Here is a 144,179-nt window from a genome sequence, read left to right on the forward strand (position 1 = left end):
AGATGCCGAATTTCTGCTCTCTTTGATGGAGATATATAGAGAAACGATAGGGTTTGCAGTGGAGCGATCAGAAAATAGACAATACTCAGATATAACTGAAGAACGGAACTCAGAAAACATAGTGCCTGTCGGTAATATGAAAAACTGAATACAAGAACCTCAAGCCGTCGTGTCTGACGGACCGTGGCTGAGGTGAATAAGAAAGATGATTCCATGTAGAGAGACAGTAGAAAAGATAGCAGCAGAGGGAGCGTAACGCAGTCCTCCGTGTAGCTCAATGATGACGAGGATGATGAAGGGCTGGAGCTGCCCTAGGAAATGGCTGAAAACCAGCATGCTCTGAGGAAGGAACCTTCAGGCTATCTGGAATAGCAACATGATGAAGAAAAGGAGCTGATTTGGGGCAGAAGGAGCTAATCTGGAGCAGAGGAGCAGAAGGGGACAAATGTGGAGCAGAAGGAGCTGATCTGAAGCAGAGGAGCAGAAGGGGACAGATCTGGAGTAGGATGGGACAGATCTGGAGCAGAAGGAGCTGATCTGGAGCAGAGGAGCAGAAGGGGACAGATCTGGAGTAGGATGGGACAGATCTGGAGCAGAAGGAGCAGAGCTGAAGTAGAGGAGCAGATCTGAGCAGAGGAGCAGAAGTTGGGACAGATCTTGAGGAGAGGATGGAGCAGCCAGGAGGCAGGAAGGAGAGGCAGAAGAGGAGGCAGCAGAGGAGGCAGAAGTGGAGAGAAGAGGTAAATGGAGCAGGCGGGCCTACAGCAAAAGATGGAGGAGATGAGGAGCAGCTGCAGGTCCTGTCCTGTCAAAGGAAGTGTGGGGGCAGAAGCCTTTTATAGGCCAGACCTAGCTGGTCGGCCAGCTGGTCAGTAGGTCTGCCAGCTGGTCGGCCAGTTGGTCGGTGGGCCTGCCAACTGGTAGGCCAACTGGTCGGCCAGTTCTGGTCGGCCAGACCAGCTGGTCTTTCTGGCCACTTGGTTGGCTGAGATGGCTGGCCTTTTGGCTGGCCTGTGAGCTGCTAGATTGCCCCATAAATTGGGGATTGCTTAATTGCTGAATACCCCCTCTCAATTGCCAATTTGGAGGGGCAAACAGTGTGTGCTTTGAGCTTCGTGTAGGGATGTCGCTGGTGGTGCTGGCTATCCCTGTGAAATGCCCAAAAGGAGAACACAAGAGGAGTGCCCTTGCAAGGGAATTGTTCACTTCCTCAAGTGTCGGAGTTACACGTATGATACCATATAGAAATAAGAACACTGTGAAGCTTGAGAGAATAAGCCACCCCCTCTCACCGCCGAAAGGTGGAGGAAAGAGCAAAGGTAAAGAACAAATTTGTCGTAGCAGTACTGATAATCCAGAGAGGTCGAAGCTGAACAGTGAGCCAGTGTGTGTCCGATCTTGGACCTCGGGAGAGAGGAGTCTATCCCCGCCTCCATGCAGGTAGAAGATTCGAAACAACAGTCATCTAGACACATGTGAACAGAAAGGGTCCCGCCTAGGGAGAACTTGTAGATCCTGGAAGTCGATGCCGATGGAGGTAGAGGTGAAGGATCATGACCCCCTCTTTCGAAGGAATGGGGAGTGTTAAGCCAGAAACCGAAAAAGGAGGGAGGGATGGTAGTAGAAGATGGAGTTCAGAAAGGGAGGGAGGGATGGGAGTAGAAGATGGTGTTCTGAAAGGGAGGAGGGATGGGAGTAGAAGATGGTGTTCTGAAAGGGAGGGAGGGATGGGAGTAGAAGATGGAGTTCTCTCCCTTAGTGCGCAGCGGAATGAAGAGGAAAAAGATATGTTCATAGGAGTGATGCTCCCCGTACCTATGGTCTCCATGAAGAAGCAGAATCTTTAGATCACCAGAGATCTGGGGTCTTTAGATCACCATGGCTCTGATACCATATAGAGAAACGATAGGGTTTGCAGTGGAGCGATCGAGAAATAGACAATACTCAGATATAACTGAAGAACGGAACTCAGAAAACATAGTGCTTGTCGGTAATATGAAAAACTGAATACAAGAACCTCAAGCCATCGTGTCTGACGGACCGTGGCTGAGGTGAATAAGAAAGATGATTCCATGTAGAGAGACAGTAGAAAAGATAGCAGCAGAGGGAGCGTAACGCAGTCCTCTGTGTAGCTCAATGATGACGAGGATGATGAAGGGCTGGAGCTGCCCTAGGAAATGGCTGAAAACCAGCATGCTCTGAGGAAGGAACCTTCAGGCTATCTGGAATAGCAACATGATGAAGAAAAGGAGCTGATCTGGGGCAGAAGGAGCTGATCTGGAGCAGAGGAGCAGAAGGGGACAAATGTGGAGCAGAAGGAGCTGATCTGAAGCAGAGGAGCAGAAGGGGACAGATCTGGAGTAGGATGGGACAGATCTGGAGCAGAAGGAGCTGATCTGGAGCAGAGGAGCAGAAGGGGACAGATCTGGAGTAGGATGGGACAGATCTGGAGCAGAAGGAGCAGAGCTGAAGTAGAGGAGCAGATCTGAGCAGAGGAGCAGAAGTTAGATCCGGTCGCCTTTTATTTTCACAGGGACAGATCTTGAGGAGAGGATGGAGCAGCCAGGAGGCAGGAAGGAGAGGCAGAAGAGGAGGCAGCAGAGGAGGCAGAAGTGGAGAGAAGAGGTAAATGGAGCAGGCGGGCCTGCAGCAAAAGATGGAGGAGATGAGGAGCAGCTGCAGGTCCTGTCCTGTCAAAGGAAGTGTGGGGGCAGAAGCCTTTTATAGGCCAGACCTAGCTGGTCGGCCAGCTGGTCGGTAGGTCTGCCAGCTGGTCGGCCAGTTGGTCGGTGGGCCTGCCAGCTGGTAGGCCAACTGGTCGGCCAGTTCTGGTCGGCCAGACCAGCTGGTCTTTCTGGCCACTTGGTTGGCTGAGATGGCTGGCCGTTTGGCTGGCCTGTGAGCTGCTAGATTGCCCCATAAATTGGGGATTGCTTAATTGCTGAATAAGATAGCACAGCTGATTTGGTCAATCAACATCCAACAACCAAGGGCGACTTGTCACCTAGTTGCATGCCGCGTCTGGCCACACCAAAGGAATGTTGTGAAATGCCATGTAGGCAGTAAGGTGAGAAGTCAAACATACACGAGGAGGGACTGCAACCTATAAAAGGACCCTTCATCACAGTTGTGTATAAGACAAGAGGAGAAATAAGTGACTAGTCGAAAGTCAATAGTACTTAGGAGGCTAGGTGGTTAGCGAAGGTGTGACGTTGGTGCCTACAGCAGTAGTAGACACATCTATTAAATATCATCAAGGCGACTTAGAGAAGATGAGAGATCTATGCAAATGGTCAAGAAAAACATGTAACCTATTAACACAACAAGTATTTGGAATAATTGAAACTCCCTTATCAATCTTCTTCCTGATCTTACACTCTTGCCCCTACCGTCTATTACCAAGGAGCCAACAATTCAAATGGCCTAGAACTCGAAACAAACATGAGTGCAAAAGTGCACGTGGGCATTGCCTCCTAGTACAGTGGTAAAGCAAGCGCTTTTGGATGCAAGTGAAAAAGCAAACTATGATTTAAAGGGATTTAATTGATAACACACACCCTTTTGGTAGCTACTTGAAAGGACTCTTACACGCCATACTTTTCCATAGTACAAAACGCCCTTTACAGCTGAATGTTAATGAACTCTGCAAGTCAAAGAGCCTTACATTGCATCCTGTGTGGAGGCGAACATTCTCTCATTGAATGTGATGGTAGGAAAGTATGCTATAACCAAAGGATTTACACCAGCGGTATTGCGCTCGACCTGTTGAAAGTGGAGAGTGAGCAGAAAAAGTTGAGTCCAACTTACACCTGAAATGCTGTCATACGTCAAACTACGTGTGTGTAGAGCGAATGCAATGTATGCTAACCAAATAAAAACAATTCAACCAGACGGAAAGCCAAATGCACCACCCTTCGATTAATTGCGGCCCTTGGGAGCAAAACAGCACGAGCTCGAGGCGCAGAGGAAGCGAAAGGATGAACATGGAACAAGCAAGATACTCAGAATGAGATTAATGACACAGCAATAGCCATCATGTTTGGTTTGTGTTTTCTGCTTCCGCATTCGCTGTCTATTCAGCGAGAAGGAGATCCGGTCCTCTTGCGAAAATTATGAGAGAAGATCTGGAGTGTGTCGCGGCTGGTTCAAGCTCTAAGATGAAGGTGAAGCTCCTCCGTCGTCTCCTTCTCTGCTGCTGCTACTGCACTTCTCCGTCCGCCCGAAGCCTCCAGAGTTCGCCCTAAAAATCACAAAGGCCGTGCCCTCGGTGCCCTGCGTCTCTCCAAGAAAGAAGAGTAAGAGTTTTGGATTGCTAAATATTGGAAGCTCACTTTTGGTAACTTAGGTTGGTGAAGTTTTCCAGGATTAGGGTTGGGTATGTTAGGAGCAATGGAAGGAGGAGTACAAAACATACTACAAGCAATGTTAGGAGCACTCGAAGGAGGAGTGGTGGATCCACTGACCCTCGTCCATTTTGACTGCCAACCTTAGTGACTATGCTAGACCTGATACCCCAGAAGCAAAAGAGGCACCTTCGAAGACATTTCGGATCTCGTAGGTCCTCTACTTTTGAATAGTGGCTCCATATGTACGTAACTCCGTGAAGGAATCAACATCCATAACTCTTGGTCAACACAGAACCAGACCAGGCGCCAGGCAACCAGGCACCCCTGGTTAGCCTAACAAGCAGCCAAGCACCAAGCAATGGATCTCCGAGCGGTAAGGGCAGGCAGCAGGAGAGTGGCCAGTCTAGGAAGGTTCCCGAGTAGAAATTTAGCAGGTTGGTTGCTAGATTCGCCTTGTAGAAGAGAACCAGTCTATAAGAGTCATGATGTAAGTGTCTTGTGTGAGAAGCGAGTCTGAGTGAGTCTTGAGTCCTATTGTGAGTGACTGAGTCGTCTACCTCGAGTCGAGGCAATCATATGTGCAGCCTAGAGCTATTTGTACTAGCCAAGGCCTTTTGGATTAATACAAGTGCTTTGTAATTTAGTTGTTCAATAGCATAATTCTATTTACTCATTTCACCCGTCTCCATATGATATTCCCTCACACGACACAAACCTTGTTAGTACACAACGTTGTTCTGCGAGACGAGTCTCACTGGTGAGGAACGTCTGTAACTAGTCACCGAGGAGTGCACGAGAGGGCATCTTCTAACCAAGCAGCACTGATCACCAGGTAACCTGAGGGGTGAGTGGAACTAGACATCAACATTTGGCAATCCTACTTGTTGACAGTTCTTTATGCTTTGTTGTATTTTGCAGAAACATTATGTGGCTCTTTGAATCGAATTCAGAGTAGCAGTCTGAGTATGATATTCTATTTCATTTGGGCTCTCTACAAACTTCGTAAAGTTGAACAGGGGGTTTACAAACAGGGGTAGATCCAGGAATTAGATCTATTTTATGATCTACTTCTCTCTCAGGAGGTAAACCATTAGGTAAATCAGACAGAAAAACATCTTTAAATTCAAACATTAAATCATTGAAAGAAGATTTATACTTTTTAACATTATCAAAAACAACATTACTTCTTTCCGATGTAGAAGACATAAAATCACCAATAAAAGTAAGTTCACAAAAATATTCCTCGCATTCTTCTTGGTGGAGTAGTCATTCCAATTCCATCGAACAAATAAGAGGAGAGTTAGGCACATCATGTTCTCCTTGAATCTGGAAGACTCTACCCTCTTTTTCAAACATAATGGAGTTATTAAGATAACTCCTCTGTAAGCTATGCCCAAGACTATACAGCCATTCTCGACCAAGCACTACATCTGTTCAGTCGAGATGCATGATTTGGAAATCCAAGGCATTCTGATAGCCTTGAATATCCACTTGTACACCATATATCATGGTGTCCCAAACTTTTTTATCATTGCCCTTCGCCAAAGAGACCACATCACTCTCACTCTTTGCCCATCACTCTTACTCTTTGCCCCTTAATTTTTCCATGCATTCTCATTAAATCATGAGGACCAAAGGTGGGCTGCCACATTGCCAATGATAGACAGCACATGTGGGTGCTATCCTCATGATAAACCTCTACCTCAGTGTACTTTTCAATACCATTAAGCAGGAACACTTGCACCACATGTACTTGTCTTTGTGGAGATCTATTTGGGGCTTTAGCTCCTTTTGGTTTATTTTTAGGGCAGTTCCAAGCAGCATGGTCTTTGCCCAAACATTTGAAGCAAAGATTTTCTTGTATGGGCCTTTCATAATCCTCTTTCTTCAAGAGAGGATAATTTTGTGTTTGAGGTTTCTTAGGTGGTGCCTGAGGAACCTCCTTCTTAAAGTGCCCCTTCCTTTTCAAATTGGGAAATTTATTGAACTTTGGAACAAAACCTGTTTGCTCTAAAGTTCCAACTCTGAATTTCCCCATCGTATCATCGTATATTTGGGCATACTTAATGGCTTCCTCAAAGTTTTTTGGAGAATTTCTTTTCACCTCAACCTTATAAGTGTCTTTGAGACCTCTCACGAAACCTTTAATCTTTTGGAATTCATCAATTCCCTTCAGCTTAAGGACTGCCTCCCTATAGTTCGCTATGTACTGGACTAGATTATTTTTACCCATATTGCAATTATCCCAAGCCTCCCACGCTCTTTCTAATTCATTTTCCAATAAAAACTCTTTTAGGATTGTTCAAACTCAGTCCAATATCTAGGAATTCTATCACTCTCCCTGAGGCTCATTTACCATTTATAGGCTTTATTTCCAAGGGAAACACTTGCTTCCACGACTTGATTTTCAAGAGGAGCATTCCTAAGTCGATGGAAGTCTTGCCACTTTTGCAAGAACGTATTATCCACATCTTTATTATGCTCCTTTTCTTCCCCATTGAAAATTAGTGGTTTTAAGTCCTTAAGAATGTTCGAGGTTTCTCTAAGTCGAGAGGTAGACCTCTCCACTTGATTAGGAGGAATCGGTGATTTTTCAGTAATATATACCGATTTGGCTATCTTAGTTATAGCTTCAGCTAGGGTTTTTAGTGTTTCACTATTAACCCCTAACTGTGTTTCTATATTTTGTGTTCGAGTTTCAAGTTTAGTAAATTCCGTATATGGGCTTTAGGCTTTAGAGAGGGGTATAAATGCTCTGATGAGGTGGCTTTTTCCAAAGATTTCTCAACCTTTGGATGACATGGTTACTGTTGCAATTTCCTTTCTTGCTCTCTGTGCAATGACGATGTAAACGCTCGCGGCTTCTTTTTCTTCTTCGATGTTCGTAAATTTGTAAGGCTCTGTAGTCTCTAACTCTCTCAAAGCCTATCTAATCCAAGTTGCAGCTCATATGGAACCATGGGTAGTGGCGGTAGCAGTATTGGGAGGAGGCATAGAAGCTGAGCTGAAACAGGCATAAAGGGAGAAGAAAAACAATACAAACTAGGAAGGGAAGAGCATTGCATAGGAAGAGAGCTGGTAGTGATAGAATAGTACCCATGAAATACGGACCCCATTGAATGGTTTACTGGGACTTGCCGAAGCTTTGGATTCCTTAAATCTTAAAGAGAAACAAAGGAAGCTTGTAAGCGCCAGAGGGAGCTTGTGAGTGCCATCCTCTCTTCTGGGATCATAATCGCTGATGTTTTGAGTAACATCCTTGATCTTTCTAGCATGGAGTTCGGCAAGAATTGCACTGCATGATCGGGTTTATTCCTTATTAGAGTTGTGATAATTTGTCACATATGGATGTACAACAATACGATAGTCTTTATGGGTGTGAGTGTGAATGTGATAGTGATGGATCTCACAAGAACCATATAGTATTTTAGCACTACACACACTCAGTTTTGAGCGTTGGCCTCAGCTCTTGAGTAGCCCATGTTCTCCTAATAAGGAGACTTGTATGGATTAGCTTTCAAACAAGTATACATATATGGTTTGAGTTGATTGTAACTAGAGTTGTTAAGTAGCATTTTGAATGGCAACTACTAAGTTTAGAAATAATTTTTAATTTTTACACAAGATTCTCTTGTGACATATCTATTTCAATGTGGTTGCATTTACAAGCATTTCTAGAAAGCTATTAAGTGCCAATGGGTATGCGGAAATATGTTAATGCTCTTGTAATCAATTTAATTAATGCTCCTTAAGTGCTTGTGGAATTAGGCCCTTATATATATCATCAAACTATTCCAAAATATTTATTTTATGATGTACACATGAAATACATGCAAACACAATATTTGTCATACATTACATGCATGGTAGTTCTTTGAAGGAAACACCTAATATAGTTTTAACATATTTTGGAGATTCTTTTGACACATTAATAGACTCTCTTGATGTATAGCATAGAGAGTTTCCCTAAATTTCTAGTTGAAGGAAATCTATATTCAAAATTTAACAACGCATTTCAAAGATTGAGCACATGAAAATAGCGTTATAGTATTTAATTTGGACATCATGTTTCCACAATTTCTTCATTTCCTTGCCGAGTCCCTTGTATATGTTGCTTTCATTAGTTGCACAAGAAAATTTTGAAGGTGGGAAAGGGTCAATCACACTTTGTAAATTTCAAGAAAAGGTCAGCCAATTAGCATGGAACTTCTTAGGGCATAAATCTATTGAATATTGATTGCCTTTTTTCTTTTTCTTGCAAAATGAAAAGTGATGTACCCAATAAAAAATTCATTTAAAAATGCGCATTCGTGACTTTTACAATGCTCCCCACAGCCACTTTCATGGATGGTGTTTGGTTGTTGTTTGGTGTCACCTTTTGATGCTTGCAATTAGAGAGGGGTTGGATGAACTACCCCAGTGTGGGTTACATAAAAAGGAAGTAATTCTCAGGCATGATGCTTGTTGGTATACAAGTGCTCCCCATAAACACTTTCACAGATGGTGTTTGGGTGCTATCTAGTGCCTTTTGATGCTTGCAATTAGAGAGGGGTTGGATGCACTACCCCGGTGTCGGTTACAAAAAAAGGAAGTAATTCGTAGGAATGGTGCTTACTAGTATACGAGTGGTTCCCGATAGAGCCTGACCTTGGAACGTATACCCAGCTCCATATACCAGAGATGTAGACTAGTGGTGTGGTAGAATGCATGGACATTAGCATCTATAACGTCCTGTTTGGCATCATGTAGATCATGTATTGCTGAACTAAACCATAACCTAGCTTCGTGTACAAGAGATGCTTGACTAGTGGTGCGGTAGTATGCATGGACACTAGCCTCTATAACATCTCGTTCAACATGCTATAGATCATGTATTGCCAAACTAAACCATAATCCTTCTTGCATCGTGATGAGTTCCGATTCCGTCACTGATTAAAGGCAATTGATAGACATAGCAGTGTGTATAATCCTATTACAGGTTTATTTTTGGTTGATAGATGTATGCTTAGTATGGGTTGGTGATTGGTGGTAGAGGAAGCAGTCAACCCATTCCTTAACAATTAACAATGGTCGAGGGAGCCAGTAGCATTCGTGAGACTTTCAACTTGACAAACCATGATTTTTCCATAAACTTTGTTTACTAGCACGTTTGTGGTTGAATGTACGATCCTTGTGTTGAGGATCCTTATAAAGATCCCCTATGTCTCCACTTGTCCAAGAAGACACTACACAAATGAGCGTATTTTACGACAAGCAGCCCAAACATGGTTTTTGTTTTCAGGGAATGGTTTTAGGAAACATTCTATGTCTTGACTCCAGATGACCATGCTCATTGAAAAAATCGAATGTTTTCTTAATCTATGAGCATATTGCTTTGTTCACAGACTACCGCCGCAAGGAGGAGTTGGCTTGGGTTTGCTTGACCAACTCCTATGCTGAGGCATTGATTGATGGAGCAAGGGCCCCTCACACCCTTAAAAGTTTGCAGGGCTCTTCATGGACTCGTGGTCTGAGGGGTAACTTACAATAGAACCTTCGGGTGCTTTTTGTTAGGAAAAGTTTTGGGGTTCTAATAAAAAATGAGGACCTCTACTTTAGAAAGCAGGACTTGTCATGATATCGATTTTTATACTGATGCACTTTGAAAATTCCTTTGTCTTATTGCTTTACTTACAGTAGGGTGGTTATTATGATATACAATTATGCTTAGTATTAGCAGGAAATGGATATCCCCTAGAGACTCTAATATCTACTATGGAGAAGGACTACGAGACTCTTATATCTACTATGGGCCCTCTGGTATGCAAACTGGCAAAATAATTCTTGTGAGTTAGGTGGTATGAGTATCTGATGGCGGTTTGTTATGAGGACCTTAATCTAGCTTATTGATTTTACTTATGAATACAATACTCACAGTTGCTTGTGTATTAATTGGAACAGTTTTGGAAGGTACAAACATGAAAATGATACCTTTCATGAGAAGGATCTCTTAGTATTGTATTGGGTAGATTATATTTCTGCTCTGTTAAACACAGGTTTGTATATAAAAATTAGAGTGTCGATTGCCGAAAGGATCTCTAATATTTTATGTTTCATGTAGATTACCGAAAAATTAGAGTGTAGATTACCGAAAGGATCTGTAATATTTTATGTTTCATGTAATTGTTGGACATTCTGAGTTAAAAACTAGAATCTTTTAGTTTATCTAACTACACCAAGAGCTCTTAGGATTGTTTTAAGAGTAACCTTGTGTGGTTGGACATGGATGACAACTATGCAGGGGTGTTGAAGCCCTACCATCCTAATTGGAAGCTAACTATGGTTGCTTGTTTTAGATGGTGGCAAGTGAGTCCCTGCACTTTTTCACAAGGTTCTCTTAAAACGTTGGTGGTAGCTCTGCTGGCATGAATGGGACAAGACCTTCATGAATATACCATGACCAGGAACGTTTTCAACATGGATGGAGTAGTCTACCCTAATAGAGTAGCCCTTAGTAGAGTTTTTGGTGTTGTAATTTTTGGGATAGGATTGGAAAACTATTATAGGTTGACTAGAGGGTTCTTAGAAGAACATATTTTAGCAATAGTAGCTCAATGTACTTATGGATCCCATTATGTGTGACCTTTTTACATATATGTTATTGGATATGGACATGGATATGGCTGCGCATTTTGGACCACTTCTTGTAATCATTGAATAAGAAATAGCCTAAATAAATAAAAGAAAATGGGGACCTTATGGATTGAAGATTGTTTCTACAAGTTAGAGACTAGCTACTTATTTGGAATGAAAATTGAAAGGGGTGCCCTTTGGGAATGTTTGACTTTGTCCTTGGAATAGTCCTTTTCCTTGCACAAAATGTTAAAAGGTGATAATTAAAAATGGGGGGTCCTACATAAAAGTGAAATGGGTTTGGTACTTTGACAGCGGTATGTTATGCCAATGAGTAGCATGGTAAATTGACATAGAGACTGTTAAGTGTGGGGAATGTAGATATGGATAGGACACACACACACACATACTATTCTCATATCCTTGCATTTTACCTTTCTCTCCTTTGTAACATCCTTTGACAACCCCTTTTAAAACTACCTCTCCCCCTACCCTTTCCTCCCCCCCCCTTGTTTTTCGTATCTCTCTCTCTCTCTACATCCATCTCTCTCTACCCTCTCCTGCCCCACCCCTCCTCCATCTAATCCCCCCTTTGTCCCTATGTTCCTTTAATGTCTTCCTAAGATCTCCCTATTTCTTGCCTAATTTTTCCTATTTTCTCCAAAGTTTATTCTCCTTTTTTCCTTTTTCCTAATTTCCCCTAATCTTCCTTGTTTTCCTAACCTCCTAAAATTTCATATCTTTCCCTATTACTCCTAATTTTTTCTAAATTTCTTTCTTGATTTTTTTTCATTTTCGCTAAATTTTCCAAAAAAAACTTTTTCTCTCTCGTTATTTTCTTCTCTCCCTAAATTGTCCTTGTTCTCCCTATTTGTCTCCTCTCCCTAATTTTCTCTACCCCCCCCCCCTTACCCCTCTCTTTTCCATTTTTTCTTCCTTAATTTCTCATATTAACCCTTTTCCCCCCTATTTCCCCAAAAATTTCCCTCTCTTTCTCACTATTACTACTTTTTTCTTAAATACACAACTTATTCACTATATAAAACTAACTATACCATTTCCACCTAACCTAACCAACAACCCCCCTGACCCCGACTGTCCCGGTCCCGGACTATCTAATCCTTGGACCTCGGCTGTCCAATTTCTCCTCGGGATGGTTGCTTCATCTCTCTACTTAAACCCTCGCTCACCTTACGTACTCCCTCACATACCTCTCAATCCCTCTTATCCTCCTTGATGTTCATACTACTCGTGCCCATGTTGTTCTTACTGTTCGTACCCGCACCATAGTTTGCTTCTTCTTGATTCTCCAGCCTTGCTGTTCATGCACCCCCTGCTTTTCGTACCCGCCCTGCTGATTGAAGATAGTGATCCAGTTACTCATACTTAAGCATTATTCACAAGACGGAATCAAAAACGTAGGCAAGCCTCCAATTGAATGCTAGGAGACAAAGATGCTTCCGAAACTTTTTATCGCATCAATGGCTCCCTCCCACCCTCTCGGTCTTCTAGCCTAATCTCTAGGTCTTGTTGCACCCTCAATCCTAAGCACTCTTGAGTCCTCAGTGCACTTCTTTATGCGCCTCTAGGTTCTGTTTCGAGCTTTGAGCCTCATCCCCTCTCAACCTTTTTACCGAAATAGACTCTTAGGCCTTTTCTCTCCTTTAATTCTTTTCTCTCCCCCCCACCCCCCGCCCCCCCTACATATTCATATTCTCCCTTATTCCTCCCTCTCTCTCTATATATCCCCCTTTTTCTCCTATTTATTTAAATTCATCTTTCTTAATCTTATTGTAATTTAATCACTCACATATACTTCTTTTTTCTCATTACTCTAGTTGTTGTAAAGATTATTTTTCTTTTCGTTATATTAGTCTCTCCTTTATTTTAATTGATAAGATTAATCCCTTATTATTATTTTTCATTACTCCACATGTCAAAAAAAATATTTTCGTTATGATTAATCTCTCTTTTTGTTTCATTGATAAAATTAATTCTTCTACCCCTTATCCTTTTGAAGACTTCCCCCCCCCCACCGCTCTTCTATTTCCAAGTTTGTCCATCATTGTTACCCTCTCTTCGACCTTACACTCATAGCATCCAGCTTAATAAGTTTATGGTTTAGTTATTATTTTTATTGTGACCCCAATAACAAGGGAGGGGTGTTTATGACACCTGTCTTCCCAACTAAGTTTGAAGTTGGTTCTTACCTGTTTTTCTTGTTGGATGGTGGTAGGTAGGCAGACTCCCCTCTTCAATAAAAGTGATGCTGCCATCAACTTATCAAAGCTCTACTACGCACATTTCCTTTTTTTTAAAACAATTGTTCATCCTTTAATTGATGATACTTCATTTTTTACGCATGTTTATTGCAAACATTTCTCTTTCCTACTCCAAATTTGTCTACTCTTCACTATGGAAAGGGGTGTTGTTAATGTCTACTACACACACATGCTTTCCCTTGCAACTTTGGTTGGTTGCACATAGGACCTTTAAGTCATCAAGGCCATTATTTGGCTTTTTGACTCTTGATCTAACTTGGTTTTCCTCTTTTCTTCTAATCCTTTTCTTGTCCTTGCAGAAATATTCATGGGACATCACAATCCAATCCATATCTCTCAACAACCCACTCCGACTCTCACTCCCACCTCCCAAACATTACATTTAAGTCATCATGGCCTTCACCTTTTTTACTCCTTTCATTGCTTTTATGAGCAACATTATTTTTCTACTTACCTTTTAAATCTTCACCTTTTTAAGGACTCTTCAAACCCAAACAATTGTTAGAATTGCCTATTTCCTCTCCTTACTTGTTATTACTACTACTAAGACCTCAACTTATTCTATTTGCTTCCACACAACTATGTTCTGACCTACCTTACTCCAACGCATATTTCCCATCCCTTAAGTTTTTCACTTCTCAACACTTCTTAACCTCCTCGGGTAGACAGTAGGTCATCACACTAGGTGATGACCTACTGTCTCACCTAGTGTGTTGTATCCTACTGGGGCAAAGGTAGGTACACACACACATGCACGCACGCACGCACACACACGCATACACATAATATTCTCATTTTATCTTTTATCCTTGCATTTTACCTTTCTCTCCTTTATAACATCCTTTGACAACCCCTTTTAAAAATACCTCTCCCCCTACCCTTTCCCCCCCCCCCCCCTTGTTTTTCCTATCTCTCTCTACATCCATCTCTCTCTACCCTCTCCCCCCCCTCTCGCCCCGCCCCTCCTCCATCTAATCCCCCCTTTGTCCCTATTTTCCTTTAATTTCTTCCTAAGACCTCCCTATTTCTTGCCTAATTTTTTCCTATTTTTCTCCAAACTTTATCCTCCTTTTTTCCTTTTTCCTAATTTCCCCTAATCTTCCTTGTTTTCCTAACCTCCTAAAATTTCCTATTTTTCCCTATTACTCCTAATATTTTCAAAATTTCTTTCTTGATTTTTTTTCATTTTCCCTAAATTTTCCCAAAAAAACCTTTTTTTCTCTCATTATTTTCTTCTCTCCCTAAATTGTCCTTTTTCTCCCTATTTTTCTCCTCTCCCTAATTCTCCCTAATTTTCTCTACCCGTCTTACCCCCTCTTTTCGATTTTTTCTTCCTTAATTTCTCATATTAACCCTTTTTCCCCCTATTTCCCCAAAAATTTCCCTCTCTGTGTCACTATTACTAATTTTTTCTTAAATACACAACTTAATCACGATATAAAACTAACTCTACCATTTCCACCTAACCTAACCAACAACCCCCCCGACCCCGACTATCTCGATCCCCGATTGTCTAAGCCTCGGACCTTGGCTATCCACCTTCTCCTCGGGATGGTTGCTTCATCTCTCTACTTAAACCCCCGCTTGCCTTACGTACTCCCTCACATACCTCTCAATCACTCTTATCCTCCTTGATGTTCATACTGTTCATGCCAATGTTGTTCTTACTATTCATACCCATGCCATAGTTTACTTCTTCTCAATTCTCCAGCCTTGCTTTTCATGCACCCCCTACTGTTCGTACCCACCCTGCTGATTGAAGACAGTGATCGAGTTACTCGTACTTAAGCATTATTCACAGGACAGAATCAAAAAGGTAGGCAAGCCTCCAATTGAATGCCAAGAGACAAAGATGCTTCTGGAACTTTTCATTGCGTTACTGGCTCCCTCCACCCTCCCGGTCCTGGCCTAGCCTCTAGGTCTTGTTGCACCCTCAGTCCTGAGCACTCCTGAGTCCTTAGTGCACTTCTTTATGTGCCTCTGCGTTCCGTTTCGGGCTTTAAGCCTCGTCCCCTCTCGACCTTTTTACCAAAATAGACTCTTAGGCCTTTTTTTTCCTGTAATTCTTTTCTCCCCCCCCCCCTACATATTCATATTCTCCCTTATTCCTCCCTCTCTCTCTATATATCCCCCTTTTTCTCCTATTTATTTAAATTCATCTTTCCTAATCTTATTGTAATTTAATCACTCACATATACTTTTTTCTCATTACTCTAGTTGTCATAAATGTTATTTTTCTTGCCGTTATATTAGTCTCTCCTTTATTTTAATTGATAAGATTAATACCTCATTATTATTTTTCATTACTCTATATGTCAAAAAAAATATCTTTGTTATGATTAATCTCTCTTTTAGTTTCATTGATAAAATTAATTATTCCACCCCTTATCCTTTTGAAGACTTCCCCCCCCCCCCCTGCTCCTCTATTTCCAAGTTTGTCCATCATTGCTACCCTCTTCTTCAACCTTACACTCATAGGGTTACATCCAGCTTGATAAGTTTATGGTTTAGTTATTATTTTTATTGTGACCCCGATAACAAGGGAGGGGTGTTTATGACACCTGTCTTCCCAACTAAGTCTAAAGTTGGTTCTTACCATGTTTTTCTTGTTGGATGGTGGTAGGTAGGCAGACTCCCCTCTTCAATAAAAGTGATGCTGCCATCAACTTATCAAAGCTCTATTGTGCACATTTTCTTTTTTTTTTAACAATTGTTCATCCTTTAATTGATGCTACTTCATTTTTTATGGATGTTTATTGCAAAGTTTATCTGTTAAAAATTTCTCTTTCCTACTCCAAATTTGTCTACTCTTCACTATGGAAAGGGGTGTTGTTAATGTCTACTACACACACATACACACACAATTTTCTCAGTAAAAAGTTCAAAATCCTTATGCCCCCCTCTTTTTCACAGACACACACTCTCTCTCTCTCTCTCTTGCTCTCTCTCTACTCTCTCTCCCTTTCTCTCTACTCTCTCTCTCTCTTTCTATATACTCTCTCTCTCTCTCTCCCTTTTCTCTCTCTCTCTCTCCCTCCCTCCCTCCCTCCCTCTCTTCCCTTTCCAGTTTCTTTAACATACTCACACTTATATGCCACATTAAATTTCTACTCCCTCGTAGGATTTACTCAAATTTCCCCTAACCGTACATCTGCTTTGCTTGTAGACCTAATTTCTTTTGTTTTGGATTAAATTTCCCTTTTGTCTCTTTAAAATTGGAATATCTAATTATATTGGCTCTTTTTTAAGGGTTTTTCCTCTTATAAATTTTTAGTTATTAATTTATAATGTAACGTTCTTGACTATGGTAAGGAAAACCTTGAGAAGCTTGGGACTTAATACCGGGCTCTTATTTAACTCTTCTCTTAAAGAAGAGCATCTTGCTCGCCCATGATAAATGGGGGGTACAACTATGTTTGGGGTTGTCTTTGGCGGTGATGGGTTGTCTCGTACCTTGCTCATCTCTTGCTTTTAGTCTTGGTAGGACCTTAGACATGCCACATGCTCTTTACTCTTACTTCGTGCTACACACCGCTATCCTTTTCCTGCTTCGCTTGAGTTGGGAGTCGTTTCCTTGGATGTGGCTCAAGGCTTTCACTCTCTCCTCATTCCTTCACTCCTCTTTCCTTCATATGTGTATGATGGTAGCATTGCTACTCTATCTCAATACTTGCCTTGATTGTGTAGAGCCTCCTCCCCCTTGCTCTTGACTGCCCTTATCGGTTCTCTCCTTACGTGAAAGTTCATCATGCAGCCACTCTTCTTCCTCTTCTACTTCTTCAGGTACCTAGCTTCTTGCCTTCGACACCTTTCTGCACAAACTGTTGCCACTGTGCTTGCTGGAACTCTTGGCGCGGTGGTGTCGCTACACTGCTATGAAGCTTGATTAACTTGGTAGTTCTTTGTGTCGCTATGTATGCTCGAGGTATTGGTGCAATTGAGAGAAAGCCTTATGGCTCGTAGTGTTTATATGATTCTCTAGCGGCCATGCATGGCTTACTCACTTGGTTTTCTCACGAAGTGTGCCTTGCGTTATAGTCTCAGTATCAGCATGGTAGGGGTCTGCTTTGGTCCTCGACCTTTGAGTGCTTCTCTACCCAACCTAGCATAAGTTATCCTCTGTGTACAACATGATTGTTCCATTTTTTGGTCATTGCTTCATTAACTTATAGTTTCTAGCGAACAACGGATTTAGGTACTCACTCCCCCTCTCGGTTAAGTTGGCTTCTTGTTCTTCGAGACCTTTACTTGTCAGATCTGCCAACTTTTACTTGTTCTTTGAGACGTTTACTTGTTAGATCCGCCAACCTTTACTTGTTCTTTGAGATTATCTTTTTAGCGCAATGTCTCCTTGGCCTTCATTTCTACGTAAGGTTCATTTTGTAGCTCTCTCTGCTGTCATATTCCTTATTTTGGTCCTTACGTAACTGTTGATTCATTGTTTGGCTTGCTGTTTTTCACGTAAGGACTCCGCCTTTCTACCTTCACTACTCTGCCTAGTTGACTCCTTCTTGTTCACTACTAGGTTGCCAAACTGCTAGGATGGCTTCAGCTTGCTCTCTGGTCAACCGACTTCTCACGATGATCTTTAGCGATGCACAAACATTGCCTCAAGTCACAAGCTTCACAACATGGCCTTCATTGCAGTTATTGTCAAGCTCATTGTAGAGTAGATGCATTGCTAGCTACGAACAACCACCCAACACATTTTCTCTCTTTAGAACCTGGCAATAAGCAACCTGCTTTCAAGCTTTGAGCCTCGTCCCCTCTCGACCTTTTTACCGAAATAGACTCTTAGGCCTTTTTTCCCTTTAATTCTTTTCTCTCCCCCCCCCCCGCCCCCCCTACATATTCATATTCCCCCTTATTCCTCCCTCTCTCTCTATATATCCCCCTTTATCTCCTATTTATTTAAATTCATCTTTCCTAATCTTATTGTAATTTAATCACTCACATATACTTCTTTTTTCTCATTACTTTAGTTGTCATATTATTTTTCTTTTCGTTGTATTAGTCTCTCCTTTATTTTAATTGATAAGATTAATCCCTCATTATTCTTTTTCATTACTCTACATGTCAAAAAAAATATTTTTGTTATGATTAATCTCTCTTTTAGTTTCATTGATAAAATTAATTATTCCACTCCTTATCCTTTTGAAGACTCCCCCCCCCCCCCCCCCAGTACTCTTCTATTTCCAAGTTTGTCCATCATTGCTACCCTTTTCTTTAACCTTACACTCATAGGGTTACATCCAGCTTGATAAGTTTATGGTTTAGTTATTATTTTTATTGTGACCCCGATAACAAGGGAGGGGTGTTTATGACACATCTTCCCAACTAAGTTTGAAGTTGGTTCTTACCATGTTTTTCTTATTGGATGGTGGTAGGTAGGCAGACTCCCCTCTTCCATAAAAGTGATGCTGCCATCAACTTATCAAAGCTCTACTGTGCACATTTTCTTTTTTTAAAAACAATTGTTCATCCTTTAATTGATGCTACATTTTTTACGGATGTTTATTGCAAAGTTTATCTGTCATTTCTCTTTCCTACTCCAAATTTGTCTACTCTTCACTATTGAAAGGGGTCTTGTTAATGTCTACTACACACACACACACACACACAATTTTCTCAATAAAAAGTTCTAAGCCCTTTTCCCCCCCTCTTTTTCACAGACACTCTCTCTCTCTCTCTCTCTCTCTCTCTCTCTCTCTCTCTCTTTGGCAGTGATGGGTTGTCTCCTACCTTGCTCATCTCTTGCTTTTAGTTTTGGTGGACCTTAGACATGCCACATGCTCTTTACTCTTACTTCGTGCTACACACCGCTATCCTTTTCTTGCTTCGCTTGAGTTGGGAGTCGTTTCCTTGGATGTGGCTCAAGGCTTTCACTCTCCTCATTCCTTCACTCCTCTTTCCTTCATATGTGTATGATGGTAGCATTGCTACTCTATCTCAATACTTGCCTTGATTGTGTAGAGCCTCCTCCCCCTTGCTCTTGACTGCCCTTATCGGTTCTCTCCTTACGTGAAAGTTCATCATGCAGCCACTCTTCTTCCTCTTCTACTTCTTCAGGTACCTAGCTTCTTGCCTTCGACACCTTTCTGCACAAACTGTTGCCACTGTGCTTGCTGGAACTCTTGGCGCGGTGGTGTCGCTACACTGCTATGAAGCTTGATTAACTTGGTAGTTCTTTGTCTCGCTATGTATGCTCAAGGTATTGGTGCAATTGAGAGAAAGCCTTATGGCTCGTAGTGTTTATATGATTCTCTAGCAGCCATGCATGGCTTACTCACTTGGTTTTCTCATGAAGTGTGCCTTGCACTATAGTCTCAGTATCAACATGGCAGGGGTTTGCTTTGGTCCTTGACCTTCGAGTGCTTCTCTACCCAACTTGGTATAAGTTATCCTCTACATAGAGCGTGATTGTTTCATTTTTTGGTCGTTGCTTCATTAACTTATAGTTTCAAGCGAACAAGGGATTTAGGTACTCACTCGCCCTCTCGGTTAGCTTGGCTTCTTGTTCTTTAAGATCTTTACAGACCCGCAAACTTCTATTTATTCTTTGAGACATTTACTTGTTAGATCCGCCAACCTTTACTTGTTCTTTGAGATTAGCTTTTTAGCACAACGTCTCCCTGGCCTTCATTTCTATGCAAGGTTCATTTCACAGCTCTCTCTGCCGTCATATTCCTTATTTCGGTCCTTACATAGCTGCTGATTCGTTATTTGGCTTGTTGTTTTTCACATAAGGACTCCGCCTTGTCTACCTTCATTGCCCTACCTAGTCGTCTCCTTCATGTTCACTACTAGGTTGCCAAACTGCTAGGATGGCTTCAGCTTGCTCTCTGGTCAACCGACTTCTCACGATGATCTTCAGTGATGCACAAACACTGCCTCAAGTCACAAGCTTCACAACATGTCCTTCATTGCAATTATTGTTAAGCTCATTGCAGAGTAGATGCATTGCTAGCTACGAACGACCACCCAACACCTTTTCTCTTTTTAGAACCTGGCGATAAGCAACCCACTTTATTTAGTTATGGCTCCCCTTGTTCTGATGGTTGCTTAGTCCTTCTCCCTTCAGTGTTCTTCCATGACGTGCCCTTGATGGCAGCTTAGCTCCACTACTTTGGTTCTTTTCTCTCTCTCTCTCTCTCTCTCTATATATATATATATATATATATATATATTACACTTTATCTCCCTCTTTCCTTGTTTATCTTCCCTTTAAGAGAGGGTTTTACTTGCTTTATTTACCTGTTTTGTTAGTTGTAGACTTTCTCATGTATTACATTTAGTATTTTGTTTCTCTTCTTTATTTTCACGTAATTTCCTCATTTCTTTCGAACTCTTACTGAAAAGGGACTTTTTTAAAGCTTTTCCTTGGTACTTTTCAAACTTCATTTTTTTACAACTATAGTTTAGCTTTGATTTGTTATCTAACCTTTTTGTTTCATTAGATAACCATTTATGATTTGCTTATGAATTTAATCAAGGATTTGGAACACCCTCCTTGATTAGTTTTGTCAGATAAATGAGTGGATCTTTGAAAGTTGTGGACTACCTTTTTAAAAAAATTTAAATGTCACTATTGGTTGTGGACTACCCCCAATATCAATTAAATTGGCATGCGCGTGCACGCACACACACACACATGCACGCATGCCCGCACATGCACACACACATGCACACGCATGCGCATGCACATGCACATGCACATGCACACACACATGCACAAGCACATGCGCACATAGTGCTACAGTTTCTACATTTTTATTTTATTTTTTCCTATATTTTTTACACTCACTCTATTCTATGCTATGAGAATAGTCCCACAATTAAGTGAATAATTGTATGTGATTTAACCTCCCCTTTTTTTAATCATTCCTTTTTCTAATTTAGTTGCTAGTAATTATTAACATTTTTTAAATTCAAATAATGTCCCCCCTTTTTTAGGGGTATTCCCTTGCCCTCAACCCTATTTATAAATGTCTTAATCTAATGCCTTAGATTAATTACATTTTTTTCTAGTAAAGCTACTGCCCCCCTTCCCTTTTTCCACTCTCATTTATGAGCTTATTATGTTTACCCTCAAGAATATTAAGAGCCATTTAATATTCTTCCCCTAGCTTGTAAGCTAGGACTATGTTGATTTGCAAATGGTAAACTTTGTATGGCCCCATTGGTCAACATGAAGTCCCTCAAGACATAGATTATGTATCCAAGGGATTATTGTGATTGCTATCACACCTAGAAATATGCTTGGCCTAATAAGTAATGCTATAGCTAAGTTACTAGAAATACTGGATGGAGTCCAGTTCACAACAACAATAAATGAGAGCCGACTGAAGCGCTACTACATCAACATGCAAGCCATCCCTGAAAATAATGAAGATTTGGGGGTACCAAGTCTTCCATAGTCAGGATTACATTGTTTCATGAGCACTCACTAGCATATGTATGCCTTCGCACATATAGGTAGTTTCAATCGATTTCAACCTAGGGCTCAGACGTGATGCTGCCCTATGATTCCCTTAGCAAATTAAGCATATAGGAGGAATGCCTACCTCACTAATCATGCATAGTGCACCCACATCTTTCAAGCACCATGAATAAATTGCACAAATAAAAGCCCCAAGAGATACTTGTTTTAAATCCACACACACGGAACACTCATCACAAAAGGAGTAAAATGCATTAGCCACTCACAAAAGAAACATGCACTCTTAGCACATGGCACTATATTGACACTGTCAAACTAGGACCTGATTCATGTGTGCAATGCCAGTGTGAAGATAGTCCAATAAGATTGGAAAAAGGTCTACAATGCCATCGGCAAAGCGACACCATGCCAAACGGCCTAAGCCTCAATCTCAACGGCCCTCCTCAAATCACCAACCTGAAGAAGGACATGGTCCAGAATCACCAACCCAGAGGTCAGCACCAAAATGACCATGGCTAGTGGTTCTGGACAGTGATACTGATGATCAACAAATAAATGCAACATGCCAAAAAGAAATGCCACAAAACCAAGGGATACTAGAGGCAGGAGAAATTGAGCTAGAGCAATTGACTATGTAGGATGCAGGTGCAGAACACCTTGAGGACTAGACCAATAAAGAGCTAGCAATAGATGGAACAATACAGCTTGTATGGCCATGAGTCTCAACGTTCGCCATGTCACCCAATGCTTATAACTTCTTGTAGCAGTAAAAGGGACTAGGTAGTCTTTTTGAGAAGCTAAAATCCTTCTCACCAACACTTGCTATGACAGAATACGCTTGTCAATTCATAACATCATATAAAAGCAGACAGTTGGAGAAAGATAAGTACGGAACAATAACATATAAAGAAAAGACCTTACAGATCTACCTCAGTAGATCCACTATGTAGGAGGCTTTCTCATTTCTAGATGCACAAGAAGAATATCCAAAGAAACATTTGGATGCAAGATTCTTTGAAATTCAGGATTTATTCCCACCTAACACAAAGTCACAAAGCAGGGGAATACGCCATGATATGATTTCGGACCCCATATGCAAAGAGGCAGCTAAGTTTTTGGCTGACATTTTCAATCATTCATGAGTGAGGAAAAACTATATGTCAGTAAAAACTCTTACACTCCTTGGTAGAGCAAAACTACAAGATTGGGCCCAACACATATCCTTATTGCTAAGCAATTATGTATCCACTACCCATAATGGCAAAAGCTACATTGCCCATCTATTGGCCATAATAATTGGGTTTGCAATAGAGTAAGAGGATGACTCTACACCCCTCTCAACACAAGATATAGAGGATTTTGAAACATTGATATTATCGCCAGAATGGGAATTAGACCCTCTACCTACCATCAATGAGGATGGCATGGAAGGGCAACAATTCGAACAGACTCCAGAGAATGACAATGTGGAACTCTGCCAAAGAATACTGCAACTCAGTTCAGTCTTGCTCCCACAACAGAAGGACTCGAGCATGGAAATCCAAGAGGATAGCATTCCACATAATGACTTTGCTAGAGAGCCAATGAGCATACCTCTCCAGAAATCACAAGTCACCAATGTTGACGACTCCATATCTCTAGAGTCACAACCCCCAAATGTCTCTAGTGACACCATATAATAGATTGCTATTCAAGACATAGATCAAAATTCCACATGGGCACATGGGAATCAACTATATGTCCAATACAAGAAAGGCCATAGCACATTCCCAATCACACATCATAGCCAACAGTTACAACAATGGTCTCAATTATTTGCTATCATGGTGTCAAATGAGCAGGAAAGAGAAATGGAAAGACAGATCTCCCATCATTCCAATCGTCCCCCTTTCCAAGCTTGAAATCTCCTTCTAAACCCTTGAACACCTGTGGAGGCAAGAGCCTCCATCAATCATTATAATCAATCCCTCTTTCTCATTGACATGCGCATGAGATCTGCTTTCCATGCTTTAGCCTACACCTCTCACCAGAACATGACTTCCTAATCTTTCTTGGTATAATGATTCAATGTTCATTACAATTAGAAGTTCTCCATCATTAATAAGCACATTCATAAAAAAGTACTCATATTTGTAGATTAAAAAATATATTAAAAGACTCTAGAATTATAAGTTCCTTCTTGAACATTAACATTAAATGATTTATATAGTAGCACTAAAAATAAAAACTCTTTTGCTTTATTATGCTTTATATATTAATATAGCTTAGTGTGCACATTATCTTTTGTGTGATAGGATAATGGAATAAGAAATGGCACTACCAAAAGAACTCAGCCAAGTACTTTAAACATTCTTTTGAATAGACTAATCTCAAATCTAAGACATTAATAGATGATTTATCTCTATTGGTGTAATATACACCCTCTTGGTGTCAAGATACATATTTTAGTTATATTTGAGATAATGGTGCTCCAACCTCATTCATGCCCTCAAAGTGGGTTCAAGATGAGGCACTCTAATGGCTTTGGTTTCCTCTTTATACATGTGCCTTTACCATGTCATTCTCCCTTCATTCCTTTGATCCCTTTGTTTGTTTCCCTTTGCTACTTTGCCATTTTCCATCCCTTTGGAGTTTTTACTATTGTCATCTTTGGAAAGTGTATGTAAAACATTGATTCCAAAACCCCTATAAACACTCATTTTTTGTGTCAAATTGAGAAAAAAAGGTGATTCTTGCAACATGTTTTAGATAATGCTAAAAGTTACCATATTTTAAGAAACTATAGAAGTTGAGCAAAAGGCATCTATATCTGATGGTTTGTTTATCAATTGGTTTGTGTATGGGTGACTGAATGCTAGCAAGGCCTGAATATGTATTGAGTTCTTTGGTCATAGAGATAGCATGTTGAAGTCAAGTGTCTATGGGTTGTATGTAGCACAAATAATTTGCCTTGTTCAAAAGATTCATTGGCATGGCATGGTTCCATGTCTATGCATTGATCAGGAATAATAGGAAGAGAAGGAAGTAAGTGCCTAGAGTGCATGAGGTAAGAGAAGATGGTGTCCATGTCTGGCTAGCATATGTGGGGAGGTTCTTTCCATAGCGAGGAGTAGAAAATCTATTAGATTGTGAGAATCCATCAAGGCCCATCCATAGGAGAGTCATATGTTGTATATAGTCATCGCCTAAGGATAAGTTTATATGGATGTGGTGTGGCTAGCCTCCCAAGGTTTGAGGGAGTGGCTCCCTAGTGTTTGGTGTGGTTAGCAAAGGTGTTTGTTCAATTAGCTAAATGTTGGAACATAAAACCACCAAGAACTTGCATTCATACATAGACTTAAAGGGGCGACGCCAATCGACACACATCCATGAACTATCACAAATCATCATTGGAATGACTATGTAACTAAAATTTCAATCAATACAACAAGCTTTACATAATGCGTACTCTGACACTCAATTCTACATAGTATCAAATTCTAGCATGGGGCCTAAAACCCCTATGCCTTCTACAATTTGGCCTCTTGATTCTCCTCCATCTTGAAGGAGAATAAGGAAATCAAAGGTTCCTGATCCAACCCTCCATGATAGGAAAAATGAGACAGCAAACAATGATCTGCAAAACCCCACCAATGGTACAAACAACCAAAAGGGAACAAAGACCCTAGAATAGGCTAGCTGAGTCAAGGAGTAGTAGACAATTCTTTGCAGTATTGAAATGAAGGACAACCAAAAGATAGAAACATACTCCTAAAAATTAGAGGGGGAAAATAGGACAAACTCCTACACCAAGATAATCAAGTAGACTTTGAACTGCAGACATCAAACAATAGATGTGACATGATTCCGATAGAAAATCCTAGATTATTGTGATGGTCAAGCTAGTCCCATGTTTACCCCACTAATATTATGCAAATGCCTGCTCATTTCGGCTCAATGTTCTATGATCATGCTATTATGGAGTATTCTAAGCCTTGGGTTGATCCCAAGGTAAAAAAGAAGACCTCCTTTCTTCTCTGCCTCACAATCAACCATTTGTTTCATCCCGGTGAGCAAGACCTATCTACAAAAGGGGCTTTTCCTAAAGCTAGGGCTGGGGATAACTATAGTCCACCCCAACTTGTCATTGCTACACATGGACCTGTGGGATCCACTTTTCAATGCCATGGTTCAACGTTGCAAATATGAAGAGGGGAACATATCCCGGTAGCCTACTAGACCCCATGCCATGTGGTAAGCCCCCACCACATTCCCCTTCGTGAAGTACATGGACATAGATGCCTTGTGGACCGATGACAACAAGTTAGTGCGCCATGCCTTTTGTTGACATGGATATTGTTGCCAAGTTAGGATGGTGATGTGGAGACAACCTGATCCTATATTGACATATAGACATGCGGCCTAACATGGACCATCCCGGGGCATGCGATCTTTCAATTCATTTCAAATTGGACAATGGGCAATCAGTCCACCCTCCATGCAGGGTGTGCATGTCCAATTAGAGTGCATGTTAAAACATGTAAGCTTCCCTCCCTTGGATCCCAATTTGCCTCTGTGCCATGGCTTCCCTTCCCACGGCTTCCATTTTCTCCTATGAATCTTGGTCTATTGTTTGCAAACATGAAGCTTGGCCCTTTACAAAGCAAGGGTGATTGGATGCAATGCACCAAGAATGCGGATGCCGCATCGATTCTACTACACATGGCAGACATAGTGTTGGGGGATGAAGCGCCCTATGAATATGCAAGATAGAATTCTGGCATGCAAAGTGCCTACTCAAATGCCAAAAACTATGAGCTGGAACATGTAGAAGCATTGGGTAACACCCATGACAACATCCACGACTCAATTGAAGAGAATTTGGATGTAGAAGTAGTTGGAGAGGGCTCAATCAAAGACGATCCGAGTGCAGATGTAGTATGATGGGAATCAATCAAAGGGGATCTAGATAAAGATGAAGTGGGAGAGGAAATGGATGATGATCCCCTTGAAGAAGATGTGCACACTAAGGAAAAGTGGTACCTTGGTCGAGAGGATGATACGATAAGCTCCCTTTATGACTACTAGTAGATCTGGCACAGTTTTTTTTTTGGAGAAAAAAGGTTTATATTATAAGCAGTTCATAAGATATACATTTATCCTCACAAAATTATAGTTATAGTAGCAACTATGCACATCCTGAATCATCCAGTTTGACATGGGTTTCCACATGTGTAGGTTTATGTGACTACTAGATCTAGAATAGATTGACATGGGTTTCCACATGCTCAATTTGCTTTGCCTACCTCATCTTTGTCCCTTGGAAATTACACAATCTCTTTTGTTTCTTTCCTCAACTTTACCCCTTGGTAATTTGACAATCATCTTCATTTCTGGCCCTTGGAAATTAGACAGTGGGCCTCTTTTCATTCATCAAAATAGAGCCCCATTCTAACGCTTTTGGTTTTGTTGAAATAGATTACAAATAGATAAATTTCACATAATGTGTTATCCTTATCCATAGTATCTTGGGTTCAATTATATTATTGATATAGAAACTTTAATGGGAAACATGTCTTTGTGGTCTATCCTTCATTTTGAATTGTAGAGGAAGATGAATAAATGAGGGAGAACCTCATAGTAGATTCTCTTTTATGTCTACATATGCATTTGAATGCATGATCTGCACGTGCGCTCTTTACATTTTGTTGATAGGTCTGTTCAAAACTAATGCATCAATGTTAAATAACATTTTTCATTACTATTGACATTCAACGAGCAAGCGTAAGACCTTCATTTTAGAATTATAATGATTATTGCTACAGATTTGTTGTGGTAGAATATTGAGTTAGCCAAACTATACCTACTCATGCTTTGTGCCGACGGTCTTAGGAAAAAGGATGTTGTTATTGAGAAGACATTTATTGCATGTGACACAACAGATTTACTTTGCACGTTCTTGGATTTTTTAAAGAATCTTCATTTAATTGCTTTCCAGTTCTTTTCAATGATCATGAGTGAAGAACTTTTCATAGGCTAATTTTTGGAATTCCAAACAAGGGCAGCGGAAGACCAAGAATTGTTAAGTCTCAAAAATAGTTACAAGAAAGTCCTTTCCTTTCATTCTATTCTCTAATTTTCACTTTTTTCTCATGCCATTGAAATGCTAAATATATGGTTTTGGATACTGACATTTGAGATTTGTTTCATTGTTATATACTTGGGTTATATGATCCTTGTCATTTTCAGAAGCACCTCTCCCTTTTACCAATTGTGACTGCAATTTGTTGAGCATGCCTATGGCCCATGCAATCAGCTCTTCTTCTATAAGGTGGGCTAGGTTGCAAGCTCAAGACCATTCTATATCAACACCAGTTGCATTCCCATGGACTATGTAAATTCCTTCCTTGTAATCAAGGATGAGATTGCATGTAGGGGATGATTTGTTGCCCCAGAGAAATTTCTACCTTGTAATGAAGGATGGGATTTCATGCAAGGGATGATTTTATACCCCAAAGAAGGACCGAGATGCCCCACATGACCAGCAATGGAAATGGGTGGTTCTCAAGAAAAGGTAGTGTTTTTTGAAAAAGGCAAAGGAATACTGGGTTATATCAAGAGAGGGCAAGGGCCCCGTTTCTTTGAGATACCCCACATGACCAAAAATGGAAATGGGTGGTTCTCAAGCAAAGGTAGTGCCTTTGAAAAAAGGCAAAGGCTACCTAGGCTATATCAAGAGAGGGCAAGGCCCCCATTTCTATGACTTTGCTACATCTGAAAAAGAGAACACTTATTGTGTTATGGAAAATTGAAATCAAACATGATCTTAAATTCAAGATTTACCAAAACCATAGAAACCAAGAACAAGGAAATAAGTGGGGAAGAGGAGAAAGAGAGAGCGACACTGCATGGGTCGAATATGCCCCCCCTAGATGGTGGCTCTTGCTTCCCATCTAGAGTATTTATAATTGTAACTCCAAAAAGCAAAGAGCCAATGATAGTACATCCAAAAGCATACCATGTCCATAATTAGAGGGATTGCTCAACATAACTCCACGAGCTTAAAATATCACAAGGCTTGATCATCCAAAATTAATTAAAATAAAATAGCCCATGACTTAAAATTCATTACTTTACAATATGGCCCATGGCCTTTGACAGTCAATAGATACTTCAATTAATCCAAATCGCCTTCACCATCTCCATTCCTCATTATCCAACTCATCACCTGTACTCAAGTCACCAATTGTGTTAGTTGTTACAATCAATTGATGAATCATCACACCAACTAATCCCAACATAATTGCAGGCTTGATATATGGACATCAAAATACACACCTTGCGATCAATTGCAATAACACCAGTAACAATAGTGACATTAGTATTAACATGGAATCACCCACAATACTAACCATCTAGCCTAGCAAAACATAGGTAGTTAGGCATCCCCAACTAAATCCCACAAAGTATCCACTAGGACCCCCGCCATGTCCTGTGCGCTCCTATGGAATACTTTGCCATAGTCACACTTGACTAAAATAAAATAATTTCCATAGCAAGAAATATTGAAAATACAATTCCATCCCTCTTGCTTGGATTGCAACTGATCTCAGTTGTGTATTTGACTTTTCGAGTCAACAAGTAGAGATGTGAAGAGTAATCTCTTGGATATTCATAAAGTATCATCATGGTTAAAAAAAAAATTTAAGAGATCTTAAGCTCTCATTAACGAGATAATGAATTTAGCCAATTCAAAACTTATGAAAGATTATTTTTACTCTTATCTTGTACCAAGAGAAAGTACTATACCACATCTATCCATTGCTTATGTTACCTTGTTATAGGTCCAAGCATTATATTTGTCATATTCCTCAATATCTATACCATCCCATACTAGTATGATATTGAGAAATAATTACAAATACAAAGCATAATTCTTTTTCCTTTTGATGTGACTACTAGTAATAAGAGACATATACTCTGATCAATAGAAGGGTATATGTATGTCATCATTTAATCACACATCAAAGTTTTTGATTTAGGTTGGTAGCTATTAATGAACCAATGTGTATTTTCTTCAGTTGTTAGAAAATACATAGAAGATATTATCTGAAATACCAATTGTTTTCGTTATCCATAAAGAAACTACTAGAGCAAAAATTTTGCCACCACCGAACAATCATGCCTTCCCTCTTGCTTAGCAAAAATGTCATATTCTTTTTCTTCTCTTTAATTTTCTTCAATTCAGTTCACATTACTTTATCGAAGCATACCATATGTATCACACAATAATAGTTTTGTTATCTAGGATTGGCATCTACTCAAGAAAGCTATGAGGATACAAGACCTCTAAGTAATTGTATTTCTTATTTCATACATACCATAAGATATCGTATTCTTATCCTTATTAATGCACATAATCATGCTTGTTTAATCATAACAAACTCTTAGCTCACCTAGATTATCCTAGTCCCATATAAGCTATTATATTTTATTCTCTTTTTCATGCTATTTTAATTTGATGTATCACTCTTCTTCAAATTCAATTGTTCCCTTCCGTCACCATACCATTCTTTCTTGTCTCTATATGAGTATTTCAATAAGAGCAAGAAAAATGAAAATATAGAAAAATAAAAAATATGGGAATATATATGTATCTCCTTTGTCCTTCCAAATCTTTGCTTGCTTGGTTGAGCCCCAATTAACTTTATTTTGCTTGGTTGAGCCCCACCAATCTTTGCTTGGTTGAGCCCCAATCAACGTTATTTTGCTTTTCGTTCAATCATCAGTTTGATAACTTTTGTGGTTCAAAAGAGATTCCTTGTAGATCCTCTCTTTCATAGTGACCTCATCATATGAAACTTAAGAAAAACAATTAAGTAAAGCAAAGAAGAAGGATAAAAGATGTATCTAGAGATGCCTTGGTCATCCCATCACAACGCTTGTATGCTTGATTGTGTCTATTAAGCTGACAAGAGAAATTATGTTTGTTGTCGAAGCAATAACATGCATATCATGCATCTATTTGTCCTTGTTCATTTGCAGCTCTCGATCCGTAATTTAGTCCTATTGCTTTGTTCCAAATAGCCATGGTCTTTTTCTTAGGAGAGGGACATCTAGGTTGCGATTTTCATACAACTTCTATTCTTGAAATCACATGATGTTACTATTACTTTAAATATCATTAATTATATAAGAATATGAATCTTTACTATCCTCATGCCCTAAGGTTAAGTCATCTCTGGTCATGGCTGTTCATCTTTCTATCCAAAGACTGCTAATACCAATTCATTGACAGTAGGCAGTGAAAAGAAACAACCATAAATTTCTTACCTAAAGTTGGAATATACTGATCTAACCACTCAAAAGAACCGGCGCATACCCTTTAAACAAGTCTACGTGGGTCGTTTTTGTCAATCGCAATTGAAGTATTGATTTTCAAAGCATCTTTGATAACTTTTGCATACAAACTCAAAACCTAGCAATCAAGTAGTCGAAACAATCAGAAAGAACATTCTGAGAGTGACTATCTTTAGATTGCAGAAACTCATGTTCTTTACCTCCTACAGGTAGGCTAGAGCGTAGCCAGGCTCTGATACCACTGTTATGGAAAATCGAAATCAAACATGATCACAAATTCAAGATTTACCATAGAAACCAAGAACAAGGAAACAAGTGGGGAAGAGAAGACAAAGAGAGAGCGACTCTACATGGGGTCCAATCTGCCCCCCCTAGATGGTGGCTCTTGCTTCCCATCTAGAGTATTTATAATTGTAATTCCAAAAAGCAAAGAGCCAATAATAGTACATCCAAAAGCATCCCTTGTCCATAATTAGAGGGATTGCTCAACATAGCTCCACGTGCTTAAAATATCACAAGGCTTAATATGCCCTCATCCAAAATTAATTAAAATAAAATAGCCTATAGCTTAAAATTCATTACTTTACAATATGGCCCATGGCCTTTGACAACCAATAGATACTTTGATCAATCCAAATCACCTTCACCATCTCTATTCCTCATTATCCAACTCATCATCTATACTCAAGCCATCAATTGTGTTAGTTGTTACAATCAATTGATGAATCATGACACCAACTAATCCCAACATAATTGTACACTTGATATATAGACATCAAAATACACACCTTGCAACCAATTGGAATAACACCAGTAAACTAGTGACATTAGTATTAACATGGAATCACCCATAATACTAGCCATCTAACCTGGCAAAACACATTCACATATAAAACTCTAATAAATATGGAAGGGAAAAACACATTAGGCACTAAATTTTAAAATTTGCCTATGGGTGAGTAAGTGATCAAATAAGAATATCTGTTTTAGGTAATACAAGACACCCAAAAAACTCTAATGGTTCACACACACACACACACACATCCCCTTGGGGACCCTTGCAGTCCTTGGGGTCTATCTGCACTTTAATGATAATGATAGTCATTACTGATATTGCAAGATCTATATACATTATGGATGGTGCAGTAACTGGGTATCAATGTCTCCTCTTGAGTCTCATTATATTGATTGAATGTGTTGATAATTTGGCACCCTTTAGACACTATGGCAATTGCTTAAAAACTCCCTAAGGGAGATACAATATATTTTTATTGACATTTGCCACACCATAAAAATGAGAGTTGGGAGGACCATCATGGCTTCTTGGTCATTGGAAGAATGGGAGAACCTAATTGATGATTGATGCCCCCTATGTCCTAACATGAGGATCAAAGGAAAATAGGATGACATGAAGTGGAGTAAAATTTATAACCTTTTTATCTTAGTGTCCATTTTCATTCCCGATTGTCGCTACTATATTTTGAGGTATAGAAGGGCATATCAGTGACTTTGCTACCATCAAACACTCCATGATATTTTGATTGAGGGGACTCTACATGGAATTAGCTCACTCAAGTTCTAGAGTGGCTTATATATTCGGTTTATACTGCATCTAGTAAAGACTTTGGATCCACTGAGTGTTCATGGACACAGTTGCGAATGGTGGTATTGACCCTCAATATTTTGATCATTCTACCTTTGACTATTTCGACCCGCATCAATTGTTCTTCCATGATGAAAGGCATAGAATTTCTCTTTTGCAGAAAATGCATGAAAGGTTTGAGGCCAACTGATGATGTAGCTCTGATTGAGACCACTTGTTTGATTGTTTGTGGGTGTGTATGTTTGTTTTTTGTTTCCATGTGAGGCTTCTTCATTTGTATTTTTGGGTGTGTGTGGTGTCCTCTGCCCCGTGATCTCGCTTTTCCCATTGCTTTTTTGGGTATTATGCTAGAGCCAGTAGCTTGCCTTTCTCACTTCTTTCATGACTAGTTTGTTTTGAGGTCATGACTCCCTAACCCAACATTCTCCACCACTGCTGAGCATAATGCCATATATCTAAAGCAACCACCGCAAGAAATCTTGGCACCCCTATATGGATGGTTAATCTCCATTCCAGGTCTTATGGGGTTTAGTTCCTTGTTCATGTGCATAACGACACTATGCTATTGCTTAACAATGTGCTGTGAAGCTCTACACCTTTAATACCTCCTATGAAGAGCTTATAGCCTAGTAGTTCCTCAAGAAACTTGCACTTGCCCACTCTAAGGTACTCAGAGAAGGCATTTAGTCTGTAGTCTCAAAATGCATTTGATCGATAGGTAAACAGCTACATGAACATTTACTATAGAGTTCATTCCATTGAGAAATGACTATATAATTTCATGGATCATACCTTCGACTACCGACTCTATGGTCAATTTGTATAGGTTGTGATTGATATGCAATCTTTCACGAAGCTCCCATTGGAGTTGAAAAAGTGCCATAGTAAGTGTATCTATAGTTTTTGGGAGGGGACGCATCTATTTGTCTTGGGATTGCTGTCTCAGCTTGCGAATACACCGATCTGGTTAGAAACACATAGAGCGTAGAGAGCTCTCTCCTCTATTCTTTCATTGCATATGGAGGGTGTATATGACAATTTAGAGTTGCATTAATAAGTGTGGTGTAAACTACCCAAGCTGCCCCCCATGGATACATCTGTTTCTACGCGACCCATGCAAAATTTGACTCCTTTGCTATTGTCTTTTGTTGATTGTGCAGGTAGTCACTTCCATTATGAGAAGTAGACACCATTGGGTCGCTCACTTGGCAAAAATAAAATTTCCAGTCCATGAACTCATATCTGCCAACCGATTTTTGAGAGTTCCAATTGGCATCCACACTTAAGCCATTTGTTTGCCCGAGCTCTCACTTTCATTTATTAAAAAAAGTTGAATGGAGGACCTTGCCTTCTTAACATACGCATGCATGTGCACGCATGTGTGTGTGTGAGCTAGAGTTAGATCCATTCGCTGTTGGAATCTGAAGACAAAGTGAGTAAAAAATGTGTGCTCTAATGTGTTCTAGTATGAGTTCTAGTCTAGTGTGTCCTATGGATGCTACGTGTCATATTGGGAGTTATCCCATATGCATAGGTGTTCATATGTGTGTGTGTGCTCTTATATAAGAGCTGTACTTGTTTAGTGTTAAATCAATCAAGTATCAAGCTACAAGCTCTTTGGTCTACATGTGATTGCTCTAATTTTTGTTCATTGCTCTAGTCATTTCATTTCCATTTCATTATGTCTCCTTTTAGGTATCACTTCCTCTCTCCCTAGCCTACCCTCTCTCTTTGTCCCTCTTTCCACCATGTTCCTTCATGTGGTATCAGAGCCTCCCTTTCTACCTTCCCCTTCTTCTTGCTCTATCTAGATGATGAGAGAAGCCTACAAATGGAAGCTCCCCTCTCCTCTAAGGTAGAGCCTCCCTTCCCGTAGCCTCGCCATGGTTCCTTGCCAATCAAGTACTCCGGTGTCCTAGTGATTGCTCCTGCTCCTCGTTTGTGAGTTCAACTCACTCCCGCATCAATTTGTGGTTCTCCCTCAGCATTGGCAAACATCCCTTGTTAGTTGGTTGCCAAAAACTTATTTTGGAGCACTGCCCAAACATAAGCGATCCTATCCCGCACCATTTTGAGAGTTTTTTTTTGGTTTGTACTGTTGTATGGACCTCTGCAAGTGGATGCACGACAGTGCCAAGAGTCCGTACAACTTCTCATAAGGTGATTCTGACAAGTAGTTTTAGGCTACTTTTTGGCATTTTTTGCTTAAATTTGGACTCCCATGACCTCCACCAGTGATTTGAGCTTCTCGAGCTTACCCACAGCTTACCCACAAGTCATTTCGAATGTAGTGACACTCTGATTCATTGACTTGAGGCTTTCAATAGTAGGGAATACTCTTTTCACACCTCGTCATCTCCGACATTGCGATATTACGATGTTTGATTGTCCCAAACAATCAAATATCATTTCTCTGATCTCGGTACACTTTGGTGACTGCTTCAATTGGTGCACCATCTTTTCTACTCATTGCCTCTTCTGCACATTCGGTGACTCTCCGATCAGCACATTGAGAATCATGATGTGATCTCCCTTGGTAGTTGCTCCTATGGCCTTCATTGACACATCATTCGAGGGCATCCTCGCGTGGTTCTTCACTGACATACCTCTTTGCATCAAGATGTGCACACTCTTGTGCAGTAGCTACTTCGGGCTCATCGGTTCTCTGCCCTTGCTATGCATAAAATGAATGAAATCTTTTATACATTTTTATATATGTTTGAGTTAAAGGTCCTCTGCCTCGAATAGTCCCTCTAAAAAGAATGTTTGAAGAGTTAATAAAGGTCCTCTACCTTGGATTGTCCTCCTACAATGATGTATTTCTTTTATGGTGTGTGACTCCATGTTTCTAGTTAGTCCTTGGAGTCAAGAGGGGGATGTAAGCCATGTATTGGCATTGATAGGGTCTAGTTATCAAGCCTGGCATATGAGTTCTAGGATGTTGGTGAATTGGTCTCCTCGACCTTTGGGTTGATCATGCATCCATGCATGATGAGACTTTGAGCCATGTTAGATGAGCTTTCTATGTTATGCTCACTAGCCTCTGAGCCATGCTCACTAGCCTCTGAGATTATGTGGGAGCTATGTCTAGTTCTAGACTGGCATGCTGGCTTGCCTTGCTATTGACTGTGGCCTTGGCCTCTGCCCACCGAGTCACATAATCTGTGGCCACCAATAAATAATGCTTGCCCGAGGGAGTGGTCCCACAAAGTCCAATCCCCACCTCTCAAATGGTCCATATGTTGGAATAGGCTTCAAGGGCCCAGGAATCAACTGTCACCTTCCAAACTTTTGCATACTTTACAACTTCGACACTATTCAAATACATCCTTATGGAGGCGTGGTCAAAAGTCACCTGCATTCAGAATTCTCCTAGCTGTTCTTGCTGAAGCAAAATGACCAGAGCATTCATGACACATTTCTAGGATTCTCCTAGTCTCCATGGGATGGACCACCCAATGTGATCAACAATAGTATAGGGACAAGCCTTCCTTAACAATCTCTACTTCTGTTGTGGAGTTAACCCTCAAGAAAACATGCCTTCTTCCACATATTGCTGAACATCTTCCACTTCTGGTCATCCAGTGTCTACTAAAGAAACCACCCCCCGATCTTGTACTACAATGGCTTGAGTAGCTAACTCATCTACCCTTTGATTTTCTTTTCTGTTTATATGAACAAACTTGAAAAAATCAAACTAACTACATAGTGCCATAGCCTTTTGATTAAGCTCCTTCAAATGACGACTTCTTGTCTTGTAATGCCCTTGCATTTGCTTTATAATAAGCTGAGAATCTCCTTACTTCCAATTCTTTAACTTGACTTTGAAGACAACCCTCCAAACCAAGAATCAAAGCATTATACTCAGCTGCATTGTTAGTTGTGATACCTGGAAGCTCTTGTCCTCTAGCCCATACTTGTTGACCTTCAGAGTTCATCAAGACCATCCCCCCGGCTCCTTGTTGGCATGAAGGACTAAAAGCCCCATCAAAATACAAGACAAAAGCTATTGGTGGTGTATCCCTTTCATCTTTAATGTTCTCCTTACATTTCTTTTCTTCTCCTAGATCTTCCGGTCCTATGACCAAATTTGCCATAGTGGACCTAGTGGTATTTTCAATGACAAAAGAGAAAGAGAACTCTTGAAGCTCTAACAACCATTTTGCAAATCTTCCCCCAGGATTAGGCTTGCGAACTAGATATGCTAATACGATTGAGAGGTAAGGAAGAAAAATGGTCGAGGTAATAAATAGGAGCGAAACTTTCTGACTAAAAACATCAAAAAGAGAGCTTGCTACTCCGTTTCTTCAGACCTTGTTTCCACCTCTATAAGTTGTCGGCTAGCATAATAGATCGGTTGCATTCTACCTGCCTCTCCTTTTTGTAGCAATACAGCACCAACTGAATGCAAAGATACACTTGGATTTACATAAAAGTCTTGAGACCAATCAAGGGGCTTCAATATTGGGCCCTTACTCATAGCCTCCTTAAGTTGTTGAAAAGACTCTTCTTGCTCCACACCCCATTGGAAAGAAACTCCTTTTCTTGTCAACAAGTTCATGGGATGACTATCTCTGTGAAATCATCATAAAAGCGTTGATAATACTTGCTTTTTCCTAGAATTCTGCAAACACTAGTAACATTCTTAGGACTTTTTGGCAATGCCATGATTGCTTAAACCTTGTCAGGAACCATTTGCAAGCCTTCTTCAGACACAATATGTCCTAATAAGACTACTTTTGTTTGAGCCAAATGACACTTGCTAAGATTTAGACACCCTTTTGCTTCATCAATCCTAGCTAAGGCCATCTTTAACTTCTCCATGTGATCTATGCATCGAGAATAAATGCAAAAATGATCCAAAAATACCCTTATAAACTTTCCCAAGGCTCAAGCACTTGACTCATGAACCTTTGAAATGTAGCTGGTACATTGGTCAACCTAAAAGGCATCACTCTATAAGCAAAAACTTCCCAAGGTGTGACAAATGATGTTTTCTTTTGATCTTTCTCCTAAATATGAATTTAAAAGTACCCAGAATACCCATCACATATAGAATACATCTCATGCCTTGCTACTTGGTCTAGTATTTCATCTTGGAATCGCAAAGGAAAATGATCCCTCTTAGTGCATGCATTCAAAGGATGAAAGTCCACACAAACCCGCACTTATTTCCTTTCTTTGTTGTGACAACTACAGGAGATATCCATTCTGAATCATCAACAAGAAAGATGAATCCCACCTCAAGTAGTTGTGTTACCTCTTTCTTTAGTGCCTCAGCTTGGATCACCCCCAATCACCTTAAGCGTTGCACAACTGGCTTCCTTTCTATAGAGATTTTGTCACCCTCCTTCACCCATTTACAATTGCTACCTGTAGATTCCTTTCCCTATCAATCACATAAGCCCATATGTCACCATCCATGTCCTTTTTGGCTACTCTTGCCATGTGTCCCATCAAAAGATGCTCAAGAATCTTCAAATATTGAGAAAAACAAGAGTCTCCCCACATGGAGCCCATAGGGACCCTCTCTTTTCCATATGTCCACATCCTCCTTATTCCACATAGGAATTCTAGAAGGATTCCTCTTGACTCCACCCTCCTCCACATGCCTTCCACACGCTTGGCATGTGATCTCTCTTATATTATTGGAACACATGGACATGGGCCCATCTCTTTATATGACTCACTCTTTCTATTTTCTAAAACCCCCATAATATCCCATACACAAATAACTCTCACCCCATACCAACGTATTTATCATTCATACACATGGTTTTGACAATGATCCATTCCAGTCGTCCTCTCAATCCCATACAATATCTTAGAAAATAGAAATAAGTGAGAGCTGCTAGGCTATCACGTGATACTCAAACTCTTATCAAACATAGAGAAAAACAATACCAATGCCAAATAAAAAATATCAATTTTTGGCATCACAATAGCTTGTAGACTAAATATTGTCATATCACTCCTAGTGCCTTTCTATCAAGAATCTCCTAGTTTTTAATTGACATACTCGTAGGCTTCTTTGCGATCCCACCTAATGGTAAGATAAGGTGCTTTTGGTATATTCTTGCCATTAAATTTCTCAAATTTGAACTTTCCTTCTTCCATGATTGCTCCCACTTAAACCAAGGATCTCATTCAATTGAGTCAAACGGGTGTTTCTCAAACAAACACTCTGACACCAGGTGTTAGGAGCATTGTGATAATAGAGCAACAATGCAAGAAGTGGATGCATAAAATACAATATAAAAAGTGCATAGAATGGAAGAGAAAGGCACTAATATGCACGGTTCACCTAGTGTGGGTTATGTCCGCAAAGAAATAACCAATCCTACATTTTTCTTATGCAATTAGTGAGAAGATACAAGAAAAAGCAATATATTTATAGCTCTCATGCTATGAGAGCCACATGCCTTTCTACAAATTTTGGACCACACAATTCATGCACTAATTTTAATGTATTTTTGGTTTTGGGGGCACTGCCCTTGAACTCCTTCCAAGGTTAGAACCCAAAAGCCTCAAACTTATTAAAAGAAAACTTCAAAGAAGGGGAGACATAAATTTTGCTTTGTCACAAGGTGGTTGCATGTCATATATCTTAGTTGCGGCAAATCACAGGTCGCAATGGGGTCCTTTCTTGCTCCCATCTCATGCGATAGTCAATTAGGACCCACAAAACAAAGAATTTATCAAAAAAGACTTCAAAGAAAGGGAGACATATTTTTCTTTGTCATGGGGTGGATGCATGTTCGAATATCTTAGAGGTAGTGAATTTTGGGTCTCTGGGATCTTTCCTTGCTCCCATCATGTATGTGGATAGCACATAGTCGGCCAGGACATGAAAATCAAATAAATTATTAAAGAAGTGTTCGGAGCAAGAGATATGGGTCTTTCGATTTGTCATAGGGTGGTTGCATGTGCAGGTATCACATGAAAGGTCTCAATGGGATCCTTCCTTTCTCCCAGTAGTAGCCTTCCCTTTTCCACTATCTCAGGGTGGCTGTGCAAATGGGATTGATTGTCTAGCATAAAGCCATCACTATTCATGGTAGACTTCCCTGCACAGGCCATGTGAACAAATCTTTTTCAACACATGTAAAGAATGCGGAGATAGTATGTTACGAGAACAAGGACAAACCTTTTCCATTATCCAAAAGTTGCTACCACAAAGGGGAGTGAGAGTCTGGCACACAAGTCATTACTATCCATGGCCTCCTCTTTTGCACATCTAGAAATCACATGATATGGACATGATAAATGGATTAGGGGGTATGCTCCATAGATTTCAAGCTCTCAAGGAAGCTAGTCAATTACGTTTGAACTACTTATGGACTACAATTCAACCTGTTCCTCAACTTATCAAATTTATGGATGCGATGCTTTTGAAAGACTGCGAATGTAACCGCGAATGTAACATGAACTAGCTAGTTATCATATGGAACATAAACATGTAAACATGTAAGTCCATATGATAACTGCTGTGTACTTTTCCATGCATGCATTTAATTGCACATCTTCAACACATGTTCATATCTTTCATCTCTTTATGACCATAAATATCTTTGATGGATCTTTGCAAGATCTCTACATTGACATACATTGTGTTGCATTCACACCTCACCACCAAACATTGCATTTGGCCACCGCTTTATTCCTCACTTCACTTACTACTATTGGCATAACATTCAAAAAACTTTGTCCTCCTTCTCTTTAGCTCCTTACTTCATGAATCTCATTCTTATAGGTCCTCTCTTTTGTTATTGTTGGTAAAACCTTCACAAAACTCAATGTTCCTCCATGATACTTACCACTTTACCTCTACCAATCTCACTATTACTCTACCATTGTGTCCACTGTTTTCTCCCTTGCCCTTCTTTTGTAGGTCCTTGATTTGATCATCTCTTTGACTACTGTATGCTCCCTTTGTCAACTCTATTGCTTCCTCTGCTCAATAGCCTTTTCATTGATAGTGAGCTCTATTGTGAAGCAAGAAGCTACACAATTAAACTCAAGATATTTTTTGGAATATAATTTAATCTATTCTTCAGTTTATCAATTTATGTATAAGTCCATAAATATTATTGTATATTTGTTTATCCTTTGTAATTTGGCAAGGCATATCTTTTACAAATGACCTATTTGTGGGGCATTCATTCCATTAGACATGTGACTCATGATGTAAAATGATATTTTAAAGCTAAAGCATTATTTTAAGAATTTCATACATAGAGAGAAATTTGACAATATATTGTGTCATTTTCATGTGTTTATATGAGGCATTGAATGACATTACATATTCAATCATAGCATGAAACTAGTGTGCATTAATAAGGACTAGAGTTTAGGCAAATACCACATGTTCTAGCATGCCTAGAAGGTAAATTTAAGGTGTCTCAAGTCAGCAACTCCAAACATGTTGCATGTATATATTAGGACATGAAGGGCATGATTTTTGTTCAAGTACAACATGGAAGTAGTGCGTGCTAATAAGAACTACATTTTCATGTACATAGCCATATTCTTGGCATGTCTAAGTGTAAATTTACATAGCCATTTATGAGATCACAAGAAAGCTCCAAACATGTAACTAGAATCAATCACAAGGCTATGAAGGAATAATGTGATACAATGTGACATGTGCATATCCATGTATATTAATATGGTGCATGTAAATAGTGACATATAAATATCAATCCCATCCTTGGGATTTTCCAAATGAGCCATATGCAATTTTAATTCCCTACACATTGTGTGCAATTCAAAGGATAAGCCATCTGCATTTAAAACCCCTTAGACATTGTATCCTAGATTTAGAAAGAGACACTGTGTTGTAGGATTTAGACTTTATTGTCTAGATTTACACGAACAAATTGTGTGCTGGATCTAGAAACCAAACTATGTGTTTGATTTTCTAGATCATAAAATAAGACCCAACATCAACCTAAAATTTGGACAAAAAAAAAAGGCCTATGTTCACGTCAAAATATTGGTCTTAAAACAAGGGTCTTAGATATAATTTGAAAACTAACATAAGTCCAAAACTAAAATTTATAGATCTTATCAATTCATAGATCTATATCTAACAAAGAAATGGCAAAACAAAAAGTAGAAATTACAAAATCCCATGCCTTGAGTCACCTAAATTTGGTGGATAATATTAGCAATAACATCGTACAATGCATTTAACTTTACTAAAAGGTCAAAATCCATGATAATTATCTAAACATGATTTGCCATTTTTGATATGTATCATGACCCCATTTGGATTTGGAAATTGAAAGATATAGCTTATTAAATTTTGCCTATTTTTAGGAATGAACATAGAAAGTTGGGCATGAAATGCTCAAAAAGAGCAGCATGCCAATACGCTATCTAAAATGCTTCCACACACCCAAAAATAGGACAAAAAGATCAATGGTTACGCTAATGTATGGAAACCATGACACCAACAAAATCAAGCATGAAATGCTAAAAAGAGGATCATGTCAACATGCTGTAGGGAACAACTTCCACATGCCCAAAAGCAAGACAACGAAGTCAATGGTTTTGCTCATAGATGGAAGCTGTGACACCAAAAAATTTGGCATGAGATGCTTAAAAAGTCGAGCATGTGAACGAACTCTACAAAATGCTTCCATGGGGCCAAAAATAACAGTATCAATGTTTTTGGCTATCTATGGAAATTGTGATACCAACACAGTTAGGCACGTAAATAGGGAAGCATGTCAACATGCTGTCTAGAATGATTCCATAGGCCCAAAAACAACGCAAAAAATCAAAATTTTTACTAATGGGACAAAGGCATGACACCAATAAAATCAGGCAAGAAATGCTAAGAGTGTCAAATAGAGCCAATAAAATGTAATGGTAGTACCCACGGAAATGTAAGAGTCTTGTCTAAAGTCCTAGTCTCCTAGAAGTTTGGGCCATCTTGTTGTCAAAGCAATGCGTTCATAGAGTGTGGCCTCAGTGCCAATTGAATCTTAAGTCCATTTTGGATAGGTAGTAGAAGAGTATTTCCAATTTGTTGTGCATTTATCCCTTTTTCTCTCTTGTAATTTGATTTCTAAGTTTTGTGTTTCCCCTCGCCCCCATGCAACTTATATACGTAGCACCTCTGGCTCGTGCAACATTTTTCATACTCTCTTTTAGAGTTTTTTGCAAATTTATTTCTCCCTATTTCTTCTCTACAATGCTAGTTTTAAGCAATTAAATCTCTTTTTCTACTTTTTTGCATGTTTGCCATGCTATTTTTAAGTAAGAGGATCGGTTTTTATGCCTATTTGCAAATTTCCATAGAGGATGGGATAATGTGTTTCTACCTATTTAAGCAACTAAATCTCTTTTTCTTCCTATTTGCAAATTTGCATAAAGGGGTGGGATAATTTTGAATTTCTCTTTGATGATCTTATTGTACGATGCTAGCAAATAGATTTTAATGTTTTTGCATCTATTGGATATAATTGCATGATTTAAAATGGTAGGTCTCCTTGCCTATATTGCTAATATAGCCAATTCCCATGCATCCATATTGGATCTTGTCCTTTTCTTTGTGTGTCAACTTATTGTATGCATTGAAGAGTTCTATTGTATTGCTGTTGTAATAGTGTAATCATGGTACTGTATTTCCATTTGTCCCATCACCTTTCACGTTCTTGGGTATACAAGGCAATGTGCCATTTCTAGATGACCAGTTGGGTGTCTCTTCTGTAGGTGCAGGATTGCAAAAGGAGCCTTTATGAAATTCAAATGAGATTGATAGCTAGAAAAATAAACTCATGCAATTACAAGAAAGCCCTATTGAGAAACGATGCTGAACATCATGTGAGCATATGTAGCGCTAACCCAATAGAGTTCTATAAAGGAAAGGGTTAGATGTCCTAACCCTAACCCTAAAAGGGTTTGTATATATTCTACATTTCCAACTAAATCTAGTGTACAGTTAGTCATTTGTGGTGTGCTCTCTAGTTGTGCCCTCTCTCCTCCTCCTCCTCTCCCCTCTTCATATTTTATCATGGTATAAGAGCATGGTTCTGCCTTTCGCTGAGGCCCCATCCTTCTTGTGAGAGATTGAGAGTGATTGAGATTGAGAGTTCTTTCACTTCCAATGAGTGAGAGAAAATTTTCGTTCATTGAGAGAAAATTTTCGTCCATAGGATTTCCGTTCATCTTTTTTGAGAGTTTGTGATAGATCCGATTGAGAAAGAGAGAACTTTCCGTCCATTGTTCTTGTGAGAAAGAGATAGGGAGAGAAATAAAGATTTTTGTTTGAGAGAGAATGAGAGAGTCTTGAATTCTCCTTGAGAGCTCCTAAGAGCTATCCCATTGAGGAAATACACTAAGAGATCTACCACTATTTTTTGAGAGAAAGAGTGAGAGACATAGGTCTCTACTAGCAAGAGTGACTCAAGCACTCAGAAGCAAGCTCCTGCAAAAATTTTGGGTTGTGTTCCTCCATCAACGAGCCACCGGCAACCTACGCTACTTAACATCTACAACTAGTTAATGTGGTCCCACGAAGAGGACCCCCCGTAGACATCGCCACATGAAAACCTTTTGCTTTAGAGGAAGACCATTCTTCCATATGCAACATAGGCATTGAGTCCACCATCTGAGAGGTTTATTTAACCACCAAAGTTGATTGGCATGATGCTATGTTCACAGTAGGGGAATAAGTAGTGATAAGCTATTCCTACAACATGACCTCTTCGCTTCATAGGCTTCCTGCTAGTGAGAATTCAAAATGTGAAGGCAACTTCACTCTTGTGGGGCCTAAATTGACATCTTCACTATGTGTGATGCAAGCAGAGCTATGTGGGTGAAAGGTGCAAGAAGGTCAAAGAAACTTTAATTGCACCTAGTCTTAATGAAGATGTCTATGTCAAGGTCATGTTTCTTATCCATTGAATTCACCTACTTCTTATGTGAAGATATCCATTATGTGGATCCATCCATCAATTTTGAATTGAATCTCACAAGCAGTTGCATTTGCCTATCTTGCTGTGATTGTGCTCAAAACTTGAAATAGTAGTACATGTTTTAGGCTTGGTAATTGTCTTTGATCTTGCAAGTTTTCAATACTACAATTAGTTTTTGTACCTTAAGACGAGGAATGGGAAGGGCTGAATTAAGTCCCGCAGCTTGTTCCAAACAAGCCGAGAGTGCATTCCCAAAGCACAGGTGTTTGAACCTCACAAACACTTGGTCACCAAAGGGGATGGAAAATATGTGCATTTGTGCTTGCATATGCAAATGCCTGATTTTCAAGATTGAAACGATATTTGTTGATCGACACGAGTGTCAATTCATGATCCATTTATTTTGCGAGGTATGTACCGCGACGACGAAGCTTCATAGTGATGGGTTGGCAAAGGAGGCACACCAAGCTTTCCTAAGAGGCTGCCCCCACTTGATGCCTTGCGAGCGAAAATTAACACTCGATGCCATACGAGCGAAAATGCTTGCTTGACATTCCCACAGTTGACAATCCAACATAAATGCCCACTCAGCTGCCAGACACCCTGTGCATGAAGGTAACAAATTCAGAGAAAAGAAACGTAGTTGAGAGAAAAAACATGTCTCCAATGGAGCTTTGCAATGCTGAATTTTGGCAGCCTTGTCATTTGTTGGCATTTTCGCTCACATGGCATCGAGTTGTAACGTCTTAGAGCACATTGTCTACAAGGGCTTAGGTGGTAACACTGAGGCTGGGTTAGGATGGGATGGACATCGCCCGTCTCATAGGGTCATTGATGGATTAGGCAGAGAGGAAGAGAGGCTCAACTATACAGAATGCATTGTTTTTTGGGGCTATGGATGGGGAGTGGCACCTACCAAACAACTTGTGTGGCTCTCTCTCTCTCTCTCTCTCTCTCTCTCTCTCCTTTGACAAAAAAGGATATATTTTCTCTTATATGTTTGGTGTGTGACTCCATGTTCCTAGTTAGTCCCTAGCCAATAACTGAGCAGTTAAAGGGGGCATTTGGGCGGAGCACTGACGAGACCCCCTGCCAGTCTCTGCCAGACCCTGTGAAGGCTTCTCATCTCGAATCCTCAGGCAATCTAGGTTCTGAGGTCTGGGTCCACTTACCTGCCACCATCCAAACAACAAAAGCACTTACAAACTAGTATAACACATCTAGGAGCGTGTTTCTTTACGGATGTGCATACTACTATCAGATGTGTCAAGGGCGCTACCATGTGAGCCCCTTTGTCCAAAAACTAAAGATGTAAAGATTCGTGTAGGTAACCTACAATTTGATCTTCTGACACACACACACACTAAAATTTTGGGCATGAAAGCGTCTCCTCTCTCTCTCTCTCTCTCTCTATATATATATATATATATATCTATATTGACAAAATATGCGTGCCTTAGGATCTATGGAGTGCTCTAAGGTGGATGGAACCTGTGTGGAAACATGATGAAGAGAGTGCTCATGACATGTACCTCAAGTCAATTAGGTTCCAAGATAGATTGGCTTGGACTCATAAAGAGAATCTTGAGATAGTGCAAAGTGCTTGATTGATATTACTTCAAATGAACCTCCCTTTTATAGGTGAGGGTACTTACATCCATTTGCTTGCTCACATGTGGGATATGTCCTCCATGCCATGTGGCAGCTTTCCCTTTACTCGTACCTTTGCTCTACAAGTGCTCATGGCACCACAACTCTCAACACCTCCCCTTGGTGCCATGATCCTTTGGCTACTGCAAGGTGGTAAGATGTGAGTTACAAGATCAAATCCTCCCCTGGGTGCCTACATGGATACTCTCAGGTCGTCAGGCTTGATTTACAAAATATAGGCAAGGTTGGCAAGGTTTTGTTTTCTCAATACATTTTGTTGTTGTCATTCTGCTCATGGCTTGATGATGACTCCACGTAGTTGACCTGCTGGTTCTTCAATCTGCAATCTTCTTCCTTGTGTAGCTTCATGCATGATGCTTTGTTCTTCCATGTGCCTTAATGCTTTATGTGTGGATGCCATGTTTCGGGCTATGGTCATCTCATACACTTGTGCTTTTGGCATGCTGATGACAATGATGTGTACATTCATGCTTTGCTTTTCCATTTGTTGCAAAGGTCTTACCCATTGATTTCTTTCAATATTGGCAGTGTCTAATTGCTAACAATAATTTTTATCTGACAGCACGTAGAGCTCGAAAAGACGATCACTTTCTCTTTTTGGAGCATGTCCAAATTCTTTCTAGATTGCAAGTTACGCCTTGTCGAAGCTTTTGTGAAGAAGAGGGGCCTTGATGATGTGGCACAAGGATTCACATGCTGAATTCCATACTGTGCTTAATAAGAGGCTGTGTGCTTAGAAGGCACTGCTGACTGTGCATGCTTATGTGGTAGTTAACCAACCTTAACTCTAACCATGGTGGGTTAAACTAACCAGACCATGATTAAGTTTTATATGCCATGTGGCAAAACTTTGACCAAACATCATTAAACTAAACCTATAATTAGCCACGGTTTATGTTCTGCCACGTGGTTCTTCCATGGAGCTGCCATGTGTCCTAAGGTTAAACCTTAGAGCAAAAGGAAATGCAAGCTTTGAACTTCTTGCAAATGGCGACGTCGTGAGGAGGATGATGGCGCACAGTGAGGAGGATGCTGGGAGAGTGTGGAAGGTCTGCTTGTAGGAGGCCATTGCACCTCTGGTCATTGGAGCTATGAGGAGGGATATGGTTTCTGCAGGATCACGCAGAGGGAGCTCTGTTGAAGAACTTGAACAAACCATCGCTCGAGCTCCCCTCCGATGATGCTGCCTTGCTCTACTGCTTGCTATCGCGGTTGCTCTTGGAGCTATGTGCATGTGCTAGAGCAGGGACTGGAGCTGTCGGCACATCTTGGAGCTGTGTGGGCTGTGTTGAGCATTGCAGGAGCCGCTGCAACATAGCTATGCTTAGAGTCAGCCGCTCTAAGGCTACTGTCGTTTGTTGACGTCCGTGGCACTCAGTGTAGAGCTGGTGAGAGGCTGTGGCATTTAGTAGGAGACCTTTGCTTCGCCGTTGGAGCTTGCATGAGGCTGGGAGCCACTTGGCTCATTGGTGGGCAGATGCATGTGAGCTGAGAAGCTCTTGGAGACTTTCGTGGTCATCAGACTAAGAGAGCTGGTGTTGCCCCTCGTGAGCGGTTGGGAGGCTCATTTGGTTTGAGCAATCGGTTCTTCCCTTCGGAGGTGGCTTTGGAGATGCTGGCTAGCTCGTGGTCGTCTTGTTGGTGGACGCTTCTGCAATCACGTGGGCTAGGAGGTCATTTGAGGGCTTGGTGAAGCCGATTGGAGTTTGTTGCCTTGGATAGGCTGCACTTCAGAGGTCGTCGCTACTCGTTGGTGAGGCTTTGTCTATGCAGGGCTAGCTTGAGTTGTAGAGTCCATATCTTTCTCTCAGACTGAATACCTCTCTCTTAGAAGAGGATATGAGAGCAAAATCTATGTCTCAATGAAAAGCACACAAAGAACTCTCTCTTTCTCTCTCACAGAAGATTATGAAGGAATTGCTCTCTTTTAGAATGGGAAGACGGAAATTTCATAAGAACTCTCCTTCTAAAACTAAAACTAACATAGGAGAACTCATGAGTTGCTAAGACATGCCTACAACTAATCTAGGAATGGAAGCAATCCTAGTGAACTACTAATGAGCCAAACTAGGAGAGCTAAACCTATGCTCTGATACCATGACAAAATATGCGTGCCTCAGGATCTATGGAGCGCTCTAAGGTGGATGGAACCGTGTGGAAACATGATGAAGAGAGTACTCATGACATGTACCTCAAGTCAATTAGGTTCCAAGATAGATTAGCTTGGACTCATAAAGAGAATCTTGAGATAGTGCAAAGTGCTTAATTGATATTACTTCAAATGAACCTCCCTTTTATAGGTGAGGGTACTTACATCCATTTGCTTGCTCACATGTGGGATATGTCCTCCATGCCATGTGGCTGCTTTCCCTTTACTCATACCTTTGCTCTACAAGTGCTCATGGCACCACAACTCTCAACATATATATATATATAACACCGGTTTTCAGCATGAACTTTTGCTGGTGGTGAGAGGTTAAAAGGCCTTAATCTTCATCATGTGACTTGAAGTTTGGCTACGTGGGGGGTTCCTTCGCCTCATATTTTGGTGGAAAAACTCCACGAGGTAAAGCTGAGGTGCCGAAGAGCAGGGTGAGAGAGAGATTTGCTTGAAGGGGGATTCCAAAGGTGCAACTGGGCAACGGGAGGAGCCCTTGACTACGTCAGTAGGAGGAACCACTAGAGTTAGATCATTGAATTCTAACCGAGAGTGCCGCAGGGTGACCATTGAAGCACGGGACAGATTGTTGTAAGCGAAGTGGAGGCAGAGCGGGGTGGTTGCGATAAGTGGGGCCACTGAGTGTTGAACCAAGGGTGAGGGAAGGAAACCCTAAAGTGGAGAGGGTGACAAGTGTAAAAGGGAGGTAGGGTTTAAGAAAGGGGGGGGGGGAGATGGGAAATTATATAAAGGGCACTAAAACTAAGCGGAAATAAAACATAACAACAACAACAACAACAACAACAACTTAGGAGCTTACAAGTACCTTTTCTTCCTTCCCTCCATTCCTTGCTTGCCTTCTCTTCTCAAATTGTTTTCATCTTCTCAATCCTTTCTGCTTCTTCTTCCATCTCCAGAATTAGGGAACCAGCTTGAAGCTCTGATTCATCAGCTTCACCTTTTACACATCGCTTCTCCAGAATTTCCAGGTTCGTCTCCCCTGCCTCCCCTCCCTCTTTTGCTCCCTTCCTCCTGCCTGCTTCTATTCCTCCTTTCCTCTTTTTCTGTGCAAAAATGTGCTTTCATCCCCCTTTTGCAATACCAGAGTTTCTAAAGAAGGAGACGGCAAGGACAGAGAGCGGCGACGATGAGAACTGTACAAACCGAAGGACGAGGCAAAGAGATGTAGGAATTTGAAAAATCACAGAGACATGGGGATGGTGTGGGGTGGCGAGGGGGAACTTGAAAAACACGCAGACGTAGGGGTGGAGTGGGGTGGGGAGGGCGGCTGGGATGGGAGCAGGGGCAGTGCGATATGCATCCCACGTTCACGGCCTTTTGCGAGGCTGTGTACAGCTCGAATGGGAAATTACGCTCTGCGTGCAAAGGATACATGTTTTTACGACTCCGTGCATTCTGTTGCAATTTCTCGTCTCCCGGGATTCTCGAACTGATTAGGTCTCTGTTTTCTGGAGGTTGTTTCGTACTTTTGATCTGGAAAGCTCTCGCTCGATATATGAGATTCACTTGGGTACTTTCACATTGTACGTGCGAGGGCATGTCTGCCTGCGCGCCGCGCGAAGCCACCAATGCACCCCCCCACCTGCGCTTGCGAACACAGAATTCTCTCATGTGCGGTTTGCTGCTCGCATGATCAAAACACGTTTGATTGCTAAAGCGGGTTTTAAATGATCGATAATCTTGTGTCTCATTCGATGCACAGCCGGTGACCATTCTGTATTGCACGGGGTCTACGTGGTACCTGTCTGGGTATTTGTTTTCAATTAACAATTATTTCTTTGGATAGCACTGAGGTCCTGTCCTGTCCTGTCGTCATCTTTCGTGTGTACGATATCCCATGTCCTATTGTGGCCTCTTGTGTGGCACAGTCAACGGTTAAATATTCTTGTTCGAACTTTTTAAAAGTTTACTTGTTCTGCATACCCACTGCTTGGTTTTGTAGCAACGCACCTGTTTCTCCATTATGACAAATTATGCTCTTTGTGAGTGTTCTCCAACGTGAGTGCATAGGCTTTTTACCTGGTTGGGGCTGCTGGTTTTGGATTTACATTTTCCACACTCTTAAGGCTGTGTACAGTTGCATACTTATGGACCCCAAGTTTTGAGTGAATTTTTCTCTTTCAATCAAGTACGGAGGATCCTTGAGTCTCTATGTTCCGCACATTTCTGCTTTCGGTTGTTGATAATTTGTACCCTTATTGTCTGCTGCTATTGTGTGTCACTATTCCGTTGAATGAAGGCTGGATGGTGGATGTCATTTCATTGCTTACACCCCCTTTCCCCGTTAAGCCTGGTCGATCATTACACTTGAACTGCTAGTATTCAGTGATATACGTCCATTGGCCTCCATCTTAACTGATTGTTTATATGTACGCATGATTAAGCACTGCAGGTTAGGACAGTGAACCCTAGGGAAGCGTGAGATATGAGGACTCGTAGTAAAGCCAAAGGTCCTGCTAATGCCAGGAAAGGTGCTGCAAAAACTGTTACAAAGTCAGACGTTGTTGAAATTCAGGATGACATTCAGCCAATTGCCCAAGACCAAATTGCCACTACAGAGTCAGCAGTCGTCATTGAGGAAAAGCAGGACACTGAAGTAGTTGTTTCAACATCAGAAACACTTGTACAAGACCATAACACAGTATCAGAAACACTTGCACAAGACTCTGTTATGGCAGCGGCAGACCCTGTTGCCGTAGCTGAAGACCCTGTCACATTAGCTGCAAATGATAGGAGTGAGGCTTCTGCAGAAGACAAGCCTGTTTCAGACATGAAATCTGAGCCCAACCAAATGGATGTGAACAATGCTTCTGAATCCTGTGCTATTGGTGAGTCTGTGTGCAAGGTGGAGAGTAGTGATGGTATTGTAGCTGTTATCCTTAATGAGGAATTGACAGAGGTGGTGAAAGAAGTACGTCCTCAACCTGAATCAACAGAAGAGGTGAAGGAAGTACCTGTCTTAGCTGAGCAGACTATAACAACCATTAAAGAACAGATCATTGTCGCTGAAGATTATGTAGAGGTTGCTCCTGAAAGTGGCAAGGAAGACAGTGAAGTGACCCCTGAAGCCAAGATTGAGACTTCACCTGAGGCAGAAGAGGCTTTAAAAGAGGAAGGCCAGGGTATTAAAGCAAATGAAGGTATGACTTCAGCTGAGGAAGGCCAGAGTAGTAAAGCAAATGAAGGTATGACTTTAGCCGAGGCAAATGATGCAGTGAATAAGGAAGGTCAGAGTACTAAAGCAGATGAAGTTATGACTGAGGTGCATGAAGTCCAAGTTAATCAAGGCATAGATGAGCCAAGCTTTAATAAAGGAGAGGAAGCAGGCATAAATGTGGACACAATTATGGAAGTGGGTGATAGTGTAGTGGAAAGCAAAGAACTAGAGCTTCCAGAAGCTGAATTAGGGAAAGAGGTCGAAGGTCAAATTAAGGGTGAGGGTGAAGAGATAGCTAAGCACGCAGAAGATGGTGCAGACAACAGAGAGGAATATCCAGATGTGCAGCAGTCTCTGCCAATATTTGAGAGGCAAAGGCGGAAAAGGCTTGAGGTGTTTGTTGGTGGTATTGAAAAGGAAGCAACTGAAGATGATATTAAGGAAGTGTTTAAGAAAGCAGGTGAGGTAACAGAAGTGCGTTTGATGAAAAATCCTCAGACCGGAAAGAATAAAGGGTATGCTTTTGTACGATATGCTACTTTGGAAGAAGCAAAGCGTGCAGCATCGGAGTTGGACCGCGTTGAGGTAATGTTGGGCAGCAGTTGTTTCCAGGTGGATGAGAACTGACAAATTGTCATGCCTCTTGTTACTGGTTTTTTTAGTAAATTCTGGAATGGACGCACATTACATTCTTTGTTCCAGATGAATCGGAACTGATTATGACTATGCCTTTTGTTCCTTCGTTTTTGAAAATGCTGAGTGGATGCAAAGTTCAAACCCTAATTTTGGGAAAGTGGATGTTTCGCTTTCCAGATCCGTGGAAAGTCATGTGGAGTGCTTCCCAGTGACGAGAATGACACTCTTTTTCTTGGCAACATCAACAAGAGTTGGAAGAGAGAAGCTGTGAGGCTTTGGGCTCTGTTATTTCAAAATCTTTGGGTTGAGCCGCTTTCTAATCGCATACCCTTGTTTTGAAAATCTGATTAATTGTCATTGTTTTTTAATAAAAGGTCATGGAGAAACTGACAATTTATGGCGTTGAAAGTATGGAAGAGCTGACCTTAATGGAGGATCCTCAAATTGAAGGATCCAATCGTGGATTTGCTTTTCTTGAATTTACTACCCATAAAGATGCTTTGAAGGCTTTCAAACGCTTGCAGCAGCCAGATGCCATCTTTGGTGCAGAAAAATCTGCTAAGGTTGCTTGGGCTCAGCCTTTAAATGAGCCAGATGATGAGGCAATGGCTCAGGTTGAGTTCCTGCGTTTGAGTATGCCTCGTTTTATACTTAAGATTGGGGTTATGTTTCTTGACAATGTCATCTACTTATCAGTCTATTTTAGACTTACCTTCTGGAGGATGCTGTTTTTGTGCAGGTGAAGTCTGTTTTTGTGGATGGTATGCCACCAGCATGGGATGAAGAGAAGGTTAAGGAACATTTTGGAACATATGGGGATATAGAAAAGGTTGTTCTGGCAAGGAACATGTCATCTGCCAAGCGGAAGGATTTTGGGTTTGTGAACTTTGCTACCCGTGAAGCTGCTTTGGCTTGCATTGAAGCTCTCAACGACATTGAAATCGGAACAGAGGGGGACACAAAGGTACGTGAGGAGTTATGTTGTCTGATTTGGGGTGACAGGCCCCTGAAAGTGTAATTTTTGAATGTATAGGGAACCTTTTACCCAAATCTTCCTGGTGTGCACATCTTCAAAGGTTTCACGAGTAACTCTGAACTGGCACGTGAGCAGTCTATACAAGTCCAATTGGAGAGTTGCAGCGGTTTACTACATCTTTATTGTCTGGATTTTTGGTCTTGAAGTCTACCTTATGCTTGAAAAGCTTACTGTGTTCAAGGATTCCCTGAGCATGACTTAAAAGCTTCGACAATGTATTGAGTCATTCATTATCTCCATATCAATTTACAGCTTGTGTCTTTACTGAAATGTTTTCCTTCTTCTTTGTTGTTTGTTTCTAGGATGTCCTAAGGTTTTCACGGAAATATCGCATTCTTTGAAATTTTCATTGTATCTATGGATGCCATGAAGACGAATGAAAGGATTTGGCAATATAGGGTATTATTATAGGCTGCATATACCAGAGTCTCTCTCTCTTTACTGCTAAAGTTTTACAGCGTGAATTTTGACTGAAATGTTTTCCTTCATCTTTGTTGTTTACTTTTCTGGCCCTGAAATATGGAAGTTGTGGAATTTTGTTATAAGATAGATGAATAAAGAATTTGGCATTGTAGGATGCGTTTCTACCTGATAGCATTTTACTTGAATGCTATTTTACTTGATATACAACATCCTTTTTCTTGTCCTTTTGGCTCTTCCTACTGTCCCTCAGTGTAGCCATTACTTGTCCCAATCCTCTGCACTCTCATGTCCATGATCCTCCAATCTGTTTCACCCTGTTGCCTTCGGCATCCTCTGATCCCCATTTCTGCTCCCTTTTCAAAGCTTGATGTACCCTTCCATTGGCTAGTTCCTCTACACCCCACAGCATCCAGTCCATTCTGGCGTTTTTGTCATCCTCCCTCTGTTCCCTCCCTTCTTTGCTGTGCTGCCTTGCCAGATACTGGAATTTTATTGTGCCACCTATCCAATGAGCGACAGTGCTACTCATTTCTCCTTCCCCTCAATTCTTACAGGAAAGGAGTTGGGATTCTTGCTTTTCATCCAGCCATTTCTTCTTTACATCCAGCTGATGCTTCCCTCCTGATCAGTTTTACTCTCTTGCTTGGATATGGGCCTTCCTATTCTTGTGGGCTTGTAAATGGAGCCTTGATCCACCTCCCCCCCCGCCCGGTGCCCATGGCGGAAAAAAGAACCATTTATTAGAAGCTTGAGAAAGTACGAATTCTGTGGAAAGGAAGTTGACCTGCAGCCCACCTCTGAGGGTCTCAGCTCACTGCCCAGAGTATCCGTATACAGCCAAGAGATACCTTGATCTGTGTTGTAGATGCAAAATGGGCCAAATTAGTATCCTCCTCTTCCTCAGATAGATAGGCAACCTGCGTTTCAAAGGTGCTCAAACCTGTTTGATGCATGGTTTGCTGCCATTAGGGTTGTATTGGCTGACATCACTGTAGACGAGATAGTTTCTAGTTTGGATTGCCTCTTGGTGTCCATGCTGCTACAACCACCTAAGACCTACGGCCAAGGAATGTGGACTGCAGGGCTAGGACTCGGAGCCACAACCAAAGTTGGCTCAAGCTGAAATGCTTCCAGGTAAAGCTCTTGGCGTCCATGCTGCTACAACCACCTAAGACCTTCGGCCAAGGAATGTGGACTGCAGGGCTAGGACTCGGAGCCACAGGCTCAAGCTGAAATGCTTCCAGGTAAAGCTACAATACCTGTGGTGTATCTGCCAGATCACCCTCTCCCAGCCACTTTGCATGGAATGGTGAATAAATCCAAAACTTCACCAGATAGCGACGGGCACTTTACCTCCGACTTTCCTTTCCTTTTGTGTCAATATTTGCTCTAGAACTAGAATCTCATCGAGTTTGTCAACCTCTGCGTGCATCTCAGCATGCATATCCTCTGGCACATCTCCTTGGAAAGTTTTGAGAAGACTCACATGAAAAGCATCATGAATCCTCCAGAGCTTCAGTCTGTAAGCTACATCATTGATCTTCTCTGAAACTTGATAAAGGCCCAGAGTATCTCTAACTCAACTTGGAGAAGAACGGGTCTTTGCCCCTTTTATTTTTTAGCCTTGTCTTTTCAAAACGCAAAAGAACCCAATCACCCTCTACAAACTCTAATGCACGGCATGACGATTAGCTGCTTTGTTTTGCTTTACTCGAGTCTTCTGGAGAGCTTGCTTGACTTTCTGATATGCTATATCCATGCTCTCGATATACTTGTCAGCCTCAAAGATCTTATCTTTTGTATGCCAAATAGGTGAGACTTTCTTCCCTCCTTCCATTGTCTCAAACAGAGCTTTACTTGTGAAGTATGCATGGTGTTGTTAAACTCCACCAATGGCAAATACTGTTCCCGTTGTGTCTTATGCTTCGACACAAAGCATTTCAAGAGATCAAGCACAGTAGAACTAGCGTCTTCTGGCTGCCCATCTGCATGTGGATGAAAAGAAGATGAGAACTTTTAAGTAGTGCCCATATTCTCAAAATTCCCTCTCCAAAACAAACTCGTTAGCCCATCTGTATGTGGATGAAAAGAAGATGAGAACTTTTAAGTACTGCCCATATTCTCAAAAAGCCTTCTCCAAAACAGACTCGTTATACATGGATCTCTGTCACTAATGATACACGGATCTCTGTCACTAATGATAGACTGAGGCATACCATGGTACTTGATGTTCTGCATGAATAATATTGCCATATAATTCACTGTTATCTTCTTACTCATTGCAATGAAATGAGTTTGCTTGCTGAATCTGCATATCATAGTCCATAGGCCATCATTCCACGTAGGTGTTCTAGGAAGATAAAAAACAAGATCCATAGCAGTGCTCTCCTACGGTCTATCTGGAATAGGCAACGGATGCAACAGCCCGGGTGCCTTTTGGCGCTCAAACCCGACCTTCTGTTAAATGATGCATGTCTTGACAAAAGCATCTACATCTCGTCTCAAAGCTCATTGCCTTCACCGTGGCATCAATGTCTGTATGCCCTGCATATGATGGAGCATGACTCTCTATTAAGACTTTAGGCCTCAGTGGCTTTGTGACACAAAGGCGACCATGCATCATAAGAAGCCATCTCTGAGAGTATATTGCTGACCATTAGACAGCTGATCATAAATCCTTGTACTCCTTTATTGCATCCAACCCATGGTGGTATGCAGTGGATACTGTTGAAACGTGGGGTTTCCTTGACAATGCATCAGCCACAACATACTTTTTGCTCTCAACCTGCACTATTTGGAAGTGAAACATGGATAAGAAGTTGGCTCGACACATGTGCTTCTCAGATAATTTAGAAGGAGTGAGGAATATGTTGGGGTAAAGGCACATTGCCACCCCTTTATTAAAGATATGACACCTATGACTGTCTTAAGACAGTCATAATCCTAATAAAACTTATGAGTTTGTGGTGTGGCTCATCACTTCACACCCGCATCTTTTGTGTCACCACTCCCTCTCACTCTCTCCCCCTTGTACTTCTCCCTCTTACCTTTCCTCTCAACTGGTATCAGAGCCTACCCCTCCCTCTCCACTCCGTCTACCCACTCCTCCCTACCTCTTTGCCCTAGTGGCCAGCAAGGCAGCAGCGCAGGCAGCGCGGGCTGCAGCGGGGCAGTGTGGGCTGCAGCGGGGCAGTGCGGGCAATAGCAAGGGCAGCAGCGCGGGCTGCAGCGGGCAGCGCAGTCAGGCAGCGCGGGGCAGCGCATCGCGCAGGTGCAAGCGTGGGCGCAGGCAGCGCGCCATTTCGCGCGCCGTACAGTACAGTACGGACGTATGGCCATCCGTACAGCCGTCCGGACACCGTACAGGCGACCGTATCGTACGGACGCCGCCGTACGGACTGTGACAGGGAGCTGCGTCAGGGATTTTCGACAGGGAGGTGCATTTTTTGTTTTGGATCTGCGTCAGAGGAGTGCATTTCGAAATTTCTCCTTGGATCTGTACCCTGCACAGGTACAGCAGGTACATTTGTACCCTACACAGGTACAAAGGTACAAAGTGCAGCATGTACATCAGTTTTTTTCTTTGGGGGAGAAAGAAAAGGAGAGAGAGCACTCTGCTCTTCATTCAGGATCATTTTTCAGTTCTCAAAACTGTGTTTTGAAAGTACAGCAAGTACCTTCGTGTCCCTCGTGCTTGAGGTGACTAGTACCACAGTGTGTGGTTGATTGCACAGTTATCTTGTTTCGGGAAGGTAATGCCTTGATTTTGCAGAGGACTTTTATGCTTTTGCTGAGTGCAAATCTCAGCTTTTGGGTGACATTTTCAAAGGGCTTTTGCCTGGAAGTCTATGCAGTGTATGCCTTGAGGCAGTGTGGAGCCAGGGAGCCCACATTGGTCTTGTTTCCGCAGTGTATTCAGTGACATTTCTTGCAGGTCACATTTTGTGTACGACACCTTGGAAAATCTCAGTTGAGCCACGCTTGGCCAGGGCGCATCGAGTTTACTCGGTCCCTAACTGTCCATCGTTGACAGTGCTCAAAAGATTTTCTCTTCAGTGTCTGTACGTTGGGATCTGTGTTGTTATTGTGTACACAGGGCTGTTTATGCATTGCATTGTCAGGAGAAAGTGCCAGGAGAGCGCTACCTTTTTTTTTTGTATGCTACCTCAGTTTTGAGGTGTTTTTCACTTGGTACAGGTGTCAAATCAAGGGGCTTTTGCCCAGATTTTGCTTGAGAGCACTTGGGTTACTGTTTGAGACCTTCAGATGCCTTTTATTCCTTTGGCTGAAGGGTGATTGCTTGGGATTTGTCCCATTTTCTGTTGCAGGTTTGTGACAGGCTGAAGTGTCTGGAGCCTCTTTTACAGTGAACAAAACAGTGTATGACAAGTGGTTTATGCATATAAAATCAGTGCAATACCTCATCTGAGGTGGGAGAAGTGATCAGGACAGCAGTGTTTTATGCTTCATCAGATGATGATGCACTGGTAAAGCAACTGTGGAACAGCTGCAGCATTCTGAAATTACTGTTTTATGCCTATTTGAGCACGGTACAGTGTGTCAGAAGGTACAGTAACTGGAAGGAAATTTACTGTTTTGCTGCAGATTCTTTTGACAGTAAAAAACAGCACTATTGTGAGTGCTTCTGGCTCTTGATAGAGCAGGTTTTTTCTGAGAAATCAGAACTTTATTCAGTCATTTTTGACTTACAGGGAGTCAGGAACTTTCCTTATCTGATATGGCATCAGGGGGAAGTGAATCTTCAATTCTGAACATAAAGAAATTGGAAGGAGCACACAATTATGCATTATGGGCAGAACAGTGTTTGAATGTACTTCTGCTAAAGAAGATTTCTAAGCCCATAAGGGTGAAGGGTGTCAAGCCATCTGACATGGCAGATGATGAATGGGAAGAGCTTGATTTGTCCGCAAGGGCAGCTATCATGCTTACTATTTCTGATACTCTTGTGTTCAATGTTCAGGCTGAAAAGACCTCTTATGGCCTATGGCAGAGGCTAGCAGAGTTGTATGCCCAAAAGAGTTCAGCCAGTAAGGTTTATTGGTTGAAGAAGCTAGTTGATCTTCACATGAAGGAAGGTACAACTATGACCTCACACTTGAGTGAGTTCAATGCCATCTTTACACAGCTGATTGCACAGGGTTTGAATCTTGATGAGGAGTTCAAGGCTACCTTCTTGTTGTGTACCCTCCCTGAGAGTTGGGACACTTTCAAGACCACCCTGTCAAATTCAAATGTCATTCTTATGTATGCTGATGTGGAGAGCTCTCTCCTTATGGAGGAGATGAGCAGGAAAAATAATATGGGCAGCAAGTCTTCAAATGCTTTGCAGGTACAGGATAGAGGCAGGACTTAGCAGAAGGGGAGATCTGCTAGTAAGTCTAAATCCCGCAGTCAGTCCCGTGGCAAAAAGGATATTGAATGCTTTTATTGTGGCAAGAAGGGACATGTGAAGTCTAAGTGCTTCAAGTTCATACGGGATCAGAAAGCCAAGAAGGCTGAAACAAAGGATGCAGGCAGTGGAAGCAAAGGCAAAGGCAAGGCCAAGGCAGATGACTTGGATGCAGTGAATGTTGCAGCAGAGGATAGTGACAGTGACAGACATGATGTTTTATGCTCTTCTGCTGTAATTGCACATACTTTGGTTATTGATGGCCATGACATGCACACCTGGCTCTTGGATTCAGGTGCTTCTTTTCATGTTACTCCTCATAGGGAGTGGTTTACTTCCTACACAGGTACTCATGGAGTTGTTCATCTTGGGAACAACTATGCATGTCAGATTGCAGGGATTGGCAGTATACAGATAGTATTCCCTGATGGACGCATATTTATGCTTGATGGTGTCCGCCATGTGCCGCAAATCAAGAAAAATCTGATTAGCACTGGCTTGTTGGATGACAGTGGTTACCACACCACATTTGGGGATTCCAAATGGGTGATTACTGATGGCCAGGTTGTAGTGGCTGAGGGTTATAAGAGTGATACCTTGTACCCTCTTTATGTTTCCAGTGTGGGTAATCATGTTGTTGCCATAACCGAGCTGCCAAAGGTTTCATTGTGGCATAGCCGGTTGGGACACATGTCTGTTAAAGGAATGCAAGAACTGTCACGTTTGGGTTATCTGCCGTCTCTTTCTTTTTCAGATTTGCCTACTTGTGATCATTGCATATTTGGCAAGCATTCTGTGACTCCTCATAAGAGGAGAACTCCCCAGAATAGAGCACCGCTTGATCTAGTGCACACACTGATTTGTGTGAGATGCCACAGTTATCACTAGGGGGTGCAAAGTATTTTATTACTTTTATTGATGATGCCACACGCAAAGTGTGGGTCAATTTCTTGAAGCATAAGAGCGATGCCTTAGATGCTTTCAAGAAGTTTGTCGCTCAGGTTGAGAATCGGACAGGTCGTAGGCTGAAATGCCTCAGATCCGATAATGGGGGTGAGTATGTGTCACATGCTTTTGTGCAGTTTTGCGAAGCTAAGGGCATTAAACAGGAACTCACAGCCCCTCATAATGCATCTCAAAATGGTGTAAGTGAGCGGATGAATCGAACTATTCAGGAGAAGGTTTGATGTATGTTGTCTTATGCTGCATTACCCCATGGCTTTTGGGCAGAAGCCGTGCAAACAACAGTTCACATTATTAACAGGTCGCCAAACAAGGCTTTGGAGTTGAAAGTGCCAGAGGAGGTGTGGTCTGGCAAGCCACCCTCATATAAGCACTTACGTGTGTTTGGCTGCGAGTGCTTTGCTCATGTACGCAAAGAACTGCGCACCAAACTGGAGCCAAAGTCTTTCAGATGCATCTTTATGGGTTATGGTGACGAAGGTGAAATGGGGTACAGGTTATGGGATCCCATTAAACGGAAGATTATACGCAGCAATGATGTCATCTTTAAAGAGGATAGTGTACACAAGGAACCCGTGCAACCTGTGGAATACAGGAGGGTTATTTATGATGATGTTGGACAGCAAAGAATGCCCATTTATATGCAGCAGCAGGCTGCTGTAGATAACCCTGTTCAAGAGGGTATACAGGCTGAAAATCAGCCAGATAATTTTGCCAATGATGCACCACTGGATATGCCAGCAGATGGGGCTGTAGAACAGCCAGATATGGTGGTACAGCCACCCGTCATGCATGACGAACAGGCTGGACAGCAGCCTAATCCGGAACATTTTGTTAGGAGGAGCACCCGTGTACAACGGCCTCCTGCCAGGTTTGTTCCAGGAGCCAATAATGTGGCTGATTTTATCATGCTGACAGATTGTGGTGAGCCTTCCAGCTTCAAAGAAGCTATGGGAAGAACAGAGAAAAGGAAGTGGGAGAAAGCCATGCAGTCAGAAATGGACTCCTTACTTCAAAATGATACATGGGACTTGGTGCAGCTACCTGCAGGCAGAAAGGTTTTGCCATGCAAGTGGGTTTACAAAGTCAAAGTGGATTCAAATGCTTTACCGAGGTATAAGGCCAGATTGGTTGCCAAGGGATTTAAGCAGGAGAAGGGCATTGATTTTGATGAGATCTTTTCCCCTGTAGTCAAGATGACTACTTTGAGAGCAGTGTTAGCTCTTGTTGCTCATGAGGACATGGATTTATGTCAGATGGATGTGAAGACTGCTTTTCTTCACGGAGATCTCCATGATGAGATCTATATGAGTCAGCCAGAGGGATATGCTGTTAAAGGGAAAGAGCAGCTTGTGTGTAAGCTCAAGAGGAGCTTGTATGGACTCAAGCAGGCGCCAAGAGAATGGTACAAGAAGTTTGATGCCTTCATGCAGTCCCAAGGGTATCATAGGTGTGAGACCGATCATTGCTTGTACACCAAACGGGCAAAGGATGGCAGTTTGATGCTACTCATTCCATATGTGGATGACATGCTGATTGCCAGCAAATCTCAGCAGGAGATTAGTGCTTTGAAGAAACAACTGCATAAGTCTTTTGATATGAAAGACTTGGGTGATGCAAACCATATTCTTGGTATGCGTATTATTCGTGACAGGTCCAAGGGACTTTTGTTTCTGTCACAGAAGGAGTACATTGACAAAGTACTGCAGAGGTTTAAAATGGAGGGGGGGAAGTCTATTAGTACCCCGTTGCCTCCACATTTAAAACTCAGCTGTAAGGACAGCCCCAGATCAGATGATGATAAGGCTGAAATGGCCAAGGTTCCGTATGCATCTGCAGTTGGTTCTTTGATGTATGCCATGGTTGCCACTTGTCCGGATATTGCTTTTGCGGTGGGAGTCATCAGCAGGTATATGGCAAATCCAGGCAAGCGGCACTGGGAAGCAATGAAAGGTGTCTTGAGGTATCTCAAGGGTACCAAAGACTTGTGCATATGCTATGGTACGCAGGATGCATTGGTGCATGGTTTTACAGATTCAGACTATGCAGGGAATGCAGATAACCGGAAGTCTACTACCGGTTACATTTTCACATTTGCAGGAGGTGCTATATCATGGGTGTCTCGGTTACAGAAATGCGTTGCACTATCAACTACTGAAGCTGAATATGTTGCAGCCACTGAGGCTTGCAAGGAAGCAATATGGCTTACTCGGCTGGTGGGAGATTTGGGCATTACAGGAGATATGCCAGTTTTGCATTGTGATAGTCAGAGTGCTATCATGTTAGCAAAGAATCCGGTCTTTCATCAAAAGACCAAGCACATAGATGTGAAATACCATTTCATCAGGGAGGTACTGGAAGACAAGCGACTTGAGCTTGTGAAGGTGCATACTGATGATAATCCTGCAGATTTGCTCACTAAGAGCTTGCCTACAGAGCGGTTTGCACATTGCCGCCACATCATGGGATTAGGATGAGACCATTCTTATTTTATGGTCTTGTATACAGTAACTGTATATTGCTGTAATTTTTTTTTAAATTCTTTTCTCCCCTTTAGGCACATTGGCCTTTAGGTGGGAGGTTGTTGGGGTAAAGGCACATTGCCACCCCTTTATTAAAGATATGACACCTATGACTGTAAACCTAATCCTAATAAAACTTATGAGTTTGTGGTGTGGCTCATCACTTCACACCCGCATCTTTTGTGTCACCACTCCCTCTCACTCTCTCCCCCTTGTACTTCTTCCTCTTACCTTCCCTCTCAGAATATCTCAAGGACTGGTGATCTGTCTACACAGCCCCAAGCAAGTAATGCTTAATGTAGAAAGAGCATGAATCACAGCCAACATCTCTTTCTCATAAATCCCCAAACTTCTCTCAACATCTTTGCAAAATTCTACTCTCATAGGCAACAACTGTCGATCTTGCATGATAGCTGCCCTAAGGCCGTTCTTTCCACATGCATCACACTGGACAACAGAAGCTTTCTGGAGATCTAGCAAGATCAACACTGGATCCAAAGTAAGCTTCTCTAACAGCTTTGAAAATGCTTTAATTTCTTCTTTAGCCCATCTAAAAGACATTTGCTTCTTCTGTAGTGCATAAAGGGGTGAAGCAATCTCAGCAAAAAGAGGTATGAACCGTCTATAGTATGAGCATAGACCCAAAAAGCTTCATACATCATGCAAATTTCTCAACTGTGGCCAATTTTAGAATGCTTCTGTCTTAGTAGGATCCATACGCACTCCATTCTTGGAGACAATGTGTCCCAGAACGTGGATCTCAGGCATAGAGAACTGACTTTTCTTTGCATTAATGACCAGCCTATGCTTCCTGAGTTCTGCAAACACAATTGCCAAATGCTTCTTATGCTCTGCCTCATCCTTTGAGTACACACTCATATCATCAAAGAAAATGGCCACAAAAGATTTGTACCCTTGAGAGATTCTATCCATATTTCGGTTAAAGGTGGCAAGCCTGAAAGCTGTCTTAGACACATCCTCTGGCCAAAAGCGTATCTAGTGATACCCACTCTTCAGATCGATACCTTGATGGTTATCTCGTTCAATGCGTGATAGTCTATACACATGTGCCATGAACCATCCCTCTTCTTCAGGAACAACATTGGTGACAATAGGGAGATGAACTAGGCTGAACAAGCTTCTCTTGCAATAAATTTCTCACTTGGCTCATGATCTCTTCTTATTGGGCTGTAATAACTCTATGTGGTGGCATGTTGGTGGACTACTACCTGGCACTACATCAAGGCCTTTTAGGTGGAAGTTCCCCTGGCTAAGAGTCGGATAAACAATCCCTAAAGTGACTAAGGAAATCTGACCACTCTTTATCCAGCTTAGACAGAACAATCTGTGGATCATCAGACTTAATATCCTTTGCAAAACCTAAATATGCAGAAAGATGATTTTTCCTTACTGAGCAAATAGTAGAAGCAAATACACATCCAAAACATGTGTCTTTCCTCTATGCATAGAGTGATTTTCCGATTGTAAACATCCAGTATAGCATGAACCCTGACACCATGGCATTCCCAACAAGACATCATAGCCCTCAAGTGGCATAATACAAAACTCCTCGCTGTTTATAAAACTCTGAATACGCAAACGGAGCTTCTCAATAATAAGGGTAACAGGTGTACAGAACCTAGGACAAGCCAAGCCTGCCTCACTCAGTGGTCCCATCTCTTCTGCACGGATTCCTAACTTGCTTGCTAGCTCAGGAGAAATAAAATTTGCACGAGCCCCTTGGTCAAAGAAGATCAAAGACATCTGATCTCAAAGAAGATCAAAGACATCTGATCTCTCACCTTGCTCAGCTCTGTAGCATCCCCATTTGGCAGCTCGCTAATAACATCATGCAACAATCCTGCAGTTAGGCTTAGGCTTCTTTCCTTTTCTGCTCATCCCTATCACCAGCTTTGGGCATTCCCGTGCGACGTGTCCCTCTTCTTGGCAATTGTTGGCATCCATTAAGGCCTTCCTTCCTTTCTTCACGTGACAGCCAGCTAGAATTTGGCCTATCATGCTTCTTCCCTCTATTGAAAAGAGCCTTGGAAACATTCCCTGGCTCCCCTAATCTGTTACGTCAGAACAAAGCACCATCTAGTTGGATTAAATAGATATTCTCAGCTGCTTGGCTGACTACTACATTCGAGGTTGGATGCAGCCAACTGCCATAACTTGGAAGAGTATAATAAGAAATTCTAAAAGGCTTTGCTGCCCGTTAGCTCTTATCGGCATGTGCCTGAGCAGATTGAGAAATATTGTTGTGAGAGATTATTGCACTAACACTGAGTAACCAACATGTCATAGTTGATTGAAAATGTAACTACAGCTGATGCCTTGTTGCTTGGGAAGACTAGTGGTTACAATAGCAGTAAAAGTGATAATTTTAAGAAAAGCAGTCCACCATTGCAACGCATTCCCTTTCAGAAAGTGGCTGCCTTATGCATCTTTGAAGACTCAGTGAAGTTACCTCTTGACAAGGCTGCATCAAACTGTTGAACAAAAGTCAAAGCTTTCAGCCTATCGTATGCCCCATTAAAGGTCTCGAATTTCACTGCTGCCCCACCTTCTTTAAAGTCTTTTGCCTTGCCTTTAGGTGTTCGATTATCATACAACACAAGTGGCTGCAAAATTGTTGTTTGCATAGCATTACCCACAGCGTGGCCAACATTGCCACTACCCATAGGAGGCTTTGCCATACCGGCCCCAGTTCCTTGCATACCAGTCATACTTCTAGGAGCTCCCATAGTAACCTGGCTGCATGCCAATATTTCCATACATTACATTATGCATTCTGGGCTGCATACCCCCAAGCATAGTCCCTTGCATACCGGGCTGAAAACCGATAGGGTAGTTTCCAGGCATTCCAAAATTATACACAGCTTGACCAGCCATTGGCTGGAACACTGAACCACCCCTGAATATCCTGGATGCATTGAGGGGTGGGGAGTAGCTTGCTGCCCCTGGTTTGCATACTGAAAATTATTGCTTTGGCCATGCAAATCAACACCAAGACCATAGGTAAACTGTCGCAATGGAGCACCCTGTGCATTTGGCTTAACAGATTGCTGTCAGTTAAGGTGCATAGTGTCATGTGCACGGATTGGTATCTGACGTGTACTAGGTACACAGAACTAGCTCAGGTTAGCCTGGGGAGGCTTAGAGCTAGGCAAGCTTGATTCTCGGGTTGAGTGGCAAGGGTACGAACCAGTTAGAGGCCTTTGCTATTTTTGGCGCTCGGGCCCGAGTCTATAAAAGGGGCCCAGGGGGTTCAGTTCTGAGTGCGCAGTTGGGAGTAAGTTTCGGTCCCAAGTGCCAGGTCTGTTCCTGGATTGAGTCGCGGACGCGCGCCTGTATGTTAGCGTAGCCCAAGGCCCAGTGGCAGATCCAGGGCTTCACAGCGCCACCTGGTGGTATGGGACACCAGGCTGGTTTGGATCTGATTGGGAGTTCGTGTCAGTAGCTCAGCTCGTGGCTTGAAGGGGACATCTCTTGATTCGGGATCACATCCCGTAGATGTCATGGTTGGGTGGTGAGCAGCCTGCTCAGTTTCTCACGTGGTGTGTGTTTGTTTTGCAGATCAGAGGTTTCAGGAGTGCGGGGATGTGTCAGTTGGTATTAGAACCAGCTCTTGAGGTAAGAACTTCTGATGCGAGAATTTTTGACGAATTTTTTCTCCAGGTATGCCCTAAAATTCGAAATTTGTTGCTGCGATTTCTGTTGGGTTCCTGGGTTAGCAGGGGTGGTCAGGATGTAGGGAAAAGGTAGAAGAAAGGAGGGAGAGTTTCGAAATTCCTGAAGGGGTTGAGAGAGAAGGCTGTAGGAAGCAGGAGTGAGAGCAGAGAAGAAGGAAAGAGAGGCGAAGGACCTAACAAGGGCTGCGAGGGAGGCGGAGTTTGGGACGCCAAGGCTGTACGGAAATTCGGCCAGGGCAGGGAGAGGCGAGATGCGCAGGAACAGGGTGCGGCTAGCGTGCGTTGAGGGTTGCTTTTTCCGAAAAAAGCACCCCCTCCAAAGCTGGGAGGGTGGGCCTTTTTTGGAAGCAGGGCTTCCTAATTAGGCTGCCCTGCTTCCTATATAGATGGGGCAGGGTACCAGTCCAACCATAGCCTTGCAAACCGCCTAGTTGCGCCATTGAGTTGCGTGCCAGCCCTGCGTCAGCCTGTTGTGCACCTGCGCCAGCCACCGTACAGTGCATGTGTCAGGCAGTCGTACCTGCGTCGCCAGCCATCCGTACAGTCGCCGTACAGCCACGTCAGCTGCTGTATAGCCTGCGTCAGCAGCCGTACGGCTTACGTCAGCCGTCGTACGGACTGCGTCAGTAGTCGTACAACCACGTCAACAGACCGTACAGCCACGTCAGCAGTTTGTACGCTGCATCCGGCAGCGGGTTCAGCCAGATTTCGGGATTCGTGGGCTTCCGGTTCGCCAGTTTCTACCATCTCCTTCCGTCAGCATCTCTTGGGACGGTTTTCCTCTGCTCCATTCTCCTTTTCGCTTCGGTTCAGTCAGTTATTTCTCTCAGTTTATATTCAAAACAGATTTCAGTTATGTCTGATTCTGCAAATCCCGAGTTCACCATAGGATTTGGATTACACTCCTGTGGGAGAGGAGGATCATGGTCTTTATGATGACCTGATTACAAAAAAGGCCTTCAGTGAATTTACGACTGCTCTGGATGGAAAATTCGAGCAGGTTAATGCAAATCAAACGGGGTTGACACAGCAACTCCAAGGGATTCATGCGACTCTCACTCTTCTGGCTAGCACTGTGCAGGCACTCACGCATGTGGATGCCATGGCTTCAATGCTAGGCCCGAATATAACTCCAAACCCTTTTCCAGGAAATCAAAAGTCTCCAACGAAGGAGGTAGTTGACACTTGGTTACACAAGTGGCAGGTACACTTTCAGTTCCACCCATACCCAGATGAGAAGAAGCCAGGTAGAGGAGGATGAGTTAGCTTTACAGCTTCAGGATTACCTGAATATGGGCTATATCTGCCCAAGTAAATCACCTTGGGGTGCACCTGTCCTCTTAAGAAAGAAGAAAGATTCTTCCTGGAGAATGTGTATAGATTATAAACGATTAAATAAAGTGACAATTAAGAATTGATACCCTCTACCTCGTTCTGATGATTTGATAGACCGTTTGGCCGAAGCGAAGTATTTCACTAAGATTGATTTGCGTACGGGTTATCATCAAATCCGTATCTATGCTGAACACATAGATAGGACCGCATTCCGAACTAGGTATGGTCATTACGAGTTTCTCGTATTACCTTTTGGATTGACCAATGCTCCTGCTACTTTTCAGCAGATGATGAACGATTTGTTCAGGGATTTTCTGGGTAAATTTGTTGTAGTGTTCTTAGATGACATCTTGGTATATAGTCGAACGCTTGAGGATCACATAGGACACCTTCGGGTTGTCTTAGTTATTCTAAGGCAGCATAAGCTCTATGCCAAGATGAGTAAATGTGACTTCTTTATGAAGGAGATCATTTACTTAGGACACAAGATTTCTTCTGAAGGTATTAGCATTGATCTGGATCGTATCCAGAAGGTTTTAGAATAGCCTATCTCTCAGATTGTGAAATAACTGCGTTCTTTCCTAGGATTTACGGTATTTCTTCGGAAGTCTGTGCGTGATTATTCACATATCACGGCACCCTTGACAAACATATTGAAAGGACGTGGATGCAGGTCTACTCAGCCGATCCCTTGGAATGATGCAATGAACAAGGCTTTTGAAACCTTGAAGTTTTCTATCAAGGAAACACCCGTTCTTGCATTACCCGATCCTACCCGGCCTTATGTTTTAGAGGCCGATGCGAGTGATTATGCGATTGGGGCAGCTCTATTCCAAGAGGGCAGACCTGTAGCTTTCGAGAGTAAGAAGCTAGACGACACTCAATATCGTTGGCCCACACTAGAAAAGGAACTTTATGCTGTAGTGTATGCCCTTAAGGTTTGGAGACACTACTTGTACGGTTCGAAGTTCCTTGTATTGACTGATCATCAGTCAATTAAGTATGTGTGTGATGGATCTGAATTGAGGGGACGGAAAGCTAGATGGGCAGAATTAATGCAAGATTTTGATTTTGAAATACGTTATCGTAAGGGTTCATTGAATAGTGTAGCGGATGCCTTAAGTCGAGTTAAGTTTGTAAATGCTCTGTCATTTACGAAAATATCCTCAGACCTATTTCAATCCTTGAGAGGGCTATACACAACTGATAGTCATTTCAGTTCTTATTGGCAGAGAGTCCAGGATGGGAGCTCCATGGTTGACCAGGACTCAGGGATTGTGCCACCTATGGTACAGGCGGCGGGAGGTTAGTGGATGATTAGGAACGGCTTGCTGTTCCGGAATGAAAAGATTTGTGTGCCAGATGTTCCGGACCTTAAATTCAAGATTCTCTGGGAGTGTCATGATACTCCTAGTACTGGACATCCGGGTATACATAGGACTCTGTCTCTTGTGAAGCATACCTTTTATTGGCCTAAGATGCGTGCATTTATTGAGAACTTGGATTTTGTTACTGGTTTGCCTTGAACGCGCAGGGGTCATGACTCTATTTGGGTCATAGTCGACCGTTTGACAAAATTGGCTAGGTTCTTACCTACTAGAACAACTATATCAGCTGTTCAGCTGGCTCACGAGTTTGTGGACCACTTGTTTAAGCTGTATGGTTTGCCATCTGATGTAGTCAGTGACAGGGACTCAAAGTTTACAAGTAACTTTTGGACACTTGTTTTTGAGAAGTTGGAAACTACTCTAAGTATGAGTTCCTCGGATCATGCACAATCCGATGGCAGTACAGAGAAGGTCAACCAGTTGGTTGAAGACATGCTTCGGGCATATGTATCTAAGAGACAGTCTTCATGGGAAGATTATCTACCTATGATAGAATTTGCTTGCAACAGTGCAAAGCATTCTAGTACTGGTTACAGTTCTTTTATGCTTATGTACGGGTTTCAACCTAAGTCACCAGTTATGGTTGGATTAAAAGGGATTCAAAATGATGCTGCTAAGAACTTCTTGCTAGATATGCAGGCAATGTTGCAGTTTGCCAAGGAGTCTATTAGAAGTGCCCAAGATCGGGACAGATTTTATGCTAATAGACATCGTTCACCTAGAGAGTTCTCTGAAGGAACGATGGTATATTTGTGAATTCCGAAGGAATCCAAGAGCCTAAGTACTGGTTTGGTTTCGAAATTATCCCCCAGATACTGTGGCCCATTCAAGGTCATTAAAAGAATTGGACCAGTTGCATATCGACTAGAATTGCCTCCTGATGTTAAAGTACATCCAGTCTTTCATGTGAGTAGACTGAAAGAAGTTTTGGGTGCGGATGATCAACTTGTTTCTCCTCATGAGATAATAGAAGTTACTGATTTGACTTTTATTCCACACGAACCTGAGTGTATTCTTGAATTTCGTGACATATAGATTCGCAATGGATCTATCGCGGAATACAAGATCAAGTGGAAGGATCGTGTTGAGGAGGATGCAACATGGGAGACATTACAAAACCTCCAAAGAACATTTCCGGGTTTTTTAGCGAACTCAGGAGTGAGTTCTTAGAGGAGGGGGAGTATGTCATGTGCACGGATTGGTATCTGACGTGTACTAGGTACACAGAACTAGCTCACGTTAGCCTGGGGAGGCTTAGAGCTAGGCAGGCTTGATTCTCGGGTTGAGTGGCAAGGGTACGAACCAGTTAGAGGCCTTTGCTATTTTTGGCGCTCGGGGCCTGAGTCTATAAAAGGGGCCCAGGGGGTTCAGCTCTGAGTGCACAGCTGGGAGCAAGTTTTGTTTCCAGGTGCCAGGTCTGTTCCTGGATTGAGTCGCGGATGCGCGCCTGCATCTTAGCGTAGCCCAAGGCCCAGTGGCAGATCCAGGGCTTCACAGCGCCACCTGGTGGTATGGGACACCAGGCTGGTTTGGATCTGATTGGGAGTTCGTGCCAGTAGCTCAGCTCGTGGCTCGGAGGGGACATCTCTTGATTCGGGATCACATCCCGTAGATGTCATGGTTGGGTGGTGAGCAGCCTGCTCAGTTTCTCACGTGGTGTGTGTTTGTTTTGCAGATCAGAGGTTTCAGAAGTGCGGGGACGTGTCAGCCACTCAACCCGAGAATCAAGCCTGCCTAGCTCTAAGCCTCCCCAGGCTAACCTGAGCTAGTTCTGTGTACCTAGTACAGGTCAGATACCAATCCGTGCACATGACACATAGAACCATATCTCTGTCTTTAAACCAGTGGGTTCCCCTGAATATGGATATCTCTTCTTCTCCTTAGTCTTCGGAGGAGCTTGCAGAAACTCAGCAAACCGTGGGTCCTGAGTAAGCTGGGCTAATGTTCCCACTGCACTTAGCAATTGTCTTGACAAATGCATTGGCCTCCTCTGCATCCTCCTCGTCCTTAGACCCTTTAGATCGAGAAACATTCACATCAAAGGCATTTACAGCTTGCTGTTCATCAGCATACTCATTATCATGAGGAGTTCACTCATTCATAGACTGTCCATGTTGCCCCTCTTGAGAGGACTCTTGTTCCATATCCCAATCTTCATCAGAAGGTGCCATTCTTGCTATAATTCAATTACAGCTAGCACCTCCTTAAAGAAGATGGTGATGTCTCAGCAGCGGAACCATGAGACCGGCCTTAAGACCAACAAAACGGCGGTATTAAGCAACTAACCATCCAATACTCTCACATCAACAATTCAGCAAGTAAACAACCAACAGATTGGGAGCTAGAATGCTGCTACTCCGAAACAAAGGCATAGATTGGCCCCAAACCTTGGTATGTCTTTATTATTTGGAGGACCTTGAAACTAGGTTACACAATGGATTCAATTCCACTTGCAGCCGATTAAGCATCAACACACCAATGCATATTCCTTGCTGTGTACTGCTCTCACCAAGCATGCCAATGGGCATCCATTACTGTTCCAGCTGGCTTGCACTAAGCTTGGAATTGTTCCTAGCAACCCATATTGAGTCTCACGATTCCCACTGCTACCTCAAGTGCCCATCTGACTTCTTATTTGCCCACAGCGGAACATGGCCCAGGGCACCTTGTGTGACCAGCCTGCTCTCCAGAATGGTTTGCAGCTAGTTGGAGAAGCTCTAAGTAACCAGCCAGCTCAAGCTCTCATGCCTAAATTGCGAGCCTTATCTAAGCCCGTGTGGACAGCCCATGCTCCATTCAACTAGCTCTTCAGGTGGAGTTGCCTTCAGCCCATGAGAAGACCAACTAGAGGTGAGCCCGAAGGGGTTAGACGTGCCGACCCACGTAAAGGCCGCCAACCAGGAAGGAAACGTGGGCTGATCAGGACGTTGCGCGGTGGACGTTCTTGGGGGTCTTGGTGACCCGTGTGACTCTGTGGACCGAAGAACGTGAAGCCTAAGGGCAAGGAAGAACGTGAAGCCTAAGGGCTTGCCCAGTGGGGCATGGTGCAGTGGGATAAACGGTGGACGGCTCGTGCCAGGGGTCGTGTTTGGCTAAGCTGCGCATAAAGGGGATTTGGTATCAGAATTGAGACATAAAGGGAGGTTGGGACTCGGCAACGGGTCCGACGTAAGGTGCTCACAACCGGAGACTAAGTCTGGGACTACCGGGCCCTTACACAACTAGAGGTGACACCATTAGCCCAGATACTCTATTGCTTGGCCAAACCACCGTACGGATGACCTCAGTTCCCAACAATTCTACCGTATGTACAATGGTAAAGCTCGATGACCAGCCCACGCTCTCTTTCTATCAGTCAGAATTGGCAACCAGCCTATGGGCCCAACTGGTACCCCGGACTAATGGTAGTACCATACTCCATTAGCCTCTCCCTCCCAACCTTCATCGCGCATCGGGCCGGCTCCTGTTTTCACCTGTATGTGTTTACACTTGGCTGAGCAAGGCTAGGGGGGATGTTTCTTCCTCTGTTAGTCATTATTGCAGCAGCTGATGGGTCTACCAGTCTTCCATCATGGACCCATCTAGTAGAGCAGCTCCAGGCAAGCGTTCAGGGAATAGGTTTATCTCCTTGAGCAGAAGAAGCTCTTTTTTGAGCAGCCCGAGCAGGACAAGAAACTAGAACGCCTTGAGGCGGCCGCGCAACGATTCAGACGTCGTGCCGACTTCGTAGCTTGTGAGGTCCAATGCAGGCGAGACCGAGAGCAGATGCTTGTACAGCACCAACAGTTTCTCATGGCCTGCAAACAGTTCCTCTCCTCATGTGCAATACCCTCAGACCGTGCATCAGTTGGAAGTCCTTTATTTGCACCGAAGTCTTCCATTTCTGAGCACAATGGACTATTTTCCAGCAACTCAGACAGTGGTCTCCCTTGGGTCTACCAATCTAGGGGATCATTGTTTCTATTGTAGCTACATGCAGTGGTTTAGGGTCTTCCACCCATGGGGGTAGTGCAGCCATTTCCATAGCGTGCTCTCGAGGGTCTTCCGTCCCTGGGGTCAGCTTAGCTCATTCCGCACGCCTTGATAATGAGACTCTTGGGTCTACCACCCACGGGGATCATCCTACAACAGCCTATTCTCTTGGAGTTTCCACCCGAAAGGATCAGTCAGTTCATGCAGTTAGGCTAGATGGGTCTTTTACTTGTCCAACAGCTTTACCATGTCCAATTAGTTCCTCAGGGTCTTCCACTCCGGGAACTTAGTCAGTTGGATCAGCTTTAGGAGTGGAGTCGATGGTTCTCACAGCTATGAGGGATGGCTCTTCCACCCTTGGAGATATCTTAAACCCATCAACATTTGCCATATTTGAGCCTCTTGGGTCCACCACCCGAAGGAGTTATCTATTTCCCTCAATTAGTTCTCTTGGGGATTTCACCCAAGGGGACACCCCAGATGTAGCAAATAGGTGTGATGGGTCTTCCACCCATCAGGTCTCTTTATTAGCTCCGGTCAGTTCCTACGGGGCATCCACCCTTGAAGCTCAGTTGGCCACATCAGTTTTAGTCGGCATGACTTACATTTCACCTTCTTGTCAGGAGTGTTTAGGACTAGGGGGCTTAGTTTTTAGTCCCATTGGCCATGATGCTCAGCAGGAGAGGACGTCTCAAGAGTTTGCCAGACCAGTGCCATGCCTAACAGGAGGGAGTACCCCTCATAACTAGGGTCTCAGGTATAGCTCTCACCTGTATGGAGGTTGATGATTCCTCGGCAGTCCGTGAGGATAGTCATGCAGTTCCCTCCGCAGCTTCCCTTCCTCAATTCTTTAGGGAGACAGCAGTTGCAGTACCAGTCAGCAGAGAGGTTGACGAGGCCTTCCCATTATCGTGTCCGTCACTCTGGGAGGTTAGTCATACAATGTCCTCTCCATTAGATTGCGAGCCATCAGTAGTAGCAGTGACCAGGGTCTACACTGACAGTTCCCTTGGTGATGAGAGCAGTTCGGTCGATCCATCGGAGGTGTGCTCATCAGCCTTAGTACTTCCTCAGTACGACATGCTTAGTCCAGTATCCCGTCAAGAAGAAGCTATGCAATCCATCTCTCACTTCTTTCGAGAGGCATACCAGTCATTCATGGTAGACAAGATGTTTTCAGCAGCATCCCATTTAGTTGAGTCATTAGAGAGGTGCCGAGCAGCTCCTTCGTTCCTTTAGAGAGCATCCAGTATAGTCTCCTGGTGCTCAACATTGCCGGTCGCCGCACAACTCCTTGGAGAGACAACCACAATTCGATCTCTCTCGGCGTTTCTCAGAGAGACAGCTACAGTTTTTGCAGCTTCCGGCATCATGCAGGTGACAGCAGGTCCTTCGGGAGACTTTCAATCCACAGTTCCAGATTCCAGAAGGATGGCATAGTTTTTACCCTGAGTAGGTATCATGCCAACAACAGAGGCAGGTTCATTCCAGCTTTCTCTTACTGCAGTCATGCGGATAGCATTACTACTGTTTCCAAGAGTGCATGTGAGTATTTTGGAGTTACCAGGTTTTCAATTTTGGTTGCCTAGCTTCAATGGCTTTATCATCACCCTAGCAGCTCCTCATCATTTCTATGTCAATGGATCTGGGGAGCATGCATGCCAACAGTTGGTAGCCAGTTTCATGCCATTGGAGTTCCGGAGTGCAGTGCCTCCACATTAGCAGCTCAATCAGTCCTCAACAAGTCACGAGCATAGCAGGTAGTTCCTATGTCCATGAGTCTATTAGAGTGCCATACCACTTGAGGATCAGGAGCTCGTGGTTGGATGATGGGCCTTAGTAGTTCGGATTCCAGTCTTCACGGCAGTACCGGTTCTTAGGAGTTTTTATTGATCCGCCATGTTATCATAATAGAACATTTGCTCCGGCACTCTGTATAGGCAGCCATAGGCCTTCCTGAAATGGCCCGAAAAGGCCTGGTTTTATAGGTAAGGACCAGCAGCCTGGTCGGCCAAAGCCGACAAGCCAGTCGGCTGTGCTGGCCCGAGGTTGGCTGGTTCCCAGTCCTATATATGAGGCCTTCAGCCCCCCTTTTCACTCACACGGCCTTCCTCAGTTCAGAACGCAGCTTCCAGCCTCCAGCAACGCTTCCATCCAGCATATTAGTGAGTTTTGGGTGTCCTAGTTCTGCAGCATAGTTCCATCCCCTGCATGTCGTAGTTAGATAGATCTCTTGTATCTCTCATGCTTGAGTTCTCCTTGTATATTCATCCTCGTTTCCGCTCAGCTATCCTCACATGCTACATTTTCGGAACAAACAATTAATTCACCCCCAAGGCCATTAATTCCTTGGGGGCCCTTGCAAATTTACAACCCATGGTCTTGCCCACATGCAAGCTAAATGTATTCATTGGTAAATTCCACAATAAAAGATTCTCGTCCTCGTGACACTCTCCTCATTTGGAATCTTACAACTGGTAGTGGGCCCTTAGTTTCTTACGTCTTTAGCTTATAGTAACTCTCTCTCTCTCTCTCTCTTTCCCCCTTTTGAGTGTGTGTGTGTGTGTGTGTGCGCGCACCCCTGCCCCCCTCCTCTCCTCTCACCAGCGGATTGAGGCACATATCAGACTTGAGGACCTTCCGACCATGCTTTTCAAATTGGGGGCACGGTCGATGGAAGTGACAGTTGCACTTGTTCGTTTTAGGGCCATACCCAGGAGACCAGAATGGACTCTACACATATCGACAGCCGTCAGTGCTCGAATCACATGCCTTCTGCCACCGCAGCCCCTTACATCGACCACCACCCCTAAGGCTTGACTTCCACATGACTATCATAGTGTTGCCACCCCCCCATCTTCTACATGAGTCCAGGAATTTTCTGTCGATGTATTGCCATCATTATAATTATGGCTTTTTCTTGTATTTGTCATATGTGTTGATGCCCACTTAAAGGTTCCATGCCTTCAGCTCGTTGTATCAGAGCCTCCACTTCGGTCTTTCAAAGACTTTTAATAAATTGTCTTTCTTTCTTTCTTTCTTTCTCGTGTATTGATGAGTACATAACTGTAGCTTTTCTTACTATGTAACTTTCTATGCACTTTCATGTCCTCTGCCCTTACTCTTCGTATCTTTCACTCTCTTTGTTTCCCTATTATGTCTCTTTTGTCTCTGTCCGTCTCTGTCCTTGTTCTTTCTTTCTTTCCTTCGATGATAGAAGTTATCTCAATTCAGAAGAGTGGATATATTTTAATTTTTACAAGTTAAATATATTCTGTTTGGCTCTTGTGCCCAGTTTTTTCCTTAATGAAGTGTTGCAACACAGCATGACCTGATGTTTCAATTACAGATGAAGTTCAAAGTCATGCTAGCCAAACCTCAGACTAAAACCAAACCCTTCAAGGGTGGAGTCCGTGGGGGATTTCCAGTGCAGTCCCGTGGAGGCAAGCCTGCTGGTGGGAGCGAAGGTATGAGTACTTTTTTTACCAGACTTTGATGGAAACAGCAGTTTCCTGCTTTCTAAGTTTGGGGAATGGTGGTGCAGCAATGTTAGTTTTTCAATTTGAAATTGGTTAGTAATTTAATGGCTGCTAGTGTTGGGTTTCATTTTCTGTGATATTGATTCTCACAAGGGGGTGGGATGTTAATTCTTTAGCTGGGCTTCTGATGTACTTTGACCTTAGGTGGCCGCGGTAGAGGTGCTGTGGCATCTTCATCGAGGGGTGGACGAGGTACTGGCCGTGGTGGGCGAGGAGTCATGTCCTGGGGCATGGGTAGCAGGCAAACTGTTCCTGCTCAGCATCATTTGCTGCAACCAAGTCTGTACACCGGAAGGGCACAAGGTGGTTTTCAACCCCGAGTGCCAGACTTTGCTTCTTATGTTTCCCTTAACTTTTGTTCCAAGAAGGAATGTCCCTTTTTTCCACAAGCAAGGGAGAGCCACCAATTTGTTCACGTGGTCTGTGTTTTCTGAACCTTGTAGTTGTTGAATGACAGGAGGGTATGCCCTAGCAGGTGGAAATATCAGAGGGGGATATGCCAGACAGTATGAATTTATTCATCCAATGGATGCATGGCGTGTTGGTCCTGGTGCTTATGGAGAAGTTTATGCCGGAAGAGGAGGTTATGCTGCAAACTTGCCATCAAGGGAAGGTTTTCAGGGTCAACCTTTTGTGCAGACCATGGATAGGAATTTTCCTTCTGGCTACAATCGTGGCATGGCAGCTGCAGCTGCAGCTGTTCGTGAATACGGGGTAGCTGTACCTGGAGTCAAGCGTTCTTACTCTGCTGTGGTAAGTAAAAGAAATTCCTTTTGACTGTATTTCAGGAGTCATCTTGGTTTCTTCATTGACTGATTTACTACTGGGGATAACTTGTGGCAGGATGATCCAAGGTATGCTGATGCGTCTATAAGGCATTCTCGTGCTCGAGTAGATAGCTCAACGGAAGTAGGAGGTTCCCACCATGCGAGGTATGCATAGTGGGGGGCTTTTGAGCTAAATTTTAGAGCAACTCTGTGCTTTCCAAAGGAGCATCAAATGTGTATTTACAGCTCTTTTCTTTACCACAATTTGGTGTTTTCCAAGACAATTGTCCTTAGTTATATTCCCATTCTGAAGAGTTTTCCTTTGATACTATGTGATTTTTTTGCAGAGCTTCAGTAAGTCGTGCAGCTCAACTTGCTTCTCTTGCACAGCAGCCTGGCATAGTTGGTAAGGGCATACATGCTTTGCTCAATTATTTCTCAATGGTCTTGTCTGGAGAGAAATCATTTTTGGTTGATTTGCAGGTGGTATCTATGGTTCTGGAAGTCATGGTCCTACAGCAGCATATCCAGCCAGCTATCTTGCAAATAGTGCAGAGGTATGTGGTCAAAATTTAATTAGGTTCATTTACGCATGCTAGATGATGTCAACTAAATGAACAACTACAAAAAGTGTGTTCCTGAACAAGTAAGCTTCTCGTGCTAGTCCTGCACTTTTAAATCTGTCTAGTGTCGTGAGGAATAGACCAAACAAGGTTGGTGATAAATGGCAACCCCTGATTGACCCCCATTGTGCTCAATATCTCCTCTGCTCTCCCGATGGCTGTCCTTACTCTGCCTGATGCTGGCTCATTGATTGTCATGATTGCCCAGATGATGTCCCAAGTCTATCATAAATCCTGTAATTGTTTGCGTCCGTGGCACTATATCAAAAGCCTTGCAAAAATCCACAAAGCAACATTAAAGCTTTTGCTTTGTGCCTTGGTCACCTCGATGATACCTCTCAAAGTAAAAATGTGGTCCTTCGTCGCGTGATTTGTTTGAAAACGTGCTTGCTTAATAGATTGGGATTCCTTGTGCTTTGCAAACTGTGTAACTTGAGTGTCAAGTGCTGAGGCATAAATCTTGGACATGACATGTCTAATCATAATGGTCTTGTAGTTTTCAGGCTCATGGAATCCCTTGGCTTATGGATCGATGTAACCAGCCTTCAGTTTCCTAAAGGGCAGTAGACCATAACTATCATTGCATATTCGTTATTCACAGCCACATTGCATCATTTCCAGCCACTTAACTTTAAACAATACCACTTAGAAACAATTTGAGAAATAACTGGATGGAGGCTAGAGTGCCCCTGCTCAATGAAACCAAGTACAAGACACCGCACTGGCCCCAAACACTTGGCGCCCTTCGGGTATTTATTTATTTCTTTAGGAATGAAATTTGTACATACAACAAGGGCTCACCCTTGTGCTCTGTCCCACGGGCAATTCCATTGTCCAAGCCAAACTTTCACTACAACCTGCATTCCATCCTAGTGCACACACTAGTGCCCAAGTGCCAAGGCAAGGCTAAGGCATTCACCATTGTCCATGATCAACTGTAAAGGTGTCAAGCATTCCACAAAGCATCCAACTTGTTCAATAGGTTTGGCAAACCCACAACTCACTGGCCAGCCTCTCAGGGTGACCAAGCATCAACACAGTGTTGAGATATGGTGCCATCAGCACATAGATTAAAGGGCTAAGGTATGGTATAGGAAAGAATTAAAGTAGCCACCCTAGGATGTGGATTACAAGATGTGGAGATGTGGATTGAGGATATCCACAAGGAGAGATGTGGATGAGAGGATCCCACATGGTTGACTATTCAAAGGGCACTCTCTATATAAGAGGCCTATCATGTATTATTGTAGATAGAACACAATTTCAAGAGATATAGATTTGCTATCTCCCTCTCATGTCTTATTTAGTGTTCTTTGAGCCTCCATAGTTCTTATGCTCATCTAGTCACACTAGGTTTAGCACGATCTATCATTCTTTGACATGGTATTAGAGCTTAGGTTTAGCTAAGCCTAGATTGAGATTGAGAGATCTACTCTATTGATTGAGAGAGACAAAGATAGGGACTTGAGAGACAACTTTGAGAGAGACTCCCTAGCACTTAGCCGCTTCGCAATCAAAAGCTGCTATAAGCTAGCACTATAGGTAGAGCGCTCCAAATGGCAACTTCTTTTTTAGCCCTCCTACTGAGCTTTCAGCATTGATAGCTACTCCCACTAGCAGCACCAAGCAAAGCAACAGCTTCAACAAGGCACCACAACGAGCTCCACGACTCAAATCAGCAAGCCGATCTACAACTCTCTACAGCACTAATGATGACTACCATCGACAAAGAACCGGCTTCAAGCAATGCTCCTGCAAGGTAAGCCGACCTCTACACAAGGCAATCAATCAAGGTGGATCCTCCAGCCTACAAATGGAATGGCATACTACGATGACCCTCAGGCTCCACAGCAATTGCTACCATCAAGCAAGCTCCCGGCATATTCATGAGCTTCAACGTCAACTCCAACAACTGCGACCTTCCAAGCCATCGACCATGATTTTGCTGACGATTTTGAGGATGATGTTCAAGGAGATGAAGTGGAGGTAGCCAGCATCAGTCATGGTGTCCCAGGCATGGCAGGAACTGAGAAAGTATTGATTCTCAATGTAGAGGAAGTGCTGAGCACAACGGATGGAGATTGCGCCACAACCACACTACCTCGACAGAACAGCAGTGGCCAAGCCAGTATACTCTGGTTTTTTTTTTCTCTGTCAAGCAGGGTATGAAAGGGCTATGCGTTAGCAATCTGATTGTTGATTTGTTCGTGAACGAAGTTTGTAGACCTAGCTTTCAATGCAGCCTCCAACAACATCAGCGACAGCTCTTGCATCTCCAAAAGCTAGCGCAACCCCAGACCAGATCTGCAGCAGCACAATGACTCCTTCTGTCAGAACGCGACGAAGCTCCAGCAGCAGACATAGAGACGCGACGAGAGACAGAGACTCCAACAGAGAACAAAACGTTTTATATTAGCATCTCCTTGCCTAACACGTGGCAGGATTGAGGTTTACCATGGTTGATCTTAAACCTTAGTTAAGTATGGTTAGTTAAGTTAAACTCACCAGTCGAGCTAGGTTAGGTTCAGTTACATGGGTTAGTGTGACCATAGTTAAGTTTGTTTAAACCTCGGGTTAACTACAATTGGTTAAAAGACTGCCACATGGCATGGGGCCACCTCAGCACAGTAACCCCTTGCCAAGCACAGTCCTGCAAGTAGCAACATGTGAACAGCCAAGCCACATCATCAAAGGCCCTCTTCTTGATCAAAACTTCGACAAGCCATAACTTCCAATCCAGGAAGAATTTGCACATGCTCCAAAAAGAGAAAGTGATCATCTTTTTGAGCTCTACGCGCCTATCAGATCAGAATCATTGTTAGCAATTAGACACTGCCATTGAAGCAAAACAAAGCTCATGGTAAGACCTTTGCAACAAATGACAAATCAAAGCATGCATGCACATATCATCTTCATAAGCATGCCAAAAGCACAAGTGCATGAGATGACCATAGCACGAAGCATGGCATCCACACATAAAGCATTAAGGCACATGGAAGAACAAAGCATCATGCATGAAGCTACACAAGGAAGAAGATTGCAGATTAAAGAACCAACAAGTCAACTACGTGGAGTCGTCATCAAGCCATGAGCCAAACGGTGACATCAATGGAATGTATTGAGAAACCAAAACCCTTGCCAACCTTGCCTATATGTTTGTAAATCAAGCCTGACCACCTGAGAGTAGCTATGAAAGCACCCAGGGGAGGTATTGACATGTAGAAGCCACACTTGACCACCTTAAGTAGCAATGCATGCACTAAGGGGAGGTGATGGAATGTAACTCACATTTGACCACCTTGCAGTAGCCAAAGGATCATGGCACCAAGGGGAGGTGTTGAGATATGGTGCCATGAGCACATAGATTAAAGGGCTAAGGTATGGTATAGGAAAGAATTAAAGTAGCCACCCTAGGATGTGGACTACAAGATGTGGAGATGTGGATTGAGGATATCCACAAGGAGAGATGTGGATGAGAGGATCCCACATGGTTGACTATTCAAAGGGCACTCTCTATATAAGAGGCCTATCATGTATTATTGTAGATAGAACACAATTTCAAGAGATATAGATTTGCTATCTCCCTCTCATGTCTTATTTAGTATTCTTTGAGCCTCCATAGTTCTTATGCTCATCTAGGTTTAGCACGATCTATCATTCTTTGACACACAGATCTCAAACTGAACAACTGACGTCAATACAGGAAGAAAAATCCACACACTGCCCCTTTGACTCCAATTTGTTTACACCCTTAGTGACTGGGTGCCTATTCACTGCCTGAATGGCCAAGAGGGGCTTCCAACAACAAATGGAGCAACAACAAGCTTCCCAGAATGACCAATGCAATCAACATGAAAGGGATAGTGACAAGAGAACTCAAACCAGCTTCAAATGACTTCTATCTAGCTCCAGATCAGCTCCAAGGAACTTTAAACCAGTCTAGAACTCCTCCACGGGCGGCAGACCCATCAAGCAAGAGATAGCAGGAGGAGATGGCAGCTTGGAGAGGGGGGGGAAGAGAGAAAACGGGCTGGAAGAGAGTAGGAGGATCATGGGCAGGAGAAGGAGGAATAGATTAACGCAGCCTGCAAGTTCCGCCTAGGGAAGCGTGCACCTCGAACAATGTGCAGAAAACAGCCGTACATCAGTCTCGAAACCAGCGCCAATCTACATTGGGAGGTGTGCAATCGTTCATACAAGCAGCCTAGGGATGTGTGCCTCTTTCGTACAGCCAGCAAAAGGATTTCGTACAGTCTGCCTTGGATTCCGTGCAACAGCCCTACAACAGCAATTAATGCTTTTGTACAGTCGTACGAAGCCTTGGAGAATGAGCCTTAGAGAGAGAAAGAGAGAGAGAGAGGACCTCGAGATAAGTGAGTGATGCAAGCAAGAAGAAGCGTCAAAGAATCGCGTACCTTCATCAAAAACCAAGTGTGGGAGGAGAGGAAGGGGGTAGGTGTGCATGAGGGGCTGCCACGTGGCCCCCTCATTAATGCTCTAACGCCACAAAACCAATGGAACATTGGTTTGCCCCCACAATAAAGTTCTAACCCTTCTAACCAATGAAACATTGGTTTCCTTGGGCCTAACTTTATGACCCCTCTAAATCTTGCCTTGCCCCTAGCATGTAGGCCTAGTGTGTGCACCTAGAGACTTCTGGGAAGTGTTGCTTTGTTGAAAATAGAGGATAGAATCACTCACACCTCACTTCCTCTCTAAGAAAACTGAAAGAGAGATAGGCCAAAACTCAGATATATTCCCCCACAATCACGGGCAACAAAAGCTCAAGAGAGAGCGTGTACAACAGCCCGAGTGCTGTCCAAAAGATGCTAAGTCTCTTCCTCTCCCTGTGCGCTTGCCTGTGTGCAGATGAGGAATGAGCGGGAAAGGGGGGGGTCTATTTATAGGAGGGGCTAGGCCCCTTGATTTGACCGACCAGGGAGTCGCTCCCTACCCTAGAAACTGACCTGCCAGCCTACCAACCGACCTGATTGGTTGGCCTTTGCTGGCTGGTCAGGCCGGCCCAGGTCTGCCCTATAAAGGGCTCATAAGCAGGGCTTATGGGCTGCTGTTGCAGCCGCCTAGTCTGCCTGTGCGCAGGTCGAGGGGTGCCTCGAACAGCGTGCCATCTCATTGCTGCTGCGTGGGCTGCCGGACAGGTCTGTGTTCTTCCCTTTTCATCTTCCCTACCCCCTATGGTCCCCTGCCCCCTTGTCCCCTCAAATCGGGGGTTCACAGGTGGGGCAGTGACCTTCTAACACCCCCTCTCAATGTCACAATTGTGGGCCGATCCCCATGCGTCGAATGAGGTGCTTCAGCTGCTCCCTGGGAAGTGCCTTCGTGAAGACATCTGACATGTTGTTGTTGGTTGGGCAGTATATCAACTCTATGACTTCTTTGTCGATGAGTTCCCGAACAAAGTGGTAGTGGACCTCTATGTGCTTTGTCCGTGCGTGGAACACGGGGTTGTTGGTGATCGCTATGGAACTATGGTTGTCGCACATAACTGCAGTCACATCTTCTTGAGCCACATTCATGTCCTCCAAGATCCACCTGAGCCACAATGCTTCACATGCCGCTGTATAGGTAGCCCTATAGATAAAAGGGCGACAGTAGGTTGTTTCTCCGTCTCTGTAGATAAAAGGACGACAGTAGGTTGTTTCTTACTCAGCCATGACACGGCTCCTGTTGAGAGTAAGAAACAATATCCAGAGGTCGATCTCCGGGTATCAATGTCACTTGCTCAATCACTATCACAGAAACCTCCCAACTCGATGCCTCTGGTTGAAGTGATGCCGTAGGTGCTGGTATCCTTTCAAGTACGCCTCTAGTATAAGTGATGCCGTAGGTGCTGGTACCCTTCAAGTACCTTAGCACCCTCATACCTGCGTGCAAATGAGCCTTCTTGGGTGTGGCAGAGAACTGACAAAGCAATCCAACTGCGAAGGAAATGTCTGGTCGAGTATTGGTGAGGTAAAGCAAACTCCCCACCAAGCGTCGATATAGTGATGAATCAACTGGTTGAGATGGATCACGCACACTCAGCTTCAGACCAAATTCCATGGGAGTCACTGCAGCTTTGTAATTTTCCATCTCAAAGCGTTTGAGTAGTTCCCTGCAATACTTCTTTTGTGAAATGAAGATATTGCTCTTTCCCTGTTTCACCTCAATCCCAAGGAAGTAGTGAAGTATTCCTAAGTCAGTCATCTCGAACTCCTCCATAAGAAGTCTCTTGACTTGAGCAATCTTCTTCGTATGATCCCCAGTAATGATGAGGTCATCCACATATAGAATCAATACCAGTCGCAAATCCCCCTCTGTGTCGAGATAGAGATTTACCTCTGATGGACTCCGCTGAAGCCCAATCTTCTAGAAAAACACATCTATCCGCTGGTACCAAGCTCTGGGAGCCTGTTTCAGCCCGGTATAAGGCCTTCTTCAGTTTGCATACTTTTGATGCGGATCCTGGAATCTGAAATCTTGGTGGCTGTGCCACATATATATCCTCCTCCAGGTTATCATTCAAAAATGTAGACTTGACGTCCATCTGAAGAATAGGCCAATTGTGATGAGCAGCCAAGGCAATGACTGTCCGAATAGTCACCATCCTCGTTGTGGGGGCAAAGGTCTCGTCGAAGTCAAGCCCTTCAGACCGTGCATAGCCTTTTACCACCAATCTTGCTTTGTATTTGTCCAAGCTCCCATTTGACTTGAACTTAAGCTTATACACCCATTTAGTCCCGATGACCTTCCGCTTGGTTGGTTTGGGCACTAAATCCCAAGTGTCATTTTTCAAAATGGCTTCCATCTCAGCCTTCATGGCGTCTTGCCATTTTGGTATATCCTTAGCTTCTTGGAAAGAACGGGGCTCAGCAAGTTGAGCTATCAAAGCGAAGTTCACGAAGGGAGTCTTCATGTTTCTTCGAGATCGTCGCGCTCCGGCTCTCGGGTATGTCCGTGACCCGTGAGTCCGCTAATGTCTTCAAATACCATTGAGGTAGCTTCTTCTCAGATGGAGGTACTTTGGATGAAGTTGACTTGGGAGTTGGCTCTGGAATGGCATGCTCCTCCTCCTTTTCTTCCTCCTGATCTTCAGTCGGCTCCACATCGCGGATGGTGACTTCTTCTTAGATGGAGGTACTTTGGATGAAGTTGACTTGGGAGTTGGCTCTGGAATGGCATGCTTCTCCTCCTTTTCTTCCTTCTGATCTTGAGTCGGCTCCACATCGCGGATGGTGACTTTGGGTAGGGGTAACGCTGGAAGTTCTGGAACCTCCTCGACAGGCTGTGGCTCGGTCTCTTCAAAGATCACATCCCTATTGATAAGGATTTTCTTCTTGTTCAAGTCGAATATACGGTAGGCCTTGGACTCTTCGCTATATTCCACAAAGATACAGCTTCGGCTATGGGGATCCAGCTTTGTTCGCTCATCTTTGTGTACATGCACAAATGCTTTAGAACCAAAAACCCTTAGATGAGAAATGATGGGCTTCTTACCATAATAAGCTTCATATGTAGTCTTGCCATCAACAGCCTTTGTCTTGGTTCTGTTGAGGATGTGAACGGTAGTGTTCATGGCTTCACCCCAGTAGGCTTTCGAGAGATTCCTCCCTCGCAACATGGTCAACCCTGTCTCTGTGACGGTCGTGTGTTTCTTCTTAGCAACTCCATTCTGCTGAGATGTGCGAGCTGTCTCTTGATCCCTTGCTTCTTGTAGAATCCATTGAACTCGGTCGAAGTGAACTCCCCCCCTTTGTCGGTGCGGAAGGCTTTGATTACCTCCTCGCTCTCCTTCGGCCTTCCAGACTTTGAATTTGTGAAAAGCTTGCGATTTCTTGGCTAGGAAAAATACCCATGTCATGCGGTTGAAATCATCAACAAGTAAGTGTCACGGGGGCGTGAAATTCTAAGTACTTTAATGTACTACAAGAGTGTGATAACTCTGGTTTTAAAAGTCCAAGCGTGGGCTTAATAATGTGTAATTAAATGCGGCATGGTGCCTAGCACATAAGCGTAATTAATCCCTAGGCCCAAAGGCATTCCAAGGAATTAAAAGAGTGGTTGTTGGAACTTGATGATGTGGCATTTTTAGTGGGCCCCTTAGAGGGCCATGTACATTCAGTGGCCCCCTTAGAGTTCAAGGTGGCTCTAGTGTCTTCTACATGCTCCTTTGCCATTCTTGGACCTTCTTGGGCCTTCTAAACTTCACATGTGTGGTTTTCTCTCTCATCTTCTCCCTTTGTTGAGATTTTGGACTGGTTTTTCAGCCTTCTTCAGTTGAATTCCATTTTTCTTCATAAATCCTCAACCGTTTGGATTTCTCGACTTCCGTTTGGTCCGATGGCTTCCCCTCTGCTCTTGTAAATGCTCTTTCTTCATGCCTTTGCACTCCTCTTTGGTTGAGAATGCAATTGGGCATTGGCTACTATGTCCTCTTGGCGATTGAGGACGTGGTTTGAGTTTTCAGGGCTTGGTGAGTTGTGATTTTGCTGCTGCAATTTCTTTTGCCATAAGTTATTGGTTGGCCTCGTGTGCTGCCTCTTTCTTGGTTCACAGGTGCCCAGGCAGTGCTACATGAGTCATTCTTTGGTTGGGTACTTTGCTGATTTTATTTTGGAGCTTTGAAAAGCTTTGTGAATGCCATTTGGAAACCACTCAAAGAGAGTGAAGCTGGGGTGCAGTGTGATTGCATCTGGACAGCCAATGGAATTGCACTCAGGAAAGAGAATGCCTTTGGATTGAGCCTATGGGTTAAGTGCACTTATGTGATGGTGTTCTATGCTTGAAAGCCTTGCGAAGGCTCAGTGAATTGGGACTGCATGCTCAGTTGCAGGGAAGGTCTCCTAGATGCAACTTGTAATCTTTTCACTGTGAAATATAAAGAAATATTGAAAGGGGTGCCACGGTGTTTGGGGCCAATCGGGTGCACTTGTCTATGTTTGTTGAGCAGGGGCATTCTAGCCTCCATCCCTTTTTCAGTGGTTTTGTTTGTGAACAAATGGGTAAATGCCAAATGGTGATCATGCAATGGTTAATGGTTGTGATACATGCTTTGTGAGCTGTAAATAAGTGCTAAAGTGATTAAAGGTTTAGTTCCACTGGAGGCCGGTTTCAAGTAAGAGAGAATACTGTGAACCTACGAATGAATTTGTCGACATTGGGCCGCAGATGTCGGCGTGAACCAACTCGAGTGGCTTCTTGGTCCGTGATGAGGCCTCCTGTGGGAACTTGTCCCTGTGTTGCTTGCCTTCCATGCAAGCCCTGCAGACATGATGATTGCGTGCAATCGGTGGAAGTCCATCCACCATCTTTGTCTTCTGCATCTCGAAGAGAGTGCCATAGTTGACATGACCGAACCACTCGTGCCATAATCTGGATCTTCCATGGTTCCTGTGCACCACCAGAGCGTTGAGCTGATATAGCCCATGCTCCTCGACACCTTGAGCCACCACCTATCCGTTTGCCTTGGATGTGACAGTGACCTTGCCGTTGTCAAATAATACCGACATATTGTGCTTGTCCATTTGATTGCTGACAGACAATAGGTTCTTGCACAGATTCGGTACGTACAGTACACCGGAAATCAGCTCCTCGTTTCCAGCAGTTGTAATGAACGGAATACTACCGACACCCTTCATAGGGCATGACCGGTTATCCCCAATAGTGACCTTGGAATCGGGATGCATACCTTCCATGGTTTTGAACCATTCCTTCTTGTTGGACATGTGCTTTGAAGCTCCACTATCCACATACCAACCTTCCTCTCCCTCACTGATTGCATACGCGGAGCAGTACTCAGTGATGATGAAGAGAGCACCGGTCGTGACATTTGCTGATTCAGTATTTGGCTCCTCCTTGGACTTGGACTCCTTCTTGAGATCCGCCTTCTTCTTGCAACACTCTTTAGCAGAATGACCAAGCTTCTCACAATAGAAGCACTTCATGTGTCTCTTTTTCTCTGTATTCTCGGTCTTGTTTTTGTTTTTGGAGTCTTTGAACTTACCCTTGTCGGGCTTGTCCCTCGCCACGAGAGCCTTCTCATCCGATTGTGAAAACAGCTTTTTCTGAGCCTCTTCTTGCAATAACAAAGGCCCAAGCTTCTCGAAGGTGAGAGGCTTGGTCCTCTGTACTGCAGTGACCGTAGTCAGGAAACTCTTAAAGCTTCTAAGTAGCTTGTATAAGGTCAACAGTGCCAGTTGACTTGACTCTACCTTTTGACCAACTGCCGCGAGCTGGTCCCTCACCATCTTGACTTTTGTCAAATGATCATGAACATTGTCACCTTCATTCATGTCTAGGTTGTACAGTTGGTGTTGAAGCATCAGAATCTGAGATGTATAATCCGTTTCATACAAATCCTTCAGGATAGCCCACGTCTCTACAGACGTCTCAGCTACCTGGATGTGCGGAAGAACAGAGTCCGCCGTGGTCCCTATGATTAATGCTAGGGAGTGGGCATCTCTCTCTTCCCAATTCTCAAGTTCTTCACCATCCACTGAATGAGAATCTTCCCCCTGTTATCCAACAAGTCTTCTGGTTTTGCCTCCACCCCCGTCGTCAGCTTCCACAACTTCCGGGCCAGAAGATGGCTCCGGATCTTCATTTTCCAGATCGGGTAGTTCGACCCGTCTAGCTTCCCTGACTCTTTGAAGTTCGGGATTGTAAATGAGAGGGATTTGGAGGAGGAAGGAAGAGAATGGGCTGAAGAGGCAACATTAGAATCTTTGTCCTCCATCCTTGCTGTATTAAAGAACAGTAAACTGAATATACATCGGAGAACTTGACCATGCACCTAAACCTGAGTGTTGATTGGAGTCGCCTTCTAGCAGAGGTACTCCGATCTAGAGCCGTGAACCTAGCTTTGATACCATGTTGAAAATAGAGGATAGAATCACTCACACCTCACTTCCTCTCTAGCTCATACAACACTTAGAAAACTGAAAGAGAGAGAGGCCAAAACTCAGATGTATTTTCCCACAATCGTGGGCAACAAAAGCTCAAGAGAGAGCATGTACAAACAGCCCGAGTGCTGTCCAAAAGATGCCGAGTCTCTTCCTCTCCCTGTGCGCTTGCCTGTGTGCAAGGCTGTAAGTGCAGATGATGAGGAATGAGGGGAGGGGGGGACGGCTATTTATAGGAGGGGCTAGGCCCCTTGATTTGACCGACCAGGGAGTCGGCTCCCTACCCTAGAAACCGACTTGCCAGCCTACCAACTGACCTGACTGGTCGGCCTTTGCTGGCTGGTCAGGCCAGCCCAGGTCTGCCCTATAAAGGGCCCATAAGCAGGGCTTATGGGCTGCTGTGCAGGCTGCCGGACAGGTCCGTCTTCTTCCCTTTTCATCTTCCCTACCCCCTTGTCCCCTCAAATCGGGGGCTCACAGGTGGGGCAATGACCTTCTAACACGCTTCCCTTGGGCTAGTCCTCTAAGCCAAAGACGGTTCATAAATTCATGTCCCCGTGACAATCGAGATGATGGTGTTAAGAATCTAGGTGTGAGGGTATCCAGTGTGAACCACTTCGTTAAATAGCTTTACTAAGATCAGAGCTAGGGTAATAAGTCCATTTGCAATGTGCTCAATGCGCATAGCTCCTCATGATCTTTCGCTTAGCCATTGTGTAGTTTTAGGGTTGTGTGTTTGATATCACTGATGGTAAATAGTGAAGAAGAGACTCAACCAACCTATGAAAATAAAACCCTTTGTGAAGAAGAAATTTCCAAGAGAAATATAAAAAAATTTAAACAATCAATAATTTGATAAATTGAAATTTGAAAGATGATTCATGATTCAAATTTCATACTTATTAAGAACCAAGAAAATGTAGCCAAAGTGTGTCTTCGAAGGTCTCACAAGCTTCCACTTGCTCTCCCTTCTAATTTGGGCCATTGCATGTGGCTTACGAGTGATGTAAGTCAGTAATTGTATTGCTTTTTCGACACCCAAGGCATCTTTCCAATATCCTCCATCATCAAGTCAAGAGGGTGTGAAGCACAAGGAGTCCATACTATCTTGGGATACTTCTCCTAAAGGAGACTTCCCATTCTCCTGCAGTTGGAGCCATTGTTGGTGATGACTTGCACCACATTGTCTTCACCAACCTCCTTGATGGCTGCCTTAATATGACCCCATATCCACCATCCGGTGATGTGAAGGCCGACATGTGAAGCATCAACCACCCTTAAGAAGATGCTGCCCACAGAACAAGTGATTAAATATTAATCATACGTCTCCTCTTTGTGTCACTCCATCTTCTCGAAGACTATGCTGCATCCATACAGACTCCCTTCCATGTCTTTCAGAATTAATCCCACCTGCTTCTTCAAATGTGTGGTGAGGAGAGTCTCATAACTAGTAGGTGGAAGGGATGGTGCTCCTGCTCTACCAGTAGCTTCAAGTGCATGTTAAAACTTGTTGTAGGTAGGAGTCCTTGCAACATTAAATGGAATATTGCAAGCATAGAAGAATTGCTCATCTGCAATTTCGGCCTCTTGCTTCAGACTTGGTGCCTAAGCAGCTTGTATAGGAGCAACTCTTGGAGTGACAGCTGTTGGACACATGTCGTCTTGGTAAGATGCCGTGGAGGATCTGATGGCATAGTGAACATCCCAACTGACATGGATGTTGATGGAGTGGTGCCATGTAGAGGCTTAGCAGAGACACTCCCATGCACACGTGATGTCGATGTAGATGGGCCTCCCTCCTGCTGTGAGTGAGACACATTGGAACTCTCCACATTCTTGGTATTTGACGAGGATGATGTGACGGTTTCCTCAATGCTCAATTTATGTTACTCAATCAACACCTTAGCTTGAAGAACCTGATATGTGACCACATGATGGAGGTGTCGAATCTTAAATTTGGTAGAGATACCACCTCCATATGCCAAGAAGATCCCCTCTGCAATGGCATGGCAAGGACCTTTGCCTTGGACGCCCTCCCATAAGAAATGCGCTCGAACTCGAGGGGCAGATCCCGTCAATGTGTCACTACAAAACTTGCATACTGACCTCCTTGTGTCAGATGTGTCATATCTCTTCATATGCCACACATCTCGCCTTGTGCTCTCAACGACATGTCTCGAGGCCATGGTATGGATAATGGGATGAAGAAGGGCTTGGAAGTTTAAGTGTTGGACATGGAATGTAAGTAGAGGATAGAGAGGAGAGAGGTTGGAGAAAGAAAGAAAGAATATTAATGTTTGCGTGAAGCAAAGTTCCCCAAAAGAGAAAGAAACTCATACAAGCCACAAAGGGCTGGAGCAAAGGGCGCGCTAAGACTCTTGCTGAGTACTATGCTAAAATAAAGAGCTCAATTGCTCAAGCAAAATCAAGTAAAAAACATATATAAAACATATCATGCGCTATTTGGGGTAGGCTGCAGCAGCAAGACCGAGAGGATTTGGCGCCAAAAACAAGGTGAAACAGTCCCGTTGCAATAGTTTTGTACCAGAGCTTGTCGGCCGAGGCAAATACGTTTGTGACCTTTTTTGGTCACACTGCCATGCACCCAATAGCTGGAATCGGCAGCGTTTCTGTGACCTTTTTTGGTCACAGTGCCATGCACCCAATAGCTGGACTCGTATCCACATATGTTGTGCATGCTCCTCTCTCCGTATCACTGATATAAGTGGTCTTAGATGTGATCTGAAATGTGATCCAAAGAGAACTGCTACTCCTCACGAGCCTCGTATCCCACTGTCTCTCATCTCTTTCCTATATGCTGACTCCCCAATGTATCCTCTCACTGTGGTCAGCCTCCTCTCTAGACTCTCATGTGTCGCAGTGTAGAGAATCATGTCTCTGTGTGGGTCAGACTAGAGAGTACCATTACAATTCCACACTGCCTGCTGTTCTTGTAGATGTCATCCTCCTAGTGTTGTGGCTATGGAGAGGGGGCTCAGGGTCCCATGTCATACGATGGCATGTACTATAAACTAGATAAAAGCTGTAGGAATGGCAAAGGATTTGGGCTGCACACCTTGTCTCTCTCATGTAGCTGTAAATTCATGATGCTCATCAATGGAGTAGCTATCTTTGAGAAGTGCTTGTTATGTCATTATTTGAGGTATGGGACGTGTAACAATAGCCTCAACCTTTTCTAGATCCATTTCTTGCTCTTCCTTGGATATCACAAACTTGCAAAATTCACTCTTCTCTAAGTTGATGTATAATCGATTTTCCCTTTATTTTTGCATCACCTTCTCCACATGATTTTGTACATCACCATTCTCCACATGCATGAGGTGCTTAAGTGACTTGCTATAAATCAAGATCTCATCTAAATATAATGAACAATTTATCAAAAAAAGCCTTAACACTTAATTAATCAATTTGATGAAGGATTTAAGTGCATTGGAGTGAGAAAATGGCATAACCATCCACCCACATAACATCCTTCTTTCATTCGCTATCTTTGTGAGAATAGATGTCAACACCTTGTTTGTGGACTGTAGTCTAGACCAAATTGTAAACCCAACTACTTAGAATTGCAACCACATCCAAGGATTGCAATCAAACAATAGACACGTTCGAGGTGTTTGTCTTGTGGGTTATGGTCTACGACTAAGGGCATGTGTGTCCTAGGTCTCGTGACCTCAGACACACCAATGCAGCACATTTTTGCTTATGCATTTTTATGCAGTTTACTGTAGTGCTGCTGCTGCTGCTCTCTCTCTCTCTCTCTCTCTCTTCTTTTCCGGACCCGTCTTCACCATGAGACCCGCGATGCGTGCACGCCTGAGCAGAGGATATGCTTCATTGGCTAGGCTAGAAAGACAGTGCTTCTGCTCTCACTTTGAGGATCCACGGACCAAAAGGGTTGCTTTTTGACTCCTTGGTTTGCCTAGTAGGGATGTATGCCAGTCCATGTTGGGGGCCAAACTTGGCGGATACAGAGTCGGCCAAGGTGGAGCGGCTACAGGTTCTCATGTTATCACAGATGATCCGTGGTAAGCCATCCGTCCCTTACCAGATCATTCAGGCGGAGTTTGGGTCACCCCCATTACAGCTAGATGTTGCATTTCAGGTCATCACATATCTGTACCAAGTCAGGGAGTATGGGGATTACACATCCGGGCGTAGCAGGGTACCATGGCTAGCATTGTCTTCTTCTATGGCACTTGCAGCAGGGGGAACCAGAGGTGCTGGTATGCATGCACAGAGAGATGGTTTGCAGGACTCGGGCTCCACATGGACAGGCTGCCTCCTTTCCAGTACAGCATGGATGCTCCTTTTTCTCCCCTCCTATCACACGAGGTCAACCAGGTTATCCGTGAGGATCTACTATAGCTACACACGTTCCAACTAGGTACTATAGCTACACACATTCCAGACCTAGTTGGGCCCAAGTGATCTTCCAGTGAAGCTGGGCTTATACAGAGATCGCTTCTTACATATCACAGTCGAGGGTTTCGTTGATCCACCAGGATACACGCAAATTCACCTACCCCACTCGCTAAGGATCTCTCTTGGGCAGTTCCGGGTCTCTTCACATAGACTTCGTATTAAGAGCGACAGAGTGGAGTGGTTACCCAAGGAGAGGCGCATATGCACACGATGTGACATCAGGAGGTTGAGAGAGAGGAGCATTTCATATTTAGGTGTCCTGTCTACTATGAGATCCGAGGGCGTTTCTACTGCCTCTTCAGAGATAGTTATGGAGTTTTGGCTCGTTTCCTCTCCTACCTAGACGAGCGATGTTTGGCTGCTTTCATTCATGAGGTGCTCAGACATCGCGATAGGATACTTCGAGCACGGAGACAGGCGCATACTTCCTCCTCGACTGATACTTCTCACAGCTCTATCATGGAGTTCTTTCAGCTAGATCACATAGACCCCCATGAGGCGAGGCCTCGACATGATCGTGACCCGGACCCTGTGACCCGATAGCTCAGATAGAGGGTTGACTCACATATCATACTTGGGGACATCCCCTCCTTGTTTAGGGTCGGAGCCCGATCGACGGGGATCACAGTGGCCCTGGTCAGACGCAGAGCTACGATCAGGAGACGTACCAGGACTGCACCCTTGGGGCGACAACGCTCTATTGCTGACCTCATGCCTCCACTTCCACAGCCCCATCCATCCTGATGTCCTACTGCTGTTGATGATGATGATGGTTATGATGATGTCGACGATGATGCTGATATATATATATATATATATATATAGTCGAGATATGACTATGTTGTACTTGGGATTTAGGATTGTCATTTTGCATTTTCTGCATTTGTGCATTGGTATGGATGCTCGTTTAGTAGCTCCACTACCACAGCTCATTGTATCAGGTTTTTCACAGTCTCATAGACCCATCGGTCTTCCGAAGACTTCAATTAACTCTCTCTCTCTCTCTCTCTGTGTGTGTGTGTGTGTGTGTGTGTGTCTCTGGTGAAGTGTGATCAGGTAAACCTGGAAGGTCCAAATAGTTCAAATAGTTTCTATTGCCTACTTAGTAGCGTGATGGGACATAACCATTTTAGTCATTCTTTTGTTGATTCTTTGCTTGGATTCCATAAGGCTGGGTGGCTAATTGCACGTTTACTTATGGATTTTGCCTTGTGAGTTTTCAGTGTGGCTTTTATGATGCACGACAGCCTGATTATCATCTATGGGATGGTTTTCTAAAAAGAGATACATGTTTAAGATTGCATTTAATATCTTGTTGTTGTGGGAAAATGAAACGTTAGGTTTCTGCCTGTCTTCGAGTTTTTAATTAGAGCTACGTGGGTAATTTCTTGTTTTGCTGGTTTTTGCAGATGAGAGGTGACCCTTTGCATCCTGCTGTTTATGGAGCTTCCAATGGATCTGGGGGTTATAATATGCCAGGAACTGGCACAGGGTCTTACTATTGAAAGTGAGTGCATCTTGCTCTTCAGCTTTGCAAGGCAAGGTATTGTTGTGGGCAGGGAGTCTGCATTTTTACTTCCCAACTGCTTTTGTTGGATATGCAGTCCTCTTATAGGTAGGTGTGAAGCTGGAGTCTGTTTCCACAAGTCAGATCTTGTGGTGTCCCTAGTCTGCGTGATTATAGTCTTACAAGCTTTTCTCTTAGAACACGGCTACTGCCACTGGAACTGAAGTCATTGCAGATAACTTGCCCTTATATGCGTCTATTCTTGATACAGATTGAACTTTTCTTGGATGGAATTTTACAGAATTTACTGGCCCAAAATCAGTTTTGAAGGTCAGGGCTAGTTACACCTATTGTGGTACTGCTCTAGACAGACAAGCTAATGGAAGGGAAAAGTGGAAGCTGGAATTTTGAAGCACTGGGATGCCAAGGAAAGAAGATGGCTAGATTCCTGTCTCTCCAGAGGCTTTAGATTGGATGTTTCATCTGTGGCTATAATCCGTCCGTCTGTAAACAGAACTGTCAACTCAAACACAGCAATGTCTACTAATTCTAGTGACGGCAACCGTTGAGCATGCACACTCCTGAATCAGGAAGAGGGTTGATGATTATATAACTTATTGTAACCAACTCAGTTATTTTGTCTGCATTCTGATAGACTTGGAGTGAAGCAACAGGGTTGCATTTTTGTCCCACTTATGAATCAATGAAAATCTTCTAGATCTTTGAATGACTTAGGCCAGTCTTTCTGTAATAGTACGAAATATAGTTATAAGATGCTAATATATGGTCATTTGAAAATGTCACAAAACTTGTGATCATACAATCTTTGAAATATCCTGAAATAATTTTGAGAAAGGCATTGTTGATGAAACTGAGTCGCTCAGTCACAATTGCTATTTGGCCACATGAACCTTACTGGACTCTTTGTAGTCATCATGATCAGCCTTTCAACCCAGGTTCGTCACAGTAGCCGTGATCAGAAGCCCCTTTATATTGAGTTATTTGGGTTAGTGAGGACACCTTTGCTTTGATTTATGTTACTTAATCTTAATGGCATATCCTCCATTGTTTTAATTGTACCCAGTTGAGTTGATCAAAGTCTTAGATTAGAACATCATCATCTGATGATTGTTCTTATGGCTTTACTATCTTGTTGAACTAAGCTTGGTGTTTCATTAGAAACAAGGGTCATGCTTGTAAATGCTGAAGGGTCGAATGCATTTGATGTTAATTACATGTTATGTTATTGACTCTTCAGCAGCTAGTTAGTAACAGTATGCAATAGCATCCTGCTTCAATCTTGGCAGGCCGGTGGATGCTGCGACACTTTTCCCAGTAGTTTGGATCACAATTGGAGATCCAGTGGGCTAAGGATTCCGCAGTATATGCTTGCATATTCAGGTTTTGAACATCTGAGCAAATCCCTCTGGAATCTTGTATTTCCTTGTTTTCGGTATGGATGAGGCCTCTATTTGTGAGTGCATTTGGGTACGTGTCAGGGTTTGCAAAAGTTCCAAAAAATTTTGTATCTTGATTTTAGTTTGCTTTTGGCAGTTAACTTGTGTCTCTCAGCTCAGTAGGTCTGAAACTATTGCAGTAAATGAATAGCTTCAAACCTGTGGGCTCTACTGTCAACATTACACGCATCCAATGGTAAATCTCGGTGCAATCAAACTATCTTTTTTTCTTGCGTGTGCTATGCTTTGCTTTTATTTCCCTAGCCTTTTTTTCTAGCTCTGGTGTTGGATGTCATACTTGCCATTGGGCTTTTGTACATGCATAGGTTATTGCCCCTTAGGCATGCACGTTTTTTTAAATCCACCATTGGATCATTGCTTAATTTTCTCTCCTTTCAGGTTGCTGCAGCCTCTTGGTAGTTGTTCAAAGCAATTATTAGTGTAATGGAAGTAGCTGGCCAGATTGTTGGCATTGTATTCTTTCCTTTTTGATTTCTTTGCTTCTAAAAGGTAGCACTTACATTTTTGAGAAGCTTATAGTGAGCCCATAACTTGCATTTGTTTCAAAGGACTTCATTGTTCTGGTAATGATTAGTGTTAGTACACTGATTTATCAGTTAATAATATATGACAAGCTGGGGCCCAAAGTGATTGGAGATTGTGGCAGATTGGAAGACGTGATATCAAGCAGTATTTCTTGCATTGGCTATATGGTTGAGAGAAATGGAGTAAGCATAAGTGTGTGCATGTGTGTGTTCTCACCCAATCACCAACACTATTTAAGCCGAGGAATAAGGCTGAGTTAGTTTCATCCCATCGTATGTTCAAATGCTGGCTGGTTTGAGTTAAATAATGCTTCAAAAGTTTGTGTGCTTTTATGCACTGAGGCATAAAAGCATCCACAAACTTTAGACCAAATTATATTATTCATATTCCTAAATATTTGTGGGCATTCCTGCCATGGTTTGGTTTGATGGTCAAAGCCGCTGTCTCACATGTTAGCTTGCTCAACTTGTTCTATAGAAAGGGTCTGACTAATCTTGTGTATCTGAGCAGCTAATTTTCTTGGAGCGGTTTTGGAAATGAAATCTGTGTAAGCTCATTCCAGTTTCGACTCAGAGTGCTTTCATGCTGGGGCACATTGCCAATTCCTTTCAGGTGAGCTAGTTCTGGTCTGCAGATACCATGCAAGGATCTTTTTTGTGTTTTACGAACTTGTGGCGGTACCTTTTGAATGATTTCAATGAGCTTTTGACGTTTATAGGGGAGTTCCTATGTAGCAATGCTTAGCTTTCCCCAGTATTCCCTTGTTAGAGGAAGAGCAACAGAGAGGATTCAGCATCATAGTAGGGCTTTTGTAACTGTTGTTTAGAGGGGAAAAAAGAATTTAGCAGAGATTAATATGCACATCACTTTGGAATCCTCTGGCACTGGCACATCCTCCTTGGTGGGGGAAATGCAGAGAACATTCAACAAACATATTTCTGTTATTTGTCAGCCTTAATGCTTCATGGCCCACCTTAGCTCGTTCCTCCTCCAAAGATGGCTTCATCTGTGTAAGCCATGCTTGAAAAGAAGCCAAGTTTATTAAACTCCTCATCAGAAAGTCTATCTCTAGGGTTTATAGCCTAAACACATATTGAATCCAGATCCGTAAAGGATTCTTTATCAAACCAAACTAAGTTTATTCATGACTTGAATGCTTCAAATGATGACAAGGCATTCTCCACAAGGTACTCCTTTTACATAACAAGGCTCTGGGTTATAGAGCAGTGAGCTGTGGGATGCTCTTCTGAAACTGGCCTTCAGTTAACTGAAGGGCAGTAAACCGTAACTATCTTAGCATTCACACCTTCTACAGCCACGTTGCATCATTCCCAATCACTTCCATTAATTAACTGCCAATGAAAAACACTTAGAAATAAACTGAGAATAACTGGATGGAGGCTAGAATGCACCTGCTCAATGATAGACCCTTGTACTGATGATTTGTGTAGTTTCTCTGTCAAGCCAGACCTTGGCTTCAGGGCATCAAACTCAAGTACACCACTAGATCCCAAGTGCCAGGGCAAAACTAAGGCATTCCTCAGAAACTGAAACCAACTGTGAGGGACAAGGCATCCGTACACTTCCCAAAATGCTCAAGCACCCTCAAGGCATCCAAATGCAATACACTGCCCCTCTGGCACTCTCCCAGGCACACCCTTTGTAATTGAGTGTTTGCATAAGCTGTAAGGTCCAGAGGAATCTCCAAACAACAAATGCACTGCAAGGAACTTGAAATTGCGAAAGGAAAACAAAGGGGAAATCAAAACGACTGTACCTGCTGTCCGTGGAAGAGGGCAAGCTCTGCTCTCGCACCTTTCCTCTGTCGAGGACCCCAGCAGGTTGCATGTGACTTCCAACCACAGGTAGAGAAGAGAAAGAGAAAGAAGTTAGAGAAATAAAGGAACTGGAAGCTGAGAAGAAAGAGTGGTGAGGCTCAGGGGTGTAGGAATCAAAAGCAAAAGCCAAGCTATTCTGCCAAGGCTGAGTCCTACCAAAAGCTTGCAACTGGACCCAAACAGCAACCAACAGCTCCAAAACGGTGCAGCAGTAGCAGCAGCCTACGAATGGCTGCCCTTACGATTCGTACGGATTTCCGTATGTGTTAAATGCAGGTCCGTACGGCGATGGCCACAACTAAGGCCCTCAAAACGTCCATACAGCCGTCAAAACTCATCGGGATGCGTGCGCCACAATCGTACGGTTCCGTACGATGCGTTGGGAAAAGAGCCTAGGTTCAAACGTTGGAGATGGTTGGTAGGTGGGATGTATGTGAGGTTGCCACATGGCACCTCATTAATGATCTAACCCACCCTACCAATGACGCACTTGATAGTTGAATCCCCTTGGGCCCAACTTTTGGACCCCTCTGAGAATGCCTTAGTTTTACCCTTGGTCCTAGTGGGTGCACCTAAAATGTGCCCCTAGGGACTTCTAAGAAATCGACACTTCCTTTAGGGTAATCCTAAGAAATCGACACTTCTAAAATGTGCCCCTAGGGACTTCTAAGAAATCGACACCTAAAATGTGCCCCTAGGGACTTCTAAGGAATCGACACTTCCTTTAGGCCAATCCCAACGGCCAAACTTTGTCCACGGGCGTAGCTACACATGATTTTTCACGTCCTCGTGACATACCCCCTTCTTAAGGCAGCAAACAAACTCAACTGTACGGAGCAGTACGGGGCTGGATGAGGCCTATTGGAGCAGCAAAAGAGGCTGCCATGAGGCAGGGGCGTGCCTTTATATAGGCTGGGCCCTTGCCTTGATTGGAGGGCCAAGGCCCTAGAAGAGTGGGCCCAAAAGGCCCCAGGTTGTGAGCCCTTATAGGGCTGGACCAGCCACAGACTGGTCGGCCAGTTTGCTGCAGGCTGGTTGGTTTTTTGCCAAGCCCCTTGGGGCCTATAAAAGGAGGGCCTCCAGCCCTCATTCATCATCATTTGAGCAGCCCTCTGACAGCAGACAGGAGCAGCAAGTAGGCTAGCCTGTTGGGATATCTCAAGGTGTATGCCTCAGGCACACCTTATGTTTCTATGTGTGAGTGCTAGAGGCACAGTTAGGTGCCCACAAGCACAGTTAGGTGGTGGAAGAGCCACATAGGATGATTGAGAGAATCTAGGAGCAGATTGAGGAGATGATTGTGGAGCTCTGAAGTCATCAGTGATGTCAGTGAGCATGTATGAGGTGCCTACTTAAGGACCTCACTCTTCTTCATTCTACAACCAAGTAATGCAAGTATTCTGAGTTTGTGTCCACTCTTTGCTTTCCTTTCAGTTCTCCAACATGGTATCAGAGCCCTTTGATCCCCCTTGAGCCCATTTCTGCCACATCATCATCTTCTTCTTCATCTTCTTCTTCACCATCTCTCCCTCTTCTTCCCCAAACTTGCTTAAGCCTGTTCTCCTCCGGTTCTCGACCATTTCCCACGCCCTTCCTGCTGGAGATCCACCTTGTTGGGGCGAATTTCTGGCTGCAAGGAATTGAAGTATCTCCACCTTTGCTGGTCGCCATTGTACGATTTTCGTCGATTTCTCTTCCTGCGTTTTCTCTGCGCCTGCTCCTTCTTTCTCTAATTCCTTTCAGGGGAAGCTTCTCCATACCTTGGGCTACCTTGTGCTGAAATCTGAGCAGCAATGGCTGCATATTGAAGGAGAAAACAGAGAAAAACCAGTCAACTTTGTTGAAGGAAGAGAAGGCGACCTGACCCGTTTTTGCGCCTCTTCTTCCCAGAGGATCTACTGTGGTATACCAGCTTTCTTTGCCTCAGAAAGCCCCCTTTCTTTTGCTTTGAAGAGTGAGCTATAAGCCCTCCAAGTTCAGCTCTCTAGTTTTGACAGTTTTAACAAGCTTTTGAAGATGATGCTACATAAAATGCTACTCTAGCATTTCTGGTCTTTTGAAGTTTTCAATAACTTCAGTACAAGTGTTGCTTCAGTTTTGTTTTGACTTGCTAGACCTGGTTTTGATTGGAAAGTGTTTATTTCACCCACTTCTATGAAGCATGTAAGAAGAAGCATCATTGTTTGAAATCTGGTCACTATTCTGTGCTACATCAAGTGCTGATATTTTGGAAGTCTTTCAGTTATTTTTGCCTTGTAAGAGAGATAGACACTGCCCAATATCTGGGTTAGACCCTCTCATGGCTACTCTATTTAATCTCGAGAAGTTCAATGGAAAAGGCTTCCACACATGGCAGATGAAGGTGAAATTTGCATTGATGAGGGAGAACTTATGGGGACTTGTCAAACCTACTTCTACCGCTTCTTCTACGGCCTCCAATGCTGGAGAAACCTCAACACCGACACAACCGGCAAGGGATCCAGCTAGAGAAGAAAAAGCATATGGTATCATTGCTCTTGCATTAGGAGATGATTATATTCACCATATCTCTGACTTGGAGTCTCCTTCGGAAGCTTGGCAGAAGCTTGACATGATTTTTGGTGCTAGCTCTCACATCTCTAAACTATCACTTAAATCTTTCTTTGAATTGAAGATGGCTAGTGGTACTACTTTGGCAGCTCATGTTAACTATATGCGGAGTCTTATGACTCAGCTTGCTTCTATCAACTCTCCTATTACTCCAGATGATGCTATGGCAGTGTTACTTAAGAGCATGCCTGAAGATTATGATCACATAGTTAGCACTTTGAAAAATCTTCCTAATCCTAATCTTGAAGGTATTATCTCTGCTCTCCAAGAAGAAGAAAGGCATATGGAGCTCAGGAAAGGCAATGACACTGCTTATGCTATAAAAGTCCAGAAGGGCAAGTATACTCCTTGCAATCACTGTGGAAAGACAAATCACCTTTCAAAGGACTGCTTCAAAATTAATCCATGCAAGCACTGTGGCAAGAACAACCATAATGAGAAGTTTTGCAAAGCCAAAGCAAAGACATAAAATGCAAATCTACTTACAGTTCATGAGCCTCCACAAGATGAGGCATCCTTTGAAGATTATGCATTTTAAGACATCTCTATGTATGCTCCAGATCTCTCTTTTTATGTCAAGGTACTCAGCCTGGATAGTCCTCCAAAATGAATGAAATAAACTATTGTTTTGTGTGTAAACACCTCTGGTCACCTTATGATGTAGGCCATGTGTATGTTTTGCTCCATGGTACCTCCTGCAGACATTGTGTGCATGTACATGCAGGGGAGATAACCATTGGAAAGTCTTTTTGTATCCCTTTTTGTTTACCTTACACCCAAGGGAACCCTTGCTAGCATGAGAACCTAGCCATAGATTTATCCTTGACCACCATGAGATGGCATGAGAAACTATGAGACTAGATGTATCCTTGACATAGCCTGAGGCATTCCCTTGAGGGGGGGTTTGTTGGGATATCTCAAGGTGTATGCCTCAGGCACACCTTATGTTTCTATGTGTGAGTGCTAGAGGCACAGTTAGGTGCCCACAAGCACAGTTAGGTGGTGGAAGAGCCACATAGGATGATTGAGAGAATCTAGGAGCAGATTGAGGAGATGATTGTGGAGCTCTGAAGTCATCAGTGATGTCAGTGAGCATGTATGAGGTGCCTACTTAAGGACCTCACTCTTCTTCATTCTACAACCAAGTAATGCAAGTATTCTGAGTTTGTGTCCACTCTTTGCTTTCCTTTCAGTTCTCCAACATAGCCTTGGGCCTATCCATAGGAGGTAAAGGTGACCCTGAAGGAGCTGCAGACTGAGCTTGAGTGGCAGCCCACCTAGGCTGGTTTCCAGACAGCAAGGTGGAGAAGATCTTTGGACGGAAAGTCTACTTATGCTCAAGGTGGAGCACGTGGGCTCGAGTCTAGAGATAGCCAGCAGATAGGAGAAGTACCTTGTGGTAAGATCAGAGGACCACACCATTGGTGGGACTCTGGATCTATCTCTTTTGTATTGTGTCCATAGCTTTGGACGGAAATATATTATTTTGGTGGTTTCTCTATCTGGCTGGTTCATTGTCTATTGATGAGTCTGCACACCTCTGTTGGGTCATTTCTAACAATGACTAATACACTCATCATAGAGGTTCCACGGCAGAAATATTGTTAATAACTAGTACCTCGGGTGAGACCTATAGTGTCACCAAGCAACCTCTAGATATCCCGTGAGCTGTCTGTATCATGAGGGAGCGGAGGTGCTACCTCCCTCTCGAGCATCATGTAATGCTCCAGACCCTTGCTCTGCTGAGCCTGAATGAGCCTGTACTGCAATTCAGCAGTCACTAGCCCGAGCATTGCAAAAACAAAATTTGCGCATACGTGGAAGAGCCAAGCAAAATCACCTTCTCCTACAACAAATTTCTTTCCAGAAGTTGGCTTTGATACCAGTTGACACGGCCACGATCACTCTTGACCTGCACACATGCACCATCAAGCGACTGCAATATGCATTGAGTGCCGGAATTGTAACTAAACCTAATTTGGAGTCCAAGGAATCCGATTGATGACACTTTTTTCTAAAGAGTCGCCATGAAACCACCATTTTGCGACCTTTGAAAGTGGTAGAAACTCTCTAATGACAGCTGGAACTTATCCAATATGAGGCATTGGTGGACAACTTGGAGGGTAATTGCTATTAGCTAAACAAGGTAGTGTGCATTGCAATTGGTGATAATCAAGGTAATCTTACCATTCTAGGAAAGAAGTTTTTATGTACTTGACTTATTATTCTTAGTAAGATTTGTTTAATAAAGTGTCTTTGGAGTTCAATGCATTTCATGATATACCTGATATCTAGTGCATAGCTTACAGTGGAATAGCATGGCTGATGTTCAACTTCAAAGTTCTCAAGGCATAATCGAGAGCTGAAAGGTTGGAAAAGTACTTAGGGTTTACCTTATGGTGTATAAATCCTTTTATCTTTGTTTGTTCTAAAAGATTGTGTGGGTTTTGGAATGGCATTGGTAGGTTTGTCTTTTTTATGGCCTCTCTTTTTTGCTTGCTTGTTCTTTTGTTCACTGTTGCTAGAGTTTGGGAGCTATATTAGTATGATAATTTCAGCTGAAATAGTTTGGCAGTATCAACAAGGGGAATAATTAGGGTCTCTCTCATTTTATGTCTATGCAACACTTTGAATAATGGTTGAAACTTGCATGAAGAGAGAATTTCTGAGTCTTTTTCGTTTACTTTGTATGCAGCTCTTTGACTAAATGATTCAAAAGTCAGAATGAAGGGGAGTGCAATTGAATTCTTAGGTTCGTGTTGTTATGCTTTTTCTTAAGAAGGTTTTCAAGCTGTTTTCTCTTGGTTCTCGTCTATTTCTTTGTCTCAACATGTGACGTTCTTGTTATTGTTGAAAAATATTTAATCTTTACTTTAAAACTAAAATAATACAAAATCAGAAAGCTATAAAAAATTACCATTCAAAATTCACACTCAGCTTAATCTTAAAGACATGAGTTGAAAGAGTGTTCTAAAAAGGAAAACTTTGCAAAAGGGCATTGCATAGGATCCACCTCCCCCATGACAGTTTGTTGGCTCCATGATTCATTTCTATATTACTATTTTAGAAATACAATGATATCCATACGAAGTACACAACAGACCCTAGATTAGTCTAAAATAAATACATGTGTAGTAAGGAGTGTGTTCTTGAAATCGGCACCCAAGGCAAGGGTTAGCTAGGCCCAAGCTAGAATGCCAACCCTCTCAGCCATGTTTTGGGGGAACATCCAAATGTGGAAATGCATCAACCATCTTATATTTCTGTAAGAGCATCAAGCTGCCATAGTTGACATGCCTAAACCTGGCATGCCACAACTTTGCATCATGCATGGCAGAGGTAGAAGTAGAAGCAAACAAGCATGTTGTGACTGCTCCTCAAAACTATCAAGCTGAAATAGTCCACCGTAGATCGTACCATACATTGCCAAGGCGTACTCATTATCACTGTGCACTTAGTATCAAAAAATGACATGATATCCTCTTTTTGTGGAAAGGGGAGCACAAAGCAAATTCTTCTTCATCCCAAGAGCAAACAAAACATCATGAAGGTGGAGATTAGAACCATCAACGGTTGTGAGCAAGATATGCTAATGGGATAAAAAACATTGTTGGCATAAGAAACTTTCGTGCCAACATGAGTAGAAGAATTTTTTTAAACAAGTCCTTGGACGCTATGTAAAATGCCATATTTCAGGAGGCTCATTAGCATTGGAATGTGAAGAATCTGCAACGCGATGCTAGAGTCTTTATTTTTATCCTTTGCAATGCTCTTTGGGCATTAATTGATGTGGTGCCCTGGCTCTTTGTAGTAATGGCATTTGCCCTTTTCTTAGGCTTATTGGCATCCTTCTTGTCCTTTCTAGATGGCTATCCTATATCATTCTTTGGTTAAAAACCTACAAGCTCGTACATTGCTTTCAAAGTGTCCCATGCATTTTAAGAGGTCTGGCAGGACCTGATATGAGGTACAATGGACCTCTTCACTGAAATTGCAATCAAAGACAAGGCTTGTGCATCGCTTGCATCCTATCTTCTCTGATGTGATGTTGGTTGGTAGGTTCCTGGCCTCGGGATTGCTGCCCACCAGGGCTAGTACCTTCATTAGCTCCTTGTCGCAGAGGATTGCCAGGAGTTATAGCTCAAGGATGGACATTATCACCTGTCACAAAAGGGTTGTCGACCACCTCGTGTCCAATTCAGCCCAACTCATCATTAAAGTTGACTTTGATACCCACTTTACTGTGTAACTTGCAACGTCGAATCTCACTCATAACTAACAAGTTACAAGATCCATGATTAAAAACATAAGACAGAAAGCAATCATCATCATTATCTATTATATCCACACCAAAATTTTGAAAGGTTGAAGAATTAGAAAGTTGAACTGGAAATACACTATATGGCATAGGTAAATCATGTAAGTTTTTGTTTCTATATTTATGACATGGTATCATAGTTAGTTCATGAGTCAGACGTGGAAGAGCTGAGAAAGGTCATTGTAGGATTGACAAATCAGCACGGGAGTGGAAGATAAGGTCAACTTGGAGGGTGTGCTTCAAGAGAAGTAAGGTGAGTAAATTGTACTATCTGCTAGTCTATTTTTAGGATCAAATGGCTTTACGAGTTACCAAACTTTGGGGAAAATGGCAAGCAGCACCCCATGTTTTCTCTGGAGGACAACGCTTGGGAGATATTTCCTAGCATCACAGCCTGGAACATTTGGGCAGCATGGTGCAGCCTTTTGATGGGGGTTTGTCCTTTCACCACTCTTGTCACATATGGCTGGATGTTATTGGTACAAGTTGCAGCTCTACAAATAGCTGCAATTTGGGTTGATCAGTGCTGTGTACGTCTTTTCCTTAGTTGTTTGTTTCTGTGATTTTGCTGGTTCCAAGCATCCCTGGCCTTTTTGTATCATGTGTCATATGGCATCCCTATACTCCTTTTGAGAAAGTGAGGGTTGTTCTTTTAATGTCCTTATTAATTGCCATTCTAATGCTCAAAGCGTGCTCCATTGTTTGTTGTCCACACCTTTAGGCTTAATTACTTCACCCGTTGGGTGCCTTTTGTTTGTACTAACTATGACCTCTCAGGATAGCACTGCAACAGTATTGTGCCTTGTTTGAAGTACTCTTGGAAGGGAAGGGGGGGGATATCATACCAAAGAGTGTGTTGATGTGTAGTACTAGGAGATCTAGTACTAGTTCATGTGTGAGAGTCATGTGTGAGTGCCACGTGTCACTATGGGACTTATCCCATATGCACTTGGTGCTAGTGTGTGTGTGTATAGCCTATATAAGGCTTGTACTTGTCGTGTCATACTTGATGAATGAACGAAAGCCTTCATTATGTCTTCGTTTGAGTATCACTTCTTCACTCCCTAGCCTCTCTCTCTCTCTCTCTCTCTCTCAGAGAGACACACACACACACCATGTTTCTAACATGGTATCAGAGCTGGAGCTTTCCCTCCACTCATTTTCGCCTCAGGTTACTTTCATTCCTGTCTCTTTTCAGCTGCCTTCTACCCGTTTAGGGTTTCTGCACATCCGCCTTCTTTGCTGCCCCCTTTTGCCTCTGTTTTGGAGCTTCTTGTGTTCATTTTTGCCCATTTAGCCTCTCCACAGCCTGCTGGTCAACACACATTCCAAGAGACGACTGCACGTGTGGATTTTTGAGCCTTTTTGGAGTTCCATTCCGTTTTAAGGGTTTTCAGGCTGTTACAGCAGAATTTGACCATTACTGAGCATTCATTGCATTTTTTCCTCACCTCGGAGGCATTTTCGTGGAGCTGCTCTTGCATTTTCAAAGTGTTTTGGGATTGCTGCTGCAGAACCGCCTTCAACAGAGCTGTTTTCGGGGCTGCTCCTAGCCTCTAACTCCTCTAGAGTAGGCGATCTTTGGCCTGGTGACCTGCTGGTGCATTTTGGTCCACCTATACCTCTATTACAGCATCTCTGTATAGCTTAGAGCTGGGCTACTGAAGCACTTCACTCATTTCGAGATATATCATTGCATTTGGTGCCTTTTCCAGCTATCTTGTTTAGGACCTGCTACAGCACCTAGAGCAGTCCTCACGCCCACAAGTGCTCTTTCCTTGGCTCATTTCTGCACTTCAGGGTATTTTCTTGCTGTTATTTCACTCAGTTTTATATTTCCAAGAGTAATCTTGCTGCTTTTCCATTAGGCTTTACATTTTGGAACCCTCAAGTCTTTCTCAAGCTGCTGATTTATTTCAGAGCCCTAGACAAGTTCCTGTATTGGCTGGTTATCCATTTCAGCTTGCTGGCTTTGCTCCCTCACATTGATACTATGGAGCCTCGTCCTCGTGGTGAAGACACATCAGCACCACTTTCAAGTAGGGATGAACAGCATGACAAAGCACCGGTGCTTATTGGTGCGAGGTTGGTCAACAAATTGCTTCATCAACTCGACCTCACTACTTCAGCCAAGGAGAGCTTAGACAAGCTCAAGAATATTTATGCTACATCAACTGGACCTGAGAAGGAAGCTTCATCTGTTGTGTTGCATGATCTATTCCTCTCTGAGGAGGTAGATGATGCTTAGCCCTATGTGTGTTTTTGTTCAGTCAATAAAGTTTCAGAGCCTTGTTGTCCCTCTAAAATGAATGTATTTAGAGTCAATAAGAGGTACCTGCCTTGGGTTGTCCCCCAAAAATGGTTGTATGATTTTTTACTTTGGTATTATGGTATTGACCATCCAGTTCAGACGAAGGGGGGGTGACGAGTGATGGTTTGCCCTTGCTGGTCGCAAGCTGACTGAGAAGTCACTATCACACGGGAGGTGTTGGATAGTTGGACTTGCTCTTTGCAATAAGACGGTGGAGGGGGGATCGGTCTATTCTTTGCGTGTTTGGTCCCACACTCTTTGCTCTGAAGGAGGGTGTTGGAGATATCATAGCCAAAGAGTGTGTTGATGTGATGTGTTGGTGTGTAGTACTGGGAGATCTAGTACTAGTTCATGTGTGTGTGAGTGCCACGTGTCACTATGTGTCATACTTGGTGAATGAATGAAAGCCTTCATTATGTCTTCGTTTGAGTATCACTTCTTCACTCCCTAGGCTCTCTCTCTCTCTCTCTCTCTCTCTCAATCACTCACACCATGTTTCTAACAAGAGGGAGGTTTAGGGTGTATGTTTTTGAGAGAGTGGGGGGGGGGGGCGGAATGAGCATTTGGATCTTGGATTTTGTTTTTTTTTGGGGGGGGGGGGTGGGTACGAGATCCCCATGAACCGGGGGGGGGGGGCAGGGCTCTTGGTTGTCGCCCAACCGCGAAGACCTTGCTGTGGTGTGGTCTGCAAAATTATAGCAGTCTCCTGAGTGGCCCATCTATGCTGAATAATCTTGATTTGGGAGTTGCATTCTGCTAGTGTGGCTGGTGATAGTGTAACACACATGGGGGCTGTTGTACCTTTCTTGCTACTACCACCCGTGTGGCATGAGGCCAGAAAGGACGATTTTCCTGGCCTTTTTTTGGGTGACATAAGGTGCCCTAAGTCTCCATTTTATATTCAACATCTCGTGTTGTCTTGTATCTTTGCATTATATGCATCTGCTTGTCCTCTGATTTAAATACTTTTACTTGACGTTTGATTTCCATGTTTTCTGTATTCTTTTCTCGTGCATTATTTTGCTTCGTATTTGCTGTTTTGAGCTTAGATCAGCCTGTCAATCTGGTTTTGTGTTCTTTCCACTCCATACATTTTCTTCCAAGCGAGGGCCCTATTCTGGGCCTATGTTGAAGGGTGGTGATTTTGTGGGAAAGTGATTTGAAACGCGTGTCGCCAAGATGGACAAGGAAGTGAAATATAGTCAGCTATTCCTTTATCGTCAAAAGAAGTAAAACGGAGAGTTCCAACCATGGGGGCATGTGAAGCAATAGGGGGGAGAAGATTCGATGAGGCAAAGTCAACCACAATATATTGTGATAAATCGATCAGTCCTAGGCATGGGCAGTTATTTGCTCTGGGTTTTGCAAGCAGTGCATCATGGCTACCGTGGTCCACTTACAGCCAGAAGACCTATGGTACTGCATTCATTCTGCATCCCAGTAGAGTTTATCCATTTTGTGTTCTGAAATAACTATGCCTGGATCGAATGAGGCTTCAGCCTGACTGGTTTGATATGCGTGATCACCCCTGCTTACATTGACAGGCCCAATCTGAATTTTTACTGTTGAACAGTATTCAGATCCTTCTGTTGTTGGACTATTGGTCAAACTCATTTTTTCATAGCCAGCCTTATAGCTTTTCTGTCATTACATATGTTCACTCCCAAGATATCTCTGGCCAAGGGGAATTCCAGTACGTTGTAATAATTTCATATTGATGCTATGCTATTTAGAGTCTGAAATACTAGTGCCTAGTATGAGATCGGTCCAGCACAGTTTTCTGGCCTGGGTTTGTCCACAAGTCTCAACACTTGAGTATGTATAAACAGGCAGAGGTCACTTTATTAGTGGCTGCCATACACTGGCTGCTGAGAACCACAGCTGGCATTTAATCTTCCTTTTTCTGCATTGCAGATTTTTCCTTATTTCCAAAGTTGCACGGATATGTTTTCTGATTTGACTAGTTCAATCTGAAAGCCAGAATTTTCTTATGACAACTATACCTATATTAGCAGAGATATTGATGTCTCCACATACGTGACCTTTGCTTTTTATGGAAGTGGTATCCTGTGTTACCGTAGTAGAAGGCATTGTGTGAACTACAGCCAGATATGATGTAGCACATACAGTTTATTCTTTTCATTAGGTGCACTTGCTTATGCTCCGGAGCAGCTTGTCCTTGTTTGTTCCTGAACATGAAGCTTCTTTTCTTCTGCAAAGCTAGAATACACCCAAGTCGTGGTCGTTTCAAATCCCACATGCTGCAAATCATATCAAAGCTATGGAGCTCTTGCGTGAGCTTGCAAAATCATTCAAAACGAGAAATTGGAAACAAGAGAGGCTTCCCTGTGTTAATGCTAAGAGTGTGGTTCTGACTGGGGGACTGTCTTGCATTTGGCGGAATTGGAAAGTATACGATTGCGTATACAAAACCAATTTTTATTTTGACTTCTTTGGAAGTTGTCAGTGTTTGTCTCGTTTAAGATTTTAAATGCACTGGACTTCAGCTTTATTTCTCTCTTTGCAAGACATACATAACAGCCTATTTCAAAAGCATGCGTAGTTCCCTCGCTTTTATTAGATGGTATCCAAGATACTGGTCTAGTCTCTTAAATTCTCCCCTCTGCTTTTATTAGTTTGATGCTGATCTGGCCTCTTAGATTCACCTTTCTGCAAGACTGACTTACACAGTTTGCAGAGCATTGAGACATCTCTCGACTGCTGACAGTCAGAATTTCTCAACAGAAAATCTTTGCTAAGCTTGTTGCAACATCATTCCAACGTAATACTGCTCCTACCTATTTAAGCATGTTTGTTGTATGATCTTATATAAGCTCGTTTATTATGTAATTCCTTCTGCTTTTATTGGTGTCTCCAAGATGCAGTAGTCTACTGCCTTATCATACTGTATTGCTGTTAAGGTCAAAAAGTAAGGAATTCACAAGACCATGGCAACCTTAGAAGGCATTCATATGGGGCCTTTTTTCATGCACGGACAAAGCTCTCTCTCTCTCTCTCTCTCTCTCTCTCTCTCTCTCTCTCTCTCTCTTTCAAGTATAGCTTGTTGCGAGGGTATGCATTTTTTAATTGTCAATTACTTGAATAGCATGTACTTACCAGACTGAAAAATCTGTAGGAAATCAAGGTGTTTTTCCCTTAACCCAAAGCAGATTATAAGTGGGTCTAGTTATGCATGGTGCATTGTTTTTGGGTCTAGTTGTGCATGGTGCATTGCATTTAATATACTAATCTTTTTTGATGGGGTTACTTTTGATTTAGAATGCTTTTTCACTAAAGTACTTGTAGAAAGATGGTTCCGCATAAAATTTATGCTTGTTTTGTGTGACGTACTATGAAATCATATCAAAATTATGGACGTTTTTTCTGAAGTATCAATTACTAGTTTAGAGGCTTAATAGAATTGAAATCTTCGTCATTTCTTGTCAATGGACCTATGATATATATTCAAGCCATAAAGCATGCCAAGATTCTAAAATATATTAAGGCCTTGTTGTACGGGGTGTTACGAACGTTGTGGACCCAAGGTCCTTCATTTGTTATTAATGCTTGATCCTTGTGAAATCTAATGTACAACTCCTAGAGCATTTGCACAAGGAAATCCAATTCTCTTGCATTCTTTATGAAAATAGTCGGTCCTTTTGGTCTATGCTCTTTGAGCTATTTGCTTGACATGATCATTGGCACCTTTCGTGGCATAGCATGTTGGTAAACCTCAACATATGCAAGCATAGGTCTTGCAAGCTCCTGGTTATTTGAAGTTTTTTTTCTTCACCAAGAAAATTTGCATATCCTTCCTATAATCATAAACTCTTGTTTCAACATTCTCATAGTATCAATGTAGGATTTGCTCTATCCGATTTGAAGTGTTTTATACATGTACTTCACCTTGGTACTCTTTGTGATGGCTTTGGCTTGGGAATATTTTTATTGATAGTGTAACATAAATCTTACACGTTGATTGTGATACATCAATGAACCAATAATATGATTGAACTATTTCTCTCCTCCTATTAATTTTAGATTTTGTTCCATGGGTTTACTTTCCGGAAGTTGCTTAGAAATTTGAGTACTTGCACATAAAATAACATTACTTAGTATTTTGCCAACATCCCGTGTATGTTGGTTATTGATGCTAGCAGATTGAAGAACGTTTTGTCTTGTTAAGTTGATTGGTCTCCGATCACACATCTTTTCCCATCAAAGAGAAGATTCTTGTTGAGTTTAAGAACATACAGGGCAATAAATTTCTTTCTTGTAAAATTATCCATAGGCACCAAATGTCGATGTCAGATTTGCTTGGAAGAGAACCTTTCAAAGACCTATTATGTAACATGGATTGAAAAACAATGGCCTAATTGTTAAAAAAACCCTCATTGTGGTGTGTCACATGAAATGATGCTTTGCTATGACTATCGTTTGTCTTGCCATGCATTATCATTTTATATCTTGTAGATTATAGTTGCATGTAGCCTATGAGTTCATTTGTGGAATATACTAGTTCCTAGACTTTTCATCCATGCATTCAATTGTTTTGTGCATGGTTTCTCCATCCTAATTATTATTGTCATTCGATTATTCTCATGGAGAGTGGCCATGATCTTGTCTAACCATGGCCTTTATCTCCATGCTTTTCTTTAATTGTTATTACTTTATATTCCTTGACAACATTCCCAGTGTCCATATTTATGATAATAATTCTATTGAATATCAAACAGATTTCGAAAAACATTGGCTACTCAATAAGTGGGCCTTGTGTAATAAGAATCTCATGTTTGTAGATTATTGCCTTTGATTTGAGACACGACCTCTTTCTAATGATTGGTCTCTATATATCTATTTGTGAAGTAAATGTTGAGGTGTGACAATTGTAAACTTTAGTCATTTATCTAAAGCACTTTTGTCACTTTTGGTTTAAGACAAAGCTAGAAGGAATGGTCTTAGCTGTAATGGCAATGACAAAACTCAAGCTGAAAGGGTAGGAAGATGTTGTTCAGTCGAATGTTCAAAGATGTCTCACCATTGACTTAATGCTATCAATGTCTTTTTGTGTCATACCTCGATTGCACATACATCTGTGAGTTGTTGATCAAATACACTATGAGATTTGTCTCGTTTCCATAATAGGTTTTCCAAAGAGTTTGCTTATAGAACACATGGTGAAAGTGCTTATAGTACACATGGTGCACACAACTTATTTCATTCTTTTTCAAGAGACTTTACTTCTAAATCATTTACTATAGTAGTTTCCCATTGCACTAATAAAGTCATTAAACTTATGGGACTTGTACGTTTTATCCTTGTCACTTAAGCATCTCATATTTCTTTATTATGATGCCATTGCTTTAACTTCAAAGACTTGGGATCCTTTTGGCATAAAGTGTAATAATTTTTTTCTAGTAGAGTCTTTCATTTAAGGCTCTTGCACAATTCCTTGAAGGGGATCCTTTAATTTAAGGGGATCCTTGTACAATTCCTTTAAGGGGAGCCTTTCATTTAAGGGGAGGGGCATTAAAGAGGAAGGAAGTATGAGATTGGGCAGGGGGATCACTTAGTAAAGGCTTTTTAAGAGGAAAGGATATTCCATAGGGGGAGGGGGATGAGCGAGGATCTATAAGGAAACATGTATATAATTTAACTTAATAACTCGACGGTGGGCTCATGCTCGGGGAGGAGGTTTTGGCTTTTGGAAAGCCCGGCATGGGTGCATAAAATGAATAAGTCTATGTAGACATAGGTTAATTATTCATGAATAAATTAAGCCATAGGTAAACATAGCTTATTTAAGCCATGCATCGAAACTAATTAATTAAATGTAGGAGAGGTGAATTGGTGTATGGAGGTTTAATTAACCTACGTTTAACTATGGCTTAATTGGCTTATGCTGTAATTAAGCTATGTTTCTCTATGGGTTAGTTTATTTATGCATATGTCCAGAGGGGGCTTTTATTTTATGTATAGATTGTTAAGGGGTGAGGCTTCTCCAAATGTTCAAGAAAAGATTTGAATCCAAAATCTTCCTTTTTCGATGCATGAGCCTTACCACTAAGTTATAAAGAAATATCATGTGGCCTTTTCCATATAAAGGCATTGTAAATGTTGCCTCATCCCCCTATCCCTATGTCTCATTTGTCCCTTCCTCTTTAATGCCAACCCCTTATTTATGAGGGGCTAGGACTCTTTGGACCCTACCATGGTCCTTTCATTAGGCCTAATTGATTTCTTAATCCATTCCTTATGTGGCCCTTTTGAGATCCCATTTTTTCCTTAATGCATGATGGATGTGGTGTCGTAATTTTGAAATGCTCTTTGATTGCGTCGATTGACATGTAGTAGATAGAGCCTCATCGACAATGTATTGCGGATACTGTTTCATGAGGTGAAGCTAGATGAAGTACAAAGGGCTTGTATTAACTCAACTTATATAGCATATGGGACAAACAACCAATCTTTGTTGAAAATTCAATAATGTTTTTGTATAACATTGTAATGGTGAAGTAGTGAATGGTATGCTATCAAGGAGACAAACAAATATTTGAAAGTTGGGGGAGAGGAGTAAACTAGACAAATTGAACATTACAAGGCCAAATTTAAGCAGCCCAATTGGCCTACTATCATGAGCCAATTTTAAATTACATAGGAGTAATTTCGTGTTACCAATTTTGTATTTCCTAGGTTTAATTTCTCATCCTACTTTTGAGGACCCTTCGTCTAGAGATTCTTTTTGCCTTCTCTTTGGATGGAGAACTTGGAGAGCCACATTTTTCCCTTGCTACCAATATTTCATTTTTACAGATAGATTTAGAAGCAATTACTTTATCCACAACTTAGGTAAGGCCAATCAACAAACTTAACATTTCAATGACATCCCAAAGGAAAACAAATGTCAAGGGTGGCCATATTGGGGCCATTAGTCATCTATGACGTGGCCACTATAGTGTTTTGCACTGATCATTAAGGAGCATGGGGGGAGGTTATTATTTGTTAGGACACACTATTATGAGGACCATTGTCTTATTGATCATTGTGGAGCATGATAGAGGATAGTATTTGGAAGGACATGTTGCTGTGAGGACCATTGCTTCACGTTTCTCACTAAGAAATTTATTGATTTTTTCCTTCATCAATCAGAACACGTGGATATTCTTTTTAAAGATTTTCGTTTATTACTCGCTATTGGCATTCAATGACCCTTGGAGCTATTTCTTAAGCATCTTTACTAATCTCAATTTAGAGAGTACTCATCCTATAAAAGTTCCAACCTACACTCCACTTCAAAAAGTTGCTAGGATTTCCTTTGCATCTTATCAAGCGCTAAGGAGAGCTCTTGCATAATCAAATTGGATTGCCATTGCAGTGTATCAAACATATTTTGTTAATATTGTTTATCTTCATGATGTGCTTCACTATGGCTACTCTATGTTTGGTGTATATCGTATATACACTATAACTGTCTCTCAAGATATCTTGTAGCTCTTGTACCAGGGATTTGGTTTTTCTCTATCATGCCATTTTTTTCAAAGCTCAATGGATTCGGCATGTTGCAAAGCTATGGTCACCTTTGTAGAGTTTTTTGAGAGTCTAGATCTTTTGCATGTATTCTAGCTCAGCCTCCACCTCCTCTCCACATCTAGTTTAGTGTCCTTTAGCTACTGCTAATTTAGATATTTGATGTGGTTCTTTGCTCTCTCTCTTTTCCTCTTGTCCATGACCAAAATTTTGGCAAACCCTAGCTACTCTCACCTTGGTCTCATTCTTGCACCCCCTTAGTGTGTGCTTTTTCTATATCGAATTGTATATAATATTATTTCGCTTGCACCTATTTTTGCTCCCATATTTGTAATCGAGGTTGCACCATTAGGTTTCCTCTTTAGCACTTTCATCTTTTCTTCCCATTGCTCCATCATTATTTTTAGAGTCAGTAGTCCAATTTTCATTAGTTAAGATGGTAATCTATATTTACCTTCATATCACCTCCAAGTTGGTTATTGGGGGTAAAGAACATGAAGCTACTCTACTACTTAAGGTTGCTCATACCTCAATGCTCCATAAGTATCTCGAAATAAGTGCCTTGTTTGGTCTAAAACCAAAATTGCTCGTTTAGTTGTTGGCAAGCTACAAGCAATGTCATGGTTTTGACTCCACTATTATTGCTAGCCTTTGCATTGAGAAATTCCATCAACAAGTCATGTTGAAGTATGTTCCATGAGTATTAGGAAAGGATTACCTTTTTTGGTTCAAACAACCAAGCTTGTTGGTTTAGTTGTAGGCAAGCTATGGAACTAGGTCATGGCCTTGACTCCAGCGTCAATGCTAGCCCATGCGTGGAATTCCATCAAGAGATCGGTGCTAGCATATGCATTGGGTAATTCCATCAAGAGGTCACGTTAGGATTCTCAACCATATTTTAAACAATAAAAGCTTTTTAATTCTTACAAAAATGTGTATCCCCACTTCTAGTTTGCTTATTTCAGAGATTTGGTAAGGTTGGTAAGGGAGAGAGTAGGGCATGATTTACAAACCAGTGGAGGTGCTAGAATGCCCAACTGTGTTTTGGAGCTTGGCATGTCCTATTTCGTGGATATGCACCTTAAAATTTCCTAGCAGGAATCTAATCTAGCTCAAAACCATGACATTGCGATTTTAAGATTCCCTATTTCGTGGATATGCACCTTAAAGTTTCCTAGCATGAATCTAATCTAGCTTGAGTATTAACCAACTAACCAAGAAGAGAACATGAGTAAAAAACATTCTAGGTTAGTTTTCTACTCTCTAGTAGCTAGGTCCTAACCTTATCCTACTAAAGGGTTAGTAAACAATATTCTAGGTTAGTTTTCTACTCCCTAGTAGCTGGATCCTAACCTTATCCTAGTACAAAAGGGTGGTCTTAAATTTTATCTAAGAAGCTAGCTTATGAGATGAAGTAAACTATATTTTGAATCAACATGGTTCCCACAAACACCATGAATTACTTGGTCGCACCTTGTCTAAGGTGGACCTTAATCATTCCCAAAGTAACATGCGACATTTGGTGTTCTTCAATACCCTCTTGAATCTAATGTTCTAAATCTTCTTTGTGCTTCTCCTGTAGGAAGTACTATTAAAGCTAGTAGCCCCTGTCAACATCCAAGGAGAAGTTGTCAAGGATCAACCCACCCTAGGCATCTCCAATTTTTTCACCATTGTCTTCTTAGCCAATGTCTTTGTAGTCAAGTGTGGGTCTACCTAGCAACCTCCAATTCTTCCATCACTTGTCTCGTTAGCGAATATATTGGCCTACTATCCTCAGTATATTCTAGTACTAACAAGGTAAATTTTTATGCTCTCCTTAAGGTCAAAGGTCTCTTTAATGGCCTACGAATCCATTGAATTCGTTTAGTAGTTATCTTGAATTTCTTCCCACCTCCTATTGCTTTACTATTCAAACTCCTAGCCTATGATAGATTCAACCAAGCAAGAGGTTTTCCCTCGATTCTCGTTGTCCTACCCTATTGAATTGCCAAATTACTCTTTGAGTGCCCCATGTCCTCTTAAGATCCAAATTCGCTTTTTAATGGTCCATCTCCTCAAGCTATTGTGGCCATGAACTTTGCAAAGCATTGCTTCCAACTTTTGACCAATCCTTCAACTAGTTCTAACCCTTCACCTTGAGACTAAAGTCTTAAATCTGCATGAACTTCTATCCTTGGTATCATATTATAGTCTAAGCCATGACAAGTGCCCAACCCCTTCCCACCATGACCCAAGTTACAATTTCTGTCCAAGGGGGCCCAATAGCTTAGGTAGCCACTACGCCTCTCTAGGCTTCTAAGTTCAATTTGTATTGGGTGAATCCCTAGTCATCCCTCTTCTATGTGAGTGGTCAAGGTCTCCCACGATACAATATGCGTATTGCCTCTTTCCAACGCTTTATCAAGTGTATTCCACTTTTCTTTCTTGTAAGGCTAGATGATACAACATAAGCACTCAAAGAAGCTATGATATGTTCAAATTTGACCATTGATCTTATGGTATTATTCTACCAAGAATCCATAGGAGCTAAATGTTTGTGAAAACCATTTAATTTCCTAGTTGGACCTTACATATATTCCCAAAGGATATGCTAGGTGCTTGAACCTTGTCCCACATGGGATCCAATGAACATTGAACTCGTCTCTCTTAAAAGTGGTAGGGAATAGCATCTATCCTTGATATTTTGGAGCACAAAATAGGGCAACCTAAAAAATTATATCCATTAATTGATCCATCTTACCACCATCTCCATAGAGAATGTAGTAGATTCGTCCGCAAACCTTTGTGCACCTTAACCAACCCTCACTCTTTGCACCATTGCATCTTACTAATTAACAACTCAAAAGTGATAGTAAATAGTAAAAGAGTAGGTGGAAATCCTTACCTCTTTTAGTTAGCTATGTCAAAATGTCCACTAACTCCATGATTGATTTAGATATTAGACTCAATGTTTTTAGATAGGGATGGCAGCGGTGGTATATTAAGTTCCAAATTGACCATGATCATCCTTTTTTATTCGATCAATGAATATTCTATCCCACAAGCCACATTAAGGATTCTTTCCATCATATTTTGATCATGGACAAACCCGAATTGCTTAAGGTTGATCAAGTTTGGGAGGAAATGCTTAATGTTGAGCATAATAGCCTTGGCCATTATCTTGTAAGACATGGTTAGTAAGGACAAACTTCATCAATCCACTACTTCTAAGGACACCAAACTCCATCAATCAACTACTTGTATCCACTCTTGTTCCTTCAGAATGATATTTGTGAGCCCCGAGTTAACATAAGATGATGAGATGCCTTTTGACACAAGTTGCGGTAACCACGGAAGTTAGTCCTAGAAATTGGTGCCAAAATCTTCTATAAAATCTTGCCCTATTAGAACATATATTTCAAGAGCCTTTCTATTTGCCATACCTTTGAGGGACTCTTCTAGATCCTTTAAAGTGAATGCTGTCTCCAACTCTTCTTTGTCTCTAGTGGCTTGTCTTACAATATCTTCTTGAGTATACATTGTATTAAGAGTCAAGCCCTATTTCTTGAGTATATTCTTGAGGCATTCTACATTGACTTGATTTTAGTTTCCTTGGACTTTTTACTCATTCTAGGAAATAATATATTCTAGGCATTAAATACACTTGTTGCTCACTTAGACTTAGCTTAAGTATAGAATGGCATACATTTGTAAAGGATTTTTTCATGTCTCTTTTTCTTCAAGCCTTTCTTTTGCAACACAAATTAGCCATTTGGAACATATTCTTGATAGCTAGATCCTATATACCCAAATTGGATTGCTTTTTTGTGGTCTATATGCAATATATGCAAAAAGGTGGTTAGTGCATTCAAGAGTTTCAGTTGTAGTTAAGATGGTACTCTACCTTGAGTGTTTCTACAAGCTCTTGATATAGTTTGTTGTGCTTTGCAGTAATAGTTCTTGGACTAGATCCTTTATCTCTTCATTGTCTTGACTTAGTAACTAGAGGTCTAGTTCTGAGATAATTTCCTTTTGATTTTGCACTCTCTCCTTAAACTTCTTGTATGTGGAGTTGTAGGCAATTGTTAGCCCAACTATTGAGCTAGTTTGGCTTGTGTTCGCAGTTGCCTTACCAAGTCTTGCATTTGAAGTGTACGATATTTGAGGCTTTTATGCAATTCCTTGTTCTTAGCTTGGTGATCTTGTACCTCTTCCTCCTTTTGTGATGGGCTTGACAAAATATAAAGAGGGTAGAGGAGAAGAGTGCAGATGAGGAGAGAGGGCACAGCTAGAGAGCACACCACAAATGACTAACTGTATACTAGATTTCATTGAAAATTTTGAATTTATACAAATCCTTTTAGGGTTAGGATTAGGACATCTAACGCTTTTCTTTATAGCACTCTATTCGGTTAGTGTTATGCACATATGATCACATCATGTTGAGCATGGCTTCTCAACACCTTCCCTCAAGATGATGATTCTGGGGAATCGAAGAAAGACTGAGCATTACATTCCATCACACCCCTTGAATGGGAATGTCCTTCCTCCGAGTCAAACTAAGAGCTTGTTGGTGCTTCTCGAAAAGCTCTTTACCGAGTGGTTTGGTAAGATGTATGAAACATTTTCTTTGCTATCACAATGCTGCCATTTGATGTCACCAAGTAACACTTTTTCTTTGATGAAGTGCTCTCTGACATCAATGTGCTTTGTCTTGGAGTGGTATACTTGATTCTTGGCTAATGCTTGAGCCATTGATTATCATAATATATTATTGTTGGATTTGATTCATTGAAGTAAACAGTTGACTGTTTGTCTGACAACCATGATATAGCACCTTGACCAAGGAAAAATGCATATCCCTGTGTGTATCTCCTGGTCTCATGATCTCCGGCATACTCACTGTCACAGTATCCATGCAACCTTAAATGACTTCCTTTGTATTCTATTCCAAACTGTCTTGTACCTCTGATGTATCTCAAGACTCCTTTGGCTGCATTCCAGTGAGACTGTTTTGGATTTTCCATAAACTGTGCAAGTGAACTTACTGCATAACAAATATCTGGCCATGTGATAGTCAGATATGTAAGAGATTCGATGAGCTGCCGATAGTACATGCCATTGACGGTAGGATTTTTTGAATCTTTTGTAAGTTTTAAAGTCTGTTCCATGGGAGTGGCTGCAAACTTACAATCTGCCATATGAAACTTCTTCAAGAGAGTGTCAACATATTTCAGTTGACTCATGAAGGTGCTTTCTGAATCTCTCTAGAACTCAATTCCAAGACAATAGTGCATAAGTCCAAGATCTTTCATGTCGAACTCTATAGTTTAGATAAGTCTTGTTTGAACTTTTTTATGAAGCTATCATTGCTTCCGATCACAATCAAATCATCTACGTACAAAAGTGCAATGATAATGTCTTTCGTTTGAAATTTGTAGTAGAGAGTATGATCTGCATTGGATTTCATGTATCCCAGATTAGCAAAATACTTGTCGATTTTGCTGTACCAACTTCTGGGTGCTTGCTTTAAGCTGTAGAGACTTTTCTTGAGATGGCAAAGATGGTTCTCTTTTCCTGGTTCAACATAACCTACTGGTTGTTGCATGTAGACTTCTTCATCTAGGTAACCATTAAGAAAATCATTCTTGACATCTAGCAAGTACACATTCCATCTACTAAGTGTCGCTAGTGATATCAAGAACCATATGGAATCCATCTCTGCTACTGGAGTATAAGTCTCATCATAGTCTTGACCATATTGTTGTGCAAATCTTTTTGCAACTAGTCTGGCTTTGTATCTTTCGATGCTTCCATCTAGATTGTACTTCACTTTGTATATCCATTTGTTTGCTATGGCCTTCTTTCTTGGTGGAAGGTCGCATAATTTCCAAGTATTATTCTTGTACAAAGCTTCCATTTCTTCATTCATAGCAGTTTGCTATTCTAGCTTGTCAATTGTGTCTTTGAAGTACATTGGCTCTTCTGTAGCCATGATGGTAGTCATAAGAGCGTAGTTGGTGGTTTCAATCTGAATTGCTTTGCCTTTCTGAGCATATGTCAATCTGGCCAGGGGTCTGCTTTTCCTAGTAGACCATCTGAGTTGTTGTGGCTTTCCTTGGGGTGCTTGTGGCAATTCTTGCTCTTCTTCATCAACCTTTTCTACAGATGATTGAGTAATCGATGTGTCTATCTCCTATGTATTTGAGGTTTTCCATTTTGATTCTTCATCAAAGATTACATCTCTGGAGATAATGACCTTTCGGTTGATGGGACCATACAACTTGGATGCTTTGCTTTCTTTATTGCAATGCAACCAAATATGTGGAGATGCCCAATGTGTGGCTTGTGTCTAGTGAATGCTTCATAAGGTGTCATAATCTGAATTGGTTTGGTCGGAAGCCGATTAAGCAAGTAGTTTGCAGTGGCTATTGATTTTGTCCAATAATGATCTAGAAGATGCTTTTCATTGAGCATTGCTCTAGTACTAATTGCTAAAGTACCGTTCTTTCTTTCAGCTCTTGCATTCTGCTGAGGAGTATCTGTACATGTGGATTGTCTTTGAATGTTGTAACTTTTGCAAAAGTTCATGAATGCTGAAGACATGTATTCACCTCCTCTGTCAGATCTCATGAATTTAATCTTTCTTGTTTGGTTTTCGACCATGGCTTTGAATTCTTGAAATCTGGAAAAAGCTTCAAATTTCTCTTTCAGAAAGTAGACCCACAATATCTGTTGTAGTCGTCGATGTAAGTCAAGTAGTAAAGTTAACCATTAATGCTGCGGGTTTGGGCATCATCCCATACATTTGTATGTATCAAATCAAGAGTATCTCGTGCTGAAGAGGTGCTTTTGCTGAAGCTGGTTCACTTTTGTTTGCCGAAGCAGTAGGCTTTGCAAACTTTTCCAAGAAATTGAAGCTTAGGAATTCCAATTTCCATATTCTGATTTTCTAAGCTCTATCAAGCTTTTGAAATTGACATGTCCATATCTCTTGTGCCATTTTGCAGAAAGTGGCATTTGTTGCGGTTGAGCTGACATGGCATGCAAATCTGGTACTGTAGCTAGCATTTTGGGCAAGCGTCCTTCCTTGATTGCTTTCCTGACTAGTTGATATCCTCTGGATTTGTCTTTGATCGTGCATTCATCTCAATCAAAGATGACTCGGTATTTGTGTTTCGTCATTTGACCAACTGATAAGAGATTCTTGCTAGGTTTTGGAACATAGAGTACATCTTTCATCAATCCTTTTATACCATTGAAATTTTTCATAGGGACAATGCCTTTCCCTTGAACTGGATTCGGTGTATTATCTACAATGTAGATAATGTTCTTTTGACGTTCTAATGGTTTCATCTCTGTGAACCATTTCTTATGCTTTCTCATATGAGATGATGTACAACTGTCGATGTACTAAGGATCCTGATCTAGTTGATCAACTTGACAAGTGAAGAATTGCAATCAATGTAAAGATACACTATTTCAGTCTTTTGCATTTCCTTGCTTGCAAGGAACATATTCTTAGGTTCATTTGCGTAATGACTGTGACTAGAATGTCCAACACGATGATTTCCTCTTCCTCGAAAATTCTCTCGATTGGTGCTGGATTGACCGCCTTGGTTGTACTGCTTCTTGCGGCAATCTCTTTCATAGTGTTTAGACTTATGATAGTAGTTGCATTGAATGTTTGACACATTGGTGGATGCATTCCCTCATCCTTGGAATCTTCCTCGATTGGAATGATTTCCTCTTTGCTGATACTGATGTTGCTGAGGATGATGCTGATGCTGATTCTGACTTTGATGCTAACTTTGTTGTTGATGATGACCACTTCGTTGGAATGATCTATCTTTGCCTCTACCTCTGTCTCTGCTTCTATCTGAAGCTGTGAATGTGGAGTGACCTTTGCGTGCATGACTGGCTTGCGTCTTGAGTTCTTCACCAAGTAAAAGTGACTGGAGTTCTTCCAGTGTTGGAATTTGCCATTGGATGGCAATACTCTAGACTAGATTCTCGTATCCCTCTCCTAGTCCATTCAAGATGACTTGAACCATTTGTGTGGGATTCATGGTCTCTCTTGTTGCTTGCTGTTATGAGTTGATTATTGTAATCCTTGATCTCTTTGACAAGTACAGAGACTATGCCCATCAGAGTTCATAAGAAACATCTTGTTTCTTCGTTCATGAAGTGCTAGGAATAAATATGCACAGCCCAAGTTGTCAGACTTGCGGCATAAAACCCTAGCCCACATCCTTTTCCAACAATTCATAGAGGTGAAAGGAAGCATTCCCAATAACTAGCAAATACCCATGTATTTCATCCAACAGGTGTATGTCTATGACGTCTTGCATCGACGTGTGGATTGGAATGACAAGCATCACTTGTCAAGAATAGGAAAGGGACGTCCTGCAGAGCGCAAAGCGAGCAAGGACAGAGAACAGAGAGCCCGTGTCTCAGAGACCTCATGTGCTAACTCCCCACGCACACAGTGATCTTGTTGACTTGGCCACATCTGCCATACCTCTTTGTCAACAAGGTGTTATTGCTGAGGAGTTACAAGATCGCATTGCATCACAAGCCAAAGAGATTGAGGACCTACAAGCATGCGTACAGACGTTGGAGTCTGAGCTTGCACGCTACAGATAGTCCTTTGGAGATTTGGATGCAGCTGAGGATATCGATATTTTTGATTTTGAGGACCTCACTAATATAGATTCGCAAGGTGTAGGACCAAGCACTTAGGGAACGGTAGATGTGGATCCTACTGCATAATTATGTACATTGTAAACTTCATATATAACTTTATAATACTCTTCTTCTGTAACGATGGTTCAAGTGATATAAGTGAGTTAAGTGATTTAAGTGGTATAAGTGATCTAAGTCGACTAGATGATTTAAGTGACTTAAGTGATTTAAGTGGACTAAGTGATTTAAGTGATCGAAGTGAATTAAGTAGTATAAGTGATTTAAGTGCACTCAGTGATTTAAGTGGTATAAGTGATCTAAGTGGACTAGGTGATTTAAGTGATTTAAGTGATTTAAGTGATCTAAGTGAACTAAGTGAACTAAGTGGTATAATTGATTTGTGTAATGTTCTATGGATTTAAGTGATCTAAGTGAATTAAGTGGTATAAGTGATAAGTAGACTAAGTGATTTAAGTGGACTAAGTGCTTTAAGTGAACTAAGTGGTATAAGTGATTTACGTGGTTTTCAATGGATTAGGTGGACTTGTAAAGTTAATGTAGAAATATTAAAATATATCGATGTGAATTAGTGCACATAATAGCTAGATCAACCGTCGAGACTTGAAAATATAAACTTCGATTGCGCATAATCGATTATTCTTTCCAACTTTCTGATGTTCCCTTCGATGTTGCCTTGAAAGTATTTGCAAGTCACAAGGTTGTCTCTAACTATTATGTATACCAAAATCATCCACAATCTCAATAATTACAACACAACATCGCTTGTAGCCCACAAGGTTATAGATTTCAATACAAAAGGAGACGAGATGGATACGAGCATATGCGCTCTCCCATCGCTTGACATATTCTCCCATCCATCCCCTCGCATACAACATTATATCCGATATAATTAGAGCTTCATCCACCGCTTCTATCACCTATCATATTCTTCTATTACTCTATATTGCATTCAACACAGGTACAATATCGTCTATCTCTTCGATATAATTAGAGCTTCATCCACCGCTTTTATCACCTATCATATTCTTCTACCACTCTATATTGCATTCAACACAGGTACAATATCGTCTATCTCTTCGACTTCGCTGTTGTCACTGAGTAGCTCAAGCTCGTCTTCCTCTTCATTGAATGCACCCTCAGCAACTAATTCTGTAGTCAATCATTGTCCATCAATTCTCATTACAACGGCTTCGCTTGCCGCCCTAGCCGCAACATTAAATCCTTTCAACAATCGTAGATTTCCAAGCAAATACAAAATCTGCAGCTCTTGATGGCTTTAAGCGATTGCATCTCTTAGAATGAATAAAATTGTATGCACTCCAATTTTGCTCACATGCACCCGATGATGCAGCAACAGAGAGCACACGAGTTGCAACATGTTGTAACTCCAATGTCTCTCCACCATATTCCTTCCACCAAGTAGGTGCAATAGTTGTCTTAATAGCATCAAGATTCCAAGGATCTCCAAAAGAGCCTTCGTATATCTCACTCGTTGCTGGTAGGCCAGTTTTCCTTGATCTCTAGTTAGTAACTCTTTACAAACCTCTCAAAAGGTACTTATGACTTTAGGATTTTGTGATTGAGCATGCATTTGATATTGTGGATGCACTGCAAACGCAGCTCCATGCAAAGGGGTGTGCATTTGCTGCCATCTCTTATTGACTAAATATACCACTTGTTGCTTCTCCCTAGGAGCAAAGCGCACAAATTCTTTAACTTGTCGTATTGCTTCTGACATCTTCCAATACACTTTACCCATAACAAAGGCATCAGCATCAACCATCCTCAATACTGTTACAAATGGTTCTACACCTTCTTTTATTCTTTCAACATTTTTTTTAGAATAGAGATGATTGTACAAGATGTACACATTTAGAGCCTGGTATTGTGTACTACATCTTTTTTTCTAGCCAATTCGCCCATCGTCTATCAGCAACAGTCTCGACGCACTTTCAACAATCTAGCAAGAACTAGAAAAGAAGTGGCAAATCTAGTTTGACAAAATTGCTTGAGTTGCTTCACAGAGTGCTCTCTGAATACTGCATGCAAGTATTGATGACTCTTTATAAAACTCACTATGACGTTAGCATCTTGCAGTACTAGTTGCACAAATGGTAATTGTCCAATATCCTTCCACAATAAGTTGAGAGTATGAGCGCCACATGGCACCCATGTTAGAGTGGGATACTTTGCCATGACCATCTCACCTGCGGTCTTGTAATTCGATGCATTATCTGTTACTAATGCAGTAACATTCTCACTGGCACCAACTTTGTGGCTTGCTCTTTCATATATTTTTACAATATATGCCGAAGTTTTTTCTTTTAGAGACATATCAATACTCTCCAAAAACATAGTTCCCTTGGGAGTAATGCACATTACATATATCAAGGGTCTGGCTTGCTTGCTAGTCCATCCATCAAACGCAAGAGTGCACCCATATATAGGAATAAAGTCCAATATCTTTTTTTTAAAGCAATCCGCCACAGTTTGTTTGACTCTATCAAGATGATCGGTATGCATTTTATTATAATCTGGCAAAATTAATCCTCGTCTAGCACATGATTTCAAGGCATTACGAAACGTATCATCTCTCATGACATTGAATGGTATACCATTTTTAACAAATGCTTCTGTCCATCTTAATGCTCTTCATGCACTTGTTGTCGAAGAAATCCATCCTCCATAGAAGATTATTCTCCAATTTTTCTCTTCTTTACCTGACAGACATTAGTCGCATCAAAACTCACCTGCGACCTGCTTGCTAGCATATCTACATCACCTTCATGTATGGATACACTCCTCGCATTTATTGGTGCTTCTCCTTCAACCGTCTCATCAACCTTAGTGCTTACATCTTGTTGAGTTGCACAATTTCTTATTAGGGTCGTATTAACCACTTTCTTCACTTTCTCTAAATACGATTTGCATAATGGAAGAACATCATACGGAGTGTATGTGCAAGCTGCAACGTCACTACCTATTCTGAGAAAATGTTGCTTGATGCGAGTAGAACCACTTGTGAATTTGTGTCCATAATATTTACACTGTAAGAAAGAGACCGAGGCATGTACTTTTCGTATCTCCGTCACGTATGACCAAATCTTGCCGTGCACCATGCTTGCATCTTGTTGAGTTGCACAATTTCTTATTAGGGTCGGATTAACCACTTTCTTCACTTTCTCTAAATACGATTTGCATAATGGAAGAACATCATACAGAGTGTATGTGCAAGCTGCAACGTCACTACCTATTCTGAGAAAATGTTGCTTGATGCGAGTAGAACCACTTGTGAATTTGTGTCCATAATATTTACACTGTAAGAAAGAGACCGAGGCATGTACTTTTCGTATCTCCGTCACGTATGACCAAATCTTGCGGCGCACCATGCTTTTGAAGTTGCCAAAAACAAAATGCAAAAAAAACTAATTTGAGTATACAATAGAAACATATTGCACTACACATTTTATAAAAAACAACACATACGCTTTGAAAACACGTTCAAGCATGCAATATATTAATTGTCATTTAATCACGCTCTTTTAAAATAATTCACATTCTATTGAAAGAATATTAAATATTCATTCAAAGGAAAGTGTAAGAATGAGACAACTCTTCTAATAACTTTTAAAACTTTCAATTCATACACTTTAAAACTCTTTGTATTTTTTCACATTCTATTGAAAGAATATTACATATTCATTCAAAAAAAGTGTGAGAATACAAACACAATAAAATCATATTTCTCACATGAGGTCTAGGGAACTCAACAAGAAGATCCTAAAACTCCCACAAGAGATCTAAGGAACTCAATAAGGAGATCTTAGAACTTCCACAAACTAATTTAATAATTTCATAGACACGAAAACAAGCCCATTTCTCACAAGAGATCTAAGGAACTCAACAAGGAGATCCTAAACTCCCACATACAAAAATCTATTCACATGAGATCTAAGAAACTCAACAAGGAGATCCTATAACTACCACAAACAAATTTCACAAACACAAAAACAAGCCCATTTAACAAGAGGTCGAACTCACCAAAGAGATCCTAGAACTCCCACGTACAAAAATCTATTCACATGAGATCTAAGAAACTCAACAAGGAGATCTTAGAACTCCCACAAACAAATTTCATAGACACAAAAACAAGCCCATCTATCACAAGAGATCTAAGGAACTCACCAAAGAGATTCTAGAACTCCCACGTATAAAAATCTATTCACATAAGATCTAAGAAACTCAACAAGGAGATCTTAGAACTCCCACAAACAAATTTCATAGACACAAAAACAAGCTCATTTATCACAAGAGATCTAAGGAACTCACCAAAGAGATCCTAGAACTCCCACGTACAAAAATCTATTCACATGAGATCTAAGAAACTCAACAAGGAGATCTTCAAACTCCCATAAACAAATTTCATAGACACAAAAACAAGCCCATTTATCACAAGAGATCTAAGTGACTCACCAAAGAGATTCTAGAACTCCCACGTACCAAAATCTATTCACATGAGATCTAAGAAACTCAACAATGAGATCTTAGAACTCCCACAAATAAATTTCATAGACACAAAAACAAGCCTATTTATCATAAGAGATCTAAGGAACTCACCAAAGAGATCCCAAGGAGATCTTAAAACTCCCACAAACAAATTTCATAGACACAAAAACAAGCCCATTTATCACAAGAGATCTAAGGAACTCACCAAAGAGATCCTAGAATTCCCATGTACAAAAATCTATTTACATGAGATCTAAGAAACTCAACAAGGAGATCTTAAAACTCCCACAAACAAATTTCATAGACACAAAAACAAACATATTTCTCACAAGAGATCTAAGGAACTCAACAAAGAGATTCTCAAACTCTCACAAAAAAAATTATCTCACAAGAGATCTAAGGAACTCAACAAGGAGATCCTAGAACTCCCACAAACAAATTTCAACACATAAATATCTAAATTATTTTTATCACAAGAGATTGAAGGAACTTAATAAAGAGAACCTACAACTCCCACAAACAAATTTCAAACACATAAATATCTAAAATATTTTTATCACAAGAGATCGAAGGTACTCAATAAAGAGAACCTAGAACTCCAACAAACAAAAAAAAAGACCAAAACCAAAATCCAAACAAGTGATCTCAGAAACTCAGAATGAGATCCTAAAGCTACCTAACGAAAATCTATCTTATTTTAGACCTTCTAGATTGCTTTCACAACCTTAAAGATCGTTCTCCTTCTTTTCCTTTTTAGATCTCTTATGCTCAGTTGAGGAACCAAGCGTGAGATAAGAAAAATTGGCAAACAATGAGATTAGATGCAAAATTGAAGGAATGTATTCATCTTAATACAAGTTTATTCATACGAATATGTGGTGATGACGTGGCGATTTATATAAAAAACGTGACGTGTCACCATTTTTTTAATCGATTTTTTCTTCCATTCGAATCATTCGAGCGATTTTCTTGATTTTTCGAATCACGAATTTGAATTTTTCTACTTAGGAGCTGTCCTAGCATGACATCTTGCATGTTCTGCTTGATCAGAATATGGATACTTGTCTTTCTTGTCCCATTTTGCATGTGCTCGGGCAATGGCAGGATCTGCTCTATAGGTGCGGACATAGTTGGTGTAGCTGTAGATCTCGTTGTAGATCCCGTTGCTGTTGATGTTTGCTGTTGATGTTGTGGCAACATGTGGAGTAGATCTACTGCTGGCTATATTGTCCAATGGTCTAGGTGTAGATCCATCAACATACTCCCATTTGTCTTGAAGTACGAGAATGGTCTCCATTTGGTATTTCCATGTGCCATAATTGGAGTTGTCTAGCTTAGTAGATGCGTCCAGATTGAGGTTGCTAGTTGTAGACATGGTGCAAGAAATGTACTCAAAGTGTGTGAAATCACTGTCTGAATTAACTGCAAAGCATTGACTATATCAAGTGAAATTTGAATTATCGGTCAAGATATAACTGTAATATATAATCCAATCTGCTACAAGGCTTTTGGCAAATGATGCGGAGAATAGCCAAGAGGCTTTACAAGGCTTGATATAATACACAATGCCAAAAAATAGCCAAATAAGCTTTACAATGATGGCACGTGTTTGTGAAATCAAATCATGTGCTATTTGCCCCCACCACTGAATAATCAGCTCAATGTCTCTGAACACTCTGAAGTCTGCTCACTGAATTGTGGAATGGCAGGTTTCAGGTAATGTGATGATGTGAAACTGCATGTGAGCAAAGGGACTAACTACGAGTAGGAACTATTTAGGAAATTTTTGGCATGGCTTTGATTCGCTGCTTTGGAGTTCTCTTTGCTATGGATGATCCAAAATACTCCAAACTAGATCTAGACCAATAGTTGAGTGATGAAAAATAATAAATAATTCATTTTCTTTGTTCATTTTAAGTTATGGGTCAGATGCATCGATGCAGAGACTGATGTGCATGCAAGATGTGGATTTGTTATTGAGGCTCAAAAGTTACTGATACTTGTGCCAAAATGTGCGCATAATGTGACGAGCACGTAGAGCACAAAAAATTGAGTGTTTTTTCTTTTTAAAGCACCCTCAAATTCATCCTGGATTAAGAGATACGGCTTGATATAGGTGGAGAGGCAAAAAGGTTGCAAAATGATGATGTGGCCATTGTATTCACATGCAGGGATGTGCCTACCAAGGGGTGGTCCTGTGAAGCACTGTGTGATGAGGTGGAAGAGGATGATGCATGCCAGATGTCAATTGAGGTGGCAGATAAGGTTGATGTGGTAGTCAATGACATGGCTTTGTTTACGTGGCAGGTGATGTGGCACCCGGGGCACACTTATTGATGTGGAAGTCTTACCCAATCTGCCACATGGTGGATTTTAAGCCAACCCTAGCCATGGGTTAGGATAAGGTGTCGACGGAATCTTTGTATGATTCGGTAGATGGACCAATGTCTGTCATCTTCTCCATTAAGAAGATCTCATGGAGCTCCAAGAGTAGGTTGTTTTGGAGCGTTTGCAATGGCGTTAGCTACTGTTGAAGACGTAGAGGCTTGTTGAGCCTGAATCCTGGGTGGCGCTGGCTATGTGTCAAGGGAGCTCGTGAGCTCCATGTATTCTAGAGGCTCTGGAGCAGTAAGGAGCTTGTCGTCAGAGGCTTGAGGAGGTCACAGTTTGATGTGTTGAGAAGGGTGAAGCCGATTGGAGCTTTTGCCTTCATGGGCTGAAGAAGTCGTTGAAGGTTGCCATCGCTTTGGAGTAGTCGGTAGACTATTGTTGGAGGCCGTATGGTTGAGGCTTGTTGCAGAGAGGCAAGTTTACATATGGAGTAGTTGTTGGCACTATCCTGTGCTTATAGTCGGCTATGAGAGTAGGACTACAAGCTAGTACGAGTCGTAGTGGACGTTGCATTTGCTGACATAAAGAGCTTGAAGATGTAGTCGCTTCTAATGTGGAAGGTGTTAATGGACTCGTGTCGTCTAGCTGTAGCTTGGAGCTGCACGTTGATGGCAAGGCATACCAAGTGAGCACCCATCTAGTCACAATGGCTAGACCCAGTTTGCATGCAAAAGTGCCTTGTCAACAACCAATTGGGTCATCATGGGACATGACCAGAGATTATCATCGAGTAGTTCATATAGCTGATGAGGCAGCACATGCGAGATTAATGGGTCATTCATGGCTGAAGAGGCATCATGTGCATGATTAATGGGTCATCAGGGGACATGACTAGAGATCATCTTTCAATTAATGGCTAGCTCATGGTGGCTGATGAGGCAGCACGTGTAGCATTAATGGGTGGTTTGAATTGAGATCCATAGGCTATTGTGTGAGGTAGACGAAATGAGAAGCTCATATACCATTGCAACATTGTTCTATGTGTATGTCTTGTAGCTGTAAGGTTCATGAGTCCTTATCATCTATAACTCCTCCTCTCCATGCCTCTTGATACAAAGCATTCCACCTCTACTTTTGCCATCTTTATCCTCATCATCATGGTTTCCTCTTCCTCATTCTCCAACTCAGATAATTAACAAGAGGTTCCCATACGAGAGATAAAGGCTTCATCCATGCCATGACACCTCATTTGGTGGAGATGACTTCGATGAAATCCTAAATGTAATTAAAAGGGATGTCAAAACATGATGGGCTCTTATAAAAAGTTAAAAAAAACCCTAACTCTCATTATTCAATGGCAAGAGTGAAGAACATTGCTAGACCCACTGGACACCACCTCCACCCTTCCTCCTCTAGCTCCACCACCTCCATGGCATCCATGCACATGAACCTTTCCAGGTCTGGTGGCGCCTCCCTCGACTCTCATGAGCTCTCCCCCAACTCCTCCAAGTCCCTTGAGCCCACTCTCTAGTCTCCTGAGCCTTCTTCTTCTCCCAAGTCCCGTGAGTCCACTCCCCAGTCCCAAGAGCATGAACCTTTCCCTCAGCCTTCTCCCTAGCCTTCCCCTCAGCCTCAGCCTCAGTGTGACCCTCAACCTCAGCCTCAGCCTTCCCCTCAACCTCAGCCTCAGACTTTCCCTCAGCCTTCCCCTCAACCTTCTCCTCAGCCTTCCCCTCGGCCTTCCCCTCCCCATGAGATCCCTCTCCTGATTGTGCTGGCAACGTGTTGGACACTTTTCCCTTCTGCGCGATGGTGAAATTTCTTCAAGATTTGACAGAAATGAACTCTTGATACCCAGAATTGGTGAAAATGATACTAAATTGGCTAGAAATTTATTAAATTAACACAATTAAAATGATGGAGAAAATATATCATCGACTCAAACAAAATAGAATGGAATTCATGATGAGCAATGATAACTTAAAATAAATAATAAAGACGTGTAATCATGTATCCATTGAAATATCCATTTAAATATATGTTTATATATACAAAAGGTCTTACAGGCTATCTTTCTTCTTGGCTAGTTTGAGTACATCGAGAATAGGGGTCTTTGAATCCCCTAGTGGATTCCTAGATATAAATCTAGCCGCAACAGCACTAACATCCTCCTCTTTTGCTACCAAAGACATAGCCGTTGCCGTCAATGCCTTGCCATGAATGTTCAATCCAGGCATTGATAGCAGCCAGGAGGTGTACCAAAATGACTTTGTCGGCATTTCGAGTAATGTTCGAGTATCCGATAGCGTGCAACAATGCCTTGCACTTCATTCCAAAGGACCTTGAGGAGAAAATTTGCCGTGAAAGACCACGATATACTCTGCAACTTTGCCAAGGTAAGCGCCAAAGAATGATCTCGCCCAAATGTGCTGTGAACATTATCGCATCGAGATGAGAATTCATCAAGCTCGAATGCATCCTGCAGCAATTCAACAAACATTAGAAGACCAACAAAACAAATTATACTGAAAGAACATCAAAATAAAAAATATTGTTTGAACTTACCACTACAGCGTCGTCGGCTTCTATCCCTTCCTCATTTGCAATGTTGATGGAACCAGGTGCTATGTGATGTTCCATTTGGGAGGTGGACGCTCTCTCCTGACCTGTGTTGGAGGTGGAATCTTCTACATGAGAGGGTTGTGCATCGTATACGGACATGTCTGCATCCCTCATTGAAACCAGCGTCGTCAAGAGAAAGTCTTCCATTGTCTGGTCTGCAGTACCTAAAACCCCAGGATCTTTGACACTTGTGTCAACATCGAACCCCGATAGGACTCCGAGTGCCTCATCCTCTCGTAGTCCAAAAAGAATCTCTATGTCATGGAGGAATACGTACTCTTCTCTATCGATGATAAGGGGGGACAAGGACCATAATTCTGAGTCTGGGTCAACAGTCTCCCATGCAGATTCCTGCTCTACTGGGGGCTCTTGAAGTAGGCTCAATGCTTGAGCTACTTCCATCTCCTCTGTTGGATCATCAAGACTCTCTTCCATGTAGATGTCCGAGTCTAGTCTAGGGATGACCAGATCAGCAGTTCTAATAGAGGGGGTGCTAGACGATGAGGCTTCTTCCTCTAAATTTCCTTCTTGGAGAAGGAAGATGAATGTCATCTCCCATGAAAGGAATTTGGTGCCTGTATTTCCTGTGATCCCTGCGTCTAGGATGTCTTGAACTTCAACTTTCCTAAACCCTTCATCTGTAAGGTTGTCACAAAAGTGGGCCAAGTGCTTTACAAACTTGGGTTCCTCTACGAACAGATACTTTATGTAATCTATGGGAACCCATCTCTTTGAAGTGTGGTCAAGTGTATAGGCAAAAATTGAGAAATTATCTTGCATGTAAAGGATGAGATGTGAGAAGTTATCCTTGGCTCGCATATATGTGCCTAGGACATCTAAAGTCCTATCAAACACACTAAAAATAGCTCTTCCTCACGATCTGCAAATGCAGTTCGTGAGATGAAGTCATGGAATGTAGTTCTAGCTGAATCCATGGCAAATAGCAGTTAATGCAGGGAGTAACTTCTGAGGATGGGAGTTTCCATGGCTCTCTAAATGTGAAAGTGAGAATGTGATGTAAAAAGGGCTCTTACCTCTTAATATATATCAAAACCCTAAAAATTAAAATTAATCATAAAATACCCAAATTTTTTGAAAAACATTTACCACCATGAACTGAAAGGAGAAAACATTAAAAGAAATAACATTTTAATTTAATTGTCCATCATCTTTTGAAGCAATAACTAGGATTTCACAGACAAAATTAAATGCTACACTAGTCAAACACATTGTTAGCAATCTTCAAAGTTGCAGGAGGAATGAAATTGGCACTATGCATGCACTTCTCCACACGACGGCTGATCTTACCACCATTTAAGGTAAAGTAGAAGGACTCTGACATGCCATCCTCCATGACCAATAGGTGTTCTCGCACATCCCTTAGAGTCAATTGCGATGTGTCATTCACATTCTTGACATCTCCCTCTTTAACATCAATAGACAAACTTACCCCCGTATTGTCTTCATCATTAGAGTCTAGGGGAGGCCACCAGCCATTTGTTTTCTTCCAGCGCCAGTACTAAAAACTAAATGCAACATTTGGCGTGACAAATGGTATCTAATAACCACATTGTCTTTACATGCGTGACATTGAAACACATCACCCTTTTGGTCACCTGACCTGGTTTCCCAATTCATCCCAAGTAAATCTTCAAGAGCATTTTCATCTACACGCTTGCAGGACCACATAGTTTTTGTTCTATGCATATGTATATTTTGAAATAAAGAAGCAAAAATGTGCAGAGGCATAAACCAAGATAACCTTGCCCATTTGGATCCACATGTAAACTTCATGGCCATGCCCACATCCTTTGCAATCTTGTCCTTGTATGATTGCAATGTCCTCGAGTCCACATTGCTGCAATCCATGTCTTGAAGTTGTGGTGGTGCAATGGTTTGCAGACGGCCATAGCTTGATGATGTCATTGGAGTGATGTATGTTGCATTATACCAATACACATTCTTCATTCGCAAGGAGACCAACTTCTCCTCGGCATGCATTTGCTTAGTTAAATCCTCATGAATCGTAGTGAACTTGCCTATGAATGATTCAATTGGCTCCCACTCCTCGAGGTCCGAAGGGAAGACATCTGATACCATGAATAAGAGCTCTTAGAAACCAAACACAAAATTTCCAAATGGACTCATTACACTTACAGGTGAAAAAGGTACATAGATAGAAAGGCTCATAGTGTGATGGTATCCTAGATTGATTGAATGATGGAGGAAGCTGCATATCTTTTCCCATGTAAACATGTTGCACTTTTGCGAGCCATCCTTTCTTCCCAAACTTGAACTTCAAGATGCGCCCCTTCCACTCATGCAAGATGTCACCTCTCTTGCTCTTGGGAAGCTTATGTGGACCTTTGGTTGATCCTTTCATCACTATCCAGTCATTTAAGCTGTAGGTGCAAGGGATCCACTCATCCAATGCATTTCTGGTGTTGTGGAAGACACGAGAGGTCACAACATTGCCTGGTCTTGTAGCCTTTCTCCTGACCGTGCTTACAGAGGTTGCAACAGCAAGAATGGGACTCCTACACAAGGCAATGTAGCTCCAACAGAGGCATAAAAGAGGGAGAAGGAGAGGGACATAGCAGCAGCAATAGAGGCACAGGAGAGGGACAGCAGAGCAACATCAATAGAGGCACAGGAGAGGGAGAAGAAGAGGGATAGAACAGCTCCAACAGAGGCATAGGAGAGGGAGAGGGGAGAGAGAGAGAGAGAGAGAGAGAGAGAGAGAGAGAGAGAGAGAGGAGCTGCAACAAGTAGGCCAGAGCAGGAGGGAGGAGAGAAAGAGGGGGGAGAGGGAAAATGAATGGGATTTGGTTCAAATCTAAGTGATTTGCCAAGCTGGACCAGAACAGTGGGGGGCAGAGGTCCTAGAAAGAGAGAGGGGACAAGAAAATTTGCCACAAGGGCCCTACCATCCCATTGAAGGTAGTTTTGGGCTCATGTGGGGGAGGTGCACCTGGTAGGAGGGTCAAACATGGGTCAAGAGGGGGGGGGATGGTTTGGGTGGTCCCTAGTGTAAGGGGAGCAACCAATAGGGGCTCTCTGCAGGCTTGCCCACCCTCCGCCTCAACATACCATTGCCCCACACCTTCTAGCACTCTCATTGGTACACCTCAAATCACTCTCTAATCCCTTGAAATTAGGAAACACTAATTAGAGGCCCTTTTGAGACCCCGATTCTCCCCTAATGGTTTTCTAAAATTTTAATTTAAATTGGTTCAAAGTTTGATGCAAATCTTCCACTTTTGTCCTTCCTTCTTATCCAAATTTTAAATTGTAACTAAACTTACAAACTCAAATTCTCAGTTATAAACCTAAGTCAAATCTCTTTCATCCAATAATCGACCTTTCTTTAAATTGCTTGTCCAAAATTCTAATTTTGAATCTATTTATTCACTTGAGAGTGGAAAGGTTCTTTCTCTACTCCTCACATTTCGGCGGACTTTTCCATCACTATCTTGCCATTCTCCCTTTTTGTTATGAGTTCCCTCTCTCCATCTCCACTTTTTCAAAAAATTGAAAATTTTGAGAGAGATGTGACTTGTTTATTTTTTGAATGTATTTTCTCCATAGTCTTGCCATTTCTTCTCTTGTTGGCCTCCAGTTAACCATGCCAGCTTGAGTTTGAGTTCGAGCAACCAAATGTAGGTAACTTTGGTGCCACCACTAATGGGCCAAGCAATGCAACCTTGTGGGTCAAGGACAGACCAATGTGAGCTATGTAGGTGGACCAATCGGTGGTGGCAATTTTGAGAAGTTCTTAGCAGGTAGTCTAGAGTATTTAGGATTATTTAAGTAGGGGACCCTAAGTAGAACAGGTTCTATGTAGTGTCTAGGCTTGAGTGCTATTGAGTCTTTGTGCTAAGTCCTACGCTAGAATCGAGTTGTGTTGCTCTTAGTGATCGAGTTGAGGCCATACCTTTTGCATGAGCATCCTTGTGGCTATGGCTGTTTGTAACAGGTCGAGGAGTATTTTGACTTTATCTTAGTTTGTGACTGTAATGCTTGTATCCATCTACTCGCCTTCATTCTCGCAATCAACCAATCATGCAAAGACTCGTCATCAGATGTTGATTGATGAGAGCTTGCATTTAGAGAACAAAATCTTGAATGACTCATTCTTTTTTTTGCTTCAGTTCAATAAGCTTGGTGTAGAACTCTTCTTCATCAATCTCCTACTGATTGAGAAATGTCTCAAACATATGATGCAAGTTTGTAAAGTTGCCAATTGGAAATTGGTTGAACCATCTTTGGGTTGGTTTGGCCAAGGTACATGGAAAGTAGTTCATGTACTCCTCCTTGGTCATTGCTCCATTAATATGGCAAACTCGTAGGAACCTTTATAGGTGATAGTAGGGATCCTCTTCCTCGATCCTTTTGATGTCCTGAAACTTTACCTTGATGAACTATGCAGATTTTTGTTTGGCAATCACTAGCTCAGGCTCTCTAGCCATGGTTCCCAATTGACTCAGTTAGGACCCATAAGTTTGGAGCTCCTTAGTCATGGTTGTCCCTTTCTAGCTTGCCTAGACTTAGAACTCGACCTCATGTATCCCAGTGTGACCAACAAATCCTTACACTAGATGTTGCCTTGCCCCATGTCAACTATGGACATGCTTGGATGCTCGACTTGCTAATCCTGTTGTTAGCCTACTACCATATCATCGATTAGATGCTTGTGGCAACTTAAGCGCTCACTGATATCTACCAGTCTAAAGAACCATCCACCAATCGAAGGTAGTCTTGTTGTTGCACTTATCTCGATTGGCACATTCATTTTGTTACTTGGTTCCTGCATCGCCTCCATTGCACGTGCATGCCTTCTTTGTCTTTGTTCTTGTTCCGAGGTTGTTTCGCCTTTGGACTCGATGTGTGCTCCACAAGTTGATGGTCGTGATCATGGTTCAACTCATGGACAGATTCATTGGATGACTCAAAATTCAGGGTTTCTATGGACAAATGCTCAAATCTTCATGCCATTGCCTCAAGGACTCTCCCATGAGAAGCTCCTTGAGACGTCTTGGATGATTCAGGGACAAGTTCGCTCTTGGTATCGGTATAGTAGCCAATTGCCATCTCTTCGAGCACATGGCCGAATCTTCTCAATCCTTGTGCTCTCCCTATCGAGGATCCTCTGTTGATCCTACGTTGCCTATGATCATCTATCCTTGATTTCAATGCCATTCTAACTTTCAAGGCCATATTTTACCAATTGCTTTTGCCTCGCGTAGGTGTTCTTCTCACCTTGGTTGCATACCTTTAGCGTCTTTTTGTGAAAAATTGGTCAAAGCTTGAAGAATTCTACATGCTACCTTGGAAAAATTCTCTATCCAAACACCAATCAAGGAGGCCTTCAAATAACACCAATCGTCTAGAACACTCGGATGTATCTTTTATAGTAATATTCCCAACCAAGCAATTGTCATAGCTCATCGCTTGTTAGTATGAACTATTGCTCTCAATGATCATGCACTCATTTCTATCAATTGCTATGCTCATTGCTCAATCCACTCAATTTCACACCTTTTTTTATAATACTTCGTCAACAAGATTGCTAAATGTTGGTCTTTTCCCTCACCCTTCGATGGACCAGTAGTAACTTGATGCTTGGTTTGTGCATATTGCTTGGTTGGAAGATGCCCTCTCTTGCATTGCAATGGATGCTTGGTTCATTGAGACTACTTGGTGCTTGGTTGCAAGAGATTGAATGTTATATTATCACTCCTCAAAAAATGTCAATCTAACCAAGAATGATGAGAAAATTTTGAATCAAGCTGTTGCTTTGAAGAGAGTGGTGGAGCCAAGTCCAAGGAAAAGAAGATTCTGGCTGAGATGCCTAACTCCTTAGAAGCCAATGTAGTTAGTCGTCTCGGGGACTAGCCATTGGTTTTAAAAAGGGACCACTTTGGTTTACTTCAAACCAAACACATGAATTGGAAGGAGTAGAAGCTGGCCAAGTTAGCCAAGGATCTGAAAGGCAAGGCCCCTGCAATTGATCTACCATGTGAAGAGATTCTAGCATTGCCGACAAGCAAGTTCCAGCCTGAGTCGAACTAGACAGATGACCCAAGCCTGTGAGTCGAACTAGATAGATGCAGAGATGACCGGAGCATGGGAGGCATAACATAATATGACAGTAAGCCTGACGATGGCTGAGTTGTTACAACTTGCTTCTTATTACCGTGAATTTGTTCTACAACAAATTATGGCCAAGTAGAAGAAACAACTAGTTGTGGACTCTCTCATCACTGTTTTGGTGATTGACATCCCATTCATGGATGAGGTAGTCTCAGTTATTACTATCAAGATCAAGAAGTAGGATGATCACCAAGAGGAGTCAATATCATCTCAGAAATTTTGGTTGGTTGAAGCTCAAAAATTCAAAGCCTTTTCCATCAAAATGTGAGAGAAGTGGAACCTAAAGGTATGCTCTTGGACGTGGTTATCACAATTGGAGGAGTGCATTATACTTGTCATTTCAATGGAAATGAATGCTATCCATCATTGTCGAGTAGACCATGGTTGAAAGTGCCAAGGTGCTACATGATTGGGGTACCAAGATCATGATAATCAAAATTGGGGATACTGAGGTGAAAATCCCCACCCAATTCGAGCAAGGTGCCGTGCAGCTATTGAACTAAGGAGAAGTGGATGATCAATTTCCATAGGATGCATAATCTTGGACCTATTCCAAGTGGCTACTGAAATTAAATAGAAGATCCAAGAAGAGAAGTTGGTAGAATAGAAATAATTGTACCCCTACAATATAACTGAAGACGTAGTTGGGAACAACAACAATTAGTTGAGCCAAGTGAAACCATTACTCAGATGGGTTTTGAGGACTTGGTACCTAAACCAACTAAAGAGCTCCATTTGGGCACAATCGACAAGGAGCCACGTCTAGTCTTGGTGAGTGCCCATGGGGTGGATGGATAAGTGTGTGCTGTCAAAAATCTTTTCCTCTAATATAAGGATGTGTTTGCTTGGAGTTACACTAATTTACAAGGAGCTCCGCTAGTGATTTGATATTGGATTACATTGATTTTGGATGCCAAGCTGGTTCGTCAAATAGAGATATAGGATGAATGCGAACTATGCCAAGTAAGTCAAAGTTAAGTGAATTTGAGTAGGATTCATTTACGGGATCAAATAGAGCGATTGGCTATTCCCAATTGTGGTGGTTGCCAAGAATAGGAAGCTCCTGGTTTACATAGGTTGCACAAAACTCAATGCTCAGACAGTACTAGATCGCTTTCCAATTCCTTTCACTGATGGTATACTAGAACAAGTTGCAGGGATCTAGGTGTCCTCAGTTATGGATGGCTACAGTGAGTACAATAAGATTTCATTGGCACTTGAGCATTAACAAAAGACTACATTTATTATAGAATGGAGTGCATATGCCTGCAAAGTCATGCCATTTGGTCTGCATAATGTACCCTCAAAGATTAATGGTTGAAATAGGGTTGAAACTTTCTAAGATTATTAGCTGAGTTCATTGCCATTTCCTTGGATGATTCCAGTGTGTACTCAGCCATGTGTACTCAGCCATTTCCTTGTATTGAAAAGGATTTTGCTAGGTGTAGGCAGGTGGGGATCTCCTTGAGCCCACCAAGTCTATATTTTGCATAAATATTGGTATGTTTCTTGGTCATGTGATTTCCAAGGAAGGTATTCGGACTAAGCCAAGCAAGATCCGAGCAATAGAGCAAATGCTAGAGCCCGAGAATCTCTGAATGATGTACTAGTTCTATGTAAACTGAGCCACATTCTTGAATGGACCGATGTAATTGAAGCCCCCGACCTTTGAAATGCTTCCCATGCTTGGCTTGGTTGAAGTGGCATATGATGTTGTGGGAGCAATCGACCTGTTCTCCAACAACTATCACATTTGATGCACAAGCACATGCATCGAAAAACAGAGTACTCCACTAACACAAGCCTACTCGTAAAACTTTCCAAGCTATGAGTTTCCCACTGAAGTGGCCTCCCGTAAGGTCAATATGAGCCTAATACCCAGCGTTGCAAGACTCCATCTGCAAGGTTGATATGAGCCTAATACCCAGTGTCGCAAGACTCCATCTGCACGTTCGCAATACAACTGTTGTCCGATCAAACTACCTTTTCAAGCTTTCAAAGCCAATTGCCTGCACTTGTCTCGAGACATGTGCTCAACAAATGTGGCTTGTGACAAATACTTAAAAGTCTGTCATCATACTCAGCTTTTGAGAAATCCACAGTAATTAATCGTGCATCTAGGAGCTCAATCGTGACTGCTTGGTTTTGATCTAGGGCAAGCAGATGTGAAAGAGAGTTTGCATTCGCATGGGACTTGCTGTGTTTATGAATGATCTTGAAATTAAATTCCTACAACAATAGCATCCACCTTACTAGTTGTCATTAAATAACTATTTTGTTGATTAGATACAACAAAGCTTGGTGGTAAACATAGAAAACAGAAGGTTTACCAAGCAATAATATTTGAATTTTTAATACTGTAAACCATCTAGAGAGTTTCATGCTCAGTAGTGCTGTAATTGCACGTGGGTGGTGTCATTAGCTAATTGACATTATAGACGGGGTATTCCAACGTGCCATCTGGCTATGCCAAAATAATCCCAATAGCATATCCTGAAGCATCCATGTGAACATGGAAAACCACATTTGGTGTCTCGGTTGCTCGTTTCTTAAGATCATGACATGCTATAGACGTTTAAACCATCATTCCACCAAAACCTAGTATCCTCATTGGTCATCTCATAGAGAGGAGTTGCAAATCCTTCACATGCTATAGACGTTTAAACCATCATTCCACCAAAACCTAGTATCCTCATTGGTCATCTCATAGAGAGGAGTTGCAAATCCTTCACAAACTAGAATCTAATGAATACAACAGATGATCGGAGGTCACGTATTGTGCTACCAAATGGGTAGAAGCCTAGGCAATACGAGACAACTCAACTTGTAGCACAACCAAGTTCATTTATAAAATATAATGTGCAAGGATTGTTGTCAAATTGTGACTAGGGAACACATTTTATGAATGACATATTCACGTCTCTGATGATCAAATTCCTGGTAATGTATTGGTTGCAACAACTTATTATCCTTGGTGTAATTGCCAAGCTGACTCCACTATTAATGTGGGCAAAGTAGATTGGATACAAGGTGATCATGAATCTAACTCCTTCATAATGGCCTTTAAAATTGTATTTTTAAGTCTCTGAGTGGCGGCCAAGCATTAGCTTAGAGAACATGAGGTAATCAAGGGATGATTGCAACAAATTATTGAGTTGGATAAACTAAGAATCTGAGAAGCTTGGTCATAACAAGTGGTTCAATCGACACAAAAGCTTCGGATGATCCGCATATTGCTTCAAAGAGTCTAAAAAAGGGCATGATCATCTTGATGTACAATGCCAAGATGGGCCCACTTAAACCAAACTTCAAGATTGGTTAGAATGGGCCCTATACGCTTATCGAGGTTTACAATAGCTACGATATGCTACAATTGGTTGATTTGCAAGGATAGGTGATATTGGAACTCTTTAATGGGAAATGCCGCAATCGGTTGATTTGCAAGGATAGGTGATATTGGAACTCTTTAATGGTCGGTATTGTGGTTGATTTGATGCTAATACTGATGTCACTAGTGTTATTGGTGTTGCGCTTGATTATTGTACTTTGAGCACAATTATGTGGGATTGGTTGATTCGGTGATTCGTTCAATTGATTGTTAATAACTAATGTAATTGGTGGCCTGAGTACAGGTGATGAAACTCATAGTGAGGATTGGAGTTAGTGCAAGGGTACCGATCGAGGTGTCGCACGGCGCATCTTTTATGGCCATGAGCCAGTTTTGTATTTCTTTAATGTTGCAAAGTTTGAGTAATGTATTTTGGAGAGGACATAAATTAATTTTGGGCCCAAGAGGCTATGTAAAGCAAATCCCTTATTTTGGAAGAGAGGGATAATTTTGGTTCCTTGTGCTTTTATGAAATATTATAAATACTCTAAATGAGGAAGCGCGATCCACTCATCTACGGGGGGGAGATTACACCCAGTTTGCTTGTCGCTATCATGGTGTGATTGTGCTTCTTCTTCTCCAATTGAATTAAGTGGTGAATTTGTGTGAAAGAGTCCCCCTTTTGGTGCTACTGGTATCAGAGCCTTGGTCACGCTCTTAGGGAGGAAAAAGAAATTGCGCTGCTCAAAGTGGTACTTGCAGTAGAAGAAGAGGTGTCGAATTAAAAGGAAAATCAAGAGAGTTTTCAAAAAAGAAGAAGAAACTCAAAAGAGCTTTGCCAACAACCCTGACGGGTAGCAAACTTTTTGGCAAAATGCGCTCTACGAGTCTTCAGACTCCCACGAGCCACTGCCTCTATTCACAGGTAGCCTGTGGCAGTTCCCTTGGTTCTTGGCCCATGCGCCAAGCAGCTCCATTAGGGATCAGCTGCCCCTTTATTTTTTTGCTCAAGCCGCGGGTGTCCCTATAATTTGTTTGCACAGTGTAGAGCCCTCCTCTCGTTGTGCAGTCTACTACCTCCCTTAAGCTGTTGTATTGTTTGCAGCTGTTGTGTGTGCAATACTTTCTATGTGCCATCAATTTTGCCACATGTATTAGCCGCCCTTGATTCGTTGGCCGCGCCTTGGTTGTTAGTGCACTGATCTCAGTGCCCAGCAGCCCCTTCGCTGTTGAACTCCCTGGGATTTGC

General features: G+C 42.2%; 1 protein-coding gene and 1 long non-coding RNA gene across 6 annotated transcripts in view; one reads left to right on the forward strand and one right to left on the reverse strand.

Annotated features, from left to right (window-relative positions):
* The window catches only part of LOC147883177 (uncharacterized), a 12,274-nt gene extending 7,939 nt beyond the window's left edge, over nt 1-4,335 (reverse strand). Inside the window, exons 1-2 of the long non-coding RNA XR_015543819.1 lie at nt 3,909-4,335; nt 3,665-3,809 (exon numbers count right to left, since the gene is read on the reverse strand). This is a non-coding gene — a long non-coding RNA (uncharacterized LOC147883177). The remainder of the gene's footprint in view (nt 1-3,664; nt 3,810-3,908) is intronic.
* Nucleotides 4,336-49,159: 44,824 nt separating this feature from the next.
* On the forward strand, nt 49,160-112,158 carry LOC147883178 (uncharacterized). 5 transcript variants are annotated; one of them, XR_015543764.1, is made up of 16 exons: nt 49,160-49,200; nt 49,296-49,367; nt 50,792-52,141; nt 52,370-52,459; nt 52,567-52,806; nt 52,932-53,156; nt 76,286-76,403; nt 76,620-76,778; nt 76,933-77,228; nt 77,319-77,407; nt 77,590-77,648; nt 77,726-77,799; nt 94,619-94,716; nt 96,024-96,117; nt 96,271-96,369; nt 97,230-97,328. XR_015543764.1 is itself a non-coding variant. In XM_087399320.1 (14 exons), exons 3-13 carry the CDS (start codon nt 50,825-50,827, stop codon nt 94,712-94,714), a joined length of 2,763 nt encoding a protein of 920 aa, XP_087255446.1. In that variant the 5' UTR covers nt 49,160-49,200; nt 49,296-49,367; nt 50,792-50,824; the 3' UTR covers nt 94,715-94,716; nt 94,988-95,587. The 5 variants fall into 5 exon arrangements, 3 of the variants coding, with proteins under 3 accessions (XP_087255446.1, XP_087255448.1, XP_087255447.1); XR_015543765.1 differs by lacking the exons at nt 96,024-96,117; nt 96,271-96,369; nt 97,230-97,328 and adding exons at nt 103,842-103,898; nt 111,936-112,158; XM_087399320.1 differs by lacking the exons at nt 96,024-96,117; nt 96,271-96,369; nt 97,230-97,328 and adding an exon at nt 94,988-95,587.
* Nucleotides 112,159-144,179: the final 32,021 nt, after the last annotated feature.

This window comes from Dipteris shenzhenensis, chromosome 28 (genome assembly GCF_047967505.1).
Source record: "Dipteris shenzhenensis isolate YYH24624 ecotype China chromosome 28, Dip_SZ_1.0, whole genome shotgun sequence".
In the NCBI taxonomy this organism is placed as follows: Eukaryota; Viridiplantae; Streptophyta; class Polypodiopsida; order Gleicheniales; family Dipteridaceae; genus Dipteris; species Dipteris shenzhenensis.

Bases quoted from the DNA above. Each gene is read 5' to 3' on its own strand.
- LOC147883178 (XM_087399320.1), top strand. From the start codon at position 50,825: ATGAGGACTCGTAGTAAAGCCAAAGGTCCTGCTAATGCCAGGAAAGGT. The intron at 52,142-52,369 runs GTAATGTTGGGC...TTCGCTTTCCAG, and splicing joins CGGAGTTGGACCGCGTTGAG to ATCCGTGGAAAGTCATGTGG. The intron at 77,800-94,618 runs GTATGTGGTCAA...TGGTTTTTGCAG, and splicing joins ATCTTGCAAATAGTGCAGAG to ATGAGAGGTGACCCTTTGCA.